The sequence below is a fragment of the Kogia breviceps genome, chromosome 8 (genome assembly GCF_026419965.1).
Source record: "Kogia breviceps isolate mKogBre1 chromosome 8, mKogBre1 haplotype 1, whole genome shotgun sequence".
Taxonomy (NCBI): domain Eukaryota; kingdom Metazoa; phylum Chordata; class Mammalia; order Artiodactyla; family Physeteridae; genus Kogia; species Kogia breviceps.
The window spans coordinates 19,236,338-19,380,516 of NC_081317.1; the positions used below are offsets into that span (position 1 = coordinate 19,236,338).

The 144,179-nt window shown below is 44.6% G+C and overlaps 3 protein-coding genes and 1 pseudogene across 10 annotated transcripts; 1 reads left to right on the top strand and 3 right to left on the bottom strand.

Annotated features, from left to right (window-relative positions):
• Positions 1–30,007: 30,007 nt before the first annotated feature.
• On the bottom strand, positions 30,008–49,529 carry LOC136794674 (zinc finger protein 211-like; annotated as a pseudogene).
• On the bottom strand, positions 44,399–110,660 carry TMEM268 (transmembrane protein 268). 8 transcript variants are annotated; one of them, XM_067040893.1, is made up of 13 exons: positions 110,581–110,660; positions 109,330–109,653; positions 101,386–101,572; positions 96,464–96,573; positions 93,532–93,639; positions 92,099–92,248; positions 86,898–87,008; positions 85,999–86,079; positions 84,591–84,776; positions 78,838–81,610; positions 49,734–49,812; positions 48,300–48,343; positions 44,399–45,572 (listed from the first exon to the last, which is right to left on the bottom strand). In XM_067040893.1, the coding sequence occupies exons 3-10, from the start codon at positions 101,492–101,494 to the stop codon at positions 81,431–81,433; spliced, it is 1,035 nt and encodes a 344-aa protein (XP_066896994.1). In that variant the 5' UTR covers positions 101,495–101,572; positions 109,330–109,653; positions 110,581–110,660; the 3' UTR covers positions 44,399–45,572; positions 48,300–48,343; positions 49,734–49,812; positions 78,838–81,430. The 8 variants fall into 8 exon arrangements, with proteins under 8 accessions (XP_066896994.1, XP_066896990.1, XP_058927094.1 ...); XM_067040889.1 differs by lacking the exon at positions 110,581–110,660 and having other exon boundaries at positions 49,734–49,815; positions 109,330–109,583; XM_059071111.2 differs by lacking the exons at positions 109,330–109,653; positions 110,581–110,660 and adding an exon at positions 104,787–105,030.
• Positions 57,484–72,009, top strand: TEX48 (testis expressed 48). The gene is made up of 4 exons (XM_067040178.1): positions 57,484–57,538; positions 68,186–68,308; positions 70,381–70,509; positions 71,906–72,009. The coding sequence occupies exons 1-4, from the start codon at positions 57,484–57,486 to the stop codon at positions 72,007–72,009; spliced, it is 411 nt and encodes a 136-aa protein (XP_066896279.1).
• A 904-nt stretch (positions 110,661–111,564) lies between the features above and the next one.
• ATP6V1G1 (ATPase H+ transporting V1 subunit G1) lies at positions 111,565–119,289 on the bottom strand. Its single transcript, XM_059071115.2, has 3 exons — positions 119,090–119,289; positions 115,075–115,175; positions 111,565–112,440 (listed from the first exon to the last, which is right to left on the bottom strand). Exons 1-3 carry the CDS (start codon positions 119,169–119,171, stop codon positions 112,267–112,269), a joined length of 357 nt encoding a protein of 118 aa, XP_058927098.1. The 5' UTR covers positions 119,172–119,289; the 3' UTR covers positions 111,565–112,266.
• Between the last annotated feature and the right edge of the window lie 24,890 nt (positions 119,290–144,179).

Consider the following 144,179-nt stretch of genomic DNA (forward strand, 5'->3'; position numbering starts at 1 on the left):
CGTGAGCCATGGCCGCTGAGCCTGCGCGTCCGGAGCCTGTGCTCCGCAATGGGAGAGGCCACGGCAGTGAGAGGCCCGCGTACCACAAAAAAAAAAAAAAAAAAAAAAAATTAATTAATTAATTAATTAATTAATTAAAATGAAAAGTTTCAGAGACAATATAAAAATGTACAAGGTAGTCTATAATTTTTCAAAATTCTTTTAAAGGATTTGTGAGCAAAAATGTTTGAAGACCTTAGGCCTACCCAATACACATTCATTCTTTCTTCCTTTTATTCCTTATACCAGAACTGCTGGCAATGTGCCCAGCTGAAAATCCACACTTCCAAGTCTCTTTGCAGATAAATATAGACAGGTGCCTAAATGCCGACTAATGACATGCTCACTTTTGCCATTTCTGCCTTCCACATGAGGTGCGAATACAATGGCAGGAGCTCCAGCAACCACTTTTGGCCATGCACTAAGAACAGCAGTACTGAAAAGACAGAAGGAAATTGGGTTCTAGATGACTTTGTCACTCCTCCCTACAACCACAAACTCCCTACCTCCAGGTTTCTTTTAGGAGAGAAAAATAAATCCATACATCTCTAAGTCACTATTATTTGGGGGTTTCTGTTATACAAAGCCAAATATAATCTTGCCTGGGTTAGTGGCTATAGCATGTTTCATAAAATCAATCAATTATCAAACATTCAGGTTTTTTCAGATTATGTTATTTATTACAAACCATACTGTGACCCTTATAAGATGTACCTTCACATACATGCATAGTCATTTTTCTAGGAGACAGTCTAAAAGGTAAATTCTGGGTCAAGAATGTCTTGATACATATTCAATTTTTTTTCTTCACAAAGGTTAATTTACACTCACATCAATAGTATACGAGGGACTTCACTGGTGGCGCAGTGGTTAGGAATCCACCTGCCAGTGCAAGGGATGAGGGTTCGAATCCTGGTCCGGGAAGATCCGACATGCTGCGGAGCAGCTAAGCCTGTGAGCCACTACTGAGCCTGTGTGACACAATTACCGAGGCCCAAGCACCTAGACCCCTGTTGCTCTGCAACAGGAGAAGCCACCGCAATGAGAAGCCCACGCACCGCAATGAAGGGTAGCCCCCGCTCACTGCAACTAGAGAAAGCCTGCACGCAATGAAGACCCGACACAGCCAAAAATAAATAAATAAATTTATTTATTTTTAAAAATAGTATATGAGACTACAAGAACTCCACATACGTTCATCATCATTGGGTAGTCTTTTCTCTTAAATATTGCAATTTGACAGAAAGGAAAAAGGTTTATTGTACTGTTTGTTAACTAATAAAGTTAAGCTCTTTTCCTGTGGCATTTCCTAATGGCATTCTTTTTTATCATTATTTTTAAAAATTAAGAAAAAGAGGGCTTCCCTGGTGGCGCAGTGGTTGAGAATCCGCCTGCCGATGCAGGAGACACGGGTTCGTGCCCTGGTCCGGGAAGATCCCACATGCCGCGGAGCGGCTGAGCCCGTGAGCCATGGCCGCTGGGCCTGCGCGTCCGGAGCCTGTGCTCCGCAACGGGAGAGGCCACAACAGTGAGAGGCCCGCATACCGCAAAAAAAAAAAAAAAAAAAAAAAAAAAAAAAAAAATTAAGAAAAAGAGCTAAAAGTATTTTTGCTCCAGATTAAGTTAAGGTTGGAGAACTAGAAGCAAGGCTACCTCTGGGGTATCTGTTGAAATAAAGCTCCATGGCAACAAGGAAGTTGTCTGTCTTATACCGTGTTCTGTGTCTGGCACATAGTAGACAATCATTCAATAATTGTTGGATGTATGAAAGCCACAATCTTACTATGTGACTTTGAGCAGTTAACTTCCTGCCCTGGGCCTCATTTTCCTGATTAATAAACTAACGGGATTGGATGAGTCTCTGTCATGGTCTTTTCCAAGTCAAACAACTTTTTATTCGAAGAGAGTCAGATCCAAGCAATGCCTATAGAGTATCAAGTGGGAAATACTCTCTTCCTTTGGCGCTATTTCTATTCATCAGAAAGACCAGAGACACAAGGGGATAAAATAAATAGAAAAGGAGGATTTAACATTCTTTTTTGTTCTTCTTCCTCCACATTACTAGAAATCAAAAGCATTACAAAGGCAGTGGGAAACACCAGGAATATCTCTCTTCTCCTGAAATCATCCTCTCAGGACTGGGAGTAGACCCTAACTCTAGTCTAATGTCTGTATCTTCTCATTCTGTTTGAGCCCAGACTTTGAAGTCAGAGAGGCCTGGGTTTGAGTGAGCAAGTATGGGTAAATGAGAGATAATGATACCAGTCCTGCAGGTATCAATTGAGATAAGGTATATACCCTGTACATAGAAGGGGCTCAATCAGTGGTAATTCCCATGGTGGTACCCAGTCCCAAGTACCAAGTAGCCAAGCAGTGGTGGCAGTGGTTTTTTCCTAGAAAAGCCCTCACAGTGTACTTGGTCATGGTTTTGGCTACATTCATTTTGGATTCTTGCTCTCTGGCCCTTCTGGGGAGTCTGACAGTTTCCTAAAACCCTTTCAAAAATTCCTTTGCTACTTAAATGAGCCAGAGTGGATTCTTCTGTCTGCAATGCAGAACCAGGACTGTAATAGCTTCTGTCAGCCACCACGCTTTATAAATCATTTAGTCTAAATCCCAGAAAAAGAGTTTTATTGGAAAGAAGCTTTAGTTTACCCATGCAGCTCAGCTCCTATCCTTGACTTTATTGAATATGGATTCAAATTCTGCCCTGGTCAACTTGTGTGTTGTAAATTGTCTTCTCAGCTCAACAGAAGCCCCTTAGAAACAGAGGCAGCCTGATGAAGCCCAGTGGAAAATGACCAGAGGAATGAGTGGGGATGAGGAGATAAGGTCCTGAGTCCACCACTGGAAACCCATGTAGCCCAAGGCACATCCTTTCAATACTGTGGGCCTTGGTTCCCCTGTCCGTGAAATGGGAAGATAGCATCTAGCCCAGGGAACTGATAAGAGATCAAAAGGACAAATAGATATGAAGACCTCTTGTCAACTGAAGATCTAAGGGACACTTTAAATAGTGTCTTTTTCCATCTACCTCCCATGAAAGGGAGAGACTGGGTCAGACTCGCCTCTTTCTGGAACCTTAGCTTGGTGATCAGGTCTCTCAGACCAGGGGCAGGGCCAAAACATGAGTCACATCGCCCTCTGGTGGATTTAAAGGGAAAGGGTATGGTTTTCAAATGGGTGACAAAGCTACAAAAACAGAACTCACAGAATCCTAAAATTCCAGAAGTGAAAGGGCTCTGAGACCATTTAATCTAACATCTTCATTTAAATATGGGACACTAATAAAGGGCCAAGAGGAAAAGTGACTTTCCTGAGGTCATACCAGGAACAAAGGTCAGAGCCAGGGCCAGATCCCAGCCCCTAATGACCATCCAGAGCAGAGGTCATCCTCTCTGACATGAAACACAGAAACCCTCAGTGGTCAGTGTCCACATGACCTTGAACCCTCGGCACAGCTCAGCTATGCTGTCAGCAAGTAGTGCTTTAGCTGAACTCTGACCAAGATTGGGTAATTTCCCTACCCAGTTATACTGTCAGAAAGTTTTACCTCTTTTTAAAACCTACCATGTCAATGTTTTGATTTCAATACAAACAAACCAAGCTTTAACTATGGCAACTTCTTAGAAACTTAGAAAATATTCTCAAGCATGACTGGGTAATTCTAAGAGAAAAGAACAGGAGAATGTCTGATTTCTCCATGAACTAGAGAAACCCTTTTTTTCAGACACCAATCTCTCCCACAGGTGATTGTCTATGAAGATAGAAGAGTCCAGAGGAATTGAACGCAAATCACCTTCACATCAACACAACTGCCAACCTGAGTTTGACTTACATAAGACGCCACATTCTAATGGTGCCCAATTAGTCATCATAATAAACGCTAAAAGAAGTGGGTCGTGTTGGGTCTTTGCGATGGAGAGAAAATTTCCCATTCAAGGCAATTCTTAGAAGTCTTATTTGTAGCCTCTAAATCCCTTTGGAACCTGAACCGGCCACAAGAAGACTTCACTCAAGGTGGGGCTCAAATAAGCCACCTGAGTTCTGTCCCCAGAGAGCAGGTGGGACTTTGAGTGAGTCACCCTCCCCCCCAGCTCTCTCATGGGTAGCAGGGGGCCGGCCATCTAATAGGTCCTGCCAGCCTAGCAGGGTTACTGAGAGGATCTAGTGGACTTCATCCCAGATCGCACATTTTAACCCCCCACACGGAATAGCCTGAGTATTCGTACCATGTCTAGACAGGATCCTGAAGCTTAGCCTGATTCAATCCTCTAGTTATTATTTTTACTCAACAATAACAATATCTGGTATTGAGTGATTACTGTAACACTATTCTAAGAGGTTCGCATGGCTTAACCCAACTCCCACCAAAACTCTGTACAGAAGGCACTATTAATTATGCCCATTTTCGAGATAGAAAAATTGAGGCTCACAGAGGTTAAGTAACTCATTCAAGATCAAACAGCTAATAAGTGAAAGAGTCAGAATTTGAAGCCAAGTCCACCTGACTTCATAGTCCATTCTCTTAAATCCAACCCCACTCGGAAGATTATCTTTACCATCTATTAGCTAAATCCTAGTAGGGAGTGGGACTTCAATCCAGAATTGAAGGTCAAAAATCACAAAAGGTTCTGTTTCAGTTTGAGCCCAGTGTCCTGCCAAAGGCACCTCTAAACTGAATTTTCATGCTCATTCTAAGCATTTTTGTCTTCACTCTGCTTCCTTCCAGCAACGTAAGTATATATCTATAATAACAGCCAGATAGGAAGTGACACCACATTGGGAGCCCATTAGGTGTTTCCTCCTTCTGAAGGCAATATGAAATTTTTAGGAAAAATGAAGGCTTTGGAGTAAGACAGGCCTAGATTTCAGACCCAACTCTGCCATCTCGGCTACCTGCTTGTCCTTGGATATTTACAGTGGTCCCCCCTTATCCATGGCAGATACGTTCCAAGACCCCAGTGGATGCCTGAAACCACTGCTAGTACTGAACCTTTTTTCTGTTCATGTCTTCCACCCACAAATTTAATGCCTTTTCCATCTTGACTAAGTACTTATCACACACTGTGCCCATAACTTCTGCAGTCTGAGGCACTACAGCAAAACTAGCACAAATTTCTTTTTCCTTCTTCACAATTTCACAGGTAAGATTCTGTCTTACCATAGATCTTAGCAATGTCAGCATCTGATTTTTTTTTTTTCTTTGTTAGGTCAGGAACTGTCTCCTTTTCACCTATAGGAAGCACTTTACGGTTTCTCTTTGGCAGATCCAGATTGCCAGCATTACTCCTCTTGTGCTTTGAGCCATTATTAAGTAAAATAAGGGTTCCTTGAACACAAGCACTGTGATACCATGACAGTCAATCTGATAACCAAGAGGTGCTACTAACTGACTAACAGATGGGAATGAGAATGGCTGGACAAAGGGATGATTCACATCCTGGGCAGATTCACATCCTGGGCAGGTCAAGGCAGACAGCTTGAGTTTTTATCACACTGAAGTCTAAAACTTATGAATTGGTTATTTCTAGAATTTTCCATTTAACATTTTTGGATCATGGTTGACCATGGGTTACTGAAACCACTGAAAGCAAAACCACAGATAAAGTGGGGATTACTTCATTCCCTCTGGGCCTCATTCTCATCTTGGAAAATGTGGATAATAATATCAACATTATACTGTTGTTATGAGAATTAGTTCAAACCCACCCATGAATACCTAGCAGTGTCTGGCAGGCACACAGTTAGCATACAAAACATAGTGGCAATTAGCAGACAGTCAGCCTGCATTCAGAGACTTATTTTCTTCCTATGCCAACCCCAGTAGCAAGAGGTGATGGTGGATATCTGGGTAGGAGGATGCATCCAGCATCCTCCAGTGAGATGTGCTTTGGCTTTAGATTGATTCCCAGTTCTGCGATGTTAAGCAGATTGCTTAATTTTGCTGAGACTCAGTTTTCTTCCCCATAAACAGAGGCAATAAATTCTCATTATATTTTATGTATCTTCATGATACTTACCAGTCAGGAAACCAGGGTACAGACATAAAAATAAAAGGAAGATTAGAGCATCTCAAATAAAAAATGTTAAAAGTCCTTCAGTGATGTAAGCTACTGAGTTAAATATTCTGAACTACCTTTATTTATTTTAAGAAATGAGATATTTATAAGAAATATTAATAATGCAATAAAATATCAGCCCTTTGGATGTCCGAAAACTGGGGTGTTATAGTTAAGATATTTAGATTGTTTCAAACAAATGAAATCCACTTATTTAATTTTAACCAAATAGAGTAGAATTATTTTCAAGCATATCTTACATTTCTACATATTCTTTAAATTTTTTTAATTGTAAAAGCATCATAAATACAGAGATTCTTGCAATATACAAAAAGAGGTGCACACAAGAATGTTCCAAACAAGATTGTTTATAACAGAAAACTGTAAAGAATTCAAATGTCTACCAACTGAGAATGATTAAATTTATAGAGCATTGATACAATTTAAAAAATATAGCAAGAAAAAATGAAATTAAAGCTATAAGCAACATGGATGAATCCTCAAAAGCATAATATTGAATGAAAAGAACCAACTCATGGAACAATGCATGTAAGCATTATACCACTTTTATAAAATTCAAAGCATGCAATCCTAAATTGGATAATGTTTAGGGATACATAGAGAAGTAGCGAAGCCATATTTTTTTAAAAAAATTTTTTTTAATTTTATAGTAGTGATGACTGCTGAGAAATATGTGAAGGAATAGGATTAGGGAGCAATATATGGATCACTTCAATAGTTTTGGAAAAGTTCCCTGCTGGGTGGTAGGGTCACCTATTTGAATATGATTTTTCTTAATTTACTATATTTATAGCTATAATTATACACACATGCATATGTATAATATTATACATAACAATGTTACATAATAACACTTTTAAACCCCATGCTATTCAATATTGGGCCAGAAACCTGATTCCCTTGCTCCTGATCCTGTACTGCTAACGTCTTAGGACATTTTTCTTATGTCTATTCTATGAGTAGATTGTACTTCTCAGTTACTTATTAAAAAAGATGCCCACTAAGGATCTGAGAGTAAGGCTGTAAACTTAATTACAGGAAGAAAGCAATCCACAAAGGCAACTCTGTTGCCTCCATCCCCTCAAAGGTCAAGTGATAGACGGTGGAGAATGGAATAGCACTGGATACCAGGGATGACACATCAATCCTCAGAAGGAGGATATGAGTTAACACCTATTCCAGGGCTATCAGGACTAGTTTACTTCCACAGGCCACGACTGGACAGAACTGTATTCCCGAAGTGTTCAGTGCACTCTCCTGTGCTATAAGCAGGTCAAAGAAAAGTCACTGAATTCGTTTGCCCAGGATGCCATTAAAAAAAAAAAAAAAAAAAGTACTACAAAAGCATCATAGACTGGCTGCCTTAAACAACATAAATTTATTTTCTTACAATTCTGGAGCCTAAAAGTCAAAAAAAAAAAAAAAAAAAAGGTGTTGGCAGAGTTGTTTCTTCTAAAGGCCTTTCTGATTGGCTTGGAGGGTGCTGTCTTCACCCTGTGTCTTTACATGGCCTTCCTCTGTATGTTTGTGTCCTCATCTCCTCCTTATAAGGAAACAAGTCCTATTGGATTAGGGTCCACTAAAATGACCTCAATTAATCTTAATTACCTCTTTAAATGTCCTATCTCCACATACAGTCACATTCTGAAGTAGTGAGAATTAGGACTTCAAAATATGAATTTGGGGGGGGACACAGTTCAGCTCATAACAGTCACCAGGGGTTCTTTGGAAAATGATGGGCTTGATTATATTTCAAATTAGCCCAGTGTTGTCCAGAAAACTTTGCATAATGATGGAAATGTTTTCTCTCTGCGCTGTCCAAAAAGGTAGCCCTATGTAGCTTGCTACTAAGCACTTGAATTGTGGCTAGTGTAACTGGGGAACTAAATATTTTATTTTTATTAATTTTAATCAATACTAATTTTAGTTTCACTTGTCACATGTGGCTAGTGGCTACCATTTTGGACATCTTCAGGATTAGACAGACCATGAGCACAGGGGAGGCATACATCTGACAGACTGGGAAAGATGAGAATATCAGATTAGAAGGACTTTTTAGAGAACCTTCAGGCAACCCACCCACCGCCCAGAGATCTGTACCCCAGAGAGAATGAACATTTGGTCCAGGGTCCTAGAGAAGTATGAGAATCCTCATGGCAGATTTATCTGTTATTCTTTCTTTCCTTCATTCAAATTCTTCTTTGATATCCTCAGAGCATTACTTCCAGACATTTGTTCTATGTTCCCTTACCAATAACTAGCAGCCCTTATGTCATCCTGCAAAACACCATCTCCCTCTCATCTCAAGGCCTTTATACTTCCTACTCCTTCTGCTGGAGGCTTGTCCCCCAAGATCCAACCAGGCCTCAGATGAAGTGTCACCTTACTTGATTGCCCTGTCCAGATTAGCAGCCCCCTCAGTCCTGTTGCCCAGTTTTATTTCTATCATGATACTTCACTCTATATTATGTCATCTTGTTTATTGATTTTTTTGTTTATTGCCCATTTCCTGCTCTCCACCCCTACTGTACTGTGAGCTTCATTAAGAGCAAGAACCTTATCTGTCTTGCTTGCTGCTTTTATCCCCAGTTCCTAGGGATAGATCCTCAATAAATATCCATGAAGGATGGAAGATGGATGGATAGATGAATGTTTGTCCTCCTAAGAGAAGGAGAAGGCCCCTGCCATGCTTTAAGTCTTATAAAGCAATAAAGACCTCCAATACCCATGCTCTCACCTTCTGCCCCCTAGAAAGCCAGGCAATAGGATGGCCTTGGGCCTCGGCCAACAGGATTGAGGAGACCATATTTCCCACAGGAAATCCAAGAAGCCATTCATAGGGTAACTGATTACTTGTATAGAGCCCTGCTGCTTGCTCACCCTCACAGACTCATTCCAACAAGACAGCATCATCATAAAAGTTCCCCTCCCTGGAGTGTAGAGGGGGTGACCATGAGTGGGTAAAAGTCACAAACCTAACAGTGTAGGGGGCCCAACCTGGCACCAGGCCCAAGAAGTATAAAACTGTTCCTGCCTGCTGATAAAACAATTCCACTGTGAGTGTTCCCAAGGAAATATTCCCAATATGAGGAGGGGTTGGTGAGGAGGGACACTACATGCGACAGTGTAGAGTTGAAAACATCTCAAACACACAGCAACAAGAGCCAAGCAGACCATGTGGTCCGTTATACAGGTGCACAGTCCCTTACTCCAAACCCTTACATCTCGATATATTTTGGAAATCAAATATTTCCAATTTTAGAAAAGCTATTCATTGCTTCTATTCTTTTTTCTTTTGAATTTTATTTTATTTTTTTATATAGCAGGTTCTTATTAGTTATCCATTTTATACATATTAGTGTATATATGTCAATCCCAAGCTTCTATTCTATTGTATATCACACCCAGCAAAGTCTGGGGCAGCCCACACTCAAACACACTCATATTGCAGCAAAACAGATGCACAGTCACCCTGGGTGGGATAAAGAAACAATACAAAGAGCCTCAGATCAATTCAGGTGAAGTTAGGAAAAAGAATTTTCCCAGCAGAAGAGCTTCTGGTTTATGGAGCATCATAGATTTCAGAATTGCAGACAAGAGATAAGGACCTACGCTATTAACAAGAACACAACAGACTTTCAGGTTAGTCTGTTGAGACTATGAAGAGACAGGACCACATTATGTGGTGATACTGAAAAACTTATTTAGGAAAAGAAAAATAGATCAGTCAGTAAAATGTGTTTCACCAACCTGTAAACTACATGCTAACAAGGACTGGGAGAGGATGGGGGTCACAGGCAGGTCAGTACATGACTGAAAGGAAAAGCAAGGACAGGGACAGTGAGAGCAAGAGAGGGTAGGAAAGAGAAAACAGTGTTATCCAAACTGCACCTTCTTCCTGACCTTCCTCCCTACTCAGGGCTCACCTAGCATGGAGAAGTGGCAACAAAGTAACAGGATCCTATACAGCAGAAGAGAAAGAGGTCCAGGGCACATCTATATGACGTGCGTTACAAATCACGTGCAAAGATTTTTAGTGGGACCCCTGCTGAACACCAAAGAAATGTTCTCACCAGGGCCCAAACACATTCTCTGTGGCTCAATTCCTACTGCAGTGAAAACTCCAGGGACTCCATTCACAAGGTCAGAAGCCCTGTTGGGCAAATCACCTGCTATTTTTTCTGGTGCAGACAGCATGGGTAGAAACAAATGATGCTGAGAAAGTTGCTCTGATCTGGAATTTGGAAAACAAGAGCATTCATCCTGGGTCAGCTTTTCAAAACATTGTTTCAAAATGCATGGTCTCCCATCTATTTCTCTTCAGCCTCTCTTTTTCTCAAGAAAGTGAAATTCCACAAGCTTTTATTTTTCCTGTTGTGATAAGAACACTTAGCATGATATATATCCTCTTAACAAAATTTTAAGTGTGCAATACAGTATTTTTAACTATGGGTACAATGCTGTACAGCAAACCTCCAGAATTTATTCATCTTGCATAAATGAACTGTATACCCAATGAACAGCTCATTTACTCCTTTCCCCAGCCCCTGGCAACTTCCTTTCTACTCTCTGCTTCAATGGTTGACTATTTTAGATACTTCACATAAGTGCAATCATGCAATATATAATCTTCTATGACTGGCTTATTTCACTTAGCATACAGTCCTCCATCCACGTTATCACATATGGCAGGATTTCTCTCTTTTTTAAGGTTTAATTATATTCCATTGTGTGTATGTACCACATTTTCTCTATTCATTCATCGATGAACACAGAGGTTATTTCCTTATCTTGGTCATTGTGAATAAAGCTTCAATGAACATGAGAGTACAGATATTTCTTTGAGATCTGGATTTCAATTCCTTTGGATATATACCCAGAAGTGTAACTGGTAAATCATATGATAGCTCTATTTTTAATTTTTTAAGGAACTTCCATACTGTTTTCTGTAATGGTTGTACCAGTTTACATTCCCACCAACAGTGTACAAGAATTCCAACTTTTCCATATTCTTGCCAAGACTTGTCCTTTGGTTTTTTTTGACAAGCACCATCCTAACAGGTATGAGGTGATATCTCATTGTGGTATTGATTTGCATTTCCCTGATAACTAGTGATGCTGAGCACCTTTTCATATACCCTTTGATCATTTGTATGTCTTCTTTGGAGAAATGTCTATTCTAGTCCTTTGCCCATTTTTAAATTGTGTGTCTTTTTGCTATTGAGTTACAGGAGTTCCTTACATATTCTGGATATTAACCCCTTGTCCGATATAGGGTTTGCAAATATTTTCTCCCATTACATAGGTTGCCTTTCCACTCGGTTCACTGTTTCCTTTGAAGAGCAGAGGCTTTTTTTGTTTGATGTAATCCCACTGTTTATTTTTGCTTTTGTTGCCTATGCTTTTAGTGTCACATTAAGGAAATCGTTGCCAAGACAAATGTCAAGAAGATTTTCCCTTATTTTTTTCTTTTAGAAGTTTTACAGTTCCAGGTCTTACATTTAAGACTTTAATCCATTTTGAGTTGATTTTTGTTACACAAATAAATAAATGACATCCTGTGTTCATGGATCAGAATACAACACTGTTATTGTCCACTCTATCCAAAGCAATCTATGTAAATTCAACACTATCCCCAACAAAATCCCAATGGCATGTTTCACAGAAAAAGAAAAAACAATCCTAAAATTCATATGGGAACTAAAACACACTGTGAATAGCCAAAGCAATCTTGAGAAAGAAGAACAAAGCTGGAGGCATCATACTTCCTGATTTCAAAATATATTCCAAAGCTACAGTAATTAAAACAGTATGGTAATGGCACAAGCCCTTTTGTTAGAAATCATCCTGCTAACAGCCAGGAAGTGAACAAGAAGGCTATTCCTGACAAGGAATGGAACTTTGGGGCTTGAATAACACCATCTGGGTACTACTTTCTGCTGCATCATCCCCCAGTGTTCCTTGGTAATACATGAAGATGCTCCAAAGATTCCTAGGATTGAGACAAAAAGGTGCTGGGACTCACCTGCTGAAGAGATCTGATCTTCAAGTGCCTACTTGGACACAAAAGCAGAAAGGAATGATAGCCCTGTGGTTACATGCAGGAGCAATGGAGCCAGCAGGCCTGGATGCAAATTCTGGCTCCTCCTAAGAAGCTGTGGGATCTTTAGCAAGCTGCTTAGCCTATATGTGCCTTAGTTTCCCATCAGTAGAAGGGATAATGATAGCATCTACATTATAGAGTTGTATGAAGATTAAAGAAGAAAGTCCACCAACTGTGATAAGCACAGTGATTAGCACATAGTAAGGGTCTGAGAGAAGCTGGTTTTCACTGGCAATGTGCCAGTACGTGAAGACTGACTCTGTGTTGCCATCTTAACTCACACTTATGCCCAGTTCCTCCCAGCTGGGTCCTTTTCTTTGATTTCAAGTTTCTCAAACACAGGGAACATCTGCCATGTTACAACAACCCTCAGATTTGGGGATCCTTGGCCCAAACTGTAGGGGTGGAAACTGACACTCAGACAAGGGAAGTGACTGGCCCAAAATCACACAGTTTCTCAGGCAAGACAAGGATTTGAACCAGGTTTTCTGACTATAAAAAACAGTGGGTTTTTTTTAACATCTTTATTAGAGTATAATTGCTTTACAATGGTGTGTTAGTTTCTGCTGTATAACAAAATGAATCAGCTATACATATAACAGTGTTCTTTTCATAGAACAATTATCCCATTAAAAAATCTTTTTGGTGGGGTATTTATGTCCTTGGAAGGAAAGTTTTTTAGAAATACACAATAGATAGCTGAAGTCAAAACTGACAAGTGAGGTGGATCTGTGTGTAGACTACATGGAAATTTGAACTTGAAATAGAAAAACAGATTTTGGGCTCTTGGGCAAGACCTGTTGCTAAACTGGGCCTCAGGTTCCTCATCTGTAAAGTGGGTTTGTTGGACAACATGACCTTAAAGGGACCTTCAGGAAAGGTTTGAATAATGGAAACCCCAGTGGCATTATGCTTGTTGCTGGATATATGAGTTTAGCTAAGTTTTGTTTAAATTATAGTTAACTTTATTGCATAGGTGCTTCTGAAACAACAAAGACAATCACTTCATTTTACAGAGAAAAAGAATAGTACCCAGAGAGGTATTAAATCTTTTGAGGAAAAACCACCTCTGACCATCTCCTGCCTCATCCCCAGAGATACTCTCTGAATTTGTTTGTTCGGAGACATAATCAGTAACATCTAAAATTAGCACCCAGGCTTCTTCCCTCTCCCACTTCATCATCTCTGAGAGGTTCCACAGATTGCAGAATTGCTTATAATGATGATGGAATAACTCATTTTAAAAATCGCAAACTGAGAAAACAAGTTTACTGCCTTATCTTTGAATGGTTTGGGCCTGAAAGGAAGATTTTGTCTTCCACCAAACAAAGGGGAAAAAAGCAATTATCTGAGATAAAAACCCCCAGCCCACCACTGTGCCTTCAAAAGATGGAATTCACTGATCAGAGTCAAAGTTCCAATCTAGATGGAAAAAAATAAGGTCCCTGCATCATTAATTTCAATAGAATCTAAAATAATGGGATGCAGCCAGACAAAAATACAGAGAAATCTAATGTTTCTTGTTCCCTATGTCACCTGCTCTCGGAGTGCAACGGGGCAGAAGACACATTCACACTTACAGCTGCCCAGAAACAGTTTTCAATGCCTAACATTCAAAAAAATTCAGAGAACCATATAATAAATACTCATACTAATCCAGATTTCATAAAGTTTGACATTTTGCCATATACACTTCATGCATTCTAAAGCAATAACATGTTACAGATACAATTGAAACTGCTTCCCTCCCATCCCCTTTCCTCCAACCCCAAGATAACCACTATCCTGATATTGGTGTATACAGTTTCATGCAGATGTTTTTATACACACTACATATATGTTGTTCTGTATGCTTTTTCTTATTACGATAAAACACTCAGAATAAAATTTACCATTTTAATCATTTTAAAGAGTACAATCTAATGTCATTTAGCACACTCAGTGTTGTACAAGCATCACCGCTACCCAATTCCACAATGTTTTCATCACCCCAGAAGGAACCCTGTGGCCTTTAAGCAATCACTTTCTCTTCTCCCCAGCCCCTAACAAACACTCATCTTATTTATATCTCTACAGATTTGCCTATTCTAGACATTTCCTACAAATGGAATCATACAATATATGGTCTTTTGAGTCTGACTTCTCTCACTTTGCATGATGTTTTCAAGGTATCCCTATTGTTCCATGTATCAGTACTTCATTCTTTTTATGGCCAAATAATATTCCATTTTGTGCATATGCCATAATTGTTTATCCACGTATCTCTTGATGGGCATTTAGATTGCTTCTACTTTTTGGCTATTATGGATAATGGTGCTAAGAATATTCATAAGCAAGTTTTTGTGTGAAAAGTTGTTTTCAGTTGTCTTGGGTAGACGCCTAGGAGTGAAATTGCATATGGTAACTCTATGATTAACATTTTGAGGAACTGCCTGTTTCCGAAACTCTACATGTTTTTATGTTGGTATCATCCTGCGTCTACTTTTTTTACTCACCGTTATGTTTTGGAGAGTCTTTGGCTGCGGTTCATTTATTTTAATGGTGGTATAGATGCCATTGCAGGAACAAACCACTGTTCCTTTGCCATTACCCTCTTGCTGGATATTTAGGCTGTTCCTGGTTACCATAAATAACACTTCCATGAAGGGAGTTTCAAAGGTTTCAGTCTAGACCCATTCTGTAGAGCAAGAGACTCTCACAGACCACTCATTGTATCTATTCTTAGTTGACAGCCCCCCAAATCTCCCAGATGTGGGTGGAGAATCAAGGTGAGCAAGCTGAAGGGATGCATCAGAACATGCCCCCCAAATAGCTAAAGCTCTCATACCAGAGGGTGGCCAGTGTATTATTAGTCCCCGTTATTAGCTTCCCTCCCTGGAAGAGGATTACCCATCCCACTCATTGCTCTGTGGTCTGCAGTGCATCCCTGAAGGATAGTGGTACATTCCCCACCCCACCGTCCCCGCCCCAGAAATGAGGCTTGGCCATGTCATTGGTGTGGTCTCGGGGTGTGAGTACTAATGATGTAAGTGACATAGAAGAGGGAGTTTGGGGAACCATTCCCCGCCTCTTCCTTCCACCACAGCAATGACACATCACAGATGAGGGCTGCTTCCTCAGCCTGGACCCCAAATGAAGCAACTTGCCCACAAGGACCTACAACATGAGCAAAGCAAACGTTCATTGCTGCAAGCCTCTGAGATGTTGGTGCTCCTCATCACTGCAGAATAACTCTGCAAAAGTTAATGCAAAGGGCCTCTTCTTTATTCTCATCATGACTGAATTCTCGGCAATTTTTATCTAAAGGTCCACCCACTTAATTTTTTAAACCCTTTTAGGCATCATTCCAACTAAAAGGCATTTACCGAGTTTGGACCCCGCCCATTACCCAACCCAGAGCCTGGGATTGAAAAACACAGGAAAAATGTAATAGCAAGTGTTCATGAGAATCTGCTCTGGGCCAGGCACACTCTTGCAGGCAGCATATCATTTGTCCTTGTGTAACCAAACAAGGTAAACCTTGCCATTATCCCCATTTAATTGATGAGGAAATGGATGCTTCAAGGTATTAAGTAACTGTCCTCAGGTGACACCTGATCTAGCAGAGACAGCTGAAGGAACTGAACCCAAGGACTCTCACTCCTCAGGTCCTTTGAGAGACAGAGTCTGCTTCCATGAGCTCACTGACATGTGATGGAGAAAACATCCTCCTGTCACACCACAGCTGTTTGTTTGTGCCAGGGACTTGGTGAAGGTAAACCAGGCAGACAGCCCCAGCTCCTACCCTGGGGGAGGTGACAACATAGGAAAAAAAAAATTTTAATACTAATTTCATTCCGTGAATATGAAATATCCAGAATAGGTAAATCCATAGGTACAGAAAACAGATTAGTGGTTGCCAGGGGCTGGGGGTAGTAGGGAGAATGGGGAGTGACTGCTTAAAGTGTGTGGAATTTCCTTTTGAGATGATGAAAATGTTTAGAACTAGACAGCAGTGATGGTTGAGCAATATTGTGAACGTACTAAATGTCACTAATGGTAAATATTATGTGATGTGTATTTCATCTCAATAAAAATAAAACTAACTGTACAAGTGTGTATCATTGCAGTAAGTGCTGTAGAGAAAGTGTTCAGTGAGCTATCCAGCCACAGGACAGAGAGGCTTGCCTTAGTCTGGGGATCAGGGATGCTTCTCAGAGGAAGCCCCATTACGACCCCCCAGTCACGAGTGCCTAAGTGGGGACACGGCAGAGTGTGCCCTCATGAGTGCTGTGAACCTCCCTCACAGAAGTGACCGCAATGCATAGTGATACACCCATCTGATGGAGGCCTTGTTAATGACTCTTTTGCCCACCGGAAAGCAGGCTTATCCATTCATTCAGTCACCAGGTATATTTTGAGCACAGAGGCCATGCAGACACGGTGGTGAAAACGACGACAGAGTCCCTGCCTTTGGTGGGGCTTCGCACCAAGAGGGGAAGGGACGAGGAGCAAGCAAATCAGTGTAAGCAGAGAGGGTGACGGGGACTAAGCAAAGGAAACAAAATGAAGCCACGAGAGAAAGAAGAGGGAGACACTGTGGACGTGGCAAAGGGCTGGAATCAGTTTCCCTGGGAACTAAGATGTGAAGGAAAAGGAGCCAGCTGTGCACAGAGCAGGGAGAAGAGGCTCCAGGCACAGAGAACAGCAGGGACAAACGTCTGGAGGCTGAAGAGTGTTTGACACATTAGGGTGATGGACAGGAGGCTACCGAGGACGGACCACAGGAGAGGAAGTCCATCAGCATGATGCGTGTCTGTCTTTTCCCTGCTGGGAACGGAGCATCTGGCACAGTGCCTAGCAGGCAGTGTGCTTGTACTGGGAGGGATGGGGGTTGAGAAGCTGCTCCTGGGAACCATTAGGTCCGGGTTCTAGTCCCAGCTCTCTGCCCACTTGCATTATGACCTCAGGCAAATCCCTGCACCTCTTTGGACCTCAGTTTCATCATCTGTAAAATGGTGGGTGAGGGCCCCATGATCTAGCAGAGGTTGCCACCTCTCTGATTCTGCTTCTATGTTCACATGGCCTCTGCCAACAACCTACACACAAGCCATGGTTTCCTGAAAAAGGGAGGAGCAGAGAGGAGAAACAGAAGCCCTCGCCACCCACTATGAAGTGAGCTCCAGGAACCCCCTCAGCCCGGTTCCTGCTGGAGGAGGTCAGGAAGCCAGCAAGGTGCATCCTCTGTCCCTCCCTGGGCCCCCAACCCTCCTCCTCGGCCAGACTCACAGACTCCAGAATTGGAAGAGGGGACTGTAGGGGGAATGTGCACCTCCTTCCCTGCCGCTCCCAGGGAAGGAGGTGCACATTTTGCCAGACATCTTGCCTGATAGAAAGTTCTTTCACTGAGTTGAAATCTGCTTCTTGGAGAGCCTACCCTCAGCCTTTATTCTACTCCAGAGAACCCTCCATTTCTCCAGAAGAAAGCACAGAACTTGGGATCACAAACTTGTATCTGCGACAGACCTTGAAACCTTGAATGACCTGTTTCTCTGTGCCATGTAAGATGAAGATGATGTTGTTGTTGTTGTTGTTGTGATGTCATATGATGATTTTAGATAATGCCTATTGAAAGTTTACTGTATACCAGACAATGTTCTAAGCACTTTGCTTAGAAATAATGCACTTAATTATCAAAAACACCACCATACGATAGGTACTATTATCCCCCATTATACAGAGTAGGGGACTGAGGTTCAGAGACGCTAAGTAACCAGCCCAAGGTCACACATCAAGGATGTGATAAAAACTAGACAGAATAATAGTGTCTGTTTCTCCAAGTCATTGCTAGAACTAAATGAGATTAACATAGCTAAACTTACCGAGCCCTTACTGTGCTAAGCACTTGTGGTACGCAGAATAATGGCCCTTCAAAGATGTTCTGCCTTAATCCCTAGAACCTGTGACTATATCATCTTACATGGCAAAAGGGACTTTGCAGATGTGTTTAAGTTAAGGACCTTGAGGTGGGAAAATTATCCTGGACTATCTGGGTCTAAACTGTATTATCAGTCTAATCACATGGGTCCTTGAAAGCCAAGAACATTTCCCAGCTGAAGTCAGAGGGAGATGTGACCATGGAAGAACAGGTGCTCAATAAATGGAATCTCCCCTCCCCGCTTTCCTTGTAACAATCTTTTGAGTTTCACTTTTAATGCTTTGTCATCTCCACTGGAAATCACTTCTTGGAAGCCTCACCAGCAGCCCAGGCCCATCCACAGAGACTCTAAAGTCATTGGTCTGCGGTGCAGCCAGAACACTGACATTTTATAAAACTGCCCAGATATTCTAACGGTCAGCCAAGTTTGTGAACCATAGGTCTACAGCAATATCATCCAAGACACAGATTGTTGCTTTCATTCCAGTCCTGACTAGATGCACGGAAATCAGACACAAACAAAGGCTTCCCCCAAATGCATTAATGAGCAAAAAGGCTTTGTGACATATCCTCTCTCTCTCCCTCTCCCTCTCTCTCTCTCTCCCCCAGCCTTAGACAGTACCTCTTGGAGTCAGCAATTCCCAATTACAAGTGTCAAATTACTGAAGCCATGTTCTTAGTAAGCAACAGGACCGTGCACTTGTACTGTCACAGCATCTTCCATATGAGGTTCCTTACCCTTTCCTTCCACACCTGTTACCCCATTGCTGGCTCAAGGCACCCATGTTTCCATTTTACAGACCAAAATACCTGGACTCAGAGTGACAAATGCTGTAGAAAAGCACAAGTGATGCTAGAAATCAGGTCTCAACTCCAAAGCCTGACTTTTTCAGTCCACTGATGTCTCTAGATCAAGCTCCTTACCTCTCTGAGCCTCAGTCTGTCTGTCAAACAGAGGCTGTTGACAGTACCTCGAGGTTAGAAGAGAGCAAATGCACACCAAGAGCTTGCAAGTAAGTGGGACCAGCACTTGGCTTTGCTGCTCCACCCAAAGCCTAGCTCTACACGGAGGGGGCTCTTCCCCAGATGGAGCACAAGAGCAGCTCTACAGAGCAACAAAAAGATGTGTATGGTTTTACTGAAGTTGTTTCCCAAACTTTAATGTGAGTCAGAATCCCCTGGAGGGCTCGTTAAAGCGCAGATTTCCGGGTCCACCCACAGGTTTTCTGATTCAACAGATCCAAGGCAGAGCCAGAGAATCTGCATTTCTGACAATTCCTGGGTGATGGGGCTGCTGGTTCTATTCCAGGGACCACACGTCATTGAAGGCCCTTTGAGGACGTCCAGGAGGGAGTCTGACAGCTCCCCTCACACAAAAAACTTCCTTAAACTCCTCCTTCAACATTTCTCCCTCTCTGCCGAGTTCTCTCCTTTGTGAACCTGCTCAAATCTCTGCCCTCTTTCCCACTCATTCTCACTGTGCTCAAATCCTAGAACTTGAGAGACACTCTTTTCCCTTCCCCAGCCCCTCAAGTAGAGAAGCCTGGCCCTGGAGGCTTCCACCTTGCTCCTCTCCACACCCCAACAAGCAATGCCAACCAAGGGTGCTCCTTGCAAAACAGATGAGGGATAACCAGGGCCAGCAGTGTTACTTTCATCAGTTTTGTCCTCATATACAATATCACCTTTAAGTCAATTAAAATGTGTGATTCACATATTGTGTGTCAGAAACTCACTGTGGATCCAGTAGTGGACAGGAGGGCCCACTCCTGCCCTTGGTGAACTCACAGTACAGTGGGGAAGGGGAAGGCGCAGGTAGAGACCACTACAAGGAAGGAGCGATTGCAATGTTGTGGCCATTTCTATGGTAGGATCTGTGGGAGCCCAGAAGCCAGGATCAAATCAGGGTGGGCTTCTCAGGGGAGGTGGTATTTAAGTTGACACCTGAAAGATGAGTAGGAATTGGTCAAAGAGGCAGGAGGAGAAGCTTCCAAGCAAAGGGAGACACATGTACAAAGGCCTAGAAGCAAGAGAGAGGGACAGAATATTCAAGTTACCAAATCCACCCAAGGAGGAGGAGATGAGCCATCTGTGTGGAAGAGAAGAATGTGTGTGTGAAGAGCTTGATTTCCAAAGCCCCAGGGAGGATGATCTGCAGTCAGTGGACTGGGTTCTGTTTGGGGGATGATAATAAACCAACCAGGGTCAATCGCATATGGCGTCGAGAAAAGGGAAGGACAAGAGGGACAGGTTGGCACAGACATCAAGACCACCCTTGATGGATATGTGCCCCCTCCTCACCCCACTGGGGATGAGGGCCAGCGGAGGCTTTAGACACACAGACCTGCCAGTCCTCCCAGCAGCCCCAGGAGGGGGCTCTGTGAGAAAAACCTTCTATGCTTCCTGGAAAAGGAGACTGAGGCACCCGGAGGTTACACAACCCATCCTAGGTCACACCACAGACAAGTGATGGAGGTGAGATTTGAATCTACGCAGGCTAGCCTGGGGGTGTTTTCTCTCAGCCACTGTGCCTTACTGGCTCAAGAGAAGAAAAACACAGGCACACTTTCTCCCTCTCCTTGCTCCAATGCCAGCATTACCAGGAAACTTCTGAAAGCATGACCATGGGGACGAGAACACCCCTCCAAGCCCCCAGAGCAGTCCAGGCCACGGGGGGCTGTGTCCTCATTGGAACCGACCCCTTGGCATCAGGGGGGCACCATACGTGCACCATTCTTTCTGAGCTGGCTGGTGTCGCCCCGAGTTCTGAAGCCAGGCGAAACTAGGTTCACATTCTACTTCTAGTCCCTAGGAGCCGCGTTCTCCCGGGCAAGTCAGGGAACGTTCTTCATGAGCTTCCACGTCCCCATCTGTCAAGTGAAGAGATACCACGCTCACCCCAGGGGGCTGCCGAGGAAAGGAAGCAAGACAGTGTGTGCCCAGCACCGGGCACGTGCCCAGCACAGAGCCAGAGCCCAGCCACGGGCAGCCGGGTGGTCTTCATTCTCAGCGGGCTGACCCAGGGGTGTCTGAACGCAGAGCTGAGGGCCGCCAGTGCCCACCACGGAGACGTACAGGGATAACTGCCATTTTATGGGCACCAGGCGGGTTGTCTGCCGTCTCTCAGGCAACCACATGAGGCCTATTCCCCTCTCACTCCTGCCTCCTTCAGGCGCCCCGTTTCCCATAATGCCGTGGGAACTTTGTAAGATCAGTTGTATTAGTTTGCCATAACAAAGTACCACAGACTGGATGGCTTAAACAACAGAAAGGTATTTCCTTACAGTTCTGGAGGCCACAAGTCCAAGATCAAGAACTGCTAAGTTGGTTTCTTCTGAGCCCTCTCTCCTTGGCTTGCAGATGCTGTTCTTCTCCCTGTGTCTTCACGTGGTCTTCTCTCTGTGTATGTCTAAGTCATAATGTCCTGTTTTTACAAAAATGCCAGTCATACTGAATTACAGTCCACCCTGATGACCTCATTTAAATTAATTATCTCTTTAAAGACCCTATTTTCAAATATAGTCATAATCTGAGGTACCGGGGGTTAGGACTTTAACACAGGAATTGCATGGGGGACACAATTCAGCCCAGAGCATTAGTTATATGATGCATCTGGGGCAGCGCTTAGCATACAGGAAGCACTCAGTAAGTGGTGCCAAAGGGGAGGGTGATGATGGAGATAATGACTCTCTCCAGATTGGGAACTACTGCAACAGGATGACAAGCCATCAGTGGCCAACGGCAAGTCCCTTCAGGTCAGTGGAAGGCCTGGATTCAGAAGGCCATGAACCTGATGAATTCACACATCCACTGACTTTGGAGTCAGAGCCATGTGGGTTTAGAGCCTCACGATAATACTCATCAGCTGGAGACTCTGAGCAAACCCACTAGGTGAGCCTCAACTTCCCTCACCTATCAAGGTAACAACTGCCAAGGATGCAGCAGTGAGAGGTGCCCAATGCATGCTCTTTCCTCCATCTGTGAGCAGGAAGACCAGGTTTCAAGTGGCAGTTGGACCATCTACCAGAGATGACCTTAGGCAAGCCGCTCCCGGGGGCTCAGACTCTTCAGCTCTTGCCTGCAAATGACAATCCCAACTTCACGGGTTGTCATAAGGCAGGAATGAATCAAGGTATGTGAGAGCGCTTTGTCACCTGCAGAGCATCCTGTACAGGTGAACTGTCAGCCCCCTTTCAAGACACAAATCTTCAAAGGTCTTCGTGAGAGGATGCTCACACCCACACACCCGATTCCAAGAAAAACACAAGAGGTGGGTACCGTGTGGTTTCATCCTTCATGACTCACTGAGGCCACTCCTGCCGGGTATTTAAATTCTGTGGCTAAAGGAGCTGTGCTTTTTGACTATTCAACTGAGTTTACTAACCACTCCCTAAGGCTGCAACCCACACCCACTCTTCTCTGGTCCAGAGGGAGGGAGTGGAAGGCCAGCGTGACTTGGAAATTTATTCCGAGGCTGTGAGATTCTTTCTGGGGGGCAGGTGCTAAACATGTAAACAGGGAAGTCAGGAGGGGGCATGAACTTTCTGGTCAGTAGGAGAGGAGAGGATTCCCATCCCCAACAGCAGGACATCCAAGCAGAAAAGTCCAGGAGGTAGCAGGAGATGCTATGTGGAAGTGAGGAAAGAAATAATAAACGGAGATGTTACCTACAGTGAGGCTAAAATTGCAGATATGACAGCCAAAGAATAGAAGAGAGAAAAGAAAAGAAGAAGAGAGGGAACAGGAGAAAAGGAGGGGAAAGAGAGTGAGTAAAGGGCAAAGCCTCAAAGAATGCCAACATTTAGGATCTTAGGAAGAAAAGAAGCTAAAGGGTTAGACAGATGAAGCCATCAGAAATAAGGAAAAGGGCAGATCCATGAAGGATTGGGAGGTGTCCTAGCGCAGAACAAAAGACCATAGACTGGGAGTCTTAAACAACAGAATTTTTTTTCTCACAGTTCTAGAAGCTGGGAGTCTGAGATCAGGATGCCAGCATGGCTGGGTTCTGCTGAGGACTCTCTCCTTGGCTTGCAGACAGCCACCTTCTAGCTGTATCCCCACGTGGTACAGAAAGAGAGCTAGTTATCTGTATTTCTTCTTATAGGGACACTAAGCCTATTGGATCAGGGCCCCACCCTTATGACTTCATTTAACCTTAAGTACTTCCCTAAAGGTCCTTTCCCCAAATACAGTCACACTGGGGGTTAGGGCTTCAACATGTGAATTTGAGGGGAGCTGGTATAACATTTAGTAAGAGGGCAGAGGGGACATGAAAGAGGGAAGACAGCAGCCCAGTTGTGGGGTGGGGAGATCCTGGCCTCACACTGGGCCTAGAAAACACACTGCCCAGAGTCTCCATCTGGTAGCAAGAACCCTGTGTCCAAACCTGCCTCTGCCCCACTGGAGGTGGATTGGACAAGCCCCTTCGCCTGTCTGGACTCAGTTTCCCTATGTCTACAGCCCAGGAGGGGATGCTATTCTCCAAGATCCCCTGGGTACTGTCAGGTTCTCAATGCAGAGGGTGAATGACCCTGGGACTCAAAGAAGAGTCACATATTTTTAGGTCCATTCAAGGCAAAAAGAAGAGATGGGAAGTAACACAAAGTCAGAGGATTGAGACCCTCCCTTAAGAGCAAGGGACCCTGATTCAGCTGGCACAGAAGCAACACTAGAAGTTGCCTCCAGCAGGCTTGGTGTTTTAAGAAAAGACGGAGGGTGCTGCATGTCCCTCACCCACCCAACTCCATCTCACTCTAAAATAAGAACTTGAGTAGTGTTTAACTTTAGATTAAATTTGAGAGCCATTATCTTAAAAGAGCTGACTCCCTGGGCTTCCCTGGTGGCGCAGTGGTTGAGAGTCCTCGGGTTCGTGCCCCGGTCGGGGAAGATCCCACATGCCGCGGAGCGGCTGGGCCCGTGAGCCATGGCCACTGAGCCTGCGCGTCCGGAGCCTGTGCTCCGCAACGGGAGAGGCTGCAACAGTGAGAGGCCCGCGTACCGCAAAAAAAAAAAAAAAAAAAAAAAAGAGCTGACTCCCATTTCTTTGCCTGTTTAACTGAGGAAAACTGTTTCGTGACGTCATTCTGTGGGTCTCAGATTGTCACTCATCCAGCAGGGTCTGTCTTGGAGCCCATGACTATAGGCCCAGGCCATGGAAGGGCTCCCGGCAATAAGAAAGACAGGGTAGGAAGAGCTGAACGTTGGGAGAAGCGTGAAGGGCAGGAGGAGCACAGAGGGTGTTATTTACTTGAGCCTGGGGGTTGGCAAGGGAGAGGTCTGGGAGGCTTCCTGGAGGAGGTGATTTCTGAGGTGGGAACTGGAGGAGGAGTTCCACAAGTAAGGATATGGGGGGAAAGGGCAGCATTCTAAGCAAAATCCTAGGAGTGAGATCAAATCAAATGCATTCCAACCAGGTTTAGGAAGCAAGATGGGACAGGCTGGTAGAGCCAGAACACGAAGATCCTAGAAGGCTGTGGTAAAGAGTAGGCTCCTTCCTGAGGGTAATGGAAAGCCAGTGAAGGATCTGAGCAGGAGAGTGACTTGATCCGACTTGGTTTGTTCATCCCTTTGTATGTTTTGAGGAAGTAGAACTGGACCTTGGATAAAGAAAATATGCTCATGGTGTTCATCATTCATCTTGACAAGTGCCCTTCTTCTTTTTCTCCCTTTGATTTATTTTTGTTGAGGTAGTGGAATTTTACAGTTCAGTTTCCCCAAGCCTTCAAGGCACACATAAAATGAGGTTACAACAGTTGTTTCACAAAACAGAATGAAGAGCAAAAATTACCTATCTCATTTTATAAAGCTATTATAACCCTGATGCTTAAACCTGATAGGGATGGTGCCATAAAATAAAATATAAGACAAATTTAAATACGGCCACAGTATTTTTTAAATCTTACATAAAGTGCTGTCAATTTGAATTCAGCAAGCAATGTGTAAAATACAACATGGTCAAGTATTACAAAAATATTCCTTCAATCTGTTAATGCACTATACTTGTTATGGACTGACTTGTGTCCCCCTAAATTTATATGTTCAAGTCCTGACTCCTAGTATCTCAGAATGTGACTGTATTTAGAGATAGGGTCTTTACAGAGATAATTCATTTAAAATGAGGTCATTAGGGTGGGCCTTAATCCAATAGGACTGGTGTCTTTATAAGAAGAGGAAATTTGGACAAAGGTACAGAGGGAAGAGACTGTGAAGACACAGGGAGAACATGGCCATCTATAAGCCAAAAAGGGAGGCCTCAGGAGAAACTAACCCTGACACCTTGAACTTGGACTTCTGGCCTCCAGAACTGTGAGAAAATAAATTCCTGTTGTTTAAGACACCCAATCAATGGTACTTTGTTATGGCAGCGCTAGCAAACTAATACAATACCACAGAAAAAGAATAAAACAGAAAATCCATATAAACATATCAGTAAAGGTGATAAAAGCAGTTGTTAAAATTAACCTTTTTTAAAAAAATTTTTGAAGGGTAACATACCTACAGAAAAGCATATAAGTGTCAGTCAATGAATTTTTACCAACTAAATATACCTGTGTAATCAGCACTTGGACCAGGAAACAAGCATCCCAGAGTCCTCCTCATGTCCCCTTCAAGACCAATAGGCCTGGGACTTCCCTGGCAGTCCAGTGGTTAAGACTGTGCTTCCACTTCAGGGGACATGGGTTCAATCCCTGGTGGGGGAACTAAGATCTCACATGCCGTGTGGCGTGGCCAAAAAATAATAACAAATAAATAAATAAATAAATAACTTTAAAAAAAGAAAAAGACCAATAGGCCTGTTATGGTCTGAACTGTTCTCTCCCCACCACAAATTCATATGTCTAAGCCTTATCCTCCAATGTTATTGCATTTGGAAATGGGACCTTGAAGAAGGTAATTAATGTTAAATAAGGTCATAAAGTGGGGCCCTGATCCCATAGAACCGGTGTCCTTGTAAGAAGAGGAAGAGACAGCAGGGAGGCATGCAGAAAGAGAAAAGGACACGTGAGGACACAGCCAGAGGCAGCCATGTGCAAGCCAAGGAGAGAGGCCTCAGGAGCAACAAACCTGCCAACACCTTGATCTTAGACGTCCAGCCTCCAGACCTGTGGGAAAATAAACTTCTGTTGTTTAATCCACCCTGTCTGTGGTGTTTTATTATGGCAGCCTAAGCAGACTAATACAACGCTTCTCTCCTGGTTTTATTCCCTTCTATTACCCCCCCAACACGCATGATATATATCAAACTCCTTAAAATAATTACCTACCGGGCCTTGAGGAGGAGGGTAACAAAAAGAATAGCGTCTGGCACACAATATCATAGTACTGAGTTGAACAAAGCTAGACAGAGAATGAATTTAGGTAAATTTAAAACACAGATGTGCGTGTTCTGGTAAAATCTGTATGTGCGCTTGTTTTAATTTTATCTAAGTGGCACCTGCAAAAACATCATTCAAAGCTGTGTGCCAGACACGGTTCTACTTTATTTCATTTAATTCTTACAATTGTTTGAAATCTATCCACGATGCCGTACATATATCCAGTCTGTGGATTCTGACCGATGCATCGTATTTTATCATGTGCCTATACCATGTTTTATTTTTCTGTTTCCCCAGTGTACCCTAAGGACCTCCCAATCACCTTGCTACCAAAAGCAATGCTGTGATGAACATGTCTGAATATGTTTCCTTAGGGACCTATGCAGAAAGCCTTGGATGCTCACTGGATACTGGAGTCCATCGGTATGGATACACTATTTTGACTAAATTCTGCCTGATAACTCTCCAAAGTCACTGCATCAGTCTACACCCCCACCGGTGGTGTGCATGTGTCCCTGGTTCCCCAGATCTCTGTGAATGCTTGGCATTATCCAATTTTCTCATTTTTGCCAGTCTATTGAGTGTAAATGTTCACTGTTGTGTTAACTCGTACCTCCCATTATTAATGAGTTTGAGCAACTCTTCATATACTCATGAGCCATCTTGTTTCTACTGCTGTGGATTGCTTATTTGTACACTTTGTCCAATTTTCCATTGGGTTCCCTGTCTTTTTCTTAACAATTTATAGGACTTCTTGTATATTCAAGGTTTTAGATGTGGCATCTGTATGTGATATCTGTCTATAGGAGAGTTTCTCAACCCCAGCACTACTGATATTTCGTCCTGATAATCCTTCCTTGAGGGGCTGCCCTATGCATTGGAGCATGTTTAACAGCATCCCTGGCCTCTACCCACTAGATGCCAGTAGCGCCTCCAGCCCAGTTGTGACAACCAAAAATGTCTCCAGATATTGCCAATGTCCTGGGATGGGGGGCAAAATCACCCCCAGTTGAGAACCACTGGTCTATAGGTTATCCCTCCCACAGGGTTATGGTTATCTAATCCCATTGATTAGAATCCATAATTTTGATTAAAAATAAATTAATTTTTGATATCATACTTTGTCTTGGGGGTTTTCTTTGAGAAGACTTCCTCATGTCTACGTTATAAAAATGTTCCCCTACATTTTCTTCAATCAATCAGTTTTATTGCTTAACCTTTGAGTTTTTAATTTATCTGGAATCCACTTTTGTGTTCTGGGTAAAGTAGGAATCCAGTTCTCTTCTAATATATGTAATCAGCCAGTTTTCCAAAGCCATCTGCAAGTCAGTGGGACCTTTCCCATTGATCTATGGTGCCATATTTATCATATATCAAGTTCCCATATATGTGTGGTCTGTCTCTGAGCTCTCTCTCCTCTTCCATTGGTTTATTAACCTATCCTTCCATGAAAACCACACAATTCTTCTATCACCATGACTTTTTAATGTGTTTTTTGTTGTTGTTCTTGCATAAGTCATTTTAATGTTGAGGATGAATTAACAATGGCAGGAGGAAACTGGTTGGAGGGCTATACACAAGTATGTCAAAATGTACATTTTAACTAGGTAAAACTTAAGTCAACTATTCATCCAGTAAATGATTTTCAAAATAAAGATGCAAAACCTATCACTTTATAATAATTCTACTATGATTTATTAGCTACATTCTTAAAATTGCGGCTACTGTACCTGTAATGGTGGCAAAAGAATACAATAGTGGGCTACTGGCAATGCTTCCCAAATGAATGTTCAGTGAAATTATGTCAGCAATTTGACCTTGGCTATGGTTGGAATATTTACAGCATGGAAACCGGCAAACACTACAAACCAGAGATTAATTTATTGTGTAATTGAATGTCTGGACTTAACACTAAGGTAGCATATATTAATAATGCAGATTATTCCTAAACCTGTATAATGTATGTGGCCATTACATTATGCATAGTATAAAACTGAGAAAAAGTTGAGAACATATCCTTTCACTATTCCAAATTACAATTACATTCAGAAAAGAAATCACTCACATTATTGGTGAATGAGTGAAATCTAACAGATGTCTTTGTTGTTTACCTGCTCTCTTTTGTCAAAAAAAGAGAAAATAGCCATATCTCACAAAATAAAAGTAGGCAAAAGATAGGAATAGAAATTTAACCAGACAGGACACACAGGTAAAAAACAGACACATGAAAAACAAAAATTCAACATCAACAATCCTAAGAAAGGGAATTCCCTGGTGGTCCAGTGGTGAGGACTCCAGGCTCCCACACCTGGGGGCATGGGTTAGATTCCTGATCAGAAGAACTAAGATCATGCATGCTGTGTGACACGGTCAAAAAAAAAAAAATCCTGAAGAAATGCAATTAAAATCATTTTTTATAGATGAATTTTAAAGTCTTCATGGGAGGGGTCAGCCTACATTCAATCTTAGCTTTTAAGATAGGTTGATCAAGTGTGGGTCCCAAGGAGGGGAGGGCAAGTTCTTGCTAATTAACAATCATCATTTTGGTGAGTTAACACTTCTTCTGGAGGGATGGGAGGAACAGTGAGGCAATGGATCAAGGGCTTAGGAAGAGGATGCTTGGAGACCAGGCCACGTAGGGCCACACTGGACATTCTTAGTCCTTCCGTGTCCCTCACACTGCCCAGAACAGTGAGCGGGTCAACCACATAACTAACAGGGCAACAGGGACATCCTGAGGTGGGTATGTAAAGAAGGACAGGACCTTGGAAATGAATCAGTGCATATGGCCGTAGAGCCCGTGTCAAATCTGGGGTGACACCAATGACCCAGTCCAGAGTGCCTGGCTTAGTGCTGCTGTCCCTGTGGAGAACTTCCGAAGCAAGAGGGTGTTTCCGGGAGATGTGCACTTGTGAAAATGAAGCTGGAGACCCTGGTAGTGATGCAGATGTCAGATGTGGGTAGTTCATGGTCAGGTCACAGCAAGTGGAGGCCCTGCTTGGAGAGGCAGGAGAGAGGATAGTGGACGGGTGCAGTGTGTAGAGGAACCACTCTCATCAAAGGCCTGGCATTAGTGAGTCCTTGTGGAAGTCCCTCAACATCTCTGAGCTGGACACCCCTTCTTTCACAAATGGCAATAATAATAACTGAATCACAGCACTGGATTGGTTGGGTAGATAAATGGAGTCAGTCACAGGAAAGTCATCAATATTGGTTCCCAGAGAAAAGATAATCCTGTCCATCAGCATGGGGCTGGGATATGAGCAGGTCTCCTGGTGTGGGGGTCAGGGCACAGTAATGTCAGTATGGACAAGGTGTTCTTTCAGTCCCCAAACCTGGGGGTGGGGGGCAGGGGAGGAGTGAAGTGACCAGACTCCCGATATCCTGAACCAGGCAACCTGGCATTGAAGCCCAGATCCCTGTCCATTTCTGGGAGATCACAAACAGATGACACATCATCTCTGTGTCTCAGTTTCCTCTCTAGAAAGGTTCCATTAGCTGCACGGGTTCTTCTCACTCTCTTACCACCTGGAACTCCTTCAATGTCACTGCCAGCCATGTTTGCGATATTCATAAGGCCCTTTCTTCAGTGTGAACTCTCTGACGTTTAATCAAATGGCACCTTTGGATGAAAGATTTACCACATTCCTTGCACTCAAAAGGCTTTTCTCCACTGTGGGTTTTCCTATGGATGCAGAGGAGCTGTCTTTGCTTAAAGGCTTTCCCACATTCAGTGCACCCATAAGGTCTTTCTCCAGTGTGAACTCTGTGATGATCACAGAGAGAGGATCAACTAGTAAAAGACTGCCCACATTCACTGCACTCATAAGGCCTTTCTCCACTGTGAACTCTCTGATGACGAAGAAGGCTAGAGCTACCAGAAAAACTTTTCCCAAATTCACTGCACTTATAAGGCTTTTCTCCAGTGTGAATTCTCTGATGATCATGAAGGCTCGACCTAGCAGTAAAAGATTTCCCACATTCACTGCAGTCATAAGGCCTTTCTCCACTGTGAACTCTCTGATGATACCAGAGGCCACTCCTAGCAACAAAAGATTTCCCACATTCACTGCACTCATAAGGCCTTTCTCTAGTATGAACTCTAGTATGACACTTGAGGTTCAGCCTAGGAGTTAAAGATTTCTCACATTTATTGCACTCATAAACCTGTTCTCCAGTGTGAAATTTCTTACGGGCATTGAGGTGTGCCTTTTGGTTAAAGAATTTCCCACATTCACTGCACTCGAAAGGCCTCACTCCACTGTGAACTCTCCAATGATTACAAAGGTTCGACCTACTCGTAAACAATTTTCCACATTTATTGCACTCATAAGGCTTTTCTCCAGTGTGAACATTCATTATGGGCACTGAGTCGTTCATTTCGGCTAAAGAATTTCCCACATTCACTGCACTCAAAAGGTCTTTCTCCACTGTGAATTCTCTGATGATTACAAAGGATCGACCAAGTAGTGAAAGATTTCCCACATTCACTGCACTCATAAGGCCTTTCTCCAGTGTGAACTCTCTGATGTGCAAGGAAATTGGATTTGCGGGCAAAAAATTTTCCACATTTTGGGTGCATTGATAAGGTTTTTCTCCAGTGTGAACTCTCTGATGTTCAATTAAGTTCCACTTTTGGATGAAAGATTTAGCACATTCCTTGTATTCATAAGGCTTTTCTCCACTGTGGGTTTTCCTATGTGCTCTGAGGTACTTCCTTAGGCTAAAGGATTTCCCACATTCACTGCAATCATAGAGCATTCCTCCACGGTTAACTCTCTGATGTGTAAGGAAATGGGATTTGTGGCTAAAAAATTTTCCACAATGGCTGCATTCATAAGGTCTTTCTCCAGTGTGAACTTGCTCATGCTGAATAGGTTAGTTCTTTGGGTGAAGGCTTTCCCACATTCTCTGAACTCACAAAACCCTTCAGTAGTGAGGAACCTCTCATCCTGAATTAGTATCTCTGTGTGGCTGGAGGCTTTCTTGCCTTCTCCCCAGCTGTGATGACCTTGTCCACTGTGAAAAACAGCTTCACACTCCTTACTGTTGTTCAGTTTCTTCCTGGTATTAGTGGCCTGTGGCTGAAGTTCCATGTTGGCCACAGAGTTGTTCCCAATCTCCATGTAGGTAGAGAAATTCCCTGTTCCATGGATTGTGCAGCTTTTGAAAAATGCGGGTCTCCCCATATCACAGCTGAAGGCTTTCTCTCTAATGTGCTGCTTCTGGTGCTCTTGACGGTTTGCAGTGAAATAGAACTGTTTCTCACATGCCCCACATGTGTATGATTTCTGCTCCCTATTTTTTCCTTGCTCTTCAGCCAAGTGCAAAATGTCTCTCAAAACTGGGATGCACATCTTACACGGCTGGGCCTTCTCAGGAGATGAACCTGCCCTGGGGGTCCTCATCTGTGACACTCCTGCAGACACACTCTGTTCAGAAGGCGTCTCTTCATCCTCAACTGCAGGAAAAGAACCAGCATGCATACAACTGCAAAGTTCTCCAGCATGACATCAAGGTACAGGTGTATCTGAACCTCATCAAGAAGACACCATTCCTCTCAGGAGAAGTACACAGCCACATCCACAAGGGTCACATGGCCCTCATTCCCAACACCGCACAGTGGAGCTATTGACCAGGTCTACAGTCTCAACAACAATTTAAATGTCTGCCACAAAGACACCGAAGTCCCCCTCCCTCTAATGTGTTTTAATATCTAGAAGATATGTCCCTCCTCTTTTTAAAAGTTGCCTCAGCTATTTTCAGACCTTTATACTTATCAATTTCAGAATAAGTTTGTTAAGTTTCTCAACATATCTATCTGGAATTCTGATTGCAATTGTATCAGATTTACAAATTAATTTGAAGATAGTTGACATGTGTACAATGTTATATTATTCCATCATGAATGGAGAATATCTCTCCATTTATTTAAAACTTCATTTTACATCCTTTAATTGAATTTAAATTTTTCTTCCATCGATGACTTGTTTATTCCTTGATAAAATATTCCTAGGTTTAGTGTTTGTAACTATGGTGAGTGGCATCATATTTTCTCTTATGTATTTTATGGTTGGTGTTTGCTGGTGTGGAAACGTGCTATTGGTTTTTAGTAGTTGGTCTTGTGTTTGGCAACCTTGCTGAATCCTCTTATTAGTTTTAAAACTAATTAGTTTTAAAAGAGGGTCTTATTAGTTTTAAAAGAGGGTCTGCTGATTCAGTTGGCTTTCTTTGTCAATGATCATAACACATGTAAATAATGATAGCTTTACCTCTTCCCTTCAATCTTCACACCTCTGTATTAGTTTGCTGGGGAAGCTATAACAAAGTGCCATAGACTAAATAGCTTAAACAGCAGAAATTTATTTTCTCACAATTCTAGAGTATAGAAGTCCAAAATCAGGTGTCAGTAGGATTGGTTTCTTCTGAGGCTCTCTTCTTGCCTTGCAGATGGCCATCTTCTCCCTGTCTTTACATGGTCTTTCCTCTGTACATGTCTTGTGTCCCAATCTCCTCTTCTTACGAGGCCACCAGTCCTATTGGATTAGGGCCCACCCTAATGACCCTATTTTAACTTCATTATATTTTTAAAGACTCTTATCTCCAAATACAGTCACAATCTGAGGTTCTGGGGGTTAGGACCTTAACTTCTCATTTCTTATTGTTGGTATCAGCTGCAGGGATAACCCAAGGTGCCCCCATAGTTTTCTGTGTCACAGTTGAGTTGTGCCAGGCAGGCACTGGTGCCCTAAGGCAATGAGTGGGAGAGAGGAAAGAGCAGAAGTCACACCTGTCCCCTGGTGAGGCTCCCCATCCCCGTCTGCCTCTGGCTCATGTTCCCTCCACATGTCAAGTCAGGATGTCCTCCCCAGAGTTTTCCCACAGATTTCATGCCAGTTTTTCAGTGCCTCCATGCTTCACTCTCCCCTTCCATAATGTCCCCAGAGTTCAGGTTTTGGTGGCAGGGGGTAGGGCAGGAGGGCCAGCAGGAGTGGAGTGAACCATCCAGCCCAAAATCCCCATGATCTGATCTAAAGATCATGATCTGATATTTAGAAAGATCTCTTTGGCTTCACTGTAGAAACTGAATTAGAAGTGCACAATATTGGAGCTCAAGAAACTAGATAAGGGGCTATTGCAATAAATGAGCTGTTGACTCCTAGACAGAGGTAGTGGTGGTGGGAATGGAGAAACACATGGTGTTGACAGGAGTTGATAATTCTTTACACACTGGATATAAAGCAAGAAAGAAGTCATGAATGATTCCTAGGCTGCTGGCCTGGGCAACTGGATGGATGGTGGTAGCTTTCACAGCGTAGCACGAGACAGTTTGGGATTGGGGGAAGGACTCAAGGAGATTGACATGCCAACAAGACATCCAAACTGAGATGTTTAACAGGCAGTTGGAGCTATAGAGCTGCTGGTCAGGAGAGAAATATGGACTCTGGATGACCTTGGAAGTCATCAGTCCATGAATAGTCATTGAAGCTATTGGAGTAGATGAGCATAGGTGAACTTCCAGGGATGGTGCGAGGAGGGAGAAGAATAGAGGGCCTGGGACCTATCCCTGAGGATTACAACATTTAAGGTCTAGTCTGAAGACGAAGAGACAGCAAGAGGCTGAGAAGAAGTTGTCAGTGAAATACACACTGTTGTCCCCTTGGCAGCCAAGAAAGAGTGTGTGTTAAGAAATGTGGCGAGGTGAGAAATCAAGTCAGATGAGGCCTGAAAGGTGTCCCTGGATTTAGGGGCATGGAAGTCATCAGTGACCTCTGCCCTCAACAGAGGAGGTTGTCATTCTCACCAAAGTGATAATAATAAATGATCTCATTAACAATGATGTCACCTTAGAACTATATGGCATTTTATATTTTTGCAAGCAGTTTATATTCTACAACCTTCTTTTGTTTTATGGAAACTGTGACCCATAATATAATTTGTGAAGGAACTAGGGAAGATTTTTCTGGATTTTTCTGGAGACTTGGGGTGTGGAGGGATGTTTTGAACATGCTGGGAGTCTTGAATTCACAAAAAGCTGTCAAGAGTCTCCTGTGGGGAAGCAGGACCCAACTCATGTTTGCAAAGTCAGAACTGTTTAACAGAAGAATGCGCTGCTCCAAAGTAGAAGAGACCCCCACCCTCACCCCACCCATTCCAGCCTCTCGAGCCCTTTCAAGTCCATGGTCTCATTTTGCCCTCACAGCAATTCTCTGCAGAGAGGTGATTCTCCCTGTGTTTACACATGGGGAACCTGAGGTTCAGAGAGGTTAAGGAATATAAAGAAGATCACACAGCAAGAATATGGATGGAGTGGGGCCTAGGCCGGGTCCTCTCGTTCCAAGAGCAGTGTCCTGGCTCTGCCAAAGTTAAGTAGCCTCTTAACAGAAAAGCCCAGGAAAGAGCTACTGACTTCAGGAAGGAGGAGGGTATGTCGGGGGTAGGGGCCCCTACTCGAAGTGGTTGCTTCCAGCTAAGCAATCAATGACTATGACTGTCTGCATCACATGGGGTAATGCATTCTTGACAAATGAGGAAACTAAAACACATAAGCTAAGAGACCCATGCCGAAAAATGAAGGCGTACCCCCTGTTAATGCCAGTATATGAAAGGCTGTGCTTCTAGAGGCCTCAGCAGGAGAATTCCAACCTCACAGGGTGGCTATAGCCATGGTTACTGATTCGTTTATCTAGATCAGTGCTCTCAGGGCTGGTGGGAGTCTTTGCCCCCACTGCCCTGCTGCAGGGACAGCCTTGGTGATGAATGGGTCCTTGCATGGGACCAGCAGTGGTCCAGGCTCACACTCCAGGTCAGGGGTCTTTGGTTCATACTCACCTGCTCAGCTCTTCTCCTGGGGATGTTACCATATCAGGGAATAAGGACGCCAAGGACTACAAGAAACAAGTTTTGAGCAGTGACGCCATGTAACTATCACAGAAGCAAGGGCAGCCATGGACTGATTCACCTCTTGAGCAGAATTCATCCCTTATGCCTAAGAAAATCCCTAAGATTCCTATCCATTTTGGGGGGGTATCACAGAATCTCAAGGGGGTGATAAAGAACATTCTGTTAATCGGGGCAGGGAGAGCTCCTACGATTAATTTGAAAGAAATTATAAACAATCCAGGTATCCATCAAAAAGAAAATGAACAAATAAATTATAGTATAGCCACACAGTGTGATACTATACAGCAGCAAAAACTGGATGAACAAGGGTATTCACGTGTAGAATGTTGGGTGAAGAAAGCACACTGCAGAAAGGCACATGCACTATGACACAATTCAATGTAATTAAAAAGTCTGCAAAGCAATGCTACACATTGTTTAGGTATACATGCTGGTGCAATAAAAGTATAAGAAATTATTGGGACAGATAAAGACTTCATTCAAGGAACTGGTTACCATTTGGGTGAAGAGATGGTGGGGAACATGCAGTAGGAAAGGGATACCCAGGAGTTTCTACACGATTGGAAATATTTGTTTCTTAGGATAGGTCGAGTACACCCATCTTACAAGATTCTTTAGGCCTTTTCATTCTTAAAATATATTGCCTAATAATTTTTTGTGACTATGTTCACACTCAAAGCTGGTAACACAAACCATAACATTCATATGCATTCATGAATCTTTCTCCCCTGCTGAGATGTGAGGACACACCCTCTTTGAAGCCAGAACCACATACCTAAGCTGCTCCCAAATTTTTGACCCACTAGGTTTGGGGGTAATTGTTACACATAAGCAGAAAACTATCACGAGGAATCACTGTGTATTCTTGAGCAAAGCAGGGACACTATGAAAGTGGTATTTTACCAGGCTATCTTGTGGCCTCCAAAGACCAAATAGCTAAATTTATTTTTGATCTGCAAACCCCCAAGTGGTTAGCACAAACCCGGAAGAGCCTGCAGCCCCAGAATTCGTGGGAGGAGCAGGCAGCATGTTAGTAATTTCAGTAAGGCCTCAGACCATTCTTAATCAACTCTGAACTTTTTCCAATCAAATCTACTTGCCTCAACAAAACACCCCCTGAGGACAAAAAGTAGACCTTCAGATTTCTCTGCAAACCTCCAGAGCTCAGCTAAGCATTGAGCAGGGGCAGTTGATTTATGATGCTTCAGAGGTGATGAGGAAAACCTCCCCAACCTGGCCGGGAGATGCTGTGCAGCCATAAGGGACAAAGTGGCAAAGAATGGAACCAAAGACCCCTACCCTTGCAGCTCTCCTTGCAGCCTGGTAAGACACTGTTCCAGGTTTCACGTCCTGTTTGCCATCCTAGACCCATACTTCCAGTTAGCACAGAGGTGAGGGTGGGGCAGTGATGGGTGAAAAGAGGCTCATGAACTAACCATAAAGGGAAAAGAAAAAGCATTTGGCAAAGAAAAGGGAGCCATCTTTTTCCCTGGGCTGCAGTTTCTAAAGCTGATCCAAAAAGAAATCTCTATTGTCAGGGTGGAAAAATGGGCTTTTCCCTAAAACGAGCTCTTAAAATTGTCCAAGAATTGAGCCCTCAGTCAGAGGGAGAGGGATGAGGTTGGCGACAGGAACAGATACAGTCGCCTGGGTGGAAAGTGTGTCATCATCCCGATGTGCTGTTAGGGGTTCAGCTTGTGACAGTGAAGACTCTGTGCTGGATTAGAAGTAGTCGCCTCAAAGCTAAATTCCACTTACCCATTTCTTGGAGGTGGACTAGAGAAGAATAATGGGCAAAGGTCACATTACAAGAAGAAAAAATGACCTCCCTGCAAAAACAGGGAAAAAAAAAATGGTTTGAGAGAGTTGTTGTTGTTTGGGTATTTCTATATAATTAAATAAAGTAGTTTAACATAGCTCAAAATTTGAAAGACAAAGGAGATAATTTTACACAGAACCCAGAGACCTCAGATTTGTCCCTCGGAAGCTTTCCAAGGATCTCTTTCACTTGCAGATGGAAAAGCTGTGGTCCAAAAAAGGGAAGGCGAGGAGCCACGGCCATACAAAGATTATTGGCCGAGCTTAGAGCAGGGCCCAGGAACCCAGGAAGAGGGCGGCACTCAAGAAGTATTTGAGCTTTCCCAGTTCAGATGGAGAATGAATGTGAGCGTGCAGAGCTGGGCATCTGTTAGCTATTACTGCCATTAATCCTCATGGGGACAGCCTGCCCAGGTCATGCAAGTTGCTGGTAAGGTAACAAGGACTAGAAGTCAGGAGCTCGCGGACCCAGCAGAGCGCATACACAGCAGCAGCATCTGGGTCTCTGGGCATTGCATTTTCTCCTGCCTGGGCCCAGCATGGACTTCTCCAGCAGCTGGGCCTGGGGACAAATGAGATTAGAAATATGGCAGGGAGTGCTGCTTGAAAAAGAAGGGGTCCAGGACTGAATGAAAAGACAGACAAAGGCAGCAGGCGGAGCGTCTTAATTCCAGAGACCTAGGTGCAAATCCCAGCTCTGCCCCTTCCAGCTGTATGATCTCAGGTGAGTCATGGCACACCTCTCAGCCTCCATTTCCTCCTTTTTGAAACGGGCATCATACACATGCAGCTTGCAGTGAACTCAAGGTATGTATCTAAGAGGGCTTAATAAGTGTTATCAATCCCTGAATCCTGAGCTAGAAAAGAGAAAGGGAAGAGACACCCACACAGGCACACACTTCACCTGCCCAAACTGACAAGACTTGCTGCTGCTTTTAGACCACACTCTTAGCTGCCTTCGTACAGGACACACCTTCCATCTCCATCACCAAACCTGCGTTAAGGTCACTCACAAGATGTGCTCCCTGGCTCTCCAGTGGGCCAGATAAAATACCAATGGGTTTTGGAACCAAGATACATTATACCCTCCCTCCTGCCTCTTTTAAACCTTCCCTGGCTATGCCAATGATGGCATAGAAGACAGCTGGCAAGAGCATGGCTCTGGAGTCAGGCGGAGATGGGTTCAAATCCTGCCTCTGCTTCTATTTGGCTGAGTAAACTTGAACAAATACCCACCTAAGTCTTGGTTTCCTCGTTTGTAAAACTCCAGTAATAATAAATACCTATTTTGCAGGGTTGTCATGAATTAATGTAATGAATTTAATGAGGAAATTAATTAATAAATTAATGTAACAAATTTAATGAGGAAATTACTAAATTAATGTAATGGATTTAATAATAAATATTTATTTAAAATATAATAATATATAATATGTATAGTATAAAATATTATATATAGTATATTATAGCATACTATAATATATATAGTATAATATATTATAATATGATTAATTAATGTGATGAATTTAATAAATTAATATAATGAATTTCATAAATGATATTATAAATATATTGATATAGTATATGGTATAATAATATAGTACACATAGTATATTATAGATACTATAATTTATATTGGTATAATAATAAACTACAATATAATATTATAGTATAATAATATAATAAATAAATAAATGTAATGAATTTAATAAATTAATTTGATGAATTTAATGAGGAAAAGTAATTAAACCACAATCAGTCAATATTTGCAGTGGTTGAATACACCATGAAATCAGGGTACGCTGCCCTCCCCAGAGGAGGTGGGTAGATGTGGTGAGTCCTAGAAATTCTACCTCTGTTGTGTAGTAGTTGTGTGAGTCTAGGTAAGTCACTTAATCTCCCTGAGCCTCTGCTTCCTCTTAAAGACAATAGACATCATGCTTTCCAGACCTCAGAAAGTGTCTGTAAAATTCGACTAACATATTGGAAATAAAAGTGGTTAGAAAACTCTGTAGCATGACTCCATAAAAGGATAATAATTATTCAGATATGACTGGACATCTGTAATTCTAAAATGTTTCCATCCCATAATTATCTCGAATGCAAGCAGAAAACATGAGCATTAGTAGTGGGAGAGGTTAAGATAAAAATCAAAGGATTTTGAAACCTGTAATGGCACAAACATCAAAATTTCATCTTCACTGGTTTTGCATGGCTATTATTATTTTATTTGGGGTTAAGATTTTTGGGTGTTTGTTTCCTGAGAACACTGTCTTTTTTCTTTTCTCTAAAGTTACTAAACAGTATAAATACGCCAGTTAAGAGCTTTAATAAGGACAATCACCCAGGCGAATTTTCAGGAGCCAAAATAAAATTCTATGAGATGACAAAAAAATAGGCCAGTCTAAAGCAATACTAGCCATTCCTACAAATGAAATTAGGAATCCACAGAGCCACTTAAGTGTCAATTCAAGAAGTTGATGGTCTTTTCAGATCTTGAAAAGTGGTTAGGAGCAAAAAAACTGCATCATCCAGACCTGGGACTGGATCCCAGTGCTGCAGCCTAAAATGCTCGTGACCCAGAGTCACCTCATCCATAAACAGGGATAATAATACGTGTCTCAGAGGGTTGTTTCAAGGTTTAAATGGATAAACTATGTAAAGAGCTTACCCAAGTGCCTGGCATAGTAACTGTTCAACAAATGGTAGTTTTAAAAGAAAGCTCCCCTTGAACCTTTGGGGCCTTATTGTACTTTTCTGTTTGTAACTGATTTTCCATATAAATATCTGCTTTTTCCCTCTCAACAACCCAAGGAGGTCTGTAGGTTAGGATTCATTAGCACCATCTTACTGTTGAGAAAACAGAGAGAAGTGAAGTGACTTGCTCGTGGTCACCCTGGAGATGAATGGAAGTGAAGACTGGGCTCCTTTGAAGCCCTGCACTAAAGGCCTGGTTTCCCAGACCTCAGAGTAAGAGGCTAAGGGTAGCAGTCCCCATACAAAGTCCTTACCAGGGTGGAATTCAAGACCTCAGTGCCTCAAGGCGGAGCAAATGTGACCCAGTTTCCCTACCCCCACTCCTCCACCTCCGACTTTCCCCCCACACACACACAGCCTGGTGCCAGAGCTGCCCAGCTGATCGCAGTGGGAGCTGTTGACACCTGCTCCGGATGGGCAGGCCTGGCTGCGGCTAGAAGGCCAGAACGTTCTGCCCCACAGTTTCCAGTATGTGACGTACACGCCTGCTGCTTGCCTGCTGAGGGAAATCTCTCTCCACGGACCACGTCAGCAGGTTTACCGTAAAGCCATCCTCCAGTAACTTCCAGCCTCGGTCCCTGATTAGTCATGCCCCCTCCCATTTTCCTTTTGATACAGAATGGAGACACCCCAGAAATGAAGGAAACCACTGTTGAGCCTCACAAGGCCTTGAACTTAACACATCCTGAATCATCTAGTCTACCAGGATCCCAGACATCTAGACCCTAAGAGTTGGAAAAACACTCAGAGACCATCTAATCCAGAGTAGGGTGAACTTTTTCTGTAAAGGGCCAAGTAGTATATTTGTTACACCTAGTGTGTCACATCCAATCTCTGTTGCATATCCTTATTTTTTAAAAGCCACTTTTTTTTTGGCCACACCGTGCAGCATGTGGGATCTTAGTTCCCCAACCAGGGATCGAACCCGTGCCCACTGAACTGGAAGCTCAGAGTCTTAACCACTGGACAGCCAGGGAAGTCCCTAAAAGCCATTTAAGGATGGAAAAACTATTCGTAGCTCAGGGGTTGTACACAAACAGGCCTGTGGCAGAATTTGGCCTGAAGACCATGGTCCATGGGTCTCTGATTCATTTAACCCTTGCATTGCACAGAGTTTAAGTACATTTGTCTGAGGTCACTCAGCCATCAGGACTGTCCCTCATACTCAGATCTGACTCATGGGCCACTCTGCCTCCAGAATTAAGAATACTTTATTTTATTCTATTTCTTCAAAAATCTCAATCGCTGGTTCTTAACCAACACGCTTGATTAATTGTATTGTCAACATTCAATAGTGAAAATGTGGTATATGAATGCAATAGAACAAAAATTGTCATTTAAAATCAAAACTAGCCGTGGTTGTTGGTGCCTTCCAAAGACAGATGAAATCATTTTCATCAGAGTGAAGGTACATCTATACAGTGGCCTCTAGTCTGACAGAGCTGATAGGGACAGAGAAAGGAACTGATGGACATTCCAAAGCCTTTCCTTGTTTCTCTTGCACTAGTGAAAAGGCAGGAGGCTGGGGGAGGGAGGATGAAGAAGACTGCCATGGCTTTGCAGCATCTTTGATTGTGCAGAGACACCCCCCCCCCGCCGCCAGGCCACGTGGTCTGCAGTATCAGCCTAAATTGCTCTACTTAGTAAAAGGAGGGGAATCGGGTGGCCTAAGAGGTGGGGCTCCTAATAATGGGAACACAGAGGGGAAAAACCAGATGGCAGAGCAACATGACAGCATGACACAGATTGGTAAGATCGGGAGCTCCCAATGTTAGTGTTAAGTGGTTTGCATTAATAAGATCTAAGGCCCCTTCCAGTCCCTGGAACCTCTACTAGAGTGTGACTTCTGTGGACATTTGTATTGCTGGGGGTTTTCTGTGCAAATTAAAGAAGAGGTGCTGGGGAGAGCGGGGTAGACCAGGTCAACACACACAGAGACAACCCAAGGACTTGGAACACACTGGGCAGAGAGAGGATCTCAGAGCAGACGTAACCAGGAAAAGATAAGCCTCTCCCCATCACAGAACTGCCTGCCCCAAATCCTTCTTTCTTCTTGCTATCAGAAACTTCCCTGGCAGCTAGGAAGGGCCCTGTGACATCATCAGTAAGATACTGATAGAAGACTTGTAGGGATTCTAAAAAAGCCTTTCCTTCTCAATAAAAAGGAACAAACATGGTAGCACCATCATGTTCTACCTTTCTTCTTTCTTTGCCATCTATTCCACACCTAGACAGCAGGTCCAACAGAACCTTCTGCACTGATGGAAGTGCTCTATACCTGTAATGGCCCAAAGCAGTAGCAACTAGCCACTTGAAATGTTGCTAGTATGACTGAGGAACTGAATTTTTTTAATTTTTATTAATTTTAATTTACCTACACTTAAATAGCCACATGTGGCAGAAGGTACTTATTGGACAGCTAGGACTAGAGAATCACAGAATCTCTGACCCTGACGTTGAGCCATCCATCTCCAAACTCCTTCTTAATCAAGAGAAATCCCTAATTTGTAGGTTACTGTATACTGAGTTTTTTGAGGTCTGAGGACTGCCATGTCCTGACCTGCGTTCTGCCCCTGCCACACTCACCTGGAGCAAGTCACCTCCTCTCTCTGAAGTTCATGTCTCGCATATGTGAAGAGGGGGGACAGTCAAACTCTTCCAGCCTAGCTCAAGGAGTTACTGTAGGGTTCAACTCAGAATGGATGAAAATACATTTTGTCAAAAGGAAAATGCTGGTGAGGAAATCCTGGAAAAGGTCATTCCTAGAAGTGCTGGAGGCCTCAGAAAATCCTGTCACCTGGTCTGAGAAGCAGAGGCACCTAACAGCCTGCTTTGGTCGGCTCTTCAGGCCCAGATCCCATCGCTAGGCGGCAGAGAGCTCCACCAGCCTCGCTAAGGACCAGATGCGGGGAGTGGAGGGGACTGGAGATGGGGAGCCCAATTCTCGCCAACAAACTCCAGGCGCAAGGCATTGACCCCTTGAGTGGCCACCTCAGCTGGGACATGACGTGACTGCCGATAAGTGCCCTCAGACACGCACCGCCGAATCGAATCCTCTCACGTCCCCATGGGAGGTATTTCTACCCCCCTACTCATGATGGGTCAAGTCTAAACACAGAAGTAGGTAGTAGGTTAGCAAGGCTTCAAGGGTAGCTTTGAAGTAGGGAGCTGGGAAGAATCAGCCTCTTTCTAGGAAATGCAAAAAGAAAAACTCAGGGGACCAGAGTTATAGTCTGGACCAGAAAAGCAGCCTCTAGGCTGGAAGTATAGACAAAGGGTTATACACCCCACCTGCAACCCTTTACCCACCAACTACGCCAAACAGTGTGTTGCAGTTACTATACACTGTTAAAGGAGAGTTTATTTAAACGGATATAATCATGACCCTCACAGAAATATAAAATAAACACGTATCAAGGATTTTATTTAGCTTGTTAATTAGTGAAGGAACTAGTAAGATGTCACAATTGGTTCAAAGAATCACATATACACAAACAACAAGAAATGTTGAAATGAAACTACAAATTGATGCACAGTGGCTTATTCCAGAGCGGGTGTGCTAAACCAGCTGTACTTGCACTGGAAAAAATATCATGAACACGAACCATCTGCACTGCCCTCAGTTATCTACGACTTAGAGTTCTGAAATAGCTCAAAGGTAATGAAAGGCACAGCAGCCCCACAGAAACACCTAGTTTTCCACTGAAGACACCAGGAATCTTTTCAGTCCGCTTCACAGTCATTCACCATCTTCCCTACCACATCTAGGTAGGTACCTCTATCATCCTAACTACTAGATCCACAGCTGTCTGTGGGGTCACTCCTTGAAATGGATGCCAAGATCCCAGGAAGTTATCCAGCCTGCTCTGGAGCTAAGGAGAACTGAGGGAAGTGCTAAGAGGGCATGGAATATAGGATTCTTGAGCTCAAAGAGGTCTAATACCGATGACCATGTTTTACAGAAGCAGAAACTGATACTCAGAGAGAAAAGGGCTTTTCCTAAAGACACAGAACAGAATGGAATGACACCCTAGCCTCCACAGCACACACTTTTTAAGGCAGAGGGGCTGAAAAAGGAGGTGCCATGGGGCTATTCATTCCCCCATGGAGAAGCTCTTTTCCTCCCTGAGTCACATCTGCAAAACAAGAGCACCTCCCCCGCCTGTGCTATGGGTTGTGAGGTTTACCTAGGAAAAAATGCCTCACAGCAAGTGCTCCCGAAAAATCATTTCCCTTCACCATCCTGAGTGACCCCGTGACCCCAGGGCAGTCCCAGGGGTCATTCTGCTTTCACTTCCTCAGAGTTGAGTCAGGAGCTCCTTTCTGGGCCAGATTCAATTAGACTGGAACGGCCTCAGGCCACAGCTGCACTTCCTCTGCCAAGTTGCCTTTTATAACAAATTTTGAGGAAAACACACCAAAAAAGAGGAGATTTCAAAAGTAATTAAGTCTAAAAGTTGCCCCCACCAGGAGGGGCTCTGGAGCAGGGGCCAGAAAGCGGGTGGTAGAGACAGCCAGGCAGCAGTGGGAATAGGGGAGCCAGAGCCCAGCGAACCGTGCCCTCAGCACGGGGAACCCGCAAACAGACACGCTGAGTTCGTTTCCCAGCAGGGCAAAGTTGGTGTGACCTTCAAACAGCCCGCAGGGCAGGGCTCTGCGCATCTTCTGGGTCCTGATATGACTGAGCATTCATCACCTAACTGTGTGGTGAGCAATTTGGCCTCAGTCCTCTGCCACATTCTCAATTTCTGGGCATCCCTAATTTCTCTCTGCAGAGAGATTCAGAAGAGGCCCCAGGCTAGAAAGTGGTGGGGTTCTGTTTTGTTTTTTCCAACATGCACACTCACACCACCATGCAACGGGGCCTTTCACCTTCTCTGGGAGCAAAGGTTGCAAAAGCCTCCAAGTCAGGCAGGAAGGGACCCTCAAAGCTTCTGGGACCCAGTCGTCTGCCTTCTACCAGGTCAACTGAAAAAGCCACTGCGGGGAGAATCCTGGCTCTTCCAGGACTGATCAAGAAGCCCTTGGATGAAAGCCCTTCCCATTTCTCTGACACTTTGGAGTTTACAGGTCACCTTCTTGTCCCACTTATTGCAGAAAATTTGACCTCACTCTAATAACAGATGAGAAAAATGGGATTCTGAAAGCCCAGATGAGATGACTGGGGCCACACAGCTGAGTCAGGACTAAAACCCACTACTTCCATCATAGATATCAAGGAGCAATGGGGAAACTGAGGTCAGAGGAGGGAAAACAATTTGCCTAAGGTCACACAGGAGGTCACCCACAGGGCTGGGGGCAGAACCTGTGTCCCTCGTAGGTCAAAGCTCTTTTCAATCCACCACCTTGCCTCTCCCCTTGGAGATCTCTCGGGACAGTCACTCTATCTTTGGCACCATGGACATTTCCTTTTAGGAAACGATGGCAAACAGTTTTCCTGTCAGGTGGATGGATCGGCAATGGCTGCGTGGAGCTCATTGTTACAAGAACGATGGTTCGCGTGAGCTCAGCAGGAGGGAGGACACTTGTTTATCAGCGTCTGTCACGAGTGTTGTCGGTAGACTGGTCACTCTCAATCTCCTGTGTTTGTCTGGATTCTGTTCTCACTCCCTTTTCTCCTATGTTGAGTAGCATTACTGTAGGCAGAATACGAAGGTGACAGAAACAGTCAAACCCTGAGAATGAAAATAAGACAACTGGACAATACACTCACGAGAGCTGCCATCTTTACAAGAATTCTGATCTTTTTTGGAAAAGCCAAAGTTCATAGGTTAAGTGTGGACTCAGCTGGGACTTGGTGCTGCCAGCCCGGGAGTACAATGAATAGAGATGCCATGTGGTGGGAAACAGCTCACGTGAAAACCAATACCTACCTTTACCTACCTGCTTATCATTGTGATTTTCAATGTGGAGCTCATGTTTGAAACCACTGCGTGCTGTCTTATGTGATAGACTCTGAAGGACAGCATAACACGGGCTCTCATTGTAATTCCGTTTTAACTGCTCTGGGAGGTGAATGAATGGCTGTCTCTCTGAGGTGCTCCCCAGTGCCTCCCACTAAGTGAATTTAACCCAGGCCTCTGTAGTAGGCTGAATTACTATTCCCAGTTCTTCTCTTCCATGTCATTATTATTAGGACTACATATCCTTTTTGCCTGTCACTTGTCATTCCCTCTGAGTAGATGAAATAAATTATATATCCAAGCCCATTAACACTGGACTCGGCCATAAGACTTGTTTCAGCCAATGGGACGTGGGTGGAAGTGACAAAGTGCCAGTGCTAACAACGGCCTTAAGAGGCATCACACGCTTCTGCTCACCTCTCCTGCACTCCTGCTATTCGCCATGTTAAAAGTTTCCCCCAAGCAGTTTCTGCCCCTTCAGTTCAGGTCCTAAAATGAAGACATGTGAGGCAGACCTGCACTGACCTTCATCCTAGAGCCAAGCCCAACAGAGACACGTGAACTTACCAGCAAATCTGTGAGTAAGAAAAATACACGTTATCATAAGTCACCGATATGGGGGTGGGGAGGTGGGATTATTTGTTATGCAGTATTACCAAGCAAAAAACATTGACTAATACAGACACAGAGACTATTATTTAGGTTATTCCATCCAAAACATAATCTCTAAAGTCAATCAATATTTTCATATCATGTAATAACAGGCAAATGGAAAAATTTTTTTATTTATATAGATTGTAAACTGATACCATGGCATCCAGTTTGTACATTAGTCCCTCATGAACTTGGATAAGATGTGTCTATTCCCAAGGCTAATCACTACTCAGGAATTCAGGGGTTCAATCCAGGGCCAACAAGCAGAGATAAGAAGAGAGTATTATCATATAGAGGACAAAAAAATATATTGCAGAAGTCCACTCATTGCTGAGATGTTATAAACAATGAAGAGTTTCGGGAATTTTATTTCCTTACTACCACCTCATCTAAGAGTATTAAGGGTATTTAAGAACAGAAGTTCTCAGATATCAAGCATAGGTCACATTCACAAAAGAGGTGAGGAAGAGTTCAAGCTTCTTCTTCAATAGCAGAGCCCTTTGTTTGAACACAATCTTACAGGTATCCTCAATTTATGAAACTGTTAAGACTGGAGGTGCTCTGTTTAAAGCCTATACAAGACGTCAAGGCCCTTTCTGTTCAGCTTTTCCTTAACACCCCAGGGTGGTCTTTACATGGCTGTCAGTTTTGGCAGGGGGGAAAACTGAGGTCAGAGAAGGGAAAATGACTACAGACTCCAGTGAGAAAGCCATGGGACTTTAGGGTCTCTGAAGACTCACTCTGAACTCCAGAACCCTGGATGCCCTCCAAGCCAATAGTCTGGAGGTGGTTCTTTTCATCCTATTTGGAACAACACAAAATCTAAAGAAGTAGCTATGAATCTTGATACCAGAGGCATGCCCAATCCTGGCCACTGTCAGCAAGGGAGATGGGGACTGTTGCTTCTCTCTAAAGAAGTAAGACTCCAGCTGCAAGGTTCTGACTCAAGGAATCAGCAGATGAATCTCAAGATCACCTCCTGTATTAGAAGCCATCATTCTGCACACAGGCATCACTGGGCCACATGAATCAGAGTGGCAGGAACAGAATCCCTTCTAAGACCTATCTGACTTCTAATAGAGGGAGATCTGAGACACTCCCGGGAGCCTTTCCATCTCACAGCTGTCAGTGCCTCGTGCTAATGCTTTCAATCTCATGCCTATCCTGAATTCATAATGAAGTGAAATCACAAACCATGCACCAGCAAAAAGGCATCTTTTCTATACTTCAGTACAAGCCATGGAGGAAAGGGATAAAAAGGACTGAGACGGAATGAGACAGGCCGTGGCTCTAGGTAACAAACTTCTGGGGTTTAGGCTGAGTATGCTCAAGTAATAAGGAAACGAAATAGCTATTTCTCCACTTTCCTCGGGGGCAACATTATATGTCATTGCTTGCTCTCTTCTGAAAGCAGATATAGAAATATGTTTTGAATGAGTGCATCTCGGAACTGGCAAGTCACTATTTAAAGGGACACAAGCTGTGCAGGATGGAAGGACGAGATCTCGCGCAACGTACAAGGAACCAGCATGAGGATCCAGTACTCCCGGTGGCCCTCTGAGGCTCCCACAGGCAAGTCTCCTTCCTCTTCCAGGCCTCAAGATTCCCGGAAATTTAAAGGTGGGGGAAGGATCAAAAAGAGGATCCGAAAGACCTGTCTCAGGCCTCCAGAATTCAACCCCTTGGAAAGTGGCCTACTTTGGTGCTCTTGACTTGACCCTGAAAAGCCTGCAGGATCTGCAGTTGCCAAGGAATTGGATCTAATTTTCCTTTCATTTAAGCTGAGAAAGCAAACAAAGCACTTACTTTGTGTTGAAGATTCAGGAAAATTGCCAGGATCATTTTCATTTCTACAACAGAAGGAAAACACAGTGAATTGTTCATCCTAACACGATCAGAACCAATTGAGCTTTTTTCCCATCTTTGAGGGAAAATTTGATTAGACTTACTGGTAAATCTCTTGCATCAACAATTATGAAATTATTTAGAATCATTGTTAATGTTCATATTAATAATGTTTAATTTCATACTAGCCATCATTTTATGATATAAGCATTATTTTGAAAGCATTTGAAACAACAAATGAAAAAGGATCTTCAATATATATAGCAGAAAACTAAGTTACCAAATTTATTAGCACTAGAGAATTTTCATCTTCTTAAAAAATATTATTTCCAGGAGCTCAAACAACCATAAAGACTGGGAGAAAAATGTATTCTTTAAAACTTTTTTTTTTTTAGCCTTTTATCTTGCTGACAAGTACTATAGTGCTCAGAAGTTGTCTAAGAGAAGCTTGTATATATGGTGTTTCTTCCTGACTTGACAGAGGCAGGACTGAAACTTAGGCCCCTTGCTTCCCAGTTCAGTTCTCAGGCCACAACACAACAGTCTTCATGTTATGAATTAGTTCTCTCTGAAAAGGCTTCTCGTCTCCAAAATAGACTCTTCCCAACCACTAGGTAAAGCTTGCGAAGCCTTTCATAATTACTCACTCAGAAGCAAAGATTCCACAGCACAGAAGCAAGTCATAATATAAATACCCCATAGCCTGGGTCTGTGCCAAAGCTGCAGACCCCACGTGCCAGTCCCCGAGCCCAAAGCTGCTCACCCCAGAGAGCACTAGAGACTTATAAAACCACCCTCTAGTGCCTCCTTTTCCCTTGTATTGGACACAGTGAATAGAACTTCCTACCCTTGTCTGCCTTTTTTCTCTCCCTCTTTCCATCTATCCCTCCGTCCATTCAGTCATCCATCTGTAGTAGACTGGATCCATTAAGGCCCCAGTTCTCATCCCGCCCTGTACCAATGCCTTTGCCATGTCACAGTTAAGTGACCTCCCACTCTTATCTCTGGGTCCAGCCACAGCACTTGCTTTGGCCAATGGGATGTTAGCAGATATGACACAAGCAGAAGCAAGAAAAATTACCTGCATGTTTCTACTCATCATTTGTGGCCTCTTCCATTGGCATAGGCTAGCTTGGTAGGATACAACAGGCATGTGAAGCAGAGTCAACTCACCCCAGTTGTCTGAGCCATGGCCACACTAGATCATCCAGTAGCCAGCCAATCCCCCAGACGTGTGGTCAGGCCCAGCCAAGTTCAGCAGAGCTCCCTAGTTGACCACCCCAGACACATGAGCACTAAACAGGCATTGTCATAAGCCACCGAGGTTTTGTGGTTATTTGTTACTCAGCATTATTTTGGCAATAAATAACTGTTATAAGATCCAACAACATTTACCAGTGTCTTCTATATCCCATGCTGAGTTCTGAGCCACAAGGAAAATTCAGTCATGGTCCTCCCTCCTAGGGATCCCAATCTGCTGAAAGAGATACACGAACATCTTTTTCTTTATCTATGAGGATCTTACCTCACCATCCCCCAGCAGAACTCCCAATACCTAATTTCTATCTTCTTAGCAACAAGAAAACTTAACTGGAGGCAGAATGAGGTAGTGGAGTATCAGTAAAGATAAGATCCAGAAGCAAATGAAATTTTTTAAAAAATAATTCAATCATGGGCTTCCCTGGTGGCGCAGTGGTTGAGAATCCGCCTGCCGATGCAGGGGACACGGGTTCGTGCCCCGGTCTGGGAAGATCCCACATGCCGCGGAGCGGCTGGGCCCGTGAGCCATGGCCGCTGAGCCTGCGCGTCCGGAGCCTGTGCTCCGCAAGGGAGAGGCCACAACAGTGAGGCCCGCATACCACAAAAAATAATAATAATAATAATAATAATAATAATAATAATAATAATTCAATCATACAAAAAGGCCAGGGATGGGCATTTCAGGGCTGGTATCACGTTCTGCAAAGTCAGGCACCCAGGATTCTGCTATCTGGATGTTCCCCCATCCTCAACACATGGCTTCCACCTCATAATCCAAGACAGCTGCTCAAGCTCCAGCCTTCACTTCCATATTACAACCAGTAAGATGGAGGAAGGACCAAGTAATATTTCCAGAAGACACACAGGATACCACCACTTATTTGTCATTGGCCAGAACTTAGTCTCTTGACTACCTCTACTGCAAAGAAGACTGGAAAATAAATCTTTTTCGAGACAGTTATATGCTCAGCCACAAACTGGAGGTTCTATTAATAAGGGGGAAGTAGAAGATGGAAATTGGGAAACAACTAGCAGTTTCTGCTGCAAGTCCAAACAGGTTTTGGATCAAACAGACCTAGATCCATATCACAACTCAACCAGGACCTCAACTTATAAACTTGGGAAAATTCTTTCCTTCTTCAGGCCTCAGTGTTCCTATCTATACAATGGGGGCAAGGGAGAGAGTTGGTCTGCATGGCCTCTTAATCTCCTTCTGGCTCTTCCCTTTCCAGAATCATAGAATGAAGATTCTGAGTGGGTTAGCCTTCCATCAGAGATATACCTGTTTATGAACCCAGATGACATCTCCTCTTTAGTCCGAAAGCATTTAGTGAATAAAAGGAAAAATGCCAAATATAAACCTGTGTTGCATAAAGAGAGAGATCTACCTGAGCTCTCTCATTGCTACTTTTTGAATTGCACAGAAGTGGCTGTCTCGGGAGCCTAGAAGGTCCTAAGGCTGATCTTAGCTATAACCCTAGTAGTGGTCAGAGAACAAAGATCAATTTACACCACTCAACTCCTGCTCCTGACCCAGTGCAAGAAAGTTATGTGATCCAAAATGATTTGAGAAGGGAGCAGTCAGATATTCAAAATCCAGCCAGGCAACATTTATGTGACCCTGTTTGGAGCAGGAATAGAGAACATATTTTAATTTACCACCATCAAATTATATAGCCCATATGTGCACTTTATAAAGAGGAAATAAACCTTTGCTCAGAGTCTAATTAAATTCTTCTACAAGTCTTATAAAGCCTTACAATTCTGTGATGAAAGAAACTACTTACTCCCTTCTAGGTTAGGACAATATTATGAGGTTTTCAAATCTCAGAGTAAAAGTCTCTTCCGTCTGATAGACATAAGACTCTCTTCTTCCAAAATAAGCCTAGGTCTATGGCTTTGTCTTTATCTACTTTGAAATCATTGTCATTGGATTTGCAGTCAAAATTGTTCTACTTTTATAAATCAGACTCATTTAGTTTACAACTCAGAAATCCTCTTCCTTTAAAATTTAAATATCTCTCTCTTTGGAAGAAAAAATTTCAAAATGGCACTGAAGCCCAGGGCCAGGCGGAACGCTCCATCTGCCATGAAATTCATGGCTGCCTGAATTTTGTATGAAATGTATGCATAACAAGAAAACAGCAACACTAGGTATTGAGTGTTTCCTCTGTACCTATTACTTTGAGTTCAATGTCTCAACAAATCCTTAAAACTTCCTGAGAGTTAGGTGTTATGACCCCATTTAGAGGCATGAACACTGAAGCTTAGAGAAACCACGTAACATGTCCAAGGTCATATTTCATCCTAGGTTGTTTCTCCCAAACAAAGCCCTTAGTACACTGCCTGGCACAGAGTTTCCACTCATGTTACTATTGTGCTAACTCCGCATAAAATGACTCTTGCCTATATTTGGGCAAGGTGGCCCCAGGGATCCTCTAACCCACAGCATCTAGCTGACTTCCATGGGAGAAGCCCATAAGCTCTCCTGTAGAACTCCGGCATCCCTGCAAAAGTCAAAGGATTTGTGTTATTGTACTAGTTTTTGAGAATGTTGGATTTCACTTTTTAGGGCTTTTTAAAACAATCTTAAGAAATAATCTCTTCCGTATGCCTGGGGAGTTGGCAAATTGTCTTGAAATCAGTTATAAGGCTAAGTGGAGAATCACCATGAAAAGGGTAGGACTCCAAATTGGTAGTTTCCAATCTTTCTTTACAAGGAGCAACCTCTAATTTATCCAGTTGAAGAGATGACTGATGGAGTTCAGGTGGCTGGATGTTAGAAATGGAAGACTTTCTGTACATTGCACATGGATGTATTATCAATTCTAATGGTGCATCTTTGCCCATCAGTAGACCAGAGAAAATACTGGAAGAACATATGTGGATATACCAGTAGATAAATCCAAATCCACTGATTTGTAAACCGTGAATCTCTCTTTCTCAACTCATTTTTAAAATTTTTTTCTCTGTAAGACTTTGTCCTTTGTCTTGTAACATACTTCTCTATCCCCCTACAGCTTGACACTGTGTGAGTATGTTTTCCTATATCCCCTCTGTTTACTTCTTTCAAGCATCGAGGCAACAATAAATATAGATTCTTACTCAAATCCAATTAAAGTACATTTATGCACCCTCCTCCACATGTATATGGCACTCTGCTGGGATTTGTAATATAAAGAGACATAAACAATATTGGTGTTCAAAGGTCAGGGAAAAAAAGGTGAGGTATCAAGCTTCCCCCTTTATCATTCAGTCAAGTTACTCTATCCCCCTCTGGGTCAGGTAATATGATGGTGCTTTGTGAGCACAAAAGCCTACAAAGAGAGCACAGAGAGATGGGTGGCTATATAAAGACAGCCTGGTGAGACACTGCGGAAGGCACAGATGTCCTTCCAAAATACACACATGGTGCAGTTCAACAAGCAACCTCATAGATGCCCGTTCTTCTTGCCCTGGGAGAGGTGGGAATTATGGGTCCCATTTCAGAGATGAGCAAATGGGACTCAAAGAAGGGAAGTGATTTGCCGTGAATGGGAAAGGCAGAAGTCTGAATCCACATAGAGTAAGTAATTTTTTAGACCATAGACCTAGCAGATGACTTGGTGTAAGGGGAAAACATCCTTGAATGAATAGGGAAAGACCACATTTTAACTCTGGATTACATGCTACCATACACTGCCCATGGCTCCTTCTTTTCTATCCACTGTTTCAAAAGAGGAGGGAGGAAGAACAAAATTCAGCACCAAGAGGGAGTTCTTGAGAAGTGGCCTACACTGCAGCATTGTCCTGTGGGCTGTGCTCAGGTGAGAGGGACTGTAAAGGGACATGCATTGCCTCTTTGGAAGCCAAACCCTTTTAGTTGCTGCCCAAGAAGTCGCAGAATGAAGCCCTCTGGTTCTGCTCCACAGCAGATAGTGTCACTGTGAAGTTTCACTGTAATAAAGAGATGATTCAGTAATTACTCAGAGAAACCATAGCATTTCAGAGATGTTCTCCTGGACCACAGCATGTACAGTGATGCGAGCTTCGTCTTCCTGTCACAGCCTTTGCATTTAGTGTCAGATCTGAGTAATAAGCGACATATTAAATGACTGGTGACAATGTTTACCCTTCCTTCCTCCCCACTGCCATCACACTCAAAAGTCAGCCAACATGACAAAATTTCAATACCAAAACCTTCACCGAGAACAGTGAAACTTTGATTCTCTCCATTTTCCCACAAGTCTCAAATTGATACTGGAAATTTTTTTTCTTTGTCTCCAGTGTAATCGAAAAATATGTTTTTATTTAGAAGCAATCCAAAAGTCAAGCCTATTTTTAGAATGTGAGATTACAGAGGAGTATTTTTCCAAAAGGTTCTTAAGTATCAATTATCTAAGAGCCACAAAAGGGTTTTATTTGCTACCATCACCTTGGGGCTTTGAAGGGAGTCTAGGGGTTAAGATTCCTGGAAATTGAGAATCCTACATTTTTTGAAAGAATAAACCCAATTTTCACCTCAAAAAGTACGGGCAAGAGATGAGTTTACATCTAAAATGATGCCCTGGGACTTCCCTAGTGGCGCAGTGGTTAAGAATCCGCCTGCCAATGCAGGAGACACTGGTTCGATTCCTACTCCGGGAAGATCCCACATGCCACGGAGCAACAAAGCCCGTGCGCCACAACTACTGAGCCCACACGCTCATAACTACTGAAGCCCACACGCCTAGAGCCTGTGGTCTGCAACAAGAGAAGCCACCGCAACAAGAAGCCCATGCACCACAACGAAGAGTGGCCCCCGCTCGCCGCAACTAGAGAAAGCCCACGCGCAGCAACAAAGACCCAACACAGCCAATAATAAATAAATAAATAAAACGATGCCTTTCCATAAGCTGCTTAGAAGAGAAACATAAATCTCTCTTAATATTATTATATAGGTCATAGACATGATGTTGTATACCAAATCAGTATTCCCTAAACTGCATTTATTCACGTAACATTGTTGGATCTGCCTATTATCTCTACTATTATTCCCTTAATATTTTTCTTTAAACCATCTCATTATTTTACACTAAAACAAATGTACCACAAATGGAAAAGGTCAACATAAAAAAAACAGAATAAAAACAAAATAATGTGCTGAAATCCTGGTATGATGCTGTCACCTGCAAAGACTCTGAGCCTGCAGGCTATTTTCTTTTTGTTGTAAAGGGAGATTGTCAACTTTCTGTAGGCATTACGGAGTGGGTGACACCTGGCGGAGACTTCTCCCCTTATGTAACTGAAAAGACTCAAAAGGGAGTTGCTCTCTCATGATATGATTCAATGCTATATAGTGTCATGTCCATGTCTGACCTTAAATCATTGTACTTCCTACTGTGGGACTGTGTCCCACACTTTGGAAAAATATTAATGCCTGTACCTAGCAAACATCCCAAGGCCTCTAATTGTCTGTGAGTTGAACGGGGGTTGGCTGATCTAAGCTGGACTTAGCTTCACTGCTTGCCTGGAGTGACTCTGATCTATGTCTCTCATTCTTCTTCTGGGACTAATGGGCTAATGGGGACATAATCTGTCAGGGCAGTGGCAGAAGAGCAAGAGTTGAAGTGGCAACACGCTAGGAATTCTAAGCTCAAAACTCTAATACTGTCCCTTTTGCCCACAAACCACTGACCAAAGCAAGTCACTTAATCAAATCCAAACTCAAACACAGGGGAAAACACTCTGCTTATCTGCTTATGATGATGCCATGGAGAAGGTATGACCGTGGGCAGGGGTAAAGAATTGGGGCCAACAGTGCCATCTACCACACTCATTTGACCTTTCTGGAAACCTTCATTTGACTCTCTCTTACAATATCAAATGCAACATTCTCAGAAGTAAATTTTAGTTCTTACACTTATGGCCAACTGATTCTTGACAACAGTGCCAAGACCAAGACCATTCAATGCGGAAAGAATAGTCTGTTAAACAAATGGTGCTGGGACCACTAGACATCCACATGCAAAACAATGAAGTTGGGACTCCTACCTTAATACTAACTCAAAATGGACCAAAGACCTACATGTAAGAGTTAAAACTATAAAATCTTAGAAGAAAATATGGTAGTACATCTTCATGACCTTGGGTTAGGTGGTTGATTTGTTAGATATGACATCAAAAACACAAGCAACAAAAGAAAAAATGGTTAAGTGAACTTCATCAAAATTAAAAACTTTTGTGCCTCAAAGGACACCATCAAAAACGTGAAAAGACACATTCAGAATGCAAGAAAAACAGAATGCAAGAAATATTTGCAAACCATATATCTGATAATGGTCTAATACCCAGAATATATAAAGAACTCTTAAAATTCAACCATAAAAAGACAATCCAATTTTTAAATGGGCAAAGGAGCTTAACAGACATTTCTCCAAACAAGGTATACAAATGGCCAATAAATACATGAAAAGATGTTCAATATCATTAGTCATTAGGAAAATACAGATCAAAACCACAATGAGATACTATTCACACTCACTAAGATGGTTAAAGTAAAAAAGACAGACAATAACAAGTGTTGTTGAGGATATAAAGTGAATGAAACCCTCATACATTGCTGAGGGTAGTGCCACCTTGGAAACAGTCTGGCAATTTCTGAAAAGTTAAAATTGAGTTACTATCTGACTCAGCAAATTCATTTCCAGGTATATATACCCAAGAGAAAAGAAAACACATGTCCATAAGAAAACTTGCACGCAAATATTCATAGCAGTATTTCTCATAGAGCCAAAAAGTGAAGAGGACATAAATGTCCATCAATAGATGAACAAAATGTGGTATATCCATATAATGGAATATTATTTGGCAACACAAAGGAATGAAGAACTGATATATGGTACAACCTGGAGGTACTCTGAAAAGGTAAATCATATTGTATGATTTAATTTATATGAAATGTCCAGAATAGGCAAATCCATAGAGACAGAAATCAGATTAATGGTTGCCAGGAGCTGGAAGGAAGGGGGAATGGATAGTGACTGCTAATGGACATGGAGTTTCCTTTTGGAGTGATACAAATATTCAGGAATTAGACAGTGTTGCACAATTCTATGAATATACTATAAACTACTGACTTGTACACCTTAGAAGTATAAATTTTATGGCATATGAATTATATTTCAAGAAGCTATCATTTTTAAAACTGAATTTTCAAAACAATCCAATTAGAAAGTGGGCAAAAGATATGAAGAGACATTTGACCAAAGAGGATGTATGAGTGATTAATCAGCATGTAAAAAGATGTTCAACATTAGTAGCTATTAGGGAAATGCACATTGAAATCATAATGAGATACCAGGACACACCTATTAGAATGACTAAAATTAAAAAATAGTGAAAAAAAACACTGGAGAAGAGGAGAGTTGCTGGTGGAAATCTAACATGGCACAGTTCCTCTGGAAAATAACTTGGTCAACAGCAGAGCCCATTCACAATTCCCGAGAAATAAAAATAGAATCTGGGTAATAAAATAAAGTCTAGGGCTTCCCTGGTGGCGCAGTGGTTGAGAGTCCGCCTACCGATGCAGGGGACACGGGTTCGTGCCCCGGTCCCGGAGGATCCCACATGCCACGGAGCGGCTGGGCCTGTGAGCCGTGGCCGCTGAGCCTGCGCGTCAGGAGCCTGTGCTCCGCAACGGGAGAGGCCACAGCAGTTAGAGGCCCGCGTACCCAAAAAAAATAAATAAAGTCTAACCTTTTTTTCTTTTTCTTTGTGTCTCGTCTAGCTTCACTTTCCCACACGACACCATGGGCTGAGAACTCCACCCGGCACTTCAGATAATAGTTCCTAGTGCGAAAGGGCTTCGCCCGGCACTGCAGCCCCGGGCCGGGCAGAAGCGCTGCACACGACACTGCAATTCAAGATGGCTGCAGCGTGCCGCGAGCAGAGAGGCTGCACCCGGCACTGTGATCAGGAACGTGAGTAGCAAAACTGCGCGAGACCCAGGAGAACTCCGGCCCCTCCCTCGCTGAAGAGACCCCCGCCCCCCGCCCCCCGCCCCCGCTACAAAGCGGGAGCTGCCATCTCTGCATTCTTTGATCGAAGAATAAAACTTTCCTTGCTTCTGAACCCAGGTCAGTCTAGTTATATTGGCGCGAGCGACACTAGGCAGGAAGACCCCTGTTGGGGACCAACTTGGAAGGATTGGTAACAATTGGGCACTTTCTTTTAGAACTAAAAATGGGTTTACCATACAATCTAGAAATTATACTCTTGGGCATTTACCCCACAGAAGTGAAAACTTATCTTCACCCAGAAACTAGTACATGAATGTTCAGAGTAGCTTTTTTTTTTCCATAAATTTATTTATTTTATATTTGGCTGTGGTGGGTCTTTGTTGCTGCGCACTGTCTTTTCTCTAGCTGCAGCGAGCAGGGGCTACTCTTCTTTGTTACGGTGCATGGGCTTCTCATTGCGGTGGCTTCTCTTGTTGCGGAGCACGGGCTCTAGGCGCGCAGGGTTCAGTAGCTGTGGCTCGTGGGCTCTAGAGCACAGGCTCAGTAGTTGTGGCGCACGGGCTTAGTTGCTCCGCAGCATGTGGGATCTTTCCAGACCAGGGCTCGAACCCATGTCCCCTGCATTGGCAAGCGGATTCTTCTGTGCCACCAGAGAAGCCCCCAGAGTAGCTTTATTTGTAATGGCCAAAAACTAGAAACCATTCAAGTATCTTTCACTGGATGACTGGTTAAACAAAGTGTGGTACATCCATACTGTGGATTATGAGTCAGCAGTGAAAAGGAATAAACTATTGATACATGCTAAAACTTGGATGAATCTCTAGGAAATTATGCTGAGTGAAAAAAAAAACTCAAAAAGATACTTGTGTACTGTGTGTTTCCATTTGTGAACATTCATGAAATGACATAATTATAGAAATGGGGAACAGATTAGTGGTTTCCAGGAGTTAGAGATGGTGGGGAGAGAGGGTGGTGTGGCTATAAAGAAGTAGCACATAAGGAACTTTGTGGTGATGGTAGTTAAGTGTCTTGGTTTTGGTGGCAGTTACATGAAGCCACATGTGATAAAACTGCGTGCAGCGACACACATACACACATGAGTATGTACGAAACTGGTGAATGGTCGAATGAGTTTAGTGGATTGCACCAATGTTAATTTTCCGGTTTTGATATCATTAATGATACAAGATGCTAACATTGGGGGAGACTGGGTAAAGGGTTCATAGAAACTCTCTGCACTTGAAGTTGAGACACAGATGTAGAGAACAAACATATGGACACCAAGGGGGGAAGGCCGCGGGGCGGGGGGGGGGGTGATGAATTGGGCGATTGGGATTGACATGTATACACTGACGTGTATAAAACTGATGATTAATAAGGACCTGCTGTATAAAATAAAATAAAATAAAATTTAAAAATTAAAAAAAACCCTGCACATTTATTTGCAACTTCCTGTGAATTTGTAATTATTTCAAAATAAAGTTGTTTTAAAACCTAAATTTATCCTTATCCAAAATGTACTCTTCCTGAATTCTCTAATTTCACATCCACAGGTGTGAAAGCATCAGCCCAGACTCACCCTTCACTCTCAGTATCAAATAATAATAGTAACAGGCCACATTTATTGAATGCTTCTTCTCTACCAGGTACTACAGTCAGCCCTTCATATCCGAGGGCTTCACATCCACAGATGCGACCAACCACAGCAGAAAATACTCGGAGGAAAAAAAAAAAAAAAATTCCAGAAAGTTCCAAAAAGCAAAACTTGAATTTGCACCTCTCCAGCAACTATTTACATGGCCTTTACATTGTATTAGGTATTATAAGTAATCTAGAGATGATTTAAAGTGTACAGGAGGATGTACTTAGGTTACATGCAATTACTATACCATTTTATATAAGCGACTTGAGCATCCTCAGATTTGGTATCCTTGGGGGTCCAATTCCCCCTGCAGATACCGAGGGACAACTATACACTTATAACATTCCATGGCTGGTCTAATGTATTCTTCATATCAATGCTATTATAATTCCCATTTTAAAGGTAAGGAAACTGAGGATTAGAGGGGTAAATGACCTTGGCCAACGTCATACAGCAAGTTACCACAGCAGTTTTCTCATGCAGGCAGCCTAACGCCAGAGCCCATACACTCTGGAATCACCAGATTCCAAATCCACCCACTTATCTTAGGCCAGTGCCTTAGTTCATTATTCTCTACCTGGACCAGGGATTAGTGCAGGAACCTGCTAACTAGACTCCTACCCCAGATCTAAGCTTGAATGGTAAACCACCCCAAACAGAAGACTATCTCCCATTTTCCCCACGCAAAGATTTTTTTTTAAGTATTTTGGTCAACCTGAATATATAAATGTTTTGTGCTATGGGTGAAATAACCAAACATCTATTTACAAGGATTCAATACAGGATGTGTGTATACAATGGCATATTATATATTATAAAATATATTAATTTAGAAATACTGCTATCCTCATTCACCCATTTTCTGAAACAATTTCATTCAAATGCTTCTCACATATCTCTAACATCAGTATCTTTACAATTTTCATCTAACACAGGTTTCCAGAGTATTTTTTCATTTCTAAGTTATTTGAAAAATAGTCCTATTGAATCCATATATAATACTGTCCCTGAAAAGCTAAAAGATACATTTATACAGCATCAAGAAAAGTTAGGTTTTTAAAATTTGTTCTGTAGGTCAGTAGTTTTCAATGCTGGCTGCAAGTTAAAAGTCATACTGTATTATAAACTTCAAAGTTGCTAAGAGACTACAGTTGTTCTCAACACAAAAGAAATAATGTGATGCAATAAAGGTGTTAGCTAACACTACTATTGCATAGTAATCATATTGCAATATATAAATGTATCAAACCAACACATTGCACATCTCAAACTTATACAACATTATATGTCAATTATATCTCAATTTTTTTTAAGTGTGTGGAGGGAAATCATCTGGGGACCTTTCCAAAACTACCAATGCCCAGAAATAGTGATTTTACTGGCCTATAAAGTGGGCACTGGGCATGGTATTTGTAAATGTTCCTCCCTAAGGTCAGCCTTTGCAGAGAATCACTGCTTATGTGTGTAATTAGCCATCTCCACAATGTAACTTAGTAGTTCACAGTCTTGATTACATATAAGAATCACCTGGAAAGCTTTGTAAAAATACTGATGCCCAGGCTTCACCCACCACTATCCCCAAGGTTTCTAATTTATCTGGAGTTAGGCCCGAGGGTATTCAATACCTGTGTTTTAAAAAACATCTCAGAATGAATCTCACTTGCAGCCAGAATTGAGAACCTTCAATATTACCACTTAGGAGTACTTCTTTACAACTGAGGTTTAAAATACTGTTTTAACCACCATCGAATACTTAGTATGGCTTAGGTCACATAGACCAATTGCTCTGTAACCATGGCAACAGATAATCACCAGAACTTGTTTAAACCCATTTCATCTGTTAATAAACTTTTATCTTGATGACCATTCTCCTGAAAGTAACCACATGAACCCCAATCCACCCCTCCAACAGAACATCCAACACTGTGCTGAAGTTTTGCTGGCTTCTGTTCCTTTTGTATCAGGTGACCTCTAGAAGCATCCAGAGATAGCACTGATTGAGAACATTTTAACCTAATTTGGCTTCCCCAAATAGAAATTGGTTGTCCTAAATAAAGGAACTGAGAGTTCCCCAAAGGTGAGAGATTTTATCAGGATTCAGATATAAAATAATTCTTTTCCTGAAAGATAGATTGGGAAGAGAATGCCACTTTATATTTGCACATATCATTGATAACAACCACTTCTTGAATGTTTACTATACCTAGGCACCATGTTAAATGTTTACCTGACCTCATTTAATCCTACAAATATCAGTTAAATAATTATTATTCTTCCCACTTTTTTTTTTTTTTTTTTGCGGTATGCGGGCCTCTCACTGTTGTGGCCTCTCCCGTTGCGGAGCACAGGCTCCGGACGCACAGGCTCAGCGGCCATGGCTCACGGGCCCAGTTGCTCCGCGGCATGTGGGATCCTCCCGGACCAGGGCACGAACCCGTGTCTCCTGCATCGGCAGGCGGACTCTCAACCACTGCGCCACCAGGGAAGCCCCTATTCTTCCCACTTTTTTAAAATAAATTCTTTTTTTTTTTTTTTGGCTGCATTCGGTCTTCATTGCTGCGTGCAGGCTTTCTCTAGTTGCAGCGAGTGGGGGCTCCTCTTATTGCAGAGCACAGGCTCTAGGTGCGCGGGCTTTTGTTGTGGCATGTGGGCTCAGTAGCTGTGGCTCGTGGGCTGTAGAGCGCAGGCTCCATAGCTGTGGCAGCCGGGGTTAGCTGCTCCGCAGCATGTGGGATCTTCCTGGACTAGGGCTCGAACCCGTGTCCCCTGCATTGCCAGGCAGATTCTTAACCACTGTGCCACCAGGGAAGTCCTATTATTCCCACTTTAAAGAGGAAGAAACCAAGACATGACATCTATTTGCCTAAGGTTACCACCCTGCTGGGTACGGACACAGAATGTGGACCCAGGTCTTCTGCATCCAGTGCTATACTGCCCCCTTCTGGCCCAGCCATCCTCAAGATGCTTCACCAGAGGCACCAGGACTTCCATTCCAGTGCCCCAAAGGACAACATGGCATTGTGGACAGAGGGAAGGACCATGGGAGAGAGGGTCAGTAAGCCTCCTCCTTCCTCTCTACCTTTGTGGTCCAGTCAAACCGTTCTGTCCCCACATTCCCTGGTTTCCAGGCCCTGTGACATCACAGACAGTTCCATCTCTGATCTGCCAGCTGCAGGTGAGTGAGGCTCAAAAGTTAGACCTGAGAGCAGGAGGTATATTTTTTCATACTTAAAGGGACAATGTCTCCATCACTCCTGGGCACCTTTTCACGTTGCTCCAGGAAGCAGCCGCCATCCCCCTTACCATGACCCCACTGTTTCTCTCTCTCGGTCCCCGTCTCCCGACCTGTGCCGAATGAGCCCTAAGGGCTCCTCCAGCTCCAGAAGTCTTCCTGTTTGACCTCATTGATCTTTCTTGTGCTGGTCGAAGTTCTGTGGGGTCACTGAAGACCTGAAGTTCACAGCCCACTGGGGGTAACCCAAGGGCCCTTTTTCTTTGGCTCCTGCTTCCACCTAGAGGAGGGCGCTGGTAGTGCAAGAAACACCACACCCACCCTGCCCTAACCAAAATCAATTCCAGATTTTCATCAGCATCAGCATTTACATTTATTGAGCCTTTACAATATGCCAGACAGCTGTGCTAAGCACTTTCCATCATTATTTATGTGAGGATTACTTAATCCTCACAACCACATTCTAGGGTAGATACCATTATCATTCCCATTTTACAGATAAGAAAACAGAAGTTCAGGAAAGTTAAATTCTTTTAAATTTCATAGCTAATAAACTAAATCCTTAGGAATTATATACCCCAGAGAACGTGCTTGTAATCGCTACAGTGATAAGATCCTTTCCATTTCTGAAGAGGGTTCAAAACTCTTGGCTACCAACACTTAGAAGAGAAGGTTCTACTCCCCTCTCTTTCTTGGGAAATTGCTGGGGAGTAAAGATATGAAAAGCATCAGCGCTAGATTCAGATAAACTTATATTTGAAAATATCTGCTGAGCTGCTACTACAGAATGATCTCCAAGATGCTATGTATGTATAAGCTGCTTTAGCAAAAGAGACCTCCACTCAAGGTGTGGAACAAAAACTGAATTTATTTCTCATTAAAGAAGAGAGAACTATGCTCTGATGACAAAGTCTCTGAACAAAGCTAATGGCTAATATTTAAGGGGTTTGTGGAGGCACTGAGTTCGTGGACAGGTGGTATTTCAGAGGCAGGAGTGCTTAGGAGTGGTAGACCATAGGCCATGAAGTACTGTCTGTGGCTGTTACTTTCAGGAGAATGGTCATCAAGATAAAAGTTCATTAACAGGTTAAATGGGTTTAAACAGGTTCTGGTGATTATCTGTTACCATGGTTACAGAGCAATCAGTCTTCACTTAGGAGTGTGGGAACTCCTTTTTTATTCTCAGTCTCCCCCTTTCGGCCCTCCCTCAACCAAAGCCTCAGGAGAGACCCTCAGGGATTGTCCAGATCTTCACCACTGTTGTCGACTTTCCTCGAAGACACAGTTACAGTTTTCCACTTACAGAGATCTGATGTTCAGTTTGAGCATCAGCCAGCCTGACGCCTCCTTGTTTCTGTCTTTCAATCATCTCTGGAGCCAGAAGTTGAAACAGTTGCCGCATAAAAGTATTCAACTCTCTGGACAACAGCCAATGAATGACTGTGAGACAAACAATAATAATTAAAAGTATTTTTAAGAGAGTGTAGAAGGCAGTGTAGAATCATAACCTATATTTCCCAGGCATGACGGAAGAAGATAAATTTCAAATGATACCCTGTGTCTACCTCAAATAGCCAGGTTGCCTTTTCTTTGGGCTTAGATATAGATTAACCTCAACTGTGGTATCAATCAAGGTACAGCATGAAGTGAAAGCAATGGTGCATAATCCCCCGATTAGCCAAAATAAAATCCAAAGGTACTCTATTATCCATTATTACCTGAGCTAACAATTTTCAATTGGTCAGCTGTGCCCTAGGATGTGGGCTGTGTTGTGTACTATGTCAGTCAAGGTGAAGGAAAATGAGCCCCTTGTGTTGTCCACCTCCTTTGGAGGGCTCGCTGTTCTCAGAAGTCTGGGATATTGATAACCCCATGAAGGATCTTTTTCCCTTCCAACACTGTGTAAGAAGCGTGGTCCACTGAGGGTGCCCAGGAGCTGCACACTTGGAAAGGGACACATAGTCATCACAAAGAACAGTAGGTCTTAGTCCCGGTTGGCATTGAAGAGTCTGATTTCCCAGTAAGAAATAAACCATGTCAACAATCAAGCAGTATTTACTGTCCACCTTTATTTATCAATTTTCCTTGGGAGTTTAGAGGAAGAACAGGAGAGTGCTGAGTGCTAAGGTCTCCTTAGAGTGGTATCACTGGACAGATTTGGACAGTTGTCCTTTGGCCATTATGGAACATGAGTTCTTCCAACGGTCTTTCTGCTCAAAGTATATATATTATATATATAAACACACACAAGTGTCCTCATACACACGCTCCGTATTCTTTAAGAACAGAGGAACTTTTGGTCCAAGAGGGCTTCAAGTTATTTTGATTTCTAATTAATTTTTAGGACTATTTGAAAATAATCGGGAGATCAAAGTCGACATTTCTCATTCCAATTTACTGTATCTAAGTTCACTATTTCAGGTCTGAGTCCTTTGCAAGAAAAGCAGAAAAGGTTCCCTTAGCTGTTGGTCTACCCCAGAATGTCCTGAAGTTTATTCAGTCTCCTACTGATTCATCTTGATTTTGTTTTCAATTCTGAATGTTTGCCCAATGTACCCTTAAGAAAAAGGTTTTACCTTTTGAAATAACTTTTGAAATAAGTTTATGTGGTGCATTTTCTGTGTTTCTTAACTTCTCAAGCCCTTAATTTTTTGGAATTATGCATAGATGGGTTATTTAAATCTGCTGGTCTTTTCCATCCTGCTGCTTCTAAACATTTTGCTCCCTTGCTGAAGGTTAACAATTCAGTTAACTACTTGATACAAATGTGGTAGTCTAGGGCAATAAGGAACTGAATAATAGAATCCTGAACTAGACAGCAACTTTCTGTTGTTCCAAAATTGGAGATGATTTTAAATATTTCTCCTCAATTCGGCTCTCACCCTGGTTTTAAATTCAACCTCTCTGGATCCACCTTCTGGTACAGGAGTTTTAGGGGAATATTGTGCTATGTTTTGTTCTCTTTTCTAGAGAAATGCCCCATGAAGAAAGTTTATTTAGGCAGTTAGGGAAAGGAACAAGAGAAGTTTAAGTGGGCGGTAGAGATAAAGCTAGGTGGAGAGAGGGAGACGTGCAATGCAAGTAGGTTCAGGTTTGAGCAGTAGTCAGATTTTCTTTTTCTTCTTTCTGGAGCGAGAGCATATCAATCAAAGAAGCCCTCTACTGAGTGTTTGGTGTTTTTGTCTTCTCTCTTGTCTACCGCCCTTCTTAAATCTATTATTTTTGACACTGAAAGTTTGCCATAATGGCCATTGTAATTTTAAGTCATCTAGCAAAATTTTGCTGTTAATTAAGATAAGCACATCAGAGTACATTCAGTGAGAGTATATATACAAAGCAAGAGTTTTTCCAGGAAGAGGAAGTAACTTCAATGCAGCTGAGACCATGACACAGGAAAGAATACACTACAGTTAGTCAAAACGTTGTACTATGCATGACATCTTGAATTCCTTGGCCAAGAAGAACCTAAAAGGCTTCATATGATCAATGCCCTGGAAATCACTAACTCCAAAATATATTCTGAGAAAAGTGACTTTTCATTGCTTTACCAAGACACACATGTGCTCATGAAGGTTTGGAGAGACCCAAGGCAAAGTTTTAGCAATTTCCTTTATATAAACTGACCACCAATCTAACAGACCTCCAACCGTTAGTTCCCAGGGCTGCCTGGTGGTGGAGGCAGGTCAGACTTATGTTTTTATTTCTTCCTTATGAAGCACTTCCTTCTACACTCAACATACATAAGGCAATCTAGAACAAAATAAAAGCCCATGAAGCAAGAGTTTATATAAGTAGATGAAGATTGAAACTAGAGCAAGCAGCAAAAGAATCAGCACATTAATGGCAAGCATATTTGCTAAATGGTGCATCTCCAAAACAAAAGATCTAATTGCCTCATATTAATTTCCGTTTATAAATCCTAAGAAAATTAATTCATTAAAGAGAGCTCAGCGAAACATGTCACAGCTCAAATTATTATGAAAAACTCACTTGACAGCAGATCCAAAGGATTATCGGAGATTGAAGCTAAATGGGCCCAGAAAGTGCACCTCTTGGTCCAAGGATCCCACACAATGGGGACATGGTATGTGTCTGGTCTGCTGGCTGTATCTAGCCACAGTATATAAATTGTGCTATATTGAATAGCTTATGTGCAGGAAGTTAGAGATTTTGTATTGATTATTAAGAAGTCAAGGGTAAAAGAAACAGGAAGATCAGCTTGAAATCTATTGCCGTAATTCAGGCAAGAGCTGATGGTGGCTTGGATGGTATGAGAGTAGAGAAAATGAGAAGCAAATGCCCATGAGTGAGACAACTCACAGAGTGAGTTGGGTATTGTGAGAAGAATTTCCTACAAGGGGGTTTGCCACAGAAAGGGAAGGGAGAACAGGAAGCATTCAGAGACCTGGAAAAGTTGATACACAGTGAAAAGAGTTCGGGATGAAAACAAGGCCTTGTCATTCTGGACCACCCAAACTAGGAAGATCCTTGAAGAGATCATCTAACCTAACTTCCCCTTGTTACTGATGAGGAGCCTGAGACACAGAGATAAGCATGGACTTACTCAAAGCCATACAGCAAGTTGGTGGCAGAACCAGGACCTACATCTACAAGACTGTGTTTCATCACCACGTTCTCATGGGACCTGAACCAGCTAGAATAGTTCGGAGCCAATGAGCTACATGAAGTGAAGGGAAAGGAAATGCAATGACCACTGACTGGGCACTTTGTGTACCCATCACCACAGGGGTCACTTTTCATATGTTCAAACCTTTACTTTTTGCAAAGTAGGCACTCTTTTCCCATTTTCCACATGATGAAAGTGAGGCTCGAGAAGGCTAAGGAACCTACCCCTAGAAACAGGGTAGAATACAGATCTCTTTAAAAGCCAAGCATGTGGGCTTCCCTGGTGGCGCAGTGGTTAAGAATCCGCCTGCCAATGCAGGGGACACAGTTTCGAGCCCTGGTCCGGGAACATCCCACATGCTACAGAGCAACTGAGCCCGTGTGCCACAACTACTGAGCCTGCACTCTAGAGCCCACGTGCCACAACTGCTGAGCCCACGTGCCACAACTACTGAAGCCTGTGTGCCTCGACCCCGTGCTCCGCAACAAGAGAAGCCATGACAATGAGAAGCCCGCGCACAGCAACAAAGAGTAGCCCCCGCTCACCGCAACTAGAGAAAGACCACGCACAGCAACGAAGACCCAACACAGCCATAAATAAATAAATAAACAAACAAACAAATAAATAAATTTATATATATATTTTAAAAAGCCAAGCATGTTTATGTGGATTTCTGCACGGGCTGGGATTCTGCTGTAGTGGGATCCTACCTGGAGTGTGAACACAGGTAAAGGACCGGCACTTTTCATCCACAGTCTTATGTTTATTTAGGAAACAGCCCTGCCCAGGGAACTGGGCTCAAATTCAAGATCGGTTGATTCAATAAGGCACCCTTGCAAGCAAAGCTAGAAGAATAGAGGCTTCAACTGCTTTCCATGGGTAAGAAAATTTTGTATAAAATAGGGATAGTGACCTTAAGAGAGAGCAGCCTAGGCTGAAGGACTTGGACCTGCTGGCTGTGGGGAGCTACAAGAGATTTGGGAGAGGGAAGTGTTATTATACCTGGGAGAAGCTGACCCTGTATGACCCCCATCACAGTAAATTTCCAACGGGGCATCTGGAATTCAGGCCCCAGAACCCAAGGCCCCATTCCTTTCTTTCATACAGCAGCCCACCAAAACCTGGCCTCGAAGATCTTCTGTTTATGCTGCAAATGCTGTGAGGAACCCAATGCCACAGATGACTCCAAGATCCCCAGTCAAACTCAAGAGCTTCAGTCATCAAAGCATGGTAGGTACCAGGCAAAAACACCCTGCCTGGCCTCTCAAGACCTCATTTTGCTCATCCCCCTTCCTGCTGAGATACCCTCAGATTTCCTTCAGCTTTTGATTGAATAATTCCAACCTAAAATGAGGTGAAGATTGGGTGGCTAAGTACCCAAATCAATAAATAGAGCTTAAAAATCTTGAAACTTAAAGTGCAATCCATGAACCAGCAACATTGGCATCACCTGGGAGCTTGTTAAAGCTGCACTTTCAGACCCTACTCCAGTCCTACCGAATCAGAACCTACGTTTTAACATGACCCACAGGGAAACCTGAACATACATCATAGTCTGAGAATCACTTGTCTAAAGATTATAAAGATGGCAGTTAAGAACCCTGCCTTTGGGGCTGAGGTTAGATCCAAGCAGCTCTGCCGCAGAATTGGGCAAGTCACTTACCCTTTCACTCTGAGCTGCAGTGTCCTTACCTGTAAAATGGGGATATCCACACTGTGTCATTACTTTTCAGGATCACTGGGAGGATTAAATGAGGGAATATATAGAAGCACCAAGCACAGGGCTTGCACTAGGTAGGCATTCAACAAAGGTCAACAAATAAAAACTATAGTATACAGGTATTGGCTAGGATAGGATAGGCTCTGCTGCTAAAACAAATATGCCTTTAAATCTCAACCATTTACAAAACGAAAGTGTGTCTCTTGCTCATTCAAAGTCTATTACACATCTTTTTTCATCTTTAGTCAGAGCATCTGGAACACACAGTTTCCAAGGCCACCATGTATAAGAGGAGAGAGAGAGAGAGAGAGAGAGAGAGAGAGAAGGCATCCTGACCTTCAGTTTGTAATTACATCCTTCTTGATGATCCAGGACAAAAGGTCATAGTGGAGAAGACTGGGGGTCAAAATCAGCAATTTCAGACAGAAAAAAAAAGCAATATTGTCAAGATCAGGCAAAGCTAGGACTGACAAACACACAGTTGGGCGGTGAGTGGTGGGGTCAGGGCGGCTGGTCAGGCAGCTGGCACAATCCCACTAGGAGACAGGACAGTTCAATGGCAGGAAGAAAATTCTCATGGCATATTTTGCCAGAAATCCATAGCAGGGGCCTTTAAAATACTTCCCCTGAAAATAACTTCACGATAAAAACCAAGAAACTTAAAAATGTCAGTCCCTTTTTCCAAGATGATAATAATGATAATTACTGAGCCCCAATTACAGGCAAGGCACTGTCTAGGCACAAGGGACCCAGCTGTGATCAGATAAGTCCCCTACTGTTTCAGAGCTTACACACTAGAAAAGTGATCTTATTTAATCTCTGTAATAACTCTAAGAAGTGGACCTGATTATCCAGAATGGATATATCATTTTGCAGGTCTGAAAACACAGACAGAGAGAGGCGAAGCAATTTGTTCAAGGTATGCGGCTAGAAAAGGACAGTCATTTATTACAGAATACAGCTTAGTCTGTTGACAAGATTGTATGTTATTCTTTTAAAAATCTAGGGGTATGTCAAAATAAAGCCTTATATACAACAGTGGTCATCACAATGGTATTTATAGCAGTGAAATTTGAAAGCAGTCTAAACACCCAACAATAGAACATTGGTTAAATAAATCCTGAATTATCCATAAAATTCTTAAAATTTAGTGACATGAGAAAAATGTTTATGATATGTACAAAGTAAAATGCATGCATAATATACAGGATGTGATAGACTATGTAAAAATATGCATAGGCAAACACTGGAACTGTGATCATATCTGAGGGGAGGGGTGTTTGGGGCATTTTTTCCTACTTCATATTCTTCAATATTTCCTAGCTTTTCTATAACGGGTATGCATTATATTTATAAACAGGAAAAAAGTAAACTTTATATTTTAAAAAGAATACATATTTGGAATCCAGTGCCTGCTTATGAGGCAGAGAACTCAGAAGATTAGAGGACGCAGATTCAGGTACTCCCCACCGCACAATAATCACCACTGGTCCATGTGCCCTGCTCCAGTTGGCAAAACACCTTCACCTCTGGTACCTCCTCTGAGCCTCCCCAAATGACCACGTGGAATTACCACTGCCAGGTCTGCAGAAGGATGAGCTTCACAGACAAAATCTCAAGCAAGATAATGAAGTGTCCCATGTGATTTTGGGAAAATCCCTGCTCCATCCAGAAAAGAGAACCTCCTATTTCAATAGCAGTGAGTTTGAGGGTGAGTTCCAAACTGGGGTCCTAACACTGACCAGGAACCTCTGGGGGAGGGGGCCTTGTCCTAATGACCAAACCCCAATTTGATATTGAGCTAAGTGGGGTGACAGGAGTCGCAGGACTGCTCCCTTCAGGAAGCTGCAGTCACATTCTAGGACACACTGGACAGAGTCCAGGGGTCTAAGACCTGGCTGCAGGACCCTCTGAGCTGGGAATTACATGAGGAGCAGGAGGTCTGGGAAGAAAGAACACATATGCATACTTTCCTTCTAAGCCCTTGCGGCATTGTCTTATATGTGTATTGCATGTGATTGTTTGCTTAATGTCTGCTTCGGCCACCAGACGATAAGTTCCAGGAGGGCAGGGCCTACATCACTTGTGTTCCTCCAAACTCAACCAGGTACATGGCAAATAAACATGCCAGGAAATGCTTGTGGATTGAGCGTAGTCCAGTGGGGGGAGAAATGCCTCTGGTTCCTGGACTGTAGCCACATCCAGGAAGAAGAAATGCAGCCCCATCGATGGGCACCCACACTGTACCCAGGTGATCTCACATAGCTCACAACCATCCTATCAGGCTGGCTGCTAAGAGGTAAGCGTCATCCAGCCCAGTCACTTCAGAATTCTCGTAACAGCTAAACCCTCCTGGCAAACAAAATTTCAAAGTCCAATTTCTATAAAAACTCAAAGGGGTCCTGCTCTACTAGAATTGGGGATGAGGGTCTGAGAGTCCCCCTAGCTCCCCTCCCCCCCCCACAGGGCTCCATGGAGCATAGTTTAAAAACCCCCCTCTCGATGGACTTGAGGACATGAGGAGGGGCAAAGGTAAGCTGGGACGAAGTGAGAGAGTGGCGTTGGCATATATACACCACCAAACGTAAAATAGATAGCTAGTGGGAAGCAGCCGCATAGCACAGGGAGATCAGCTCGGTGCTTTGTGACCACCTAGAGGGGTGGAATAGGAGACGCAAGAGGGAGGGGATATGGGGACATATGTATATGTATAGCTGGTTCACTTTGTTATACAGCAGAAACTAACAAAACACTGCAAAGCAATGATACTCCAATAAAGATGTTAAAAAAAAAACCCACCTCTCACTGTATAGAGAAGGCTTTGGCCCACAGTGGGAAGGGACTTTCCAAAGGCCCAGCAGAGAGTGGTGTTAACATCAGAACCATCATGGGCCCAATTCTTCTATTTTCCAGGCCACTGCACTCTGCAAGACACCCTGCTGTCACTGAATGCTCCAATGGGGTCCCAATGCGTCCCAGGCCAGGATCCACGTGGCTCACACAGTATTCCAGAATCTGACAATGACCAGGGATGGGGGTGACCGGAACAGTCCACCCAGGCCCAGAGCAAAGCCTTCACTGTGTGATTTTTCCCTTTCTTCTTTCAGATGTGAATTCACATGTTTCCAAAAGAGGATTTCACAAGAGAAACCTAAGCCGCTACTCTCAGGATCGCTGGCCATACCAGCCATGCCTCATTGGGAGACCCTGAACATTCTAGACGGCAGCCCCCTCGCAGGTCTCCGAGGCTGCGCGGCTGCTGGAGGGTCTCCAGCAGGAAGGGGGCGGTGAACAGGGGCCATGAAGACTGATTCGGAAACTCCCCAGAAGAGGAGAAGACGTCTGAGCCATCCCTGTGCCGCCAGCAAGAGTCACTTCAGCTCCCGGAGAAGCCGCTGCAGAGGAGCTGCCTCCACTTAAAGTCCTTAGTTGCATCTTAGGCCTGTGTCCCTCCCCTTTTCCCCTCTCCCAGCCCTACTTCTGAGATTCCCTTGAATATAGAACAATTAGAATTAGGCATCTCTTATTAAGAAATGAGGTCTGATTCTAAAACTTTTTCAGTCACTCCTTACCAACCTAACGAAGTACTTAGGAGAGGCTGGTCAGCAATGGGCAGCTATAAATAGATGCTGTAATAACTGTCTAGAGCTTGAGGGCACAATACTGCCCGCCTACTGTGGGACTCAATTTGGTGCTCAGGGTCATGGTGAACAGTGGGGCAGGTAGTGCACAATTCTGCAACAGGCAGCCCTATCATGATGCAATGCACAGCCCATGCAGTTGTAGAAAGCTGTTTGCACTAAAACGCAGAGCATGCAAACGTAACATGCCGGACACCCCAAGTGGCTTCAACTTTAGCCAGGGAGCCAGGCACAGAAGCATATCACTTCACCTTATAGACAACTGGGAAACAATAACAATAGGGAATTTTGCAACCAACTTGGGCATTTGGGGAAGGCTTCCTGGAAGAGATGGTGCTTGAGTTTTTTGAAAGTTGAAAGGGAGTTAGCCAAGCAAAGACGAGAGGGGAATGGTATTCCAGAAGGAGCGAACAGAATAAGCAAATTTGGAAAACAGAGACACAAGCTGGCAGGAGTATAAAGTAGTGAACTTCGATGCTTGCAAAGACGAAAGTGAAAACCTGAGCCAGGGTGTTGGGAGAGGTGAGGGGGACAGAGCTTTAAGAGCCTCGTATCCAGAAAAAGAAAGCTGGACTCTATCCAGAAGGTAATGGGGAGCCAGGGAACGTAATGTTTAGGCAACAAAGTGACATAGCCATATTTCTGGTTTTTGCAATATGAACATGGTGAGTTGTTAAGACAAAACATTAGCACTCCCTGTGTCTTCCCCCAGCACTGAAGAGGAGAATAAAGGAAGATGATGTCTTATACCACAATATTATAGATTAAGATTCATACCTACAATGGAAAGCCCATCCTGGCTGCAGTTTGAAGAAGTGTGAGCAATAACGATAACAGCAGTGTATAAATCTGGTATATTACTCTTCTAAATGCTTTATAAATATCAACTCACTTAGCATAATAACCCAACAAGGATAGTACTGTTACTACTCTGGTTTTACAAATAAGGAAGCTGAGACACAGAGAACTAAAATAAGACTCTGAAGATTACACTAATAGTAAATGGCAGAGCTGAGACTTGAACCCAGGACACCTGATTCCAGAATTGATACTCTTAACCAACCAGTTATGCTGCCCTTCACAATGATGGTAGAATGACATTCAGTGATTGCTTTTGGCTCCAAATTGACAGTTCATTGCCTGTGCTTCAAAACTGGAGTTGGGCCCTTTCAATCTTTTTCCCTTGGCAGCTAGTGCAATCTTAGGCTTCGTCAGTAGGGGGTGCTGGAGATACTGGAAGAGGAAGGGCTTTCCTTCTGTTCTGGGGAGCTCACTTGGCAGGGAGCAGCACATGTAGCTCCTTGGGTATCTGGCTCTGGCAGTTCACATGGCTTCTCCAGCACCCAGATCCTGCTGTATATGGTGGTCAGCAGCACTTAGCTAGCAGCTTCTCCCAGTGATTTCCCCCCAACAAATGGGGTAGTGCCTCCACCTCTCTGTGATAGCTTTCCCTAGCACCTTAGAGGGCAGATTTCTAGAACATTCTGTCAACATGGCATCTCAGAGACTTCTCTGCATCCAATGGGCCACAGCCATGTCCTTCCCAAGGTCCATATCTCAGCTGGAGATGGGGGGGGGGGCTCTTCCTTGGGGGCTCTATCTCAGCCCTGTGGTGGTGGCTATGCCTTAGACCTGTTATTTCTATATTCTTTACAGGATCTTACTTCTTACTCACCAATCCATTATTTCAACCCCCTGTTAAAGTTAATAATTCTTTATATTAAACTTCTTATATTCAAATTACTGTGTGCTTTCTGCCTTCTGATTGGCCCCTAACTGATACAGACATCCAAAAAGAGGCTGCCTAGGCAATCAGGACAGACAGTGATATAGGTATGAACTAGGTCAGCATCCCTAAAATGGAGACGAGAGCCCCAAGTTACAAAATATATCTCAGGTAAAGCTGGCCAATTCGCACTCAGAACCATACAGGGAAGAAGATTCTGCTAAATAAAGTTCTTGACTTCTTTTGCAATGCAGAGAACTGCGAAGGGGGTGGTCATGAGGCCAAGTTCACCACACCCAGGAGATCGTTTCATCTTGGGCTATGTCAAGCTAAATGAGTCTATGGGACATCCAGGTGGCCACATCCAGAAGGAGGTTAGAAATATGTGGCAGGTAAAGTTAAAAGAAAAATGGCTGAAAGGAAACAAGGGAACCTACAGAAAAGAAAACCCTATGTTCCTTATGTCTTGGAACTGTTTCCTGCAACAGATACAGCAGGTGCTTTGCACATAAAAGATGCTCCTTAAATGTCACCTCCTGCATTTAGAAGCCACTTCACAGAAAGATGGGGGGAGGCTCACAACCTATGAACTTGTCAAAGGGCTCTTGGCCTCAGGGTGATATCTTTCTTTAGAGGATTTTCAAATAATAACAATAAAAACAATAATGGAAGCCACAGCTGGACCTTACCTCTGACTATGGCAAACTAGCTGGTATCAGGCCAATCCTCCTCCTGAGAGCAGTTTAAAAGGCTGTAGTTTCTTTTTCTTAAATCTGTCCGAATATGTCAAAAAGCTACCAATGCAGTGAGGACTTGAGGGGCCAAGATCCTCAAGAGAAAGAAAGTGCAGAGAGATGAAATGGACATCAAGGTCTTCTGACCTCCTCATGGCACTTGCCAACTCCTAAAAAGAATCTAAAAGGCTGAAAAACTGGGCAGAGCTTTCAGTAGACTCACAGCTTAGAGGCCGAGGGCTCACCCTGGAGGAAGAGGATTGGCTGTTAAAAGTTTTTAAAAATACATTTCCAGTTAAAATCTCTGAAGAGCTAGAACCTGCAAATCAGTCAAACTATCCCAACTTTACTTTTCTCAGAAGCAAAAGTAAATCCTTTCTGAAGGAATATCCAGAGTCTTGTACATCTCTTCAATGTTTCATTTTTTTAAAGTGTCTAGCATTCAATAAAAAATTACCAAGAACACCAGAAGATAGGACCAACTGACCAAAAAAGCAAAACGAACATACTTACAGAAGAGCCAGATATTGGAGTCAGCAGATGTGGACTTTAAAATATTGAAGAAAACAGATGACAAGATGGATAATTTCATCCGAGAACTGTACACTATTTTTAAAAATCAAAAATTATAGGACTGAATATTACAATAGCTGAAATTAAGAACTCAATTCAAAGGATTAACAACTGAGTAAACATAACTGAGGGTAAGAGTAATGAAGTGGAAGATAAGTCAGTATAAAATATTCAGACTGAATCATGAAGAACCAAAAGAACAGAAAACACAGAGAGTCTTAGAGATACAGTGACAAGGTCTTAACACACATATCCTTAGAGTCCCAGAAGGAGATGAGAAAAAAGAGGGTAGAAGCTATGATGAAAAATACTGTATCACAGATTCAAGATGTGCTACGAATCCCAAACAGGATAAATATTTTTTAAAGTTAGGGCTTCCCTGGTGGCACACTGGTTGAGAGTCCGCCTGCCGATGCAGGGGATACGGGTTCGTGCCCCGGTCCGGGAGGATCCCACGTGCCGCGGAGCGGCTGGGCCCATGAGCCATGGCCGCTGAGCCTGCGTGTCCGGAGCCTGTGCTCCGCAACGGGAGAGGCCACAACCGTGAGAGGCCCACGTACAGCAAAAAAACAAAAAAGAACAAACAACAACAACAACAACAAAAAAGTTATACCTAGGCACATCAAAATACAATTACTGAAACCCAAAGCAAAGAGAAAATTTTAAGAACAGAAACAAGATTGACTTCACAACTAATGAAAGCCAATGACATCTTCCAAAGGTTGAAAAGAACCCAAAAAACCTGTAGTACTCTAGAATTCTTGACTTACCAAAAACTTCTTTCAAAAATAAAAACACCATAGAGACCTCTCAGCAAACAAAAACTCAATCTGTCACCAGAAGATCTGTACTGGAAGGAAGATACTAAAGGTACTTCTAAATATAAATAATACTATTCTAAAGAAAAATTCCAAAGGTAGTTTCGGGGGTAGGTGAATGATTCTAGACAAATGTGTGGAAATGCCGGAAGGGATAAAGAGTAATAACAAAGTAATAAATGAAGACTAATAAAAAGTAAACATGTGGATAAACCTAAATGAACACTGACTACACAAAGCATTAATAATAATGTCTGTTGTGGTTTAAAATATAGCAGGAATTGAAATCCATGATAACAAGACCACCACAGACAGAAAGGTGAAAAGAGTTCTAAGGTCTTTGGATTGTCCAGAAAGTGATAGAAGGATCCTCTTATAATAGAATTGAATAAGTGCAGGATGCATGTTGTAATCTAGGGTAACCACTAAGAGAAAAGAATACATACCTCACAAGCTACTAGAAGAGAAATTATACAAATCACAAAAACTTAATGCAAAAGAAGGCAAAAATAGTACAGAAAAAAGAACACAGAAGGGGAGGACCAATAGAAACAGTAAGATGGAACATTTAAGCCCAAAACTATCTAATATATCAGGAAACACACTAGACGTTGCATAGTAAACACTCCAGTTAAAAAACAGACTGAATTATTTTAATCCCACACGGTCACAAGAGGAGCACCGTTAATAAAAGGATGCAGATAAGTTGACGGTAAAAGGATGAACAGATATACTATGTAATCACCAATCAAAAGAACGCTAATGTGTCAGACAAAGTCGATTTTAAGGCAAAAATCTACTAAAGAGGGATATTTCATAAAGATAAAAGGGTCAAACCATCAGGCAGTTCTAATAATTCTAAATTTGTATGTATGGAATAACAGAGCAAAACTTGTCAGAAGTGAATTAAAATATACGTTCACACTAAAACTTGTACACAGTTGTTCATAGCAGCATTATTCATAATAGCCAAAAAGCAGATTTGATGAATAACCCAGCTGGATGAATGGATAGACAAAATCTGCTCTCTCCGTGCAATAGAATATTATCCAACCATTAAACAGGGATAAAGTATTGATACATGCCACAATATGGATGATTCTTGAAAACATTCTGTTATGTGAAAAAGTCAGACATAAAAGGCCACAAACGGCATGATTCCATTTATGAAAGGTCCAGAATGGGAAAATCCAGAGAGATAAAGAAGACCAGTGATTGTCAGGGGCTGAGGAGAGGGAGTAACGGGGTGACTACAAATGGGTAGGGGGACTTTGTGGGGGGAAGAGGTGATGAAAATGTTCTAGAATTAAACAGTGGTGATGTTTGTGCAATCTTGTGAATATACTAAAAACCACTGAATTTTATACTTTAAAATGGTGGATTTTATGGTATGTTAATTACATCCCAATTTTTTTTTAACTATGTAATTAAAAAAAAAAACTGTGTCAAAAGTAAAAGGAGAAACAGAAAATCTACAATCCTAGCTGGAGAGCTTCCTCCCTTGGTTGCTGATAGAACCAACCAACCAAAATCAGTAAGGGTATAGATTTGAATAAGGTAAGTAAAGACTCACAAAATATACACATGTAGAAAACAGTATATACAGCAGCTGAAGAAAAGTCATCATCAGGTGATGGAGCCCTTACCAGGAACCACACTATGAACCAGGCCTTGTGTTTTGCACGCGTCACCTCAATTCGTCTCCCTATAATCACATGCCCCCTTAATAGATGAGGAGGAACAGAGGGTGGCATCTGGCCCAAAGTCACCAACCAGCTCATGCTTCACTTCCTTGCTAGGGAAGCAGAATCTTCCCTAGATTAAAGAATAAAGACTAGAATCTTTATTCACATAAATACACCCCATGGTGCTGGAGTAACTGAGGTCTGATGCAGAATGAACAGACATTAACTGTTAATGAGCTACATCATCCACAAAAGCATAAGTCGGGTACCTATAGCATTTAAGACACAGTGAGAGATAAAAAATAATAATAATAGCAACAATTTCTTGAGCACTTACTCAAGTTTGCAACTCACAGTTGTAAGCACTTTACATTTTTTATATCATTTAACCTTCACAATCACCTGCCAAGTAGGCACACTTATCCCCATTCCACACTTGAGGACTGAGACCCAAGGATGGGAAGGACGTGGCTCCTAGGTGGCAGACCTTGGATTTGAATACATGTGACTCTAGAATCCAAGCCCTCCGCTCCCACTTCATGACATGGCACCATCTTTGAAACAGAGCTTTGAAACGGCGCACATGTTCCTTTGTGGAATCTCATCTTCACAGCAACCTGGTGAAGCAGGCAAGACAGAGATCACAGAATTTTCTAAAAGCGGAAACTGAGGCTCAAATGCGAAGAAGTGTACCTCATGGGCACACCTGAATGCCCTACCCACTGGGTGAGACCACCAGAAACTCTAAAGAGAGGAAAAGGAAGGAAACAACACATCAAGGGTCCTTTAAGGAAGCTGTAAAATGGAAAAACTGCTGTTTTGTCAAAACACACACATTTTTATTCTCTGTTATTATACTTACCAGGGTTTTATGGTTGAATGATAAATATGGATCACATTCACAGCCCACACTTCCTCTGTGGCAGGTGAGAAAGACAATAATCGCCTTCATGAATAATTCCCACTGAGCAAAGCAGGCCGCAGCATTTGTTGGCTGAAGAGAAATGCCTAAAAGAGCCATTTCCGAGGGCTGGTCTATGTACATGATTTCTCTTCTCTGGCCCAGAGAAAGTGAACAGTCAGATTCATCACTTACATGGTAAGTCACCCACATAATTACATTTCATGTTCACCAGATTCATTTATAGACTGAACTGACATTCAGAGAGGTTAACCTAACCAAGGTCATACTGCTAAGAAGTAGCAGATCTGAAATGAGAATACAGCTCTCCTGATGGCTAGGAAAGTGTTCCATCCAAAGGGGTATCGGGTCTGGGACACCTCACCTGTGTGGGTCTATAGAACCTTTCTGCATGTAGATAAAGGCATAACAGAGAGAAAGGCCAAGGGTTAAAATGGAACAGAAAAAGATGGAAATTCCCAGATCTTTGGCTTTGAAAGGGCCATTAAGAATCATCTAATCTACACATTATACAGATGTGTAAACTGAGGACCAGCCTAAAGTTACATAGCTAAAAGTGGCAGTTCAGGACCAGAACCCCAGTCTGTGACAACTTCATCACTCAACTGAGTACAGAGAGCAATTTGCAAAAGCTACTATAGAGATGACAAAGCACTCAGTCCACAGGATTTTTTTCCTCAGCAAGTCCAGGTCATGCACAAAAAATACAAGGTGCAGTCTTTGTCCTTGAGGAGCTTATAGTCTAGCTAGAAGAACAGGTATATGCACAGGAAAACAGAATCAATAACATAAAACATCAGTAAAGGCAGCAACTACATCAAGAATTTAAAGGCTGCAGAGTCAGGAATTCCCTGGCGGTTCAGCGGTTAGGACTCGGTGTTTTCACTGCGGTGGCCTGGGTTCAATCCAAGGGCGGGGAACTACGATCCCGCAAGCCACGTGGCATGCGGAAAAAAAAAAAAAGTGAGATGATTTGGATTAATGGATTAAGAGGTAATTTTTTAAAAATAAAAATAAAAAAATAAAGGAGGCAGAGAGTGGCAGGTCTGGCTATGTTGAAAGGCTTCCTGAAGGAGGGGTAAGGAAAGCTGAGCTTTAAAGCATGCATAGGAGGGGGAGGGGCAAGATAGGGGGAGGGGATAAGAGGTACAAACTACCATGTATAAAATAAATAAGCTACAAAGATATATTGTACAACACAGGGAATACAGTCCATATTTTATAATAACTATAAGTGGAGTATAACATTTAAAAATGGTGAATCAGGGCTTCCCTGGTGGCGCAGCGGTTGAGAGTCCGCCTGCCGATACAGGGGACACGGGTTCGTGCCCCGGTCCGGGAGGATCCCACATGCCACGGAGCGGCTGGGCCCGTGAGCCATGGCCGCTGAGGTTGCACGTCCGGAGCCTGTGCTCCGCAATGGGAGGGGCCACAACAGTGAGAGGCCCGCGTACCGCAAAAAAAAAAAAAAAAAAAAAAAAAGTTTTTTTTTTACAAAAGCATGCATAGTAGTCCAGCAGATACAGAGGAACAGGTATGTCAGTCCAGGAAAAGAGTTTCAACCTATGAAGGATTTTTATGGGCAATGAAGCCAAATTTGCAGATGAAGGCCAGGTCTTAGGTGCTGGGAAGCCTTTAAATGCCAGGCTAGGGCTTTTGGATTTGGGCCTAGGGAACAACGGGTCTTCAAACTTGTTCAGAAGCAGAGCACCTGGCAGCCTCTGAGCTCTTCATGGAATTCCACAAGTGACAGATTACGCTTCACTCCAGGACAGTGTTAGTGTTAAGGGACAAACCGCCATTCTCCGTCTGCAGTATGAAACCATACCCACAAGCAAGCATGCCTTTGAACAAAATATGTCCTCCAATCAGACAGGATCAGTCTCTTCCAAATATTCCCATTAGCAGTTACAGGCCGTTTGTCTCCTACTCCTGAAGGCCTGTGTGCTAGCATACAAGTCCAAGTGCCATCGTTTTTCAGAAAATGTAGGGAAAAAACCAACTTAAAAATGGAGAACATTCTGAGAATTTACTTCTTCACTTCAGATTGGGAAGAGGCTTCTTATAATCTAAGGGGCCCAAGGCAATGCCACAAAGAGCAGTGTCCTCCCTGAGTCTCCATCTGACAAGAAGGGGGTGGGGACAGGAGCATCACCTGAGACCAAGCTTTGGACACACATTCAGCCCGGTCTGGTCAGCTTCACATTTCCTGGGCTCTCCAGACAATGAAAGGGATGTGCGGGTGGCCCTTTCATCCACGCCCACAGTTCTAAGCAGCACAGAAAGTACCTCAGAGTGGGACCATCGGCTTCTGCAAAGGCCAGGGGTCAGTGTGGGATGTCGACAAGCCATTCTTGTGCAGGGTCCTGGAGTGAGCACAATATTCGCAGTGCTGACATGACTGACAGCCTCAGAGTGCCCCCAGACGCTGCTCTCCTCGCCTAGGGCTCACCGTCGGCCACCTTGGGATCCTGAGGCCTCCCTGACTTCTCACCTTCAGCCTTGGAAGAAGATGAGTACCTTCGTCCCTAGGTCACCTGGCCAGGAATGGGCAGCACCCTGTACCCAGGATGTGGGCTTCTATGAGCTGGCAGGGGCATGGAATCCTTGGAGAGTCTGTGTGTCGTGTGCCCAATGCCTGGGGGAGCTGAGAAGTCACCAGGAGTCGGATGTAGTAGCCACCAAACACTGCCAGCAGCTGCTGGGCCATTTCCTGGAAGAGGTAGGGAAGTAGAGTGAGGGCCACAGAAAAGTGTCTAAAGCATGAGGGGTACGCCAAGTGGTCCTGACACCCCTGGACCAGCAGTAATGCTCACTAGGAAGAACTCAGCAAGGCCCTCACCCAGGACAACTGCAAGATGCCTGAACTGGTCTGGAACTCCAGCTCTCAAGCTCTGTGGGGCTCCTGCAGCCTCAGTTTCCTCATCTCTGAAGTGGTAACCTAACTGCTAATAGGTGATAATAATATGCACAAAAAAGCTAGGGAGCGTCAAAGCACTAGACGAATTACCATTGGTTTATACCAGCCAATTGTGCACACACACACACGCAAACACACACGCATTTTTCCAGTTTCAAGTGTCTGTGATTTTGTAAAGTACATGAGGTCAAGGTAATGCACTTGAAGAAAATCACCAGTAAATGGAGGCAGGGTTGGGGGAATACCACTCTGATGGCAGGATTCTTCAAGTCATACACAGCAGTACCTGCTGAATTGCTTCAGAAAGTACTCCTACATTAAAAGTGCTTATCAGGGCTTCCCTGGTGGCGCAGTGGTTGAGGATCCGCCTGCCGATGCAGGGGACGCGGGTTCGTGCCCCGGTCCGGGAAGATCCCACGTGCCGCGGAGCGGCTGGGCCCGTGGGCCATGGCCGCTGAGCCTGCGCGTCCGGAGCCTACGCTCCGCAATGGGAGAGGCCACAGCAGTGGGGGGCCCGCGTACCACAAAAAAAAAAAAAAAAAAAAAAAAGTGCTTATCAAAGCTGGATTTATCACAAAAAGATAAATACGGTATGATTCCACTTACATGAAGCACCGAGAGCAATAAATTCATAGAGACAGAAAGTAGAATGGTGGTTTTCAGGGGCTGGGTAAGGTAAAAGAATTTGTGTTTAATGGGTATCTTGTTTCAATTTGGGGAGATGAAAAAGTTCTGGAGGAGGATGTAGCGATGGTTGCACAACAATGTGAATGCGCTTACTGCCACTGAATCATACACTTAAAAATAGTTAAGGGGGTGAATTTTATACTATGTATATTTTACTGCAGTGAAAAAAATTAAAAAGTGAGAAAGAGGGAAAAAAATTTTTAATTGTATTTAATGCATGCTCTTAACACATTTTGGTCTCTAAAGTTCCATCCACCTGTCCAGCAGTTGGGATTCCAGCAAAGATCCTCCAGTTTCTTTTGTGTGGCATGGAAGCCTTTCACAGTACTTGTGTCCAGTCTGAATGTAATGAAGTGAAGTGTGGGTTACACCCAGCCTCTTTATGTCAGTACAGTTAGGGATCAAGAATAGGCTTTCAAATCAAAAGGGCCAAATGGGAATGTCAGCTCAGCCACCCTGGGATGGACCCTGAGCAAAGTCCCTTCACCTTGCTTAGCCCACTTCCTCAGCAGCAAAAGACAGGAAATCACAGCACCTTTCTGGTTGCACTGGAGTGAGGACTAAAGGCACTAATGGATAGAAAGCCCAATACCTAATGCGCAATAAATGCCATCAATATCACTACCATTATCATTATTCAAAAAGCAGAAACTCCACCTAGCTCTGTAGGATCCATGTTTCCTTGGAGTTATCCTTTGTGCTAGAAAAAGGTTGAAAACTTCAAACAGCCTACCACTTACTAACTCAGATTGGTTTTCCCGCCCGTTTATTCTAAAATTGCTAACATAAGAAGCAAAGAGCTGTGACGAGAAATTGGCCTCCTGAGAATCACAGGACTGATTTCTGCCTTGGACTTTGCCACATTCTCCCTTGTTTTGCAACCTTGAGTGAGTCAGCTGACCTCTTAGAAGCTTATTTCACCCATCAAGGAAGAAGGGAAAATAATCTATACTTCAGAGGATATGCTAAAGCATTTTATGCATGATAAAAACCTGTAAAAATGTAAGAGGTCATTATAACTATTTCTCCGCCTTTTGCACACACTGGGTTCCTCCTGAAATATGACAGTCTGGCCCAGGTTGAGACTTGGGCATTGCTTGTATTTTCCTTTGCTGTTTTATAAGGGCAGCTACATTAAAAACATGTGCACACACACTGAGACTTGATATTCATGACAGGAAATTGTATTACTATTGGTTTGAATGAATTTGAAAAAATAATTTAAAAGACCCATCATAGTTAATAAGCTATTTCACATAAACCCAGACATGCATGCACAAGAAAGAACGTGATCTTATCAATTTTTCAGCTCTTTGAAGAGATTAATATATTTATCATTTTCTCTCACAATGGTCCTATTTGCAGGTCCCCCCACTCCCCATCCATGCAAAAGGGAAAGCCTGGGCTGGTTTGGACCTTTAATCCCCAAATCTATTGGCTAAAAAGAACATGCAAGTGCTCTCCTGTATCACACCCTGCCGGAGGTCGCCCCTCGCTGCATGTCTCCCAGACAGTGGGTCTGTCCTCATGGTGAGAAGAGGGTTGCACAAGCCGCAAACCACATTACCAGACTTCTGGTCTACCAGCTCTTGACCATACCCAACAGACAGCTTGGGTGGCAGGACCCAACAGAACTCTGGAGCAGGAGGAAATGAAATTCAACAGAGATGCATACAAGATTTAAATATCCAACTGCAATTTAAGGAGATGGATGGAGAGATGATAGATTGACTGACAGATTTTAAAATGACCCAAAAATTCATCAACATGTTCATGGTTAGGTAGGCTATAATCCATCAATATGCAACTACATATCCAATAGAACTACACAAAAGAATACCAAGATATTTTTTAAATGGGGTGCGGGGGCACCCAATAAGTATAAAATGATTCCTCTAAGCTATCTTTTAAAGTGCTGGGGTGAGGAAAAGAATATTGAAAACTAGTAGGCTAGAAGACGTGTATGGTCCCTACCAACCCAGTAAAGGCATGTCCCCAGGAATCTAGAACTTGAGAGCCCCACACGGACTCTATGCAAACACCTGGTGGGAGAGGAGGGGGCTTGACTGGCCCGGGTGCCTGTTACCTCCGGCTCGGCCTCAGGAATAAGCTGGCGCAGCTCGGTCTGCATGAGTGTCCTCTCCGTGGGACGAGGACTGCTGGGCAGGAGAGGAGCTTCCTCCAGCAGGTTCTCCGGCCCCTCGGCCACTGAGGGGCTCACCCCAGTCTCCGTGACAACACACAGCTGGCTCAATCTGCTTCTCAGCAAGGACTGCAAAGGAAACAGAGAGGGACTCGGTGGTGTCCTAAGTTAGGTGGGTGTAGGATGCCGGGTGGTTCCCTGAGCCGCAGACCCACATAGGATGGATAGACCGTCTACTGACTCAGATGCTGACCTCAGGAGACTCTAGAGAGATCAGATAATTCCTGCCAAAGTATATGGTCAGAAGCACTTTTCCTTCCATGCTCTCATCTGCTCCTCAAAAAGGCTTGGGATGTGGGAATCTTTACCCATATGTTGCAGATGAGCAAACTGGAGCTCAAAGGAATTGCCCAAAGCCACACAGGAACCAGTGGGTCCGGATCAGGGCTAAGCCACAATCCTGACTTCAAAGCCAACTACAGCACTTGTGGGGGCCCGAAAATGGATCCCAGGGAAGAAGCACAGGGCTCGAGGACAGGCGACCTGGGCTCCAAACCTGGCATCACCAACCAGCTATGCGGCTTCTCAGAGCCTCGGTTTCCTCCTCTGTGGAACTGGAGCAAACTCTCCCCGTTCTTTCTCAAAACATTCAGGATTTCAAACAAGTGAAAGTCATCTAAATATACGGTATTTTCCTCTGCCAGAATCTTTATTATTGTTGTTGTTATAAATGAAATATATTCTCACTGTTATTTATTATTGTTATTATTATAGATAAAATTTATATTCACTGTAGAAAATGTGGAAAATGCGACTAGTTCAAAAGGAAAAGACGACTTACCTGGTGGCGCAGTGGTTAAGAATCCGCCTGCCAATGCAGGGGACACAGGTTCAAGCCCTGGTCCGGGAAGATCCCACATACCACAGAGCAACTTAAGCCCCTGCGCCACAACTACTGAGCCTGTGCGCTAGAGCCCGCAAGCCACAACTACTGAGCCCACGCGCCACAACTACTGAAGTCCAAGCACCTAGAGCCCATGCTCCGCACCAAGAGAAGCCACCGCAATGAGAAGCCCGTGCACCGCAACGAAGAATAGCCCCCGCTCATCGCAACAAAGACCCAACGCAGCCAGAAATTAAATATAAATAAATAAATAATTCTATTTTTTTAAAAAGGAAGAGAAAAACAGCCATAATTCCCTAGGCAAAAACAACCATGATTCCACAGAGGTATTCTTCCTTCCAAGCAACTTTTCCTTAGACACTTGTTCCGACGCTGAGGTAATGCAATCTATACAATTTAGCCTCCCGCTTTATTTTTTTGCTTTGTTTTTCACTTAAGGTATCTCACCTCTTGGCTCGTCTTCATTTCTCGAACATGGTCGGACAAAAACTGCACACAGGTCTCCAGGTCGAAGTAGACAAACCAGAGCTGGGGAGAGAAGCAGCTATGACCGCCGAGGCCAAAGCCCACCAGACCTTGAACTCTCCATCTCTGAGACCGGCCTCACCTCCTGCCTCCTCGCTGGAGGCTTTGCCCTTCTGGGGATGACCGGATTCATCCTGGTCTCCGGCGTGGGCATGCCATTCTGCTCTCTCCCCCCCCCCCGCCCCCCCGCACGACGGGGTCTCCTTTGGATGGCAGGTAGACAAGGGGCTTCGTGTGCAGATTTGGAAAATGTCAAACCCTGTGCCCGCTGGGGGCCCACCCGTACCCACACCCTGGGCCCCTCACCAGCTAAGAATGCGAACATGGTGCTGAGATCTATCAATCCTCCCAGGCAAAGCCCAGCCAGGATCAGGCGCCCTGGGCCTCAACCAGCCCAGCTGTGTCCCAGACCCACTGTGTGACCTCCTTCTAGTCCCTTCAGATCTCCCCATCGCCTTGGGGCCAAAAAAACAACCATGCCAGGAGGACAAGGCCCTCAGGCTCTGACCTGCCTCCCCAGAGACCTTGTCTGGGTACCGAGGGCTCGAAACAGAGGAGACCCCATCTCTTTGCTGAATAAATGTTGAATGAGGAATGTGGCTCGGATGGTCTCCGAGCTTCCCTTCCAGCCCTACCTCGTGGAGGTTCTAGGCTGCTGGTTACCACCCAGAGAGGAGTCTCCAGGAAGAAACACTGGAGCGGAGAGGAAGGAAGGGCTGGCGACGCCATCTCCATTAGCAGACTCCAGGGGACACTGCGCAGACTGGGAGAGCCCAGCCCCAAAGTGGGTCCGCTGGAGAGGTCACTCCGAGACACAGTACCTGAATCACACTCTGGCAGCCTTCCACTGTGTCTGTCACCCCCAACAGCACCCGGTGTCTCAGGAGGGCTCCGTTGGCAGCTGCCAGCCTCAGATCCGTGTTGGCGTTGGCCTGTAAGACAAACGCCAGCCCCTTGGCCCCACCTCCATGCTGCCAGGGAGCTCTCGGGCCTGGGCAATAACCACACACTGTCCCTGCCCGAGACACCACGGGACAATCCTGGTCTCCAAGACACATCCATTGTCTCCCCTATAAAACAGACTGTGGCATTGTTGGGACAATAAATTCAACAGTGTCAGAGAGCTTCGGGTGAAGCCCAGCTCTGCTACTTCCTGGCGGTGTGGCCCTGGCCAAATGTGTCCCTTCTGAGTCTTGCTTTCTTCAGTTGCTGAAGAGAGATAAAAAGCGTCTCCGGCCCTTAGGAGCATGGCGAGATTGAACTGAGATTGTGTGTGTGACGCGCTTAAGCTGGTGCCTGGGACACAGTCGGGGGCCACACGTATCTGCAGGAGGAGGGGGCTGGAGAGCTTTGAGCATCGACTGTGGAAATAAAGCACCTACTTTCCATACTACCTAACCCAGTGACTGGCCCTCGGAGGGGGGCTCTGGGAATCCACCTCCTTCTTCTCCCACCAGAACCAACTGACGCCATGGATGACAAAGTAGGTGCTAAGCAGACCGGGGAGAAGAGGACAGGAAGGGTGACAGGACCCAAAGCTCTAAAAGACCCTACAAGGACTTTCAGATGCAATTAGAAGGCAACCCAGTCGAGGACAATGGTCCCCAAAACAGGAAGGACCCCTGTAGGGAGCTTTTCAATGTGTGAGAAGGCCGTTACGGTTGTCACAGGCACGGGACAGGCAATGCTGGCATTTAGGGACGAGGACCAGGGATGCTAAACACATGCCTTCCACCGTCGGCCACGTCCCATGACAGAGAATCTTGCACGTGGAAGGACTGTTCCCCCAGCCTACCTGAACCCCAAATGTCCCACTGGGCACGAGCACATGTGAAAAACTCTATTCATAATTCTCTGACTGGCCAACCTAATTCCATTTTACATATAAACCTAAAGTGTTTTGTGAATAGGTTTTAAAATGCATTGGATTTTCAAGGAATGCCATTAAAGACACACCTCGAGGGCTTCCCTGGTGGCGCAGTGGTTGAGAATCCGCCTGCCGATGCAGGGGTCACGGGTTCGTGCCCTGGTCCGGGAGGATCCCACATGCCGCGGAGCAACTAAGCCCGTGAGCCATGGCCGCTAGGCCTGCGCGTCCGGAGCCTGTGCTCCGCAACGGGAGAGGCCACAGCAGTGAGAGGCCCGCATACCGGAAAAAAAAAAAAAAAAAAAAAAAAAAAGACACACCTCGTTTATTGCGTTTCACTTTATTGCGCTTTACAGATACTGCCTTTTTTTTTTTTTTTTTTAACAAACTGAACGTTTGTGACAATCCTGAGTCAAGCAAGTCTATTGACGCCATTTTTCCACCAGCATTATTTTTTTGTTTGTTTGTTTGTTTTTGTTTTTTTTGTGGTACGCGGGCCTCTCACCGCTGCGGCCTCTCCCATTGCGGAGCGCAGGCTCCGGACGCACAGGCTCAGCGGCCACGGCCCACGGGCCCAGCCGCTCCGCGGCATGCGGGATCCTCCCAGACCGGGGCACGAACCCGTGTCCCCCGCATCGGCAGGCGGACTCTCAACCACTGCGCCACCAGGGAAGCCCCACCAGCGTTATTTTTTAACTAAGGTATGTGCATTGCTTTTTTCAGACATAGTGCTTTCACACACTTAATAGACGACAGTATAGTGTAAACATAACTTTTATATGCACTGGAAAGCCAAAAAATTCGTGTGACTTGCTTTATTGTGATATCCGCTTTATAGCGGTGGTCTGGAACCAAACCCACAGTATCTCCAAGGTCTGCCTGTATTATGAAAATCAAGGGATGATTATATTTTGTTTGGCCTAGAACTTCAGCAAGGGTGTTCACCCTTTCAGAAACCCCTATCACCAAGATTTCAGGCCCTGACTCCATCTCTTAACTACCTATATAACCCTGGGCAAATTAGTCACCGTCTCTCTGCCTCCACACCCTCACGTCCAAATTGGAGATAACACCCCCTAATAATAAGGGTTAGAATAAGGATGAAATGAGTTAATTCACGTAGGACACCTGGAAGAATGAACACTCAATATACGTCACCTAGTAATATCTTTATGATGACGATACTGAACTGAAGATACCGTGTTTTCCACTGTACCATGGTGGCCACAAACGAATATTTTTTAGGAATTTGCAACATACCCTAGTGATGTGTTTTTTTTTTTTTTTTTTTTTTTTTTTTTTTTTTTTTTTTTTCGGTATGCGGGCCTCTCACTGTTGTGGCCTCTCCCGTTGCGGAGCACAGGCTCCGGACACGCAGGCCCAGCGGCCATGGCTCACGGGCTTAGCCGCTCTGCGGCATGTGGGATCCCCCCGGACCAGGGCACGAACCCGCGTCTCCTGCATCGGCAGGCGGACTCTCAACCACTGCGCCACCAGGGAAGCCCGCTAGTGATGTGTTTTATTCTATAGGGGATAAAAGACAAGAGTCTTGCCTGCCTTCACAAGCCTTCTGATCTTGAAAAAGTCTAATAATGACCCAAACAAGGGGAAAACAAGGCAGTGTGTACAAACGCTGAGGCTCTCAAGGATGCTATGTGATGCGGGTAGGACACAAACAGTAAGAGTGACAATGGTCAGGAAGGGGGAACTGCATGGTCCTGAGAGATGAGGGATCCGAGGATAAAGAAGTCCTTGAGCTGAGGCTCAGAGGAAGATCTGAGCGAGGCTGTGTGACCACAGACTAGTTACTTAACCTCTCTGAGCTGTGGTTTCACCACTAGTGAAGAGTGAATAATCATAACAGTTGATACATAGTGAGCATTTATATAACACCAAGTAAGATTATAAGCACGTTGCATGTATTAAGTCATTTAGTTCTCCCAACAATCCTATGAGGGAGCTAAAATTATTATCCCATTGTACAGATGAGAAAACTAAGGCCCTGAGAGGTTAAATAATAAATCACCCCAGGTTGCAGGGCTAGCAAATGGCAGAGGTACCCTGCCTCCTTGTGAGGTTGTTGTTGGGCATGGATATCAGGCCCCAACCACAGAACACATAGTAAGTGTTCATTAAACGATGGTCATATGAGAAAGTAAAGGATCCTGGAGGGGATCAACAAACAGTGATGACAGAAGGGCTATTATGTACCAGGGGCCTCCATGCTGCACCTACGCGTAAAGATCCAGGGTTTTGTTTGTCTCTGTACCCTGTGCCTAGCACATCCCCTGGCACTTGCTTCATAAATGGCTTCGTAAATGCCAGCTGAATAAGGAAGAAAGGGAGGAAGGAGGCAGAGAGCCACAGCAGGCATTCCCTGAACTGCCTCCCTGAAGCACCTGCCAGGTGCCAGATATTTTGCGTGCTTCTGATAAAACAGGGCACTTTGCTTCTTCCCCCTCCCCAAGAGAAGGTTCTTGCTGCAGAAGCAGCCAGCTCCACTGATTTTTTTATAGGCCAAACACAGGGGCCATGAGAGCTTCAGCAGAGCCCAAGGGCAGCATTATTCTGTCAGCCTCATCGCAAAGCCCGACAAAGATCCTTTCAGAATGATTAAGCCATGAAGTTCCTATTTGTCCCTGTGAGCAGGGGCAGTAAATGGAATTCATACCCTCAAACCCTGACCACATTTCCCAACATCCCGCCCTCTCCTCCTGAATGACGCAAGAGTGGAGTGTTTGCTAAAGATCTCAAAGTCCAGCTCTGTGCCAGGTGCTGGGGGAGCTTCTGAAGCAGCTGGAAAGACAGTGGAGGGGTGGTTGCCAGAATAAGCGTCCCCCAAGTATGTGTAAATCCTACTTCCCAGAACCTGTGAACGTATGTTACTTGGCACAGAAAAATGAAGGGTGTAGATGGAATTGATGTTGCTAATTAGTTGGCCTTAAAATAGGAAGATTATCCCAGCTTATCTAGACAGCCCAGTGTAATCACAGGGGGCCTTGAAAGTAGAAGAGGGAGACAGAAGACTCAGAGTCAAGAATGCGAGAAGGACTCAACCCACCACTGCTGGCTTTGAAGATGGAGGAAGGGGCCACGAGCCAAGGAACGCAGGTGGCCTCCAGGAGCTGGAAAAGACAAGGAAACAGATTCCCCGCCCCCCAGAGGCTCCAGAAAGGAGGAAGCCCAGCCCTGTCAAACTTTTAAACTACAGAACTGTTAACACAACACACTTCTGTTGTTGTAAGCCACTACATTTATGGTTATCTGTTACAGCCACAGAACACCAATACAGTTGGGTATTGACTGAGAATATGGCTTGGAATCTGAGCGTCCTGGCCTTGAATTCCAGCTCTGCCATTTATTAGCAGCATGACCTTGGACTACTTCTTGGGTCTTTCGGAGCCTCGGGTTCCTCGCCTGCAAAATGAACGTAAAAGCCTCTACCCAGAGATTTACTGGGGGGTTTAATGAGTTAATGCATGTAAAGCATTTAGTAGATGACCTACCACCTATGAAGGGCTCAACAGTAACAAAAGACAGATGTTGAACAAGCAGAAGACAATCAGCAAACCATACATTAAGCCAGGGGGTATCGATCTCCTTGTGAATGAGATCAGGAATCAAAGGGTTCAGGCTTTGAACCTCCACCCTGCCATTCCGAGTGGGATTGGGACAAGTTACCTAAACTCCCTGATCACCCACCCACTCTCTGCCTCAGAGGTCATTACTGGGGTTAAATGAGACACAACTGTCAACCAAGCACCAGGCAGAGTCCATCCACCTCTCCCCAGGTACCTTGTGCTGTGAGGGGGGTCCAGGAAACACCCTTGCTCACAGGGCTGTGGCGGGCACCCAGGCAGAGGAGGCGCACAGAAGGGCTCAGTCGCCTCAAAGTGCCATCCTCCCCGCTCCCAGACTCTCCCAAAGCACAGCCTGCTTCCAGAAAAACAACCCACAGGCATTAGAGAGAAAAACAGAAAGGATTTAATCACACGTGTGAGTTGATTTCTTTTAGTCACTGGGCACATGGGCCAGGGTGAATTTTCATGGTTGGGGAAATTCTTTGAAGCAGGTAAAAGAAAAATCTGACTTGGGATTCCCCTGTCCACACAGCCTTTCTGGAGGGAGCGTGGCTGGAGTCCCCGGATGTCTTACCTTCCTCTGGTGTCTCTCGAAAATGAGCACAAGAGTCAGGGTCAGGCTCATGGCAGCCAGGGTCACGAGCAGCACGGCCACCCAGTGGTTCCCCAGGGCGAACATCTGGCTGGTGGAGTAGATGTTGGCCCACACCACCACGTAGAACACCTGCGAGAAGCCAGAGAAAGGGTATGGTCAGGAACACCAGTCCTCAAATGAAGCAGCTCCATTCCAAGGGACACCCTCTGGCCACTTCTGACACCCTCCATGGATACGAGAGCATCACAGGGCCAGAGACTGATGGGGGCAGGAGATCGGGGTGGTCTGTGAGAATGGGCCCTTGTTCCTTGTTCAAAAGCAAAGGGAGGGCTTCCCTGGTGGCGCAGTGGTTGAGGGTCCGCCTGCGATGCAGGGGACGCGGGTTCATGCCCCGGTCCGGGAGGATCCCGCGTGCCGCGGAGCGGCTGGGCCCGTGAGCCATGGCCGCTGAGCCGGTGCGTCCGGAGCCTGTGCTCTGCAACGGGAGAGGCCGCAACAGTGAGAGGCCCGCGTACCACAAAAAAAAAAAAAAAAAAAAAAAAAAAAAAGCAAAGGGAGAGGCAAGGGGTTAGAATAGCTACTCCAAATCCTCGCTTACTCTGAATTCAAATAAAACAGAAAAGGGCAGGGGGCTTGGGAGTGAGATAAATTTGAATCAGAAGCCCACGTTGATCCTTCAACAGCTAGGTGGCCTTAGACAAGTTGTAACAACTCTCTGGGCCTCAGTCTCCTCATCCCTAAAATGGGGATAATAATACCTACTTCACAGTGTTGTTATAAGGGTTAATAAGATAACCTATGTAACAGCCTAGCACTTCTTAGGAAATCAGTAACTGCCAGTTGCCACCCCTTCCCCTCCTAGAAGCAGGACATGGGAGTCAAGAGTGCTTTTTGACCATCTATACATACAGAGGAGTGGCAGGTCACAGTGGTTAAGAGCACAGATGCAGAAACCAGAGTGCCTGGGTTCCAACGCTGGCTGTGCCATATTCTTTATGCCTGTGTGTGTTTCTGTATATATACAGGTGGATACATATGTTTATATGTACACACACACACATATATGATTAGAGCTGAAATAGACCAATCCGTTGAACAGATGGGGGAACCAAGTCCCAGAGAGGAGGAAAGTCTTGACAAAGCCAGACACTGAGTCCAGAGCCTCAGGGGTGGGTCTACAGATTCCTAATCCCCCAGCTCTGCCCTTAATAAACCCTGCCTCCCATCCTCTACATGGGGAGCCGGTTACAACTCTCCCCCAGGAATCTCCTCTTACACCAAACCCAGGTCCAGGTGTACTGCTCTCTCCCAGGCAGCCCAGCCCCCAGCCCCCAAACCCATTACCCACACCAACAGGCTCCAGGGCACTCTGCTGAATTCAGCAGTGCCTCAGAGGCCTCCCTCGCTCTTACCACAGCGAAGGCCAGCCGCACAGGCCTCGAGTTGTAGATGATGTATCTTCTCACTTGGGGCTCCAGGAGGGCACTCTCAGCCAGGCTCCTGTACTGCTCAGCCGGGACCTGCTTGGCCACCCAAGGGAAAGAGACCTGTCGGCCACGGAGAACCACGCCCCACTCCTTCCCACCAGCGAGCGTGTTGCGGCCAGTTCACGCGGCTATCATGTGGAATGATATCACGTGGACGAGGTGCATTCCTGGCTGCCCCCAAAGGCAGCATGAGGAGCATGGAGCATTGCATGGCAATCACAGGGTGCAGCTTCCAGCTCAGAGAAGGACAGGCACCGCTGGGGAGGTGGGACAGCTTGAGATCCAGGAGGACATCCAGGAGAGGGATCCCTGCAGCCCAAGGCTCAGCGCCTCACAGCAGACCCCGGATAGACTACTGGTTAAGGTGCAGGCCGTGGGGTCAGCCAGCCCTGGGTCTCCAAACCTTCCCTGCCCCTCATGTGCTGTGTGACCTGGAGCAAGTAACCCCACTTCTCCTCAGTTTCCTCCTCTTTAAAATGAGGATAGGGCCTTCCCTGGTGGCGCAGTGGTTGGGAGTCCACCTGCCAGTGCGGGGGACACGTGATCGCGCCCTGGTCCGGGAGGATCCCGCATGTTGCGGAGTAGCTAAGCCCGTGCGCCACAACTACTGAGCCTGTGCTCTAGAGCCCGTGCTCCGCAACAAAAAGAAGCCACCGCAATGAGAAGCTCCCTCACGGCAACGAAGAGGAGTCCCTGCTCGCCGCCACCAGAGAAAGCCCGGGCACAGCAACAGAAACCCAATGCAGCCATAAATAAATAAATAAATAAGTTTTTAAAAATAACTAAGTAAAATAAAATGAGGATAATCAAAGTACACCTTGTAGAGGTGATAGGCATATTAAATAAGATAATACATATACAATATTTACAATAAATACAATAAATATATGTGTAGTATGTATATATATATTATCTGGACATATTTGGGGGCCTCTGTTCTCTTACTTAGATAGATATGTGTGTCTAAGTGTATGTGTACACAAGCCCGGTGCTGGTTCCACAGTGAACACTTGATACACAAGTGTTATTCTCAAACTGTACCATCAATAACTATTAATACAGTCCAAGATACTGAAAATTCACATCTTCCTGCCCAAACAAAAAATGTCATAGAGCAAAGGTCCTATGAGAATGGATTGCTTAAGAACACAGAATTTAATCATCAGAGATGATATTTAGGAACATGGTAGAACAACATGAAAACTGTTCATCAGTTAAGAAAACCCTATCTGAAGACAAACTGTTTAAGAAAAATGTTCTTTTGTACAAAGGCTGAAAGGAAGCGTGGGAAGTAAAACCAGCTCATGTGCTGATGTGGGGCTAGTACTGTCAACTTGGAAAGTTGCCCTTTAATGGTGATAAAATGTTGTTTTAAACCACAATGCAATTCAGTTTTAAAGGAGTAAACTCTCAAGTCTTCAGGGTAAAATTAGCAATGTAGCTTCCTCATCCATAAATAATCCTCCCTGGGCAGTGAAAATGAAGTCCTAATCATGCTGGAGGATTTGAGAAGAGCAAGAATCACACCTGTGGGAACTTAATAGCAATACCACAATTTATCGAACATTTACTATGTGCCAGGGCCAGTGCAAGTGTTCCTCGAGCACTGCTTCTCCTAATCCACACAAAAACCCCGTGTAATAGGTATTAATATTGCCCTCGTTTTACAGCTGATGAGACTGTGGCTCAGAGAGGTTAAGTCACCTGCCTAAAGCAACCCAGGCAGTAATCAGCTGAGCTGGATCTGCATCTAGATCTATGAACCCCCGTGAAGCCTATGCCTCGAATCACTATGCTTGAAGGTACTGCATTATCATCTAATGAATGTACGCACCCTTCCCTTTGCAGAAGCAGTTCCTTCTCCTAAGATGCCCTTCCTCCTGTTCACCCAGCAAACTCCTTTTTTTCCTTCAAGAGGCCAGATCAAGCATCTGCTCCTCGGCAAAGCTTTTGTTAGAATGAATGAAGGAAACCTCATTAATACTGGAGTTGGGAAGGCCAGAAGGAGGTGCCCTCATGCCCTGCCACTCTCTGTCATCTGCAGACTCCAAACAGGAAGAGAATCACCTTGCATCTCCAACAGGAAGAAGGTCGGTTTCTGCCTTTTACTACCTCAGCAGGAGGAAGGAAGATTTTCTCCTCGCCTGGCAATAGCCCAGCCAACGAGAGGCTGTCACAACTCAGCCAATGAAAAGCCACTACACTTCGAACCCCCAGTTTCCCCCACTGGCCTCCTTGTTTATAAGAGCCCCTCCCAACTTCTCTTTTACCTCTATAAAAGAACAGTCCTTTCCTTTGTTTCTCCAGACTTGCCCAGTTTTTACTATAGCACGCTTGTCCCGAATTGCAACTTTCTGCTACTACCGAATAAACCCATCTTGCGAGCCTAATAACTGGCTGCTTTAGTTTTAAGGCGGACACTTTCATAACCACTGCTCCCCGAGCTGAGTTTATCATTTTCTCCTGTGAATGTCTTCAATGCCTTGTGCCTCCCTCTACTGCAGCATTTATACCATACTGTTCTGCTTTACCTGACGCATGTCTATCTCACCCCCGGGGCTCTGTGAGCAGTGTGACACCAGGCACGGGGACCTAGTCACCTCTGTAGTACTCAGTGACCGCCTAAGTGGCCAGCACAGGGTGGACACCCCAAAACACACATCTGTTAAGTGAATTAATTGGAAGGAGAGGACATCTTCCTTATATCCCCTACCATTCTGAGCACAGGGTAGGTGTTTAATAAAAATGTTGTGAATAATTGGATGATAGAATAGATAGACGGACAGACAGGTGGATGGATGGATGGATGGATGGACGGAAGAAAAAGTACTAAGGACTCAATAGAGTCAGCGCTCACCTGAATGCCCCAGGTCTGCAGTTGTTCTTCGGCGGCTCCCAGATCGAAGGAGATGGGTGCACAGGTATTGTCAATCCGGAGAACGGTGAGGACCTGGCCATTGTGGAGCTCTGAAAGCAGACCAGAAGCTTCATCTGGCTGAGCAGTAAGGACTTTGGGTGAGCCCAGACCTTGATGGCACCACCTCCTCTGGCCTTGAGAACATTCTCATGGTGAGGAGAGACTTGCCATCCTCAAACCCCTATGGGAGGAGTGGACTTGACTGGAAAGCTCCCAGGAGACAGAACTGAGGCCAGAGGCTATTAGGACATTATCTGAGACCATAAAAGGAAGAACTTCCCAAGAATGTGAGCTGTCCACACACAGTCTGAGAGGTAGTGGGCTCCCCCTCACATGGGATATTTAAACGGAGACTGAACAACTAATTGACCCAGCAGACATTTATTCGAGGATGGCAAAGGAAGCACAACCAAACAACTTATATCCCTAGTGGGCTCAGAGTCTAAGTAAGAGGTAACAGTGTGGTAGGTGCAACAGTGAACCCCCAAGGATGTCCTCGCCCTAACCCCCAGAACCTGTGAATACGTTATCTGACATGGCCGAGGAGAATGGGGGTTGCAGGTGAACTTAATGGTATTAATCAGCTGGCCCGAAATAGGGAGATTAGCCTAGATTATCTGGGTGGGCCCACTGTAATCACAAGGATCCTCAAAAGTGGAAGAGAGGGAATTCCCTGGCGGTCCAGTGGTTAGGACTCCATGCTTTCACTGCTGAGGGCACAGGTTCGATCCCTGGTCGGGGAACTAAGATCCCACATGCCACGGGGCAACTAAGCCCACAGGCTCTAGAGCCCGCATGCCACGACTAGAGAGAAGCCAGTGTGCCGCCCGCACGCCGCAACTGAAACCCGACGCAGCCAAGTAAATAAATAAATACAAAATTTTTTTTTTAATGGCGGAAGGCTTCAGGAGCCGAGGACTGCGGGTGGCCTTTAGATGCTGGAAAAGAAAACATTCTCCACTGGAGCTTCCTAAAGGAATGCAGCCTTGCTGACCACGGCTGTCAGACTGTGAGCCGACAGTCTGGCCAGTGTCAGACTTCTAACCTACAGGACTGTAAGAGAATAAGTGCATTTGCTAAGCCACTGTTAGTGGCACCTGTTACAACAGTCACAGAAAACTAATCCGCTGACTTACGGGGCAAGACCTCCCCAGTGTCTCTGCACTCGCTCGACATTTTAAAAGCATATATCGAGTGAAGTCATACCTCAAAAACACACATCATCTCCGGCTTGTCACAATGGCTATCAAAACTCTTGCCCTGCAGGGCTGCAATGAAGCCAGACCAGGAGACCAGAGGGAGGACAGCTACAGTGAAATCCCCTCGGGTCCAGGGAGGAAGGGCAACTGAAAGAAGCCAAACCAACTTCCCTTCTGAGTAGAGAAACTCTGAACAAAAGGACCGAGATCTCCTTCCATCACGTACAAGGCCCGGGGAGCCACCAGAGAGCAGCCAGGGCAGCCGCTGCGGGATAGTCCAGCCCTGAGATTCTAGGATCCCAGCGTTCAGCCACGCAGGGCTGGGAGCTGAATATTTCAGCACATTTTCTGTAGCTGTTGCTCATAAAAGGAGGGATTAAACCATGAACGTGTTACCTGCCGGCTCAGGGCACAGCTTGGGGCAATCCCTGAGTCTTAAAGCAAAATGACTATTTCTATCTTCCTGGGAATCCCTGGCCCACCCAAACGCTCCTCTAACCCCTCACCCTGTCCATCCCTGGGCCCTGCCACCTGGGCCAACAAAATCTCTCCCAGCTCCGTGCACCCCTTGGTATCTTCACCACAACCCTAGGCCAGGCTCCCTTCACCTCTCCCTGTACCTGCCGTAGTCTCCTAACTGGTTTCTCCAACCTGCTCTTCCTCTTACAATGCATTCACACAGCAGCCAGAGCACAAATCAGATAATACAAATTCTCTGAGTAAAACTTTCAATAGCTTCCCAGTCCTCTGGCAAAAACCAACCTCCTTACCAAGCTCCCCCTGGCCCTTCGAAGAACTAGCCTCTTGCCAAACTCACCTTGAAGGCTCAGCCTCATTCTGTGTCTTGCCACCCCAGCCTCCTTTGCTCCTTGGACATGTAGTGTTCTCTCCCACCCCAGGGCCTTTGCACATGCTCTTCTGGCTCTCTCTCCCTAGAACACATCCACCTAGCCTCACTCCATTATATCCAAGTCATCATTTGTGTTCCAGGTTATTAATCCCTTGCCCAGGGAGTCTTCCCTGACACTCTAACCTCTTAGCAGATCAAATCTGTCTGATAAACCTGCCCATAATTACATTCTCTTCTCCTTTATGCTTATCAAAGATGAGCATATGTGTATGAAATTACTTGATTAAAGTCCACTGCCTCCATCAGACTATATACTCCCACATTGGTTTTGCACATCACTGAATCCTCTGAGCTGGGTTCAGTGCCAGGTGTACAGCAGGCATTAAATAAATGCTTCATGTATAAATGAAGTTGGGAACGCACAAGCTAGATGGTTTGGGGTTCAAATGGTAACTCAGCCTCTCACTAACAGAGCACCTTGAAGAAACAATTTAATCCCTGGCCATCCCCTTAGAGGATGGTTATATCCACCGCAGAGGATTTTGCAAAAAATTAAGATGATGAAAATCAAGCACTTGGTGCAAAATGGGTACTGAATGACTGGCTGCTACTGTTGTCATGATTTAAAAGCCAGCTTGTCAAAGCTCCTAAGTTACCATAAAGGCACACTAGTTTAGCTGTGTTCGTTTTTACCTTCCCGCACCTTGTTCCAGAAAGGATTTAAGGTGGTTTCATAAAATAAAATATGAAAAGATAAAATTATAAAATTAGATTTAAAAATAAGCAAATGAGGGAAAACAGACAAAAAGAAGATCAAGACCAAAATAAAATAGAACCATAAAATACGATAAGAATAGCTTCCAGGGACTGAGCCCATCCTATGCACCAGGCATGGGCTTAGGCTCACAGTCGTGATTCTATTTAATCCTCCAAGACTCCTAGAAGGTGGGAAACCGTTACAATGGAAAAGGAAACTGAACCTCTGAAAGGAGAACCAGCTTGCTTGGTGGTACCAGGGGAAATGAAAGTAAGAAGAGAAGAAGTGAAGAGAAAGGGTAGCATACAAAATGCAGGCAGTCGTGCTGTGCGGAGCCTCAGACTAGCCCTCCACGGCACAGCACGGAGCAGAAAACCCACGCTGAGCTGGATCCCAGGCAAGGAGGTTGTGAACCGCTCCCCTAGCCTGGCTCTTTGCACTATGAGGACAGTGTTTGCCTGAGCAATGTGAGGACTTTTCATAGTGTCTCTGTTTCCCTTTCAAACCATGAGTTCCTGGATTCTTGGCAATAATCTCTCTCATCTGTTCCTCAAAGTGAGAACTGCAAGTCCTCCACTTAGAAATACTTGTTTCTACACCTAGGCTAAGAAAAAGGATCTGAAAAGCTACCAAAGAAACGTGTGGGTGTGTGCATGTGTGTGTGTGTGTGTGAGTGAGTGTGTGTGAGTGAACAGGGAGCTCTTTCCTATAAAGGGGCAAAAACTGGCTTGCCAAAAACCAGTAGAGCAATACCTTCAAAGAGCTGAAGGCAAATTACTCCATGCCATTTCATTCTACTGGTGTGTGTGTGTGTATGTGAACTGCTTTCCTAATAACAGTAGTCATAAAAGAAACCCTTGTTTTTAAGTTTTAAATCATCTAAGAAACAAGCCACAATGCAAAATGCCATCTCCCCTTGCCTCTGACCAGCCACTAATTCATTCATTCAACAAAATACTTACTGAGCATCTACTATGGGCCAAGGGCTTCCCTGGTGGTGCAGTGGTTAAGAATCCACCAGCCAATGCAGGGGACACGGGTTTGAGCCCTGATCCGGGAAGATCCCACATGCCGCGGCGCAACTAAGCCTGCGTGCCACAACTCCTGAAGCCCGGGTGCCTAGAGCCCGTGCTCTGCAACAAGAGAAGCCACTGCAATGAGAAGCCCGCACACTGCAAAGAAGAGTAACCTCCGCTCACTGCAACTAGAGAAAGCCTGCGCACAGCAACAAAGACCCAATGCAGCCAAAAATAAATAAATAAAACAAATAATAATAAAATTTTAAAAATAATAATACTATGGGCCAAGCCACATGCTAAGTACTGTAGACACAGTGATGAACAAAGCAAAACAGGGCCCCTGCACTTGTGGAGCTTACATTCTAGTGAGGAAACAGGACATTCAACACTTTATTACACAGGTAATTATTTAATTACACACTGGTAATTGCTATAGGGAGAAACAGGAATATATCAGAAGGTCCCAGCTTAGGCTGGGCCATCAGGAGAGTATTCCCCATGGAAGGGATATCTGAACTTAGCTCTGAAGGATGGATGGAAATTAAGCAGGGAAAAAAAGGCAGGGAAGGGGCATAACATACAGAAGGGACAGCAGGTGCAAAGGTCCTGGGGCAGGGCAGCATGGCAGGAACAGAGAACAGGGGCAGCAAGAGCCATTTAGGCAGGCCTTGCAAGCTGGTGAATGATAGATCTTCATGCTAAGCCTAATGGGAAACACTGAAACAGAAAGTGATTTGGTTGGCTGGGCATTTTTAAAAATCTCTCTGAGACACCATGCAGAGAACAGAAGAGGCAAGGAGGAGAGGTGCTAGGAAGCTACAGCAGGGATCCTGGCAGAGGGCAATCTAAGGAGTTGGTGACAGAGAGAATAGGTAGAAATGACAGAAACTGGCCTGGAAACACATCCCTAAATGCCCACCCTTATCTAAAGACACTTTTGTGCCCCTCCACTCCCCTCCCCCTCAATCATACTATGTGAGTCCAGTTCAGAATCCTGGGGGGATAGGGGAGGAAGGAATTAAGGGTCATGATCCTACCTCGCCCCCAGCCAGGAGGGCTCCCGCCAGGCAGGGCGCTCCACCCAGGGGAGGAGGTGGGCAAGGGGCCGGCCGCCCCGCCGGGGTCCATCTGCGGTTCACACGCCATAGCAGAACCAGCAGGACTTCTGCTTCCCCTTCTCAGAGCTGTGGTGCATCCTGGAGCAGCCAACTCAGCTTCACTTGCCTTCAGAAAACAGCACAAGAAAGAACTTCAGGCCTGGTCCTGGGCAGGCCAGGCTCCTCAGGCTCTCAAGGTCAAAGCCACCACCAGACCAGTGAGAGCCACCCAGAGTCTTTCCTTGGACTGTGGTCTTGCTGATCATGCTAAGGAACGTTCTCAGAGGGAGTGAGGGGGAAGAGCTAAAACCCTCCAAGGGCTTGGCTAAGACTTCCCTCTGGTCTTGGATCTTCTCCAGCTCAGACACATCGAGGCACCCACAGAGAACTCACGAGCTGACCAGGCCCCACTCCCAGGTATCTGGGATTTCCCTTCCTGACTGAGTACAGGATAGGTATATTCATCGTGGGGAGCCTTGTTTATACAAAGCAGCAAAATGTTATGAAAAGAAAAGAGCAAGGACTTTAGCACCAAAAAACCTAGATTTGAACCTTCACTCAGCCCTCACATGCTCTGGGACGTTCACTGTCAAGGTACTTAACTCCCTGAGCCTTTCTGACCTCATCTGTAAAATGGGTTCAGGGAGGCCTATCTGGCATAGCTGCTGTGGGGATAACACAAGGAAACATAAGTATGGCATCCAGTGCCCTGCTCATCATAAGGCCCATTTCCTCACAGGTTTCCCCCATTTCACAGGAGAGAAAACAGAGGGTCAAAGATGTGACATGACCTGCCCTAGGTGGGATGGCTGGGAGCTGTGGAGACAGGAGATGGACCAGGCCATCCAGCTGCAGAATCCAAGCCCATCATTCCCATGCCCCGGAACCTCAGCACCCAGGTCTGGCTATCGCTGAGCCTCCTCCCTAAACCGCCTTAAAAAAGACTGGGTCGAGGGAGACTGCATTTCCCAGGTGTGATCTAGTAACAAGCTCCAGTTGGCATCTGAGCTGCCAAGCTGTGGGATGGCAGGGACCGTCTCCCCTCACCTAGCCCAAGCCTGGCGCACAGCAGGCACTCCCAAATATCACTGAGTACCGGTCAGTCATATCACCCCTTACTTCCTCCCTCTTATCTTGTTCTCCCAAGCGGCATGAAAGCAACAACAGCCCAAGGATGTCTGCCCTGCATTTGGCAATAACTGAGGCCCTTTCCTGCCTCACCTGATTACATCCTAGGCCCAGGAGACAAAGAGAATCCTTGGATCCATTTTCCAGACCGGGAACCCAGGGACGTCATAGCTAGGAACCTGCTGCCCGGAGAAGCTGTACTGGAATCTCAGAGAGGTCCTTGAGCCCACCCTCCCTCCTCCAGGCAGGGGGGACCACCCACAAGCTGGAGGTGCACAGACATCCTTCCAGACTGCATGGACGGTTCATTAGCTGCAAAATCCCACAACTAGACATTGTCTTTGGGAAGAAGAAAACCCAGAACCCCAGTTGGCCCAATTAGCCTCCACAAAGTCCCAACCAGGAGCATCCATTCACCTGAAGGCCATTTAGCGTAACGGATAAAAGCAACCTGCACAGTCCTGCCACTTCTCACGTGTACGACCTGGAGCAAGTGACTTGTATCTGCCTCAGTTTCCACACATGTAAATGGGAATAATGTAACGAAGCTGTTGCGAGGCTTAAAGAATTCATACTTAAATCACTCGAGAGCAGCACGGGGCAAAAAGGAATATAGCAATCATTATTTTTACTCCACAGACGCTCCCTAGGAACCTTCTAGGGCCAGGCCCTGTGCTTTCTAAACTATAAAACCAGAAATAAAATCTTAAGTCCCTGTTCAGCCCTCCCTGCTGGGTACCACCATCTGGTGGGAAAGAGAAACTCAGAGAAAGAGAAATAACAAACAGACAATGACCAAAGAAGGCAGTGAGAGGGAGCCGGCAGCACCTTGGAATGAGGGAAGAGTTCTTCAGGAGGCTTCTTGGAGCAGGGAAAGAGGCTCCTGGCTTGGCAAAGGTAGAGCAAGAGAAGGGGCTACCAAGCAGGGAGAGGTACAAACCAGAGGCCAGGATGGGCCCAATCAGGGCAGCCTCTGCACTCACCCTGCAGCCCCTCATCCAACCTGGAGCCTGCAGAGGGCAGGAAGGGTGTTGGCAAGACTGGCCAAGGGCAGGTGCTGATCCATCACCCATCAGTATGTCCTGACCTGCCACCCCACTCAGCCCTGCACTAGCCCTAGGGGGCAAGGGAGGGAGGGAGAGGCACCAGGGTGGAGTCAGAGCCCTGAGGTTCCTGCAACTAACTGGTCATCCACTCCCCAGCTTCCTTAACTCCCACTGTTGATTCCACTTAACCAGACCTTCCAGTTATCCATCTTTTTGAGCTGAGTGGCAAGCCTGTGCAAAGGCTTATATCCTAAAAGTCCTGCTGAGCAAAGGTCTCCATTTCTGCAGACACTGAGTGCCCAGCTTCCCCAGGAGGCCCTGTGCCTCACTGAGGGGTGTGCGTGTGTGCCTTCGTGTGGGTTGGGGGAGAGGGGGAATCCTACAGTTTTCACAAGTCAGGTTTTGTTTTGTTAAACTGGAAAGTCCCAACAAGCTACCACAGAGGGTCTGTCACAGAAGTTTTGGGGTGGAAAAGCCTTGAGAGACAATGGCTCCAAGCCCTCCACTTTCCACATGAGAAAATTAAGACCCAGAAACGAAAGTGAACTATCCAAGGTCACGGAGCCAGGTGGAGGATGGAGCCACAACGGAACCGAGCTCATTCGGCCAAGGGATGTTCCGCCGCATCTGGCCTTGGCCTTGGGCAGCTGAGTCTAGCTTCAGGTTCTGCCCTCAAGTCTCCTCCCAGGTCTGCTGCCTCTGGGCCTCCCTCACCCTGAAATCACTCCCACTGTCCCAAGCCCACCGGCTCCCAGGAGTCGCCCGAGAGCAGCTCCCACGTACGACAGGGGGAAATGGGGCCCAAAGGTGCAGGAAGAACGCGGACGCGGCCCGCGGCGCCCACCCCAGACCAAGACACGGGCGCCCAGGCGGCAGCACGGGATCCGCGCGGCTCAAATCGGGGCTCTCGGCCACCCGCGCCCGGGCCCGCGCGCAAACCACAGGGGCGCGCGCTCCGGGCCCGCGCACACTCACCCGTCCGCGCCGCCGTCGCCGCCCTCACCGCCGCCCGGGGGGCCTGGGGACGCGGAAGGTCTGGGGGCGCCGCCGCCCCACAGCGCCGCAGCCTCGGGGCACCGCTGCCCGCGCTCCGCCCGCCGCCCGCGCCGCGCGCCGCCCTCCCGGGTCCCGCCCCCCGGCCGGGCCGGCCCCACGCGGTCACCCCACCAGGAGGAGCCGCCCGCCGGGCTCGCCTCGGGGCCCAGAGGGAAGCCGGCTCCCGGGCCCGCTTCGGAGCCGAGCTGGGAGCTGCCTCTCATCAGCCGGGCTCCCTCCCGGGACGCCGGGAAGCGCCTCCGCGCTCGCCGACCACTTGCGTCGCTTCTGGGGCTCGGGGGAGGGGGGCGGGGGGCGGCGGGGGTGGCCCGCCCCCCTCGGAGCCTCGGTCTCCCCGTCGTGAGAGCAGCGGCTTGCCTCTGAGGCACAGCCTGTGTCTGACAGTCACGGGACCCGGTGGATGAAGAAATATTTGGACCAGAAATTTCTTAGGGACGTTTTTTTAATAAATTATATGTGCACTGTGTTAAGAGCATCGGTTTGGGGATCAGGCTCCCTGAGCTCTCAGCCAGGTGTCTCTGATTTTTTAGGTCATCTTCGCTATAGTGTTTAACCTCTCTGTGCCTTAGTTTTCTGTAAACATTTGATACCGTTTCATGGGATTGTGTAAAGCTCTAATCAGATAATCGGTGTGAGGTGTACACAACTGCAGGACACATAATGGCCGCTCATTAGACGTTGGCTGCCACCCCCAGCACCATCACTCGAGATTTCAGGGGCATCTACAGTGACAACTAAGCCCTTCCCTGAGAAAAGCACTAACCTTGTGTACGTTTCCACCGAAAGGTATGGACAGATGTGTACACTATGCATTTACACAAAAGGGAACCTGTTCTATCCTGTTGGACACCCTGCTTTTTCATTAAGCAAAGTTCCTTGGCATTCACCTCATGCCAGAACACTCCCCTCTGTCTGGGTTCTTTTTCAGGGGTGCGTACACCTCCATGTATTGTAATAGGAAGGCTCTTTTCTTCCTTTGCCTCTCTCCACTCGTGGACGTGTAAGGGGAATTCCCACTCTTGCTCGCAGGCCTTGCTGGGATGGTCATAGCCACAGTGCCGGGTACATGCCACAGCCTGCCTATCTACAAGTGGACTTGCCAAGTCAGAATATGGGTGCAGTTTTAATTTCAGCAGATACAGTTGTCTTCATGCTCTGCCAGAGGCAGAGGTGGAGTGCTTGGGGACACGAGCAGGGCCGTGATTGAGGAATAAGCAGCTGATGCTGCCCAGGCAGCATCCTCATTCACCAGACAAGTGAGCATCCAGGAAGCAGGCTACTAAAAATTAGTTTATTCATTTATTCATCAAAAGATCGACACTGAGTGCCTGCCGAGTGCCAGGCATTGTTCTGGGTACCACTGAGCAAGACACACAAGATCTCTATTTAGTTTCCCTAATTTCCCAAAACACAATCTGGGGGCATATGGGAGCAAGATTCATGGGCTGTTGGAGTCTTCCTACCTGCTGACTGGATGTTGAAAGGGATCCTGGGACAGGTGTGTGAACTGGTCACCATCTAAATCCTGCCTCCCCAGCAAGGCCTACCTCCTGCATGAAGCCGGATGTCATACTCCTGCCCTTTCGGCCGAGCTACCTTCACTCTGCATTCTCACTGCCCGTCGCTCTAGCTTGAACATTGACACATCAGCCTCCTTTGCTAAGGAGGCACAGAAGACGTGGACCTTTGGAACTGGCTGACCAGGCTCCACCAATCACTAGCATGTGAACTTGCACAGGCCGGTTCCCCTCTCTGAACTTCAATTCCCTCATTTATAAAAGGATAAGAATATCTGCTAAACTGAGAGATTTTAAGAATTAAATGAGATGATGAAGTGCTTAGCAGAAAGTACTGAGTAAAAGTGAACTGCAGGCTTCTCATTGTGGTGGGTTCTCTTGTTGCAGAGCATGGGCTCTAGGCGCACGGGCTTCAGTACTTGTGGCACGAGGGCTCAGTAGCTGTGGCTCGCAAGAAGCCCGCGCACCACAGCAAAGGGTAGCCCCCGCTCGCCGCAACTAGAGAAAGCCCTTGCCCAGCAATGAAGACCCAACGCAGCCATAAATAAATTTTAAAAAAAGAAAAAAGTGAACTGCATTTCTGGGCAATTCTTCTGCATCTCCAAAAATACGGCAAATGGCAAGGCCTAGCACTATGGAGTGAGGGAATGGGGGCTCCATGGAGAATGGAGAAAGATGAATGAAATCTGATAAAAGGTGAGTAATACCTAGTAACGTCCACTGGAAAGCAGTCTTCAGTGGCGCTATCTTGATGGATTCACAAGGCTCTCTGTGGTAGGCCCAAGCCCCTCCCTACCCCCCAGCCTACCCTGTACTCATCTTTACCCACTGTCCCCCAACCTCTGAAAACCCGAAGCTCCAAAAGCACAGACCATCTCTCAGTTCCTCCTACACCTGTGCTCTCTCACTTCCAGCTCTCAGTGGTTGCCATCCTTCTCCATCTGGAAGGTAACCCTCAAACCTCATCCTCACCTCATCGCCCAGGTAACTGACACATTCTCAGGTCTCAGCTGAAAGGGCCCTTCTTCTAGGAGCCCTCTCCTGTCCTGAGCCCAGGCCAGTCCCCCATTCTCATAGTTACTCTTCCTTAACCTATGGCCACACCTAGCCCTCGCTATGGTCACCGTTCAGTGTCCTTTCCCAAAAGGAGAATAAACCTTTGGGGCACAGGGCTGTTTCTGCCCATGCTCAGAGCTGGCCCCCAGCCATTGTTACACACATCTGAATTAGTGAATGAATAGCTATGAATGAAATGATCCGGGCCTCAACTACAGATAAATCCAAATAACCACAAACCCCAGCCAAAGCCACCATTACTCAGCATTTGCTCCTTCATCCTGTCATGTTTGCAAGGGTTACAGGCCCATGTCTGAGGGCTAGCTGCCAACCTTGATGAAGCAAGAGGGAAAAAACTTCTTCCTGGCCTGGAAGCATCTTCAAGTGTGGCAGCAGACAGGACAGGAGAGAGCCTCAGAACTATGGGATGAGTAAGTGAAAAGGCAAAGATCAAAAATTAGATCTTGTTTTTTGGAACTCGTCTGCCAGTTGTAGAGTCATTGACTTTCTCTTTTAGAGACACACTGCTTGAAACATTGCCATAGAACAAATTGAACTAAATCATACAGCAACCCAGGCTGGAAAGTCAGGCAGACCTGGGTTCAAATGTAGACTTGGCCACTAATTAGAGCCATCTTAAAAAGTATTTCCAGGGCTTCCCTGGTGGCGCAGTGGTTGAGAGTCCGCCTGCCGATGCAGGGGACAGGGGTTCGTGCCCCAGTCCGGGAAGATGCCGCAGAGCTGCTGGGCCTGTGAGCCATGGCCGCTGAGCCTGCGCGTACGGAGCATGTGCTCCACAACGGGAGAGGCCACAACAGTGAGAAGCCCGCGTACCGCAAAAAAAAAAAAAAAAAAGTATTTCCAAAAGCACGTCCCACAGTACGTTCCACTGCTCCTGGCTCCATTAAATTGATTCGAAATCCTGGGAGTCACATCACACGGTGAGTACTCCCCTATAAGGTATGCACGTGAGGGCTTCCCTGGTGGCGCAGTGGTTGCGAATCCGCCTGCTGATGCAGGGGGGCCTGTGAGCCATGGCCACTGAGCCTGCACTCTGCAACGGGAGAGGCCACAACAGTGCAAGGCCTGCATACGGAAAAAAAAAAAAAAAAAAAAAAAGATATGCATGCGAGAGCTTGGGCCTAGACACACCACTGTCCTTGGCAGGAATGTGCAGGGAGTTAGACAAGTCACAAGCTATTTGTCAGGAAACTGTGTCAAAACCAGAAGAAATACTTTGGGTTTTTAAAATTTATTTTTATTCATTTTTGGCCACGCTGCCCGGCTTGTGGAATCTTAGATCCCCAACCTGGGATGGATCCCGGGGCCCCTACAGTGGAAGCTCAGAGTCCTAACCACTAGACCGCCAGGGAATTCCCTGGTAAAAGTTTTTAGTGGTCTAGATAGAAGATCAAACCAGCTACAATATTCCCTAAAACCAAAGCCTAAGCCAGGGCAAGGCCTTAACTCTGTATAATTCTGTGAAGGCTGAGAGAGGTGAGGAGGCTGCAGAAGAAAAGTTTGAAGCTAGTGGAGATTGGTTCATGAGGTTTAAGGAAGGAAGCCGTCTCCATGATTCAGTAATTGTTGATGTAGAAGCTGCAGCAAGTTACTCAGAAGATCCAGCTAAGATAATGAATGAAGGTGGCTACACTAAACAACAGGTTTTCAATGTAGACAAAACAGTCTTATGTTGGAAGAAGATGCCATCTAGGACTTTCATAGCTAGAGAGAAGTCAGTGCCTGGCTTCAAAGGACAGTCTCTTTTATTAGGGGCTAATGCAACTGGTGACTTGAAGTTGAAGCCAATGTTCATTGACCACTCTGAAAATCCTAGGGCCCTTAAGAACTGTGCTACATCTACTCTGCTTGTGCTCTATAAATAGAACAACAAAGCCTAGATGACAGCACATTTGTTTACAACATGGTTTACTGAACATTTGAAACCCACTGTTGAGACCCACTACTCAGGAAAAAAGATGCCTTTCAAAATATTATTGCTCATGAACAATGCATGTGGTCACTAGCTGGCATGGAGAAAGCTACTATTGGCAATTATAGCAGAGATATTTTTTACTCACCAAATAACCACAGGATCTGCCTTATTTCTTAGCCTCCCTTGCAGTCAGGTTGGATCATGTGATGCATAAGGGTCAATTAGCTGAGAACACGTGTCATTTATTTCAGGACGTAAGCATAGACGAGCGGGTGCACGTTTGCCAACTTTTTCTTCCCTTGCCTCTGGAATCATGGGAACCATGTGCTAAAATGGTAGAGCCACAAAGCGGAAGTGATCTGAATCATTGCATCACCACATGGAGAACAGCTGCCTTGGTCACCCAACATTTATCAAACATTGTAAGAAATCTTTGTTGTATTAAGCCACTGAGACTTCAGAGTATATCCTATACCAAGAAATAAGAGCTATTATTAGACATATAATCAAGGATGATTAGGATGAGAAAAGGAGAACCAAATTTTGCAAAATTAGGAAACATTTTTTGAGTACCTAGAATGTTCCAGGGATCATGTGGTACTTTCAATAATTTTGTTGTTGCTTTAACAGTGGTTGCCAACTGGGTGATTTTGGTCCCCAGGGGACATCTGACCATGTCTGGTGACGTTTTTGGTTGTCACAACTGACGGGGTACTACTGGCATCCAGTGCGTAGAAGTCAAGAACACTGCTGACCGTGGTCTGGATACACTTAGCAATACCAGGAGTAAAGTCCTAACAAAACCAGGTATAGTTTGGGACATATTAGGATCGAGATGCTTATAACTAAATGAAAATATCAAATAAGCAATCTGAGAATTCTAGAGTTCAGGAGAGTTGGAGATAAAAATTTCGGTCTTCAATATAGATGGTATCAAAGCCATGAAATGTAGATGGTCTCAAAAGGCGATGTAGAGACATACGAGAACAAAACCACAGGAAAAGATGAGGAGGAACCAGCAAGAGACTGGAGAGGCAAGGCAGCACACTGCTGCAGAAGGGAGGCTAAGAAAGTGGCTCAAGAGGACTAGCCAACCCTGTCCAATGATACTGAAGGTCAAGCAGGCAGAGGATTGGACCCCAACTTGGTCATCACTGCTGACCCTGACGAGCAGTTTCAATGGCATGGCAAGCCTGACTGGAGTGTTTCAACAGTAAAAAATGGAAAAGCTCATACAGAAAATTCTTATGAGGAATTCTGTAAGAGGGAACAGCAACTAGAGACGGAAGTGGCCTGAGATCCACCCATCCTGTCACATAAAAGATACAATTTTTTAAAAGGCCATCTAATTCCCCCGTAGTTTCAGCACGATGTTCTTTCAATTGTTTCTACGTACCAGCAATTATCTTGCAGCCAAAGACTTTCAACTTCCAATGGGTCAGAGGGCATTTTTTTTTTCATATAAATGTATTTATTTATTTTTGGCTGCCTTGGGTCCTCGTTGCTGCGCAGGCTTTCTCTAGTTGCGGCGAGCTGGGGCTACTCTTCATTGCAGTGCGTGGGCTTCTTGGTGTGGTGGCTTCGCTTGCTTCAGAGCATGGGCTCCAGGTGCGTGGGCTTCAGTAGTTGTAGCAGGCAGGCTCTAGAGCATAGGCTCAGTAGCTCCGCGGCATGTGGGATCTTCCCAGACCAGGGCTCGAACCCATGCCCCCTGCATTGGCCAAGCGGATTCTTAACCACTGTGCCACCAGGGAAGCCCAGAGAGCATTTAATTCTTAAGTGCTAGAGTGAAGTTACTATAGGTACTGCACTGAGCATTTAGCCCACCAGGAAGGAAATATGCTTGATAACCTGTCCAAGGCTGCCCCAGGACAGGGTGCTCTAGAGAAAAGGCAAACTTCAGGTCTACTAGTTGTTTGCTGTTTTTGTTTTTGTTTTTTTTGTGTGTGTGTGTGTGTGTGCGTGTGCGTGTGTGTGTTTGGCTGCGATGAGTCTTCGTTGTGGCGAGCAGGCTCCAGGGCGCACAGGCTCAGTAGCTGCAGAGCAAGGGCTGAGTTGCTCCACAGCATGTGGGATCTTAGTTCCCTGACCAGGGATCGAACCCCTGTCCCCTGCATTGGAAGGTGGATTCTTAACCACTGGACAACCAGGGAAGTCCCCTGCTTGCTATTTTTCAGAACAGTTGTTGGGTGAAATCACAAGTGATTTCCTTCCTGCTAAGATACGTACCATGAATATTTTCTAAGTATGTATGTGAATGTGTGTGATACATGTGCTAATTTAATTTCCTTAGTGAAATTCTGCAGAACATCTGGGTCAAAGTGCATTTTGCATTATCAAAGAGGATGAAGCAGAGGGGAAAAATATGCATTACAGAGTCTTGACTTTTAAATGATTATTAGTACAGTATCAGTACACCAAGTAGTGACATGTAATAAGTTCTTGAATTCTATCATCTAGTAATTTTAAATAAGAGAAACCAAAAGCAGCCCAATACCTGTACCCATTGTTCTAACTCTTAGCCGGAAAGGACTATTTTAAGGCTGGCTGTTCACATAGGTTACAAGTAACTATTTACTACTTTTTCATAGATAAAGCCCCTGACCTTCAAGAAAGATTTAGGGAAAAAAAAAATATTTAATCCCTTTCTTTCTTAAGAAAATTATTTTTTTTAAACTATATCTAAGGTCATAGGAAGGAACCTTCATGATCTAACTTTTGAACAAGTAGAGTTGCAACATAAAGCTATGACTTAAAATTAAAAAAACAACTATATCTAAGAAAGAAAAAGTCAGTGTCCATAATATACCACTTGAGCGAAAAGGCATAGGAAAACAGACAACATATACCCATTAAGTTTCTAAGAAATACGAGGTAAAAAGATAAAATCTTTGGATAGGCTCTAAGTTTGTACAAAGAAGCTATGATTACTATTCTGCAAAAAGTGAAGGGACCTATTACATAATATACAGAAATAATTTAATGCCTTTTCACAAGAATATAACCCAAGCCTTGTTAAAGCCTCATATTCTATGAAGGCATCTAAAATGCCAATCCATGGCACGGCGCTTTTGCTCTTCCCCTATCCATTTATGCGGTAATTCTCATGGATTTCTGGCCGAATGTCACAGACAAAGGCCAAGAGGTTGTCCAGGACTTCATCCCTGTTCTGCCGGAAGTAGGTCTGAAGGATGGTCATCTTCTCCTGGGTGTCCTTCTCCACTTCAGTGCTGCAACTGCCATGGGATCCCAGAGCCTGGAGTCGGGGAGCAAGGACAGAGGGAGCGTCAGGACGATGCTCCGGCTGGGCAGGAACATTTAATAAGCAGCTTTCTGACTTCTGAAGAAACCCAGTCTCATAACGAATATAAATAATCAGCAGCGTGACTGAAGAGCGTGAGAGAAGTCAGGGTTCCCGCGGTTATTGAGAGAAGGTGATACAATCACTTGGGTGGCCAACCTTTCAACATCTATCAAAAGGTAAACAAACTGCAGAGCATTTCCACTGCCAGGAAATTATCCTGGAGAATGACACAGTCACATCCCTCTACAGTCTCATGTGCAGCCTTAACCAGAGACTGGAATGAGCCTAAAGACCTAACAACTGAGGCCTGGTGGTTAGTAATACGTCTCCTTGTGTGGTTTTAAAGGGGGTAGATACATGGTGGTTTGTTTTTTTTTTTTAAAAAAGCTCTTAAAAAATAAACACAAGGGCAATACAATTTAGGAGGAATATACAGTTTCACCATTACTGGTTAATGTTTTAGCTAGTAAGCTCAACAGTGGTTTCACCAGTATTAAGAATACGTGAGGGCTTCCCTGGTGGCGCAGTGGTTAAGAGTCCACCTGCTGATGCAGGGGACACGGGCTCATGCTCCGGCCCGGGAAGATCCCACATGCCACGGAGCGGCTGGGCCCGTGAGCCATGGCCACTGAGCCTGCGCATCTGGAGCCTGTGCTCCACGGCGGGAGAGGCCACAACAGTGAGAGGCCTGGGTACCGCAAACAAACAAACAAACAAACAAAAAGAATACGTGACATCTGTTCTTTCAAATAGAAATATTCTACAAGAATACACAAGAAACTGTTAACAGTGGTTATCTCTAAAGAGGACTGTGGGTCTGGGTGAGAGGGAAATTATCCCCTCATTGTTGCCCTGTTTTACTGCTTGAAATTTTTAGTGCATGGATGTCTCACCTCTTGTTTCCATTTACAACTTAACACACACTGATGGACAAATTTTCTTTTACTGTCCACTGTCTTCTCATTGTTAACTGTTATGCCTACTTCATTAGAATGTGACCTCTCAGGTTCTTAAGGTATCACTTTTTTGTGCCTGACTTTTCATCACCTAAACTGCTGTCTCCTCACTATGAAGGTTTACTACTATATCCCTTCACATTTGTGTAACACATCAGTTTACAGAGCATTCTATCATGTGACCTGTTCCCTACTCCTCCATAACCTATGAGGAGGCTATCACTCCCCTTTCTACAGTTGAGGAGCCCAGGGCTCAAAGAAGTCCAAGTGAACTGGCAAAGATTCAAACCTAGGGCTCTTCATACTATCACTGTTGGTATTACAGGAATACCCTGAAGCATTTCATAATGGTTGGCTCAGCTGCTACCTCCATTCTATGATGATGTAAACTATATGCCAGTCCCCAAGTCCCAGAATTTGTTTCAAAAATGAAGAGGTTATAATGAAACACTGCTAGAAAAATTCAGAGCTCATGCTTACGGTGCAACACCGAGACTGTCTCTGTAAGCAACTGCAGCATGATATAAAAATAAGATGACAAGATGGCTGCCCTGCCTGGAGTATTTCTACACTGTCTCATGGGCAGTCAGACAGCTTACAGCACCAATCTGCCCTGGTTCACGAATCAGAGACCCATTTCAAGTCTGAATAGTACTGTCATCACCCAATGCAAAGATGAACGAAACTTTTCCTACTTAATGCTAACAGGGAGGCATGAGCCTTTAATCACTGGACTGGGATCTGGGAGGGTGTGTACCTGGAACTAGTGGAGGCCACAATGTATCAATAGAACTAGAGAATGAAAACCACAAAGCCAAAGGCAGAGATGAGAGATGGAAATAGTCTTGAGAGAATTATTTAAGTTCCTAGATCAAAATAACCTTAGCCTTTACCTGGGCTTCCAATCATATAGGTCAATAAATTCCATTTTGCTTAAACCAGTTTGAACTGTTTTCCGCTGCCTGTATCCTAGAGTCCTGATAGAGGTTCTTTCCTCTACAAAGCCTCCTCCATCCTTTCCCTTTTCCAGAATTTTCCCTACTTTCTCTGTACTTTCTGTATCTGGTTTTGTGCTATTATTATATGCATCTTACACATTGTGGTCTAGCCTATACTACTGATCAGTGACTATACTAAAGTGGGGCTCCATGGAATTCAGGGTTATGACCGTTACAGCCCTCTTCAGTTGTCGGTTTGCGTGACTTACATTTCATTACTAAGTGTCCCTGACCACCAGACTGTACACTAAACTCCATGAGGGCCATGTCTGTTTCTGTTCACAGCTGATCCTCTAGCATCTGGCACACATTAACTGTTCAAAAGATATTTAATAATATTTATATTCAATATATAAGTAACTTATCTCTATAAAATTATCTATATTTAATATCTAATTATATCTATTAATAATTCAATAATTTAACTGAATAAATGAAGACTAGGATTCTAATGTTAGTTAAAAATTAATCACCTTAAGAGATTCAGCCTAAGCATCCAATAACCAAATTTTCAAATTTCTACCAGAATCAGAGTCACTGAGCTATGCTGGATATTTTGAGAGCCTAAGGGGAAGAGGAGGAGAAGGGAGCCTCAGGAAACTAAGGCAGTAATGAAAATAAACTGAGCCCACCGCAGCTTCCTTGGCCTTGAACTCCTTCTCCCTCTGCAGGCGGTACTGTTCAATTTCAGCCTGGGCTTCTTCTTTGGCCTGCTTCAGCCTCCGGTTCTTTCCTGTTTCAAAGGAAGTGGTTAAGAGACAAGCAGAAGAGGAAGCAGAGACTGAGATGGTAAATTCTAATAAACAAAGACAAAAGTTTAAAGATACAGTCTCAAAAGACATGCATGGGGAAGAGGGAGAGAGGGAATTCAGAACTAACTAATAGTACAAGCTCTTGCCTCCTGTACTTAACAAGACTGTACTGAAAAAGGAAGTGACTAGATAAAAAGGACCAACTTCTATACCTACAGACCGTAAAAATGATGCAAAAAATTTTGGAATGTGTCAGAATATTCTCTCAATCTCAACTACTAAGAACCAACATAAAATGGGCGACATTAGCCATCTGGGGAATTCTTTCTCTTCCTGAGAAGTAAACACCTAAGTATGCTGCTGATTACAACTGGAGCTCAGCTTAGAAGCTTAGCAGTGAGGCTAATACACTCCCAAGGGACATCAACCTAAACTGTAACTAATGAAACAGATGATGTAATATTGGAAACTAAAATCCATGCCTGTGCACGAGGAAATAAGTAAAAGTGGTTCTGGGAAGGAATTCTGAATGGTGAGCACTGGACATAAGACTGCACAAGCATCTAAGAAGTGAGAAGACACAGGGGCTCTGGTTTTTAGAAGAGCATAGTTTAACATAAACCTGGAAAAATTCTCTAGGTTCTATCAGAGGCTTTATGAAAACAGACCACAAGATCAACCAACAAGTTTCCCTGTTCACCAAACTTCTAAGACACCCAAATGGGATGGTGGGGGAGGGGGGCAGGTCCTAGACAATCAATTGAGGTTTTATTTAATTCAGAGTAAAAGACATCCTGCATCTAAAAGCAAGCTGTTATAATTCATTGTATAGCAACTGCCTGAAATCCCAGTCAGCCCATGTAGATGAATGAAACTGAATTTAACCTTCCACCTCCTGAATAACAACAGGATTTTGAACTGGTGATGACCCCATGACATCAATCCTCCATGAGGCTAGCCTAAAACAATCAATAGGTTTCTAAGCCCCACAAGGACTATCTCTCCAAGTATATATTTACTCCAGTACTATTTAGTGCCTACTCTTTACGGTCTGCTGGAGCCAACTTCTATCCCAATGTCCCATATGCTGTCCTCCTCATCTGCTATATATTCAAAGCCATATTCCAAAGCCAAGGTTCTTTTCCAAACCAACAAATTTTAACATAGGCTGAACATTATGCAGTAGCTCCACAGAATTTCACAATACCACTGTCCTGATCACTCCCAACAACTATGGCTCCCTGAATTAATTACTTAAGGTAAACCATTCTCCACCTGTCAGCAAACATCTTCAATGTTCAATTTTGATTGGCTTCTCTGAAAACCTAAAAATATCTGAGGAGGAAATCATTTATTTTAAATCTTGTTTTTTTGTGGGCCTTACATGTGGAGGCTAGCATTTTGTTTCACTCCCAATGACAAACCACATACAAAATTTTTTAAAAGTTTATGGTCCAAGGGCTTCCCTGGTGGCGCAGTGGTTGAGAATCCTCCTGCCAATGCAGGGGACATGGGTTCGGGCCCTGGTCGGGGAAGATCCCACATGCCACGGAGCAACTAAGCCCGTGTGCCACAACTACTGAGCCGGCGCTCTGGAGCCCACGAGGCACAACTACTGAAGCCCGTGTGCCTAGAGCCTGTGCTCCACAGCAAGAGAAGCCACAACAATGAGAAACCCGTGCACCGCAACGAAGAGCAGCCCCCGCTCGCGACAACTAAAGAAAGCCCGCACACGGCAATGAAGACCCAATGCAGCTAAAAATAAATAAATAAATAAAATCTAAAAAAAAAAAAAAAAAAAAAAAGTTTATGGTCCAAGCAATGATTTCATGAAAAACTGGGGTTGGACCATTTTACCACATCATGCACTGCCTCTTCCCAATTCCTAACTGGGTGTGTCAACCATAATTACAAGTCAAGAAAGAGAGTAACTTCTTCAAATTATATGTCTTCTCAATACTTCTGTTCCTAACCGCTGCAAATTCTGAGACGTATATTAGCCATAAATTCACTCCTTTAAAACAAGTTCTTTCAGTCACTATGTAATAGCTACCTGAGATATACAAGTCCCTGCACCAGGCCTGATGGGATAAAAGAAGATGTATAATATGACCACTACCTCCAAGGCACTCAGAATCATTCTTACCATATGCCAAGTACCTGTTCTTGCACTTCCCCCAAATATTCTCACATGCTTCCCAACAGATACAACTTCCGCTGCTGATGAGCCATCACAGGACAAACTCTGAGAAGTCATTCTGGAAATACTGCATCAAGGTCATGATCAGAAATACTCCGTGAGGAACACAGAACTTCCCAGTCACCAGAGCAAGAATAGAAGACTTGTTCCCATCTCCAGTTCCCTCAAAGAAAGCTTTCCCAATGAAGTACAGAGTACCACACAACCCCTATCTGAGAAAGTAAAAGAGCCATGCTTGAAATCTACTTGGGTATGGGATAAGAGTATAAATCCTATTCTGGGGGAAAAAAAACACCAAGAAATTACTAAGATTAATAGTTTTTGGTATTTTACCCCAGCTATTTTGTTTCCCAGGTTATGGTCACACCATTTTTCTCTGAGCCTCATTTTTTCCATCTGTCAACTAGGAAAAGAAACATCTATCTCACCAAATGGGAAAATGAAGATATAAAAGTTAAATTAGACATAGTCCCTATTCTCCAGCAGCTTAGTCTAGTGACTGAGCCATATAAAGAAACAGCTTACTGCACAGTGATGACGGAAATAGGTACTTGGGGAGGACTCCTAGCCTAGACTGAGGGGAAAAGAGGAAGTCAAGGAAGGCTTCCTGGAAGAACTACTGCCTAAATCTTGATATCTGAAGAAGCCTAAATGTTAGAGGATGAAGAGTAACCTAGGAAAAGCTCTTCCAATCAGGAACCAGCTGTGCAAAGGCTTGCAGGTGAAATCAACCAAGGTGCCTTTGAGGAATCACTATGTCTGGAGCGAGTACCTAAAAGCGAGATTAGAGAAGGCCACAGCCTGATGCAAAAGCACCTCCTACACCCTCTTAAGGAATTTAGGCTTTACTCTGCGAGCACTAAACGTTTGTGGACTATAGGGGCGGTGGGGAAGTCATATTTGCAATTGAGAGGTATGACTGACTGCAGTGAGGAGAACCAAATGGAAGACAGGAGGAAGCCTCCCACTCACCAATCTAGATTCGATCCACCTGTTAAGTTCTTGAGCAACCTCACATTTCTCAACTCTAGCCCTCCTCTCACCTGCAATTAATCTACCCCAAAATCTGCTTCCTTCACTGGGGCTTTGAACACCACAATAAAGACCACAGGTGTCCCAGGTACTGTGTTTGGCACGTATTAACCGCAATGAAAACACAAATGTAAGGAATTAACGAATTAGGCTACTACGGGAGCCTCAGAGAACTTGATGCCCTGGACTAAGATGCTGGCTGCAGGGATGGAGAAAAAGTGAACAAATAAACCTTGGCAACTGACTAAACATGGCGAACGAGGGAGGGTCTGAGACGTGGCAAAAAGGACTGTTTCCAGACTGAGCAAAGTGTAGATGGTGGCTCCCTACAATGAGACAGAGGACCCCAAAGGAGTGCGAAGGGGGAGACCAACGCGTTCCGTTTGGATAATCCACTTTACACGCCCCCCAGACCCTAAGAAGGACGTCCACTTTGTCTCCACGCCCTATCTACTAGCCTACATCGCAGCTCTCAGGCGACCTACAAGACTTCCTGAGCCTCGGATCCAGAGAGCTGCGAGTCACACAAGTTCCCGCGATTGTAACCAACCCCGCCCCCGGCCCCGTCAGCAGTTTTTCGGGCCTCACCCACCTACCACTCCCGCGGCCTGCCCGCAACTCTTGGAGTCGCGCCACACCTGACTGCCCCAACCCCAAACTCACGCTTGCGGGCCTCGGACACCTTCTCGGCGGCCCTCTTCTCGGCCTGGAGCAGCTGCTGGATGCCCTGCGACTGACTGGCCATAGCTGCGGCAGCGTCTCCGAGACGCCACACACAGGCCTAAGTCGCTTCGCTTGCCCCCTCGAGTCAGCTGACCCAGCCGCCCAAGATCTGCGCCTGCGCCTGCGCCGCCGCCCCGCCCACCATCACGTGACCTCCGCAACGCCGCGTCAGCTGACTTCATTTGGCGTCTTGTGACTCGGAGGGGAAGAGGCGAGGTGAGGCGGGGCGAGGCGGGGCGAGGCGGGGCGGGACGGGGGCGGGACGGAGGCGGGAGACCAGAGCGCCTTGACTGCGCCTGCGCAGCATCTGCTGTTGCTGCCTTCCTTTCTCACGCGCAGCTCAAGGCACATTCAAGGTCTGTATTTTCTCTGGTTCTATTTTTGTGGCCGCTCTAAGACGTCGTTATTGCAGTAATCCCTCCCTTTACAGTAAGCTCACATCGAGATCCAGAGAGGAGGGGCCAAGTCAAATCACTTTCCCCTATTTGGCCCACTGCTGTACCCCCGCCCCTTTCTGGAGTTTTCTTTGGCACTCGGAATATATTTGGGGACAGGCTAAAATTCTTGCCAGGCTCTTGGGTTGGAATCTGAATTGGGAATAGGGAGATTTGGGGTGAAGTCTGCCACTAATCTGTGTGATTTGAGGAAGGGTGTTTTCCCTTTCTTAACCGAAGTTCAGGAAAGGATTAGTGTTTTTCGTTAATATTTGATGAATGCCTGCTGTGACCCTAGACCGCTGTTGGTACTGAGGATACAGCAGAGAGCAAGACCAACAAGGTCCCTGGTGGAGCACGCAGTTCATGGGCAAAACCAGATTAAACTAAAGGGAAAATTACAAACTGTGGTAAAGTAATGAAGGAAAACCGCAGGTTGCTCTAAGAAGGAATAAGGAAGAGGAGGTGTGGAGGTGACTGTGAAGACCCTCCCAAAGAAGTGGTATTTAAAATGATATCGGAAGAATGAGAAGTTAGCCAGGCAAGGATAGTGGGAGACAGTGGGGGTGGAGCGTGATTAGGGGAAAAGGACATGCATATGTGGATTTGGGGGGAGCAACATGGCACAGAGAAGTCTCCCACCACAAATAGGGAGGTAGGAAGCCAGTGGTTGAGTTTACAATATGACAAGTAGTGTCCTAAACACTTGACAACTCCTTATGGTAACTTAGTAGAGTGTTATTAACCCCATTTTGTAGCTGACCAAACTGCAGCTCACAGAGGTTAAGTAACTTGCCCGAAGTCAAATCCCTGTTAACTGTGAGATAAGGTTTATGAATCTAGCCAGGGCTACAGAGTGGAATATCTGACCCATTGTGCTCTTCTCTGAGAATCTTGTGGGCTATGGAAAGGACCAGGTGATCTAGAATTCACCAAGCATGACGAGCATAGAATGATGCCAGAACTTTTAGAAGTATCTCTGTACTTCAGAAGGAGCTGGATTCCTGCCTCAGGACATTTTCATTTGATGAGGTTAGGAGTGGGGTGGAAAAGGAGGATAAAATCAGAAACTCCTTTACCTATTTAAGAACTGTTACTTGACTGATCTCTGGAACTTTTAATTCCAGTTGATGATTTCTTGGGAAAATTTGTCATTTTGGGTATTTCAAGAAAACATAATTCATTCAGTCAGTCAATGGAGGACAGTACACACTACTAAGGGTGTGATGAGGATCAAAAGAGCTGGGTATCACCTCCTAGAGAAATGGAAATAAAAACAAAAATAAACAAATGGGACCTAATGAAACTTAAAAGCTTTTGCACAGTAAAGGAAAACATAAACAAGATGAAAAGACAACCCTCAGAATGGGAGAAAATATTTGCAAATGAAGCAACTGACAAAGGATTACTCTCCAAAATATACAAGCAGCTCATGAAGTTCAATATCAAAAAAACAAACAATCCAATCCAAAAATGGGCAGAAGACCTAAATAGACATTTCTCCAAAGAAGATACACAGATTGCCAACAAACACATGAAACGATGCTCAACATCACTAATCATTAGAGAAATGCAAATCATAACTACAATGAGGTATCACCTCACACCAGTCAGAATGGCCATCATCAAAAAATCTACAAGCAATAAATGGTGGAGAGGGTGTGGAGAAAAGGGAACCCTCTTGCACCGTTGGTGGGAATGTAAAATGATACAGCCACTATGGAGAACAGTATGGAGGTTCCTTAAAAAACTAAAAATAGAACTACCATATGACCCAGCAATCCCACTCCTGGGCATATACCCTGAGAAAACCATAATTCAGAAAGAGTCATGTACCACAATGTTCATTGCAGCTCTGTTTACAGTAGCCAGGACATGGAAGTAACCTAAGTGTCCATCAACAGATGAATGGATAAAGAAGATGTGGCACATATATACAATGGACCATTACTCAGCCATAAAAAGAAACGAAACTGAGTTATTTGTAGTGAGGTGGATGGACCTAGTGTCTGTCATACAGAGTGAAGTAAGTCAGAAAGAGAACAACAATTACTATATGCTAACACATGTATACGGAATCTTAAAAAAAAAAAAGGATTCTGAAGAACCTAGGGGCAGGACAGGAATAAAGACACATATAGAGAATGGACTTGAGGACATGGGGAGGGGGAAGGGTAAGCTGGGACGAAGTGAGAGAATGGCATGGACATATATACACTAGCAAATGTAAAATAGATAGCTAGTGGGAAGCAGCCACATAGCACAGGGAGATCAGCTCTGTGCTTTGTGTCCACCTAGAGGGGTGGGAGGGGGACGCAAGAGGGAGGAGATATGGGGAGATATGTATATGTATAGCTGATTCACTTTGTTATACAGCAGAAACTAACACACCATTGTAAAGCAATTATACTCCAATAAAGATGTTTTTAAAAAAAGAGCTGGGGGGCTTCCCTGGTGGCGCAGTGGTTGAGAATCCGCCTGCCGATGCAGGAGACACGGGTTCGTGCCCTGGTCCGGGAAGATCCCACATGCCGCGGAGCAACTAAGCCCGTGAGCCATGGCCGCCAGGCCTGTGCGTCCGGAGCCTGTGCTCCGCAACGGGAGAGGCCACAACAGTGAGAGGCCCGTATACCGCAAAAAAAAAAAAAAAAAAAAGAGCTGGGTATATATCCAAAAACACTAATGCAAAAAGATAAATGCACCCCAATGTTTATAGCAACATTATTTACTATTGCCAAGATATGGAAACAGCCAAAATGCCCATCAAGAGATGAGTGGATAAAGAAGATGTGGTATATATACAATGGAATACTACTCAACCATTAGAAAGAATGAAATTTTGCCACTGGCGACAACATGGATGGATTTGGAGAGTACTGTGCTTAATGAAATAAGTCAGACAGAAAAAGACAAATACTGTATGGTATTACTTATACATGGAATCTAAGAAATAGAACGAACTAGTGAATATAACAAAAAAGAAACAGATTCACAGATATAGAGAACAAACTAGTGGTTACCATTGCGGGGGAAGGGCAAGGTAGGAGTAGGGGATTAAGAGCCACAAACTACTATGTAAAAAATAAGTAACAAAGATATATTGTACAACATAGGGAACATAGCTTAATATTTTATAATAACTGTAAATCGAGTATAACCTTTAAAAATTGTGACTCACTATGTTGTATACTTGAAACATATAATATTGTACATCAACTCTACCTCCATTAAAAAATTAAAATTAAATATAAATATGGGACTTCCCTGGTGGTCCAGTGGTTAAGACCCCATGCTCCCAATGCAGGGGGCAGGGGTTCGATCCCTGATGGGGGAACTAAGATCCCACATGCCACATAGCAGGGCCAAAAAAAAATTAAATTAAATATAAATAAATAAGAGATAATAGTAACCCCAAAGTGGAAAGAATTCAAATGCATATCATCTGATTAGTGGATAAACAGAATGTGTCATTTCTTTACAATGAATGCTAGAGGGTCATAAAAAGGAATGAAGTACTGATACATGCTGCAGGATGATTGGACCTTGATAACACTATGCGAAAGAATCCAGGCACAAAAGACCACATACTGTACAGTTCCATTTATGTGAAACGTTGACAATAGACAAATCTATAGAGACAGAAAGTAGGTTGTGGTGTCGGGAAGGAAGAAAATTTCCCCGACCCTTCTAGGTTCTTCTGGCTGGTCTAAGAATTAAATTGACATGAGACAGATTTACAGGAGAAAGTCAAACAAAGCTTGATACATGTATGCATGGAGGGACCCAGGAAAACAGTAACTCACCAAAATGGCTGAAATCTTCACCTTAAATACTATCTTCAGCTGAAGACAAAAGAGGATATTTGGGGTAGGGGTTTGGGATTTCCAAGAGAAGGAAGGCAATTGACATAAGATGGAAAAGCAAATGCTTGGTGAATAAATGTTTGCTGGGCCATGTAGGGTCAATGGGACTCACAGTGGACTCTGGTCTATAAGAGTTTCCCCCAACACACTTAGCCCATATTCTTTGCAGACAACTTGTAACAGGTCCTCTATCTAAATTCTTCAGGCAGTTAAGGGGAAGGTCAAAGTTTCTTCCTGAGTCTTTTTTGGGCCTTGATTATTTTCAGTTCAAAATAATCTGCATGCTAAAGAGACATTTTGGGGCGGCAAATTTTGCTCTTCTACATTCCCATTCTTGACCCTTCTTTTAAGAAGTTTCACGGTCCAGAAGCTGAGTTGGTAAATTGTTCCATCTCATTAAACCAGTTCCTTTAGTCCTGACACTAGGTCAGTCCAGTTAAATTCATTTCATGAAGCAGTGATGCAAGTGGGCTCTCAAAGTTAGGTCTGTAAAGTGTAAGCAATCAGGTATTTAATAAGCATTTCTATGGAGACAAAAGAAAAACAAAGGTTAATGATGGGAGCAAATTATAAACCCGGTGTCTAAGTCCTGAGAGCTGCCAGTCAAGAAGATTTCTAAATGTCAACATCTAAGCATCTTTTGCAGTTTAAAATGTCTCTGATGATATCATCAGGTATTCAGGTAAACTTTCTGAGTGGCCCACACAGCAACAGGCACGAAGATTGTCTAAACATGAACTGATGGATATGATTATAATTTTATGACTTTTTGTCTAAAATATTACTGGCTTTTTTCCAGACATAAGGAAACTTTTCCTCTTATGCCAACTATACCTTACAGCAATTTGGTAAATTATACCTTTGTAAGCAGAATTGAAACATTTATCTTTTTCTCCCTACCTAATCCCTCTAGAATCTGGAAACTCTTAGGGAATATTCTTATTTTCAGGCAATATCATTATTTGCATAAGTTCACTAAGAATCTGTTCTCCTTATAACAGAGCACAATTGGAAACATTGGTTATATTACCAGGGCTTTGACTGGAATGTCATATTTGAGAGAGACATGCACAGACTCAGATATGACCAGATAGCTTATTGGCAAGAGTCGCTTAACTTTCCTCTCAGCTTCTTTCCATTCTCTTGCTAATAAATCGAATGTTTTTACTAGCATCTGTAAGACTCATGAAAGGAAGCTGAGACACCAATCAGACTCCATAAGGCTTCCCAGACTGTTGTTGTTAGAATGCTTAAGGTTAGCTGTTATATTGTGTCCACCTTTTAATTTGCTCTTTTCACAGGTACCAATAAAACAGCTGTTTATGATGAGAGCTCTCTAAAAAATTTACCAATTTAGAAGTTTTTTCAGTTTAAAGGATCCATCTTCTGGCCATTGACGAGTAGGGTCTTAATAACGACTCAAACCAATAAGACGCAAGAGGCGTCTGCACGAGAGAGTGCAAAGGATGTGGCCCTTGCAAGGCCCAGAGAGGTCCAAAAATAGTCTTAGAAAGTGAGGACCTTGTGGACTTCCCTGGTGGCGCAGTGGATAAGACTCCACGCTCCCAATGCAGGGGGCCCGGATTCCATCCCTGGTCAGGGAAGTAGATCCCACATGCATGCTGCAACTAAGAGTTCACCTGCCACAACTGAGGAGGCCACTTGCTGCAACTAAGACCTGGTGCAACCAAATAAATAAATAAATAATTTTTTTAAGTGAAGAACTTAATTGAATCAATAATAAAGCAACAAAGGTTGACATGATGAAGGCCTCTTATGGACTGGGGGACCCCTTATGACAAACTCCCCTGAGAGGTGGCACAGCTGGACAAAGGGACTGCTAGGAATCCCAGTCTATTTGCCTGGCTGCCAAATGCACACCAGTGTGTGCACCTTCCAGATGGCAGAGACCAGAGAGACTATTCCAATGGGTTTATAAACCAAGTTCTCAAGATATAGAGCAAGACAAAAGGAACACCTAATCAGACCAGTGGCTTTCCTCCTTATAACAAAGGACACAAAAGACAGAAACAAAGAGAAACAGAGATCATCTCTGGGAAGAAAAGGATCAACAAACCAAGAGTACTCAATCGAATTTCAAACCAAGAGTTGCTGAGTCCAAGGAGCTAGCCCTACAAATATTTCTTCCTGCTAATCCAATTTTAGAAAAGAGGAAAACTCTTACCATTCTCATTTCCAACAAATCCTGCAGGCAGAGATCCAGGAGACTGACTGACATGGTAAGGATTCTCACCTTCCGTCAGGTTTTGTCAGCTGTCCCAAGGTCTCTTAACTGCAACAGCTTTGGGGTGAATTGTGTCCAGTTGTTAACGCAAGTTCATGTGCCCAATGCACAGTGAGGCCAAACAAACTGAAACGTTGGAGTTTGAGCAGAGAAAGGTTTATTGAAAGCCCATGAAAGGAGACATGTTGGCTCATGCCCTGAAAAGCCTCCAGCTCCCCGAAGGGTTTCAGCAAAGCATTTTTAAAGGCCAGGAGGCAGGGCGGGGGGATTCACAGGGTACGTGATCAGCTTGTGCACAGTTCTCTGATTGGCTGATGGTGAGGCAGCAGGGTGGTATCACAGGGGTTAATATTGTCAATCCTTAGGCTCCAGGAGGCCTGGGGCTTCCATTTGGTGGTGGTGGGGAGGGGTTCACCACTGCAAAACAACTCAGGAAATGTGCATCAAATACTGTTATCTAGGTACTTCAGAGAGGAGCTAAAGCAGAGGACATGGGGGACTGCCTGTCCCAGGAAGGCCCCATAAGGTCCTGCTCGGTTACACAGTCACTAAAACTACATCCTATCCTCATCGCGAGCTGTTACAGAGGAAGAAAATTTCCTCTCCCCTTCTAGGTTCTTCTGGCTCATCTAAGAATTAAATTGACATGAAACAAATTAACAGGAGAAGATCAAGCAAAACTTAAAACATGTATACATGGAAAGACCCAGGAAAACTGAGTAACTCACCAAAATGGCTGAAACCTTCACCTTAAATACCATCTTCAGCTGAAGCAAAAGAGGATAGTGGGGGTAGGGGTTTGGGACTTCAAAGGGATAGGAAGGCAACTGACACGGAGATGGAAAAGCAAATGCTTGGTGAATAAATGTTTGCTGGGCCACGCTGAGTCAGTGGGACACAGAGTGGACTCTGGTCTCTGAAGAGTTTCCCCCACCATACCTAGCCCATAGTGCTTGCAGGCCCTCTATCTAAATTCTTCAGGCAGTTAGGTGGAAGGTCAAAGTTTTTCCTGAGTCTTTTGGGCCTTCGTTATTTTCAGTTCAAAATAATCTGCATGCTAAAGAGACATTTGGGGGTGACAGGTTTTGCTGCCCTACAGTTGCTAATGGGGCTGGGGAAAGAGGGAATGAAGAGTGACTGCAGACTGGTACGGGGGGTTGGGGGATGATGGAAATGTTCTGGAATTAGATGGGGTGATGGTTGCACACTCTTGTGAATATACTTAAAACGCCAAATTGTACATTTAAAAAGGGCGAATGGTACAGTATGTGAATTATGTCACAATATAGCTGTTGCGAAAAGAGAGATGGTGGATGTGAAGATTTGCACAATTTCTAGTCCACAGTAAGTGCCAGGAAATGGAAGCTGTTGTTTTTTGCTGGCTAGGGAGTAATTGTTTGATTTACAAATCCAGTTCTCCACTTAACAAAAGCCCTCACATCAGGGTTTCTCTAACAGCCAGCTTCCTTGAAGCATATAAATATCTACAAATTCCAGAATTTTTTTTTCCGCGCAGCATTTCAAAAGTTTATTGTGTAAAGAGAGAAACACTAGACAATCTGTCCTCTGAAATATTCAGACTGGTTTGGGTTTTCTGATTATCCGAGTGGGTGTTTGTTGTCAGAACTTGGGTACCCTGGGGAGATGTCCCTCAATAACTAGGAAATGAGGGTGAAGCAGTTGCCTCCAAGGGAAGCCATCAAGTCTTGAGCCAACAGGTCAGAACAAAGATTAGCAAAGTCATCTGAAGGGTACAGAGTTGATTCCAGGCCTCATTTCCCTGATGAGGGAATGTATTAGCAAGTCTAGGAAAAGAATGTGCCCATTCTGAGGTGGGGCTGTTCAGACACAAGCCTGAAACAAGGTGAAGGAGCATCAACCATCTTTCTGGGCCTCAGGTCAACAATGACTAAGGGAAGCGGGGACTCTCGTTGCTTGGGCTAAGGAAACTGAACAAGGTTCAAATCCCAGCCCTGTCATTTACTTGCTGGGTGACCTTCAGCAAAATTCTTAAACCTCTGTGAGCCTCAGGTTTTCATATGAAGTTAATAATAGTATAATAGGGTTATAATGAGGATTAAATTAGTTAATACATGTAATTAGTTTGAATGTATTCACTACTCATAAGAACATAGCTATCTGTTCTGATTGTACATGGAATCATGGAAGATAGAGTTAATTTTTACTTTTAACGTGTTCTAGAAGACATTCAAATGAAGATAAGTAGTTTCAAATGGTTGCTAACCTTCTGTTGGTTGAGGGGTCTTCAGGGATTTTTAACAAAGGACCTGATCTGACTGTCAAGGAGAGGGTAACCAGCCAAGCTTGAGGCATTTATACTGCTTGGGGCTGAGGGCAGGGGGCATGGAGAGCTTTTGAGGCAGAGAACACAACTTGAGCAAGAAGAGCTCTGAGGCAAGAGAGAACATGGAATAGTCCAGAAAGAGCAGTGAGGCTGGAGTGCACAGAGGGAGGGGTAGAGGGTCTGAGACGAGGCCAGATCAGGTGGGCCCTGGAGGCCTTGCTAAGGACTTGGACCTTTATCTTAAAAGCAATGGGATGCCAGCAGAGTAGAGACAAGGATGCATTTGTCTTCTGAAAAGATTGCTCTTGCTGCATCTGTATGTATGTGTATGAGGAGTTTTTGTTTTTATTTCTGAATTAAATGAGGCTTAATATGTAATCAAATATAATTAATTTTTATCCTTTTTTCACGATGTCGACAAGAAATAATCAATAGCCAATCTTGGAAAGAAATCGAAAATTTCATTCAAGCCAACCTGAGAATTATAACCTAGGAGACAGTCTTTCAGACAGCTCTGAGGACCGTTCCACCAGTTAGAGGTCAAAGCGTTATAGGACTTCCCTGGCGGTCCAGTGGTTAAGACTCTGTGCTTCCACTGCAGGGGGCACAGGTTCGATCCCTGATGGGGGAACTAAGATCCCACGTGCCAAGTGATGCAGCCAAAAAATTTTTTAAAAATAATAAATTTTTTTAAAAACACACATATATTTTTTGAGAAAAGTGGTTATATATTAAATGATGTTTACACAATCCACATCTGTATGTACAAAGCGAGTAGTGGGTCATTGTGACCCTTTACAAGATTAAGAAGTAAGATTATCTCCTAAGAAGTTATGGAGTAAGTGGGTCATCGTGACCCTTTATAAGATCAAGAAGGAAGGTATCTTCTAAGAAGGTCTGGTTAATGCACATGCACAATATACACTAAAGGGGAGGGAGGAGGCCAAACAGGCAGAGAAATATTTTATGTTTAAATTTTTCTTGTCTTGCCATAAAATATGAATTTTATTTCATCAGTGAGATTGACAATGTTCAATTTTATGAGTCCTGTGCTCCTGGAAAACAGCAACAAACCCCCTTAACCTTTGTCTTCTAAAATCCCCCATGCTTTTGTGTTTCTGGAAATAAGTTACCTGAAAGAACCACTCTTCCCCAAATAATTTAGAAAAGACTCCCTGTCACCAGTTGTCACGACTCTTACAAATTCACACATGACTCCCTTGTTTATCTGTGGCAAGACCAAACACAGATGACCCTTCTTTGTCTCCTGAGTGATTAAGATTAGAATGGTTTATCCCTCTGAAACTAGCCAGACACAAAGATAAACACTTCCTAATCGGCTGATTGAGACTTCTTCTGATTGCAGAACAATTCCAACTCTACATCCCCCCACCTTGTAACTTATCTACTCCTTCCTATAAAAGTCTAAGATAAAGCCACTCTGACAAGACGCTTTGATCTTCACATTTGGATGGCTCTCCCTGTTGCAATAGCCTGAATAAAATCACCCCCTTAATTCTCCTGTGCCTTTTGTCTTTGACAATCTCTTACAGACAAATACATTCATAAGCCAGAACTCCTTGGTGTGGAAACTACGATCTTGGCACTTCTGTGCCATGTAGCAGGATGGATTCAATCCAATTGAACACATCATTCATTGAGCATCTTCTATGTGCAAAGCACTTTGTGAGACACTGGACTGTGGGATGAATAAACCTGCCAGGAACAAAATACTATATTACCTTCTAGGTAAATTATCATCATCACAACTTTCATCGAGCCCGTACAACAACCTTTTGAAAAAGATCTCCCCATGTAGATATTATTGTCTCTGTTATCTTAGCCTCAGTTTTCTCTTCTGTAAAATGAAAATAATAGTGCCTACGCTGCAGGGATTTGAGAGGAATTAGTGAGTGAATGCATGAAATGTTAGCCTGTTAGTATTACAGACTATGTTGGAAAAACAGTTTGGTCTTCTCAATGCAGTGAGAGGCCGTTGTCTACGAGAAGAATCTAGATCACACTCAGTGTCTGCCACTCTCTTAGCTCACTCATGAACCAAGTGGCCGGAGGCAGATCCTTGCAAAAAGGTCACCTTGCTTTTGCTGCTATGACCCCTGCCACCCTGGTGTAGCAGAAGCTGTCACTGTCTCACCCAATTCCCTGTGGCCTTTTAATGGGCTCCAGCCCATTGCCAGCTGCCAATATCTGCTTCTCTCAGCCTGAAGGCTCTTTTGGTTTTTTTTCTCCCCAGAATGGAGGAAGGTTGTTCTTCCCAGGTACAGATCCAGCTGAAAGTGACCAGGGGCGCTCTCCAAGGAGCAGTCCTCAACCAGTGACACTAGGGAGTTGGTGTTAAATATCTCTGTTCCCTCAACTTTTGGGTGGGAAAATTCTGAGACATATGTTTAGTGCTAGGTTTTCCCCAGGGAATTAACTCTACTCTCTACTGGCTTAATAACACACTGCCCCTTTCTTGGGTCACTTCTGTGCTTCCTGCACCTTCCACATAGACAATTGTGCTCAAGTCCATGATTCAGGGTCTGCTTCCCAGAGAAGCCACACGTACCACCAGGCTCAACTGATTAGACAAAGATTGAGCCTTAATCCAAGACAGCCCCCCATGGTGGGCCAGAACTCCACTCTGTGCATGATTATGATTAAACAAAGCAACCTGATTCTTTTTCTCAGGGAGCAGAGAAGAAAGAAACTAAAGTGAGACAAAGAAAAAAGCAACAGATGAGTTGGATCCTGACACCCCCATTGATGTGCTTCCCCGGGCATGTGTATATCTCTGTGCAGTTTTGTTTTGTTTTGGCCTCACCTCATGGCTTGCAGGATCTCAGTTCCCTGACCAGGGATTGAACCTGGGCCATGGCAGTGAAAGCTCAAAATCCTAACCACAAGGCAATCAAGGAACTCCTTCCGTGCAGTTTTATAACAACTTCCACCACTGAGTCAACCTAAGCACAGTCTTAGAAAGTCCAACTCACAGAGGCTTCAGGATGAGACTTGAGTTCAGATCAGTTCTGTGTGGTCTTCAGCAAATACAGCTTAGCGCTTCTGAGCCTCAGTTTCCCCAGTGCTAAGCGGGAAAAGACTAACCACCTCATAGGAATTTGTAAGGGTTAAATAAAGGAATATGTGCTCGACAACCTGGGACATAGTTTGTGATCAGTAAATGTAGCTCGGTCCCTTACCTGAGATCATCTACAGGTACTAGCATCTACAAAAAGTTCCTGTCTTTTGGTCACCGTGGCGAGCCTAGGCAACCTCATAAATTTCCTAATGAAGCTGAGATATTTTCATTTTTCCCTGGTGTGTTTGTCTGTGTCTTGCATAGATTAAAAACTCCCAGAGGAGTCATTTTAGAGTATGTGGTCTGACCGTTTACAATCCACATCATCTACTGTGATATGGGCAAAAAATCATCAAACAGGAAAAATCAAAAAAGTTCAATTCAGTCTTCCCTGAGCCCAAAGTTGCCTCTATATTTTTGGTGGCTTAGGGAACATCTAAAGGGTAAGACTTGGCTTTGGAAGGCAGAGCAGCCTTCAGCCAGATGGTGTAATTTGAGAGACCACCCAGTAAGACGCCCTGCTCCACTGACTTTTATCCTACCTTCCCTTCAGGTTTGTAATTCATTTCGATTCCTCCTGAGTACCTGATCACACCAGGTCCTGAGCTAAGCCTGAGGGTCTCAGGCCAGATAAGAATCTGGCCCAGGACCTACCCTGAGGAGCTCACCGTCAGCAACATCATTTTCCTCCTTTGTGAAATGAAGGCATTGGACTAAGTGATTTTTAAATCCATTCTTACGTTGAAATTGTATGATTTTTAAGAACACGAGGTCAAGTCTAGGAGGAAGCCCTGTGAAGAAAGGCTTTGCTTGGAGATAAAGATAAGGATGGGAGATGATTGAAATGTCCGTATATTTTGCAAAGGCTCCAAAATGTTACCAAAATACGAACCCAGCATCTCTCTTTCCATGAGTCTAAAAGGACTGTCACATAACTGGGACCCTGTCACATGGATAAGCTGTGTCCACCTCTGAGATTCAGAATGTCTGGGCCAGACCTCTACAGTCAGTTCTGTTTTAATGCTTGTTTTGTAGATGTGAATTTGTCCCAATGCAATTGATACAGCAGAGAATAACTTGGGTGTAATGCAGATTTTAATTTCATCCGCAAGAAACACTAGGTGAAAGAAGAAAACAGCACCCTTCTGACCCAACTTTGCAGTGGCAAATAAAAAACAAATCTGGACGGAAGCCAGGAGAGACTTTATTTGAAGGGTTTATTGCAAGGAGGGGAAGGGGACAAGGTACAGTTGCAATGGGGAGAAACGTCCACCATAAGATCTGCACCCTCTCAAGTTTTAGGCCACGAGGTTCTTTTATGGAGAGAAGTAATCAAAGCCAGAAAGAACCAGCTGTGGAGAGAAGGATGAGAGTCTGGTATGGTGGATGGACAGAGTAACTCAGAGAGTGTCAGCCCGCTCAGGAGGCCCCGGACGGGGTGGGGCGTGCTGGATGTTGGCTCAGGTTCACGGTGGGCCAAAGCTCAGGGGCCTGGGGCAAGGAGAGAGAGTCTTAAACCAAAATTTGGCTGACAGGACTTTTGTTCTGATTGATCAGTGGGACAAAACAATTCAGCTACTTATTTACAAGGTGAAGAATGGGAATTTGCAAGCTGTGCCGTCTGGCCTTGTCTTAGGTTAATAAGGGGGTCACCCAGAGTCTTATCTGAATCACATGGGAAATGTGGGGTTTTGGGGGTTTGGGAGTGGTTTTCTTTGCCTGTTTCTGGAACACAAAAAGGTGAGGCGGATTCTTTAGCCATCGCTGTTTTCCAGGATTACAGGACTCCAGTTAAATTCAGCATTGTCACTGGGAATATGCAAACACGCGCACACACACACACACACACACACAGGCAGTTCAAACACCCGCAGCTGCCTCGTTTCCCCACCTGTGTTAGGAGGCACACCTACCCCCATCTGGTGTCACAGCTGGCTCTCAGATTTCAGATAAGTTTCTCCCACCATTTCACCATAACTCACAAGCTGTAACCCCTCCCCAACTTCCACAAGCAAACTTCAGTCCTTTCTCAAGGAAAGGTGCCACATTTATAGCGGTCGTTATGTATTTCTTAACCATTTAATGTGTGTAAGACCACGGCACTGTTTTCATTAGGTTCCTACCTTTTTTTAAACATGCGTCACTGAAAAAGTTTTCCAGGGTTGCGCCCTTAGCCCATTTTCCCCGTAAGCCCTGTGGTTTGTAATTGCATGGTGTGACACAGCACAGTGATTCTCAGCAGCACGTAATACAGTCATGTGATAGCAGAGCCGACGGTACTGGCTATAGCATGAGGAGCCTCTTTGGAGAGGAAGTACGTGCGGCGACGACCCCATACTAGCGCAGGACCACCGGTCTCTGCGGTGTGTGTTCTGCAGGGTTATGCTCCATGGCGCCATGAAGGTTTGTGTCTAGCACAGGGGTACCCAGAGGAGGTGGGGGGTGGGACTGGGATCCCCAGCTTGCTCTGCTTGCCAAGCTCTTGACTCTGTCTGCTCGGAGGGAGCTCCTGTTCTTAACTTGCACAGGAAAGAGGAGGAAAAGAGTTTTTAGTTGCATTTGGAATTGGAGTGAGTTAATGAAATGAACAAGATTGTGTCTGAAGCCCCCAAATGAGACTCTACTAATAACCTAACGAAGTGCTTTCAAATCTCCTAGAAAAGGATGCTGTGTCTTGAACACTCAAGGCCCAAGACAACTGACTGGGAGCTCTGACTGCCCAGGGTCCCACCCAGGCTGCTCTGAGGACTCAAAGGATGCAACATCCTTACACCTTCAGACTCCAGTGTACCATGCAGAGCTTTGACCACAGTGAAGGTAAAATGAAAGGTTCTCACCAAAATGATATAATGGGACCATTACTCAATAGAAAAGAGGGGAGGGGTGAGGGGAGGGAGAAAAGATATGTGCCAGTTGAACCATCTACTGGAAAATTAAAGCTATTTCTGCATTAATGAAACCACACATCCCATTGTACCCAGTACAGTCTTGGTGAATGTGCCCCCTTTATTCTCAAAAGGGTCTTGCTCACCCTATTTATTCTCCAGAAGTTGAGACACCTTAATAAATATTTGGTGAAAAAGCCTGTGGTGTAATAAGAAATACATATTTGGTTTTTGTCCCTGGTTTCTGGCATGGTGATCCTAGATTCTAAAAGGATTCTAAAACGCTTGGAATTTTCTAAGTGATAGGAGTGTCTTTTGTTATTTGTAATGAGTCCTTTCAACCATACCTGAGTTTATGCTAATAAGGTGACCCCTGGTGAGCCCTGAGATAGCTTAGAATGGAGACTTGTCCCCAGAGGAACCAACCCTGTGATAATAGGATCAGAATTTTCAGCCTCACTTCAACTCTGGGGAGGTGAGAGGGGCTGCCAATTGAGTTCAATCACCAATGGAAAATGATTTATCAATCAAGCCTACGTAATAAAACTTCCATTAAAACTCTAAACAGTGGGGTTTGGGGAGCTTCCCAGTTGATGAATATATCTCTGTGCTGAGAGGGTGGCTCATCCCATCTCCATGGGGACAGAGGCTACTGCACCCTGGACACTTCAGGACCTCACTTATACACCTCTTCATCTGGCACTGGTCATTTCAATCTAATCCCGTAAAAGAGAAAGAAGAAGCAATCTTTTTTGACCCAACCCAAGGCTACCACTTACTTCAAGTCTTCCTTAATCCCCTCCCTCACCTCCAACTAGAGTAGATCACTTCCTTCTCCAAGCCCTGGTGCTTGACCAGGGCTTGGTCATACCCCTGCTGGAGAGCCAGGAATTCTCACTTGCATCACTTACAAATGTTTTTGGCTACAAGCAGCAAACTCATCCATCAGTGGCTTAAATAAATCGGACCCTTAAACTATCTCACTTCATAAGAAGACTAGGAGTCCAAGGGTCCAGTGAAATCCAGTCAGAGGTCCAATGAGATCTTTCAAGAGAACCAGTCTCTTCTCACATTTTGGTTCCTCCTTCCTAAGCTGTTAGATTTTTTTCATTTTCACTCATGTCATCTCAGGGTCACAAGATGGTCATAGCAATTAGGCATAAATCCTCATATCAGCCTCCCAAAGAAGAAGGAAAGGGCATGAGCAATAAAGTCTTCTCCTTCTGAAGCTCTGTCTTTTCTGTGGATATTGAGGCCCCCAAGCAGATGTCCCCTTAAGTCACGTTGGCCAGCACTGGGGCCAGGAACACCCACAAAGAGGGGTGGGATTGCCAGGGCTGCCTTAGACAAATGGCAATTCTTCCTGGGGCTGGGAGAGGGAATCTCTGCCCTTACCGCATCCTGGGGAGGGGGTGGAGGGTGGAGAATGGCTTTGGGGCTCTGAAGCGGACAACCTTGACCACCCATTTCCCTTGGCAGTCAGTTTCGCAGTGCATCTGCACCTCCAGTACCCGGGCCCTTCTTGCAGGCCTTGCAGGAGGCAGCCCTCCTCTCTTCCCCCTCTCAGGAATGCTGAAAGTCCCCCAAGGGGCTGGAGAGCACTCAATAAATGTTTTATGAATAAATGACAACAAAAAAGAAGAAAAGATTTGGTTTTATGAAGTGAAGCAGGAAGGGGGAGAATTTGGAGGAAATGCGTTTCATAGACTTAATGAACAATAGAACACATAGATTAGGAATTCTTTGCCAGTAGCCCATGACTGAGTGTCAGGGGTTTCCATGAACCCCTGAAACTGTAGGGAGAGCGTAAACGTGTATGTGAATCTTGGGTATGGAGTGTCCTTGGTTTATGTCGCATTCTGAAAGTTTCTGCAACCCCCAAGGGACCTAAAAGTCCCACCTCGAATGGCCTGAAATGACACTCTTCAATTACCAGAGGGCAAACCAGGAGGCAGCATCCTACGGTGAATTATAACCTAACTGATCAGAGCAGCCAGGGTACCCAGTTCCTGGGACTTATCCCTGGACGGCAGCCTTCTCCATCCCTTCCCTTTTTAGGAAGCCAGTGCAGAGCTGCCCTTACTCTGCCTCCCAGCACAGCCTGGAAAGCGTCTCTCACGCTGACTCACTAGCATCCTCCCCCGAACAATTGTCTGCAGGCTCCATCACTCACTCTTGCTGACACACTGGCCTAGAAAGAGCCGATTCTGAGTGAGTGGCTGTGTGGTTACATAGGGAACACTAGGGGGAGGGGCTGAGGAAAGGAGAAGGGGTGGAGGTAGAGGGGGTGTCCACCATACAGAGTCACCCCAGCCTGGAAAAGGGAAGGGAAGTTTACCTGTAGATGCCGGTGAGATACCTGTTAAAGTCTAAGCAGCCTCTGCAGAGTGCAGAGCTTGCACTTGGGAGTGGGGAATTGAGAGAAGTCCTCCTCCTCTCCCTCAGTGAGCAGCTTCTTCTCACTTATCAGAATGGAGAGAAGCCTGCTGAGTCTGCTTTGGGAGGCTGAGTGTGCTAACCGGAGGATAGCACCCCAGCCACAATTCAGTGTGTGAGACCAGGCCCAGGAGAGCTTTCTCTGTTCAGCCTCTCTGGTATGCACCCTGGTTAATGCCTGGACTTGCTGTGCGATCTTGGGAAACTCACTTGGCCTCTCTGGTTCTCGGTTGGAAGTTACAGGGTTGCACTACATCATCTGACTGCACAAAGGTTACTCCGGGAGGGTTCCAGGGAGGAGTCTTAAAGGCTGGGAGAAGAGGCCCCCAAAGAGGAAACAGAGGGACCCTGGCCTCTGAACATCTCATACCTATGATTCTCCAGCATGGCTGCCCTTTAGAATCGAAGAGCTTGGTAAATATCAGGATTGCTCCCATGCCTACTGACTCAGAATCTTGCAGGGGGTGGGGACTGGAGTGAGGACTTTCAGAAAGCTCTCCAGGAAATCCTGAAGCAGCAGGTGTTGGAGATCCAAGCTCTGAGCCAACCCATAGAGCTGCTAACCACTTCCTTCCCAGCTGCCCTGCCGCCCACGTGGGAGATGCCAATTCCAGAAGGCAGTCTTCACTTCAGAGGGAAAGAAAAAGCCTTCTGAATCCCAGAATCTCTGAGAACAATGGGGTGCACATCTCAGCGGGTCCTCCGCGGGCAGTGAATCCCCGGCAGCCGGCCGCTTGGAGCACATTCCGCTCACACACATCTGTCGCGCTGTGCCGGCAATCTCCTCTGAGAAGCATCATTTCCAGAGCCACAAGTCTACGAAGATCCTGGGTGGAAATATCACTGTCATTGAGATGGTGACAGACACAATACCAAGAACAGTGTACTTATTTTCACTGCAGAAAAACATTGAATGGGTTTCTGAATAACCTCGGAATGGCTCAGCATGCAGGAATTCATGATAAAACGTGGCCTCGCTCCTCTCGGATGTGCCCTTGGCACCATTGGCTTCTGAAATTTGCATTCCTAGACGGAAGATGGGGATGCAGAGAGCCAGCGGCTGAGATGGGGTGGGGAAGGGAAGGGTTCAGATGAGTGCCCGGTGGTGGTTGCCTAGGGAAAAAAAACGATAAGGCCTGGAATTGTTTCGTCACAATGACAGACTCTGTGTGGTTTCAGAAAAAAGGAAATTTATGACCACACACGAAAGAGCCCTGAGCTGTATCTGATTCAATGTCATAAGGAACCTTTCTCCAGCTTCTGGTTCTGCTTTCCTCTGTGGGAGCTTTAGTGTTGGCTAGGCCCTCCCATTGTGGTGGCAGAGATTATCCCCAGTGGCTCCAGGCCACCAGCTTAGCCACTCCAGAGAAAGGATTCCTCTTTGTCTAGAAGATCCAGCCGGAGTCTGAGGGTGGAATCTCATTTCCAGGTGTGTCATCTGAATTCCCAGAGCAAAGCAAAGCACGGTGGCCAGGCCTGGAGCCAAAAGGCGAGGTCAGCCCCACTCACACCACATGAACTGACAGGATGGCAATGGCGTCTTAAGGGAAAATTAGGGTGCTGCTATTGAAAGAAGGGGGGCCAGATGCTGAGAAGGCACTCAGGAGCTCTTTGTGATCACCACAACAGGTACGAAAAGTGCTTGCTTTGCCTATGCTGTGCTCACTTCTACCATCGATTTTCCTAGATGGATATTTCTTTACCTGCTGGTTATAAGCTTTGGAGGAACAGCTGTGACCCCTGTCACCTTGACACTAGCAGCTGGAAGCTTACTATATAGTAGGTGCTTAATAAATCTGAGTGGAATTATATAACTAGCACAGAAGTCAGGTTAAGAAAATCCTGAGTTTTTGTCTTGATTCTGTCCCTAATTTGTAGGTCAGCTTTGAATATTGCTTCTTCCCCTTGGGCCTCTTTCTAATATACTAGATGAGGGGTCGGCAAACTTTCTCTGTAGAGGGCCAGACAGTAAATACTTTAGGCTTCGTGGGCCATAGGATCTCTGTCACAATCATTCAACTCCACCTCTGCAGCATGAAAGCAGACAGATAATATGTGAACACATGGGCATTGCTGTGTTTCAATAACATTTTATTTACAAAAACAGGTAATGGCCCAAATTTGGCTGTCTAGCCAGAGTTGACCACTCCTCCAGTCGATGACTGTTCCCTTTAACTATTGCTATGTGACAGGCCACTCGGAAATACAGCAACTTGAAACAACAGGAGTCAGTTATTTTGCCCGTGAATCTGCAATTTGCGAGACTCGTCAGGTACGGCTTATCTCTGCTCCAGGCAGCTTCAGCGGGGGAAATTCAGCTGAGGTTGGAGGGTCCGCTTTCAAGACAGTTCACTCACGTGGTGGACAAGTTGGTGCTGTCAGCTGGGAATTCATCTGGGGCTGCCGGCCAGAGGCTTGATACATTTTTTCCCCAGTTTTATTGAAATATAATTGACAAACAGCACTGTATAAGTTTAAGGCGTAAAGCATAATGACTGACTTATAGATATCGTGAAATGCTTGCAACAACAAATTTAGTTAACATCCATCCTCTCATATAGACTTTTTTTTTTAAAGAAAAGAAAATGGTACTTCTTCCTGCGGGCTTTTGCACAGGGCTGCTTACGCTTCCCCACGGGATGGTAGCTGTGTTCTAACAGTAAGTACTCCAACAGATGAGAAGTGGAAGCTGTCAGTGTCTCAAGGTCTGAGTCGGGAAACTGGCACAGTGCAGCTTCTGTCACCTGCTGTTATTGGTCAAGCAGTCACAGAGTTCACAGAGTAATTCCCACCTCTCAATAAAAGGAATGTCAAAGAATTTGCAGGCATATACAATTGATCACAGTGACCTCTAAGGGCTCTGCTAGTTCAGATGCACCATGGTATGAAGACTCAACAAGCTGACCTTGGATTCCAGGAGCAACTGTCTAATTCCTTAAGCTGACTGTGTAAGAGAGCATCATAACCCGTACCTGAATCCCTCAGCTCCCTCAACGTTTATAGTGCCCTGCAATCTGTCCCTCCTTCCCATCCCCACCACCACCCCCTCAGAGCCACCTGGAGGTTGCAGTGGCCTCTTAACTAGTCCCTTGGTTCCCAGTCTATCCATGTATGCTTCCAAAGTCCTCCCCCTAAACCGCCTCTCTAGTGCTCCCTAATCAAAATCGTCCGTGACTTCCCACTGCTAGATCGGCTCCACTTTCTTTTCCAGGCTTACTTCTGCATACTTCTTTCAAGCTGAAAAGTCATATCCTTTGCCTGAAATGTTTAATTCTCTCTTCCATCCCTCTTACAACGAAATGGGACCCAGCCATTTAGGGCCAGCCTCTAAAAGGCCCCTTGGTGCTTTTCCTAATCCTTAGACTTTAATTGTGTGGTCTTTATTATATGGTGGCAAGCTTAGGCCAACTTTGATCTTATCCTCTGTGCTTTTCTTATCCCTGTGCTATAGGCAGGGACCATAACTTATTCCTCTCTGTGGCTTTGTATACAGAGGGTGCTTGGAAAGAGCCTGGTGAATGGAAACCAGCAGAAATACAGATCTCAACCTCTTGTCACTCCGCTTCCTGCCTCCTTGTGGGCAATCCCAGGAACCAGGGCTGCAACTTCCCTGGCTTATGAGCCTTCCTCCTGTGCCTCTCGATTCTGATTCCGGGTTATGAGTAATAGCAGCTAATCTTTCCAGGAAAGGCTTATGCATGTAAAGGGGTCCAATATCAGCTTATCCCAGAGAAAACTGAAGAGTTGTCTGCCCCATTAGAAACCAAGTTTCCTTTTGGCTTGGTTTGTTTCCCCAGCTAACTGGATTTTTGCCTTCACATTTAGGCCTAATCTGACCTGGCCCCTTCCCAGCCCAGAACCCTTCACTTGGCAACCCGTGCTCCTCAGGATGACATTCAAGCTCCTCATCCTGAAGTCCTTCATGACCTGGTCCTCACGTACCTGTCCACCTTTGTTGCTGTCAAATGTCTCTCCTTGAATGAGTCTCCCCTTATTCCATTATATCATGTGCTTTAGTCACTCTGAATTGTTTGGAATCTCTGAAAAGAGGAAGCCTCTTCAATGCCTTGGGACCTTTGCCTGTGCTCTTTCCTCTTCCTGGAATGGCCTCCATGCTGTGTCTGATTGAGACCAGGCTGTAATGTCACCACCTCCATGAAGCCTTCCCTCATTTTCCTCCTCCTCTTCCAACTGGGTTAGAATGTCCTTACTCTGCTCCTGTGGACCCTAGTGCTTCCCTTGGCGATAGCACCTATTACACTGGGTTGATGGCACTTTAAAAACAAGTCTGTTCCCCTCTAGATTATGATCTCTTAGAGGGCAGAGGTTTGAGCTTTTTTCCTCTTCTGATGCCAATGTCTTGGCACAGAAAATGTTTATTGGATGGATAAATGGTTGCTCGTTACTTTGTAGACAATTTTGAAAATTAGAATAATAAATCTTAAAAATCAAATAACACATTGGGGAGAAAAACAGTTGTTATATATATGATACAGAGTTAATATATCTATATTACAAAAATCTTTTATGAACCAATAAGGAAAAACTTAGTCTCCAAAGAACATGAGGCTAAAAACGTGAACACAAAATAAACACAAATGGCCGATAAACATATGAGGAAAAAAGCCCAATAAAGCCTTACACATGAAACATTATACCATTTCATGTTTCATATTAGTAAATGTGAAAAATGGCAAGATTTGGTTTTAATGAGGTTGTGAGGAAAGGAGCGCTGTCCTCCACTGCTGGTGGAATATTCCTGAGCTCATTTTGACAATATGTTCTAAAAGTCTTTTAAATGTGTAGGCTCTGCTAACCAACTATTCTACTAGAATTTTTATTCCAAGGAATTGAACAGTAATACACACACGTCTTCACATACAGCTCCCATTAATTCCTCATTATTTTCAGATTGATCGCTCTGCCGCTAAGAATAGACTGACATTGCAGTCAAAGGAGCTGATAGTATCTCACCACTAATTCAGGAGCAAGAGCAGAAAAGTCCTCAAGTTTGGCAGTGGTTTGATTATTGGCTACCAGCCTTTCTGGAAGCCTTTCTCGGGCTGCTGTAATAAAGTTGGTCATAATTTATACAGGATCCACAAATTCATCATCTGCTGTTCTAGTTGAAAAACATCCAGCAATTACTTGAAAGATCAGTTTGGGAGGAGAATTCTGGCTTGGCAGTTGGAAAGGGAAAGTATTTATTGAGCGCCTCTGTGTGCCAAGAAGTTACTTATATGACCTCATTTTCTCTCTTGTTGGATAGCCAGCATTATCTCTGGTTTACTGATGGAAAAACTAAGATACCGTGTAAGGAGGAAAACTAGGCTATGTACCAGGTATGCCCCACTTCAAAGCCCATGAATCTTCCACTGGAGGACAGTAGACCAGTTCTCTACAACTTAGCACTTGGACGTGCCATTGGTTGTTCAAGCAAAGAAGATTAAACATAGCTCTTCTGATTGTTCTTCATTAAACTGTATTGAGTGAAATATTGTATGATACCCACATGCAGTAGCTTCAAATCTTTTCTCAAGTACATAATAATAACCTATCATTCAAGTGGAAGGAAAATAATCTGATTCTGAGCAAGAAGAGTGGAACAGGCTGTGGAATGGATTCTCAGGGCAATTTCCTTTAAGCAAGTACTCAATCAGAGTACCCAGATGTGTTGTGGTAACTGTTTGGGAACAGACTGCCCTGTCCTGGCAGCTTGGAAGTTCCTCGGAAATGGTTCCTTTTGTGCACATTCTATAAAATCAGCAGACAAGCCTTACTGCATCTGCATCGTATCATAAGAAAATAATGGGGCTTCCCTGGTGGCGCAGTGGTTGGGAGTCCGCCTGCCGATGCAGGGGACACGGGTTCGTGACCCGGTCCGGGAAGATCCCGCGTGCCCCGGAGCGGCTGGGCCCGTGAGCCATGGCCGCTGGGCCTGGGCGTCCGGAGCCTGTGCTCCACAACGGGAGAGGCCGCAGCAGTGAGAGGCCCGCGTACCAAAAAAAAAAAGAAAATAATGATTATTTGGCTGATGCCGCAGTACCTTTCCCAGATCCACAGATAATGGTGTCTCATGCCTTAGAGCAGCCCTGTGATGGGCGTAGCAAACACTTGGCTCTGTGACTGAGGTTGGGCAGCGAACAGGAAAGATCAAAAATATATCAGACTACTTAGAAGTGACTCACTGGGTCTTGTTTGTTTTATCACTGTTGTTGTTTTGGGTAGAGTGGTTCAATTTGCAGTTAAACGTTTTTTAAAAAATTGGATTTGGTTTGTTAGAGGTTCGAAAAATACATATAGTTCATGTGGGTTTTTGTTTGTTTATCTGTTTGTTTTTGCTTGCTTTAAGTTCAAATACCTGCTTCAAAGGTAGGGTGAAATATACAATTATATACGGACATACACACAACAATATAGCCAAGGAATATAACTTTAACCACCCATAATAAGAATTAAATTATACCACCACATCAGCAGCCTCATTTTATCTTCTTGGTGTTCCTGCCTATCACCATTCTACAGATGGGGAGTTTATCGCAAAAAGTAATGAACGGACTTGTAGCTTGTCCAATATTATATCCAGTGGTTCTCAGTCTTCTGGTGTGAGAAGACGCCTTTGAATACTGGAGTTTGGGGCAGGCCACTTGGTGGGGTTAAAAGACCTACTAAGATGAAGGGAGCAGAAATTACGGTACAACGGCTGCCAGAGTCAGAGAACGTTTTAGAGCATAAGGGAGGCAGTTAACATACTGTTTTCCGGAAGGAACCATCCATGTAACTATGCCCCTCACCAAGTAAACTTCTTTAGTGCTCTGACCCCACCCCTTATATATTCTAGCTGAATACAGTAGTCAGTAGCCACATGTGGCTACTGAGAACTTGGGGCCATTCTGAACTGAGATGTGCTATCACTAAAATACACACATGATTTTGAAAATTTAGTATGAAAGAGAGAATGTAAAATATCTCAAGAATCATTTGTTCTATTGACTACATGTTAAGATAACACGTAATCTGGATGTATTGGGTTAAATAAAATATATTATTAAAATTTATCGCACCTGTTTTTGTTTCTTTTATAAATGTATTTATTTTATTTATTTATTTTTGGCCACGTTGGGTCTTCATTACTGCACACGGGCTTTCTCTAGTTGCGGCGAGAGGGGGCTACTCTTCATTGTGGTGCCCGGGCTTCTCATTGCGGTGGCTCCTCTTGTTGCGGAACTCGGGCTCTAGGCGCGTGGCCTTCAGTAGTTGTGGCTCAAGGGCTCAGTAGTTGTGGCTCGAGGGCTCTAGAGCGCAGGCTCGGTAGTTGTGGCGCACGGGCTTGGTTGCTCCGCGGCATGTGAGATCTTCCCGGATCAAGGCTCAAACCCATGTCCCCTGAATTGGCAGTCAGATTCTTAACCACTGTGCCACCAGGGGAGTCCTTACCTGTTTCTTTTAACTTCTTTTAATATGGCTACTAGAAAAGTTCTCAATAAAATTATGTATGTAGTTCACATAATATTTCCATTGCACCAACCTGCTCCAGAGACCAAGTTCCCTCATGTTCCAGAAAATACACAACACTTCATCGGAGCTTGATGTTGCTTCTTACCTTTTAACAGGACAATGCAAAGGGACATGGTTCCTGAAGATAGTACATGATTCAGGACAGATTCTGACCAAGGGAAATGGTCAGGATCTGTACCTGCTAAAGAGGTACAGCCATGAATCAATAGCATAAACCCAGAATACAAATTATCCCAGCCTCCTTCCAGTTTGGAGATCATTCTTT

Excerpts from the sequence above, each read along its gene's own strand:
- ATP6V1G1 (XM_059071115.2), bottom strand. The coding sequence starts at position 119,171 with ATGGCCAGTCAGTCGCAGGGCATCCAGCAGCTGCTCCAGGCCGAGAAG. Across the intron at positions 115,176-119,089 it reads GGTGTCCGAGGCCCGCAAGC|GAAAGAACCGGAGGCTGAAG; the intron begins GTGAGTTTGGGG and ends CCTTTGAAACAG. Across the intron at positions 112,441-115,074 it reads TCAAGGCCAAGGAAGCTGCG|GCTCTGGGATCCCATGGCAG; the intron begins GTGGGCTCAGTT and ends CCCCGACTCCAG.
- TEX48 (XM_067040178.1), top strand. The coding sequence starts at position 57,484 with ATGGCTGCAGCGTGCCGCGAGCAGAGAGGCTGCACCCGGCACTGTGAT. Across the intron at positions 57,539-68,185 it reads CCGGCACTGTGATCAGGAAC|CAGCCCACCAAAACCTGGCC; the intron begins GTGAGTAGCAAA and ends TCTTTCATACAG. Across the intron at positions 70,510-71,905 it reads CAATAGCAGTGAGTTTGAGG|ATGTGAATTCACATGTTTCC; the intron begins GTGAGTTCCAAA and ends TTCTTCTTTCAG.
- TMEM268 (XM_067040893.1), bottom strand. The coding sequence starts at position 101,494 with ATGGCGTGTGAACCGCAGATGGACCCCGGCGGGGCGGCCGGCCCCTTG. Across the intron at positions 96,574-101,385 it reads CCCTCCTGGCTGGGGGCGAG|AGCTCCACAATGGCCAGGTC; the intron begins GTAGGATCATGA and ends GTCTGCTTTCAG. Across the intron at positions 93,640-96,463 it reads TGCAGACCTGGGGCATTCAG|GTCCCGGCTGAGCAGTACAG; the intron begins GTGAGCGCTGAC and ends GTGGCCAAGCAG.